Genomic DNA, 121,896 nt, shown 5'->3' with positions numbered 1-121,896 from the left:
GTGTGTGGTTCGAATCTAATGCTTGTATGGTTCAGAGATTTGTGGTAAGAGTATGGTTGCTGAGAATAAGCGAGTTCCCACACTTTCAAACTTTTCTCCTGTTCTTGATACTTGCCTTGTTCGAGGACAAACAAGGATCTAAGTCTGGGGGAATTGATATATGGTGTTTTTCACATCATTGTATAGGTGTTTTTGTATTGATTCGAGTCCATAATCCGAGTCAGTCTAGTCCTTTTTGATCTTTTACAGGTCTGGAGTTGGTAGAAGAATGAAGAGAGCGTGCTTGAAGAGAAGCTGTCCTTTTTGGAGCATTTTGCGGAGAACACTCAAGACGAACAGTCCCGAGACTGTTCTCAAGCAGAACAAGCAGACGGAGTGATCCCGAGGTTGTTCCCGACAAATAAGGAAGCTTCTATTTTCGGGAATTAAGGCCTTGTTGCCCTAATTTCTTCTCTACCTATTGGCGCCTCCATATAAAGACGCCACCTATCCTATTTTATTTTCTTACGCGAGTTTTTACAAGAGAACTATTAGCTTTTGCGATCTGCGACTTGTAAGGGAGAAGAATCCATTCTCTCATAGAGAAGACCTTCTGAACCCTTGTTTACTACTCTATTGATTATGCAATTTCATTCAGTATCTATGTGTTTGATTGCTTGCATCATGATTGAGTAGTGATCCAGCTCGCCTAGGGTTTTTAGGGTGTTGAAATATGAGCTAAACATAGATAAGCTATTCTTGATTATTCTTCATCCATACTATTCTTAAGGCTTCCATTAATCTGATCACTTGATGTTAGATCCTAAGTTTATCACCTAGCTAACCGCTTAGGAGATAGCTTGACACGTATTGAATGAGCTTAGTATCCCTAATCAGCGAAAGTAGATATTAGGGTAGTAAGTGAACTGATCGGACCTGACCTCTAAGGCTTGCAGTCGTTTCTCATCTCAACGACAGTTAGATGATGGGATCGACCAGCAAAGAGATCACCACCACGACAGTGGGGTGTTCCAGCTGAGTGATCCGAGTTCTAGAAAGTACTGCACCGCGCTTGAATAATTGTTTGGCTCTCGCTCAGCACCCAATGAAATACCCTAGGCTAGCCGCTTGTTAAATTGAATCAATCTCTAGTTTACTTGTTTTCCGCGTCACCAATTGAATTAAAAACCATTTTCTTCTTAGCTTGATATTGAAATTTATAAGAGTAAAGTGTAGACTGGTCCTCTGGATTGAATCTAAAGTACTATAATCACAACTGTTAACTTGGCAGTAGCAAAGATTCATATTTAGTGTATCAGCATGCATAAAGTATATATGGTGTATAAATCAATCCAATAATCCATTAGTACGTAGTGGATATGAAAAATCCAAGAACAAAAGGATAACATTTAACAAACAATAGTTGCAAGAACACAACAGCATGATCAAAATACATATGTTACAACATATTTGGACTGAACTTTTCCCGCCCTCTCTTTTAAATTGATAACCAATCCGGATCTGATTAATTTATCGTGTGAACAAATGCAGTAAGTGAAATCATTTCGCAAGTAAGATGTTTCACGACTCACGAGTCTTTAGATGTTCCGAGAGGCGCAGTCTCCATGTGTCGATTAATATCGTTCAAATATCTTTTTGAGTTGTATTCTTCGTTATCCAATAATTCTTCTGAATAAGTCATTTGCAGTTTTTTAGTTTTCTCATTCTCTTAACTGATCTAAGCTGCATTTGCCACATACCTAGGTGAGAGGTAGGTGTGGCATGTGCCACATACAAGAAGAAAAAATCATTAGTTTCTTTGAAGATTTGAGGAACTCAAATAACTTAAATCTTTTATGCCCCATGCACATTTGGCTAAAAACTTTGTTATCTAATATAAAGTGCCACATCTTATAACATTTGCTGGGTCCGCCCCTGGGCCAACGCTAGTAAACCTTACAATTTACAACGAAATAAATATAATAATCGTCTTTATATCTAGCTAGGATATGAGAGAGGGTCACGCATCACAATACTCACATAACCAGGCTATGTTGTGTGCTAACGAGGGATTGTTTACCAGTAATGAGCTCAAGAAAGCAGTACATTTTACCCTTTGATGTATCTACATGTCACTACTTATATCAGACCTTCTTCTTATCTTTAGATGGGCATGGGCTCTAAATGAATAAATAAAGCCCATACGAAATAATAAAAGGTTTCCCTGATTTATACGGACAGTGTTCTGATTTCTGAGAATCATCCACGATTGAAAGAAAAAAATGGAAAAAGTGACGGAGAATCCCAATTTCGAGACGAAAAATCTTCCTCCTCCAAACCATCAAATGGATGCAGATGATGACGACGAGAATGTGAAACAGCTCAAAGAGTGTTCTTCTCTCAATTTGTCTTTACAGGTTTTTGTTTCTCATCTTCTCTTTGATTCCTCCATCTTTTATACTGGCTTTATTTTATTTGATTTTTGTTTTGGCAGGATTGTCTTGTTGATAGCAATAGGGACTGGAAACCTTGTTAGAAACGTACGTCGTTCTCTCTATTCTCAAATTTAGTAGCAGATTAAATATGACACCTAAGGGTTTTAGAACTGGGGGTTTAGGGTTTTAAACAAAAGAGAAAGACATTGAGTTTTTTTTTTTTTGAATGAAAACATTGAGTTTATTATTGTTGTGTGAGGAACTGATTTAGAAGTGATGGATTAATTGAATTCTCTTACGTTACGTGAAAGAGATGATACAGTTGGTAAAGACAATCGGACGTAGTGTTGATAAGCTTTTGTTGTTTGTGATTTGTTGTTCCATAGACGTTCAAGCTTTGAAGGCATGCCATGAAAGGAGAACGAAGAAATGGTAGAGATGATGAAAAGTCAATTCTTAATTAGGAAGTAGTGATTGGTTACTTCTTATACGAAAGTCTTACTATTGTTATGCATACAGCTTTGTGAAACGGTTTTCTTATGATTCTTCTTGTTTTGCGGGTTGCAAAATGCACAAATTTTCTTGTCTACAATGTAATTCAATAAAAGCAAATTTCACTTCAAGCAATTTGAATCTTTTTTTTTTTTGTGTTCTTGCTGGTTGGTTTCGGTTCATTTGCAGAGAATTTTTTTCTTTTGATGGCTCCTAATTAGTTGAGTTTTTTTTTTTGAGATGTGAACAGTGGTTCACAAATAAAAAACAGAAATTGTATTTGCACTTCATAAAGCTTGGTTTGTTGTCTTCCTAGTTGAATTTGGTTCATTCAGAAGATTTCACTCATTTGAATCTTTTTTAATAGAATGCTACTTCTTATGATGAAGAACCTCGTGTGTCCTTTTTTCCAAAGCTACTCATCTTTTTAAATTGTATGCTACTTATTTTGTATGTTATTGGAGAAAGAATCTTGTGATCGTAAATGTAACCGGTGAATGGACATTAAATAAGAGCAGCGAAGCTTCTTAAAACTCAGATTTTTTTTTTCTTCTGCCTTCACTATATATCTTTGTGAATTGTTGATTGTTTTTAATTGATTAAGTGATGGTTTTTAAGGAAAATAATGAATTAGCTATCAATCTTTATAAAAGTAAAGTTTCAGAGTGGAGTGGATTCCACTGCTCAGAGAATATCTTAGTGCAGTTCAAAGTGATATCTTAGTGCAGTTCAAAGTGATTTTGCTACTGGACATAACAAAATTGGTTTTTTACTTTTAACCAATGATTGTCACGTGCATATTGTTTTTTAGTATGTTGGGAGTGGATAGAGTTTACATGCGCGATTATTGACATTAAGTCATTAACTAAATATTAATTTTCTTTTCAAAAGGTCAATAGGCAAAAGCCAAAAAGTGAAATTTGAGAGTAATTTTTTTTTGTATTTTTGTCGTCTAAAGCACGTAGACATGCACATTGCCAGAATTTAATGTTATGATCGGATTGTGTTGTGTTAGCCATGAGTTTTAGTTTTAACTGGGTTGTGTTGGATAGCCTTGAGTTTAGTTTTTACTGGATTTGAATTTTGGAAGACATGACGATGATGACGATTGACGCCCATGCTAATTTGACCAATGTTCACCAGAAGCCGGTGTAAAAGGTATATCTGGTGATACTAATTCCGACTTGATGCATATGTTCTGCTAACGCCGAATGTAACTGACAAAACATAGCGGAAGCTGGTTGAACATAACTTTTGAAATGTTTTTACCATATGTTTCGTGTATTGGAGGATGGTCTACCTTGGTTAGTAACATATTTGCATATTTTTTAATCTCTTTTTTTTTGGGTGTTTTCTCCTTTTCTATTTAGGTTAAACCACAATATACTTCTCACATAGGTGATGATAAATTAATTTGCAGCCATAGATAACAATGAAGATGTATATCAAGAGTCTCATGTAAAGATATAAGATCATTTTAAAAAACAAACATAAAAACACAAAAGAAGAAGACAAGAGCAAACATTTTTTACCATCCCCCACTAAAATTCTACAACACAGTGCCTCAAAAATGCTTAGGCGTGACAGTGCCACAAGTGCAAAGTGGGGCGCATGATGATCATATGTTCCCACTTATATCTTTCCTTACCCAATCCAACCAATCATCTCCCTCCACGTCATCAACTATTTAAAACCTAAAACCCTTTTTTGTTTGTTTCTCCTCCTCCGGTGAAATCTATTTCCGACGAGGCGTGAATGACTGATACACGACTGTCCCGGAGCCCGGGAACTCATCCATAAGCCTGCTCCGACACTTCAAACCGAGCTTCTTCGCCAACACCCGCTCCACACGCTTCGTCACCTCGTGGTCATAATCCTCACCGTTGTAAGTAGTGGCGATGGAGACGCAACCTGGCCGGAAAACATCAATCGCGCGGGCCAACACCTCGGCGATGTCTCCTTGACCTCCGTCGTAAAGAGACAACCCGCACTCGAAGCTAGCGTAGCTAAAACCGTCTTCAGGCGTGACGTGGATGGTCGAGTAACGGTCTCCGTCGACCCCGTTCATCGAGTAACCGCAAGGATCAAACGCGAAGTCGCATATAAACGCGTTTGCGTTTATCATATCGATACCGCTCAGCCGCGTCATCTCTTTCCCGGCGGAGTCACTATTTCCCTCGTCGCCTTTCCGTCTGAAGAAGCTACGAGCGTTGACTCGGTCAAGCTCCGTCATGCAGACCTCGACAACAACGAGAGACTCGTCAGGCTCCACGTCAGCGCTCGCGGTGAACACGTGCCACGCACGCGAAGGGTTACTATTAGAGGGCGTCATGACGGAGGCTTTGCGGTAACGGAGAGACTTCGGGAGGCTTTCTTCGACGATGACGACTTCGTCTTCGAAGCTCGTGTAAGGGAAAGGCTGCGAGTTGGGGAATATGAAGCTCCCGCGCGAGTAGCGGCACGCGCGTAGCGTGAGGTTGACGTTACGCGCGAGGTGGATCAACGGTCGGATTGATTTGAGGAGTTGTGTCGTGCCGCATGTTTTGATGATGATTTTGGTTGGGTAGACGAAGAGGCTCGACTCGGAGAGGACGTAAGCGTCGAAGCTGTGGTTTGCTACGGCGGAGACTACGGTGCACTGCACTTCGTTTAAGACTTGGTCTAGAGATTCGAAGTCGATTAAACGGAGGCCTATTGGGTTGGTATTGGTTATAGAGTCGTTGAAGAATCGAAGTTCGAGTCTTTTCTCGAATCCCTCGAACCCAGACACTGCCATTGGAAGGTCAGAAAAAAATTGGGGATAAAACAGAACAGAGGATGTTGCAACGAGAACAGAGCAGAGGAAGTGTGTGTTTGTGTTTGTGTGTGGAGAGAGAGAAGGGAGAGGTAGTGCCTGGTGACTAGTAGAGGAGAAATGGTATTTATAGAAGAGATTTGGGAGGATATAAAGGAGGAGCATGCGGGTTAAGAGACCAATAAATCATGATTGCAGGCATAATGAAACGAGAAAGATGATGAGAGTTTGTGTTTGTTGTGTATGTAAGTATGCATGCATGCGTACTGCCTCTGTGAGAGATCTAATTAGTGTGCGTTTCTGAGTCATTTTAATATTTTTGTGTTTGTTCATCATTTTCCATTAGGTGGTATGTTAGTTCTGGTTGATAATATTGCATAATTTTCAAAATCATGAAAAATAAACAAAAAACATGTAGAGTACAACGACAAAATAATTTGTGATTGGTAAAACTGTTATCGAATTACGAAATGGGTTAATGTAAATTTGCCGGTTCTACACAATTATGTTTATCAGTAAAACTGTATAGTATCGCAAGACATATTAGCAATCCAAATTTTATAAAGCTATCAATCATGTTATTCAAAAGACGATGACATAAGCCCAGGCCTACCTTGTATCTCGTAATATTTTAGTTTGTATACTAGGAAATTTTTTTTGGTTACACCGGATAACAGCCTGAGATTGGTCAGGTTCTTGGTTGGTTCCGAATAGTCTATAGGGATTTTTGCAAAATTGACCTATAACTTAAAGTCAAACACAAAACTAACCTCTTTTTTTTTTAAAATTGGTTTTGCCCTATTCACCCCACAAGTTCATATAATTTACGAAAATGCCATCCATTTTTTTTTATTTTTTTTTTCGAAAATGACATTTTTACTCTCTCACCCTCATCATCTTCAAGTAATTACAAGATTGCCATTGTCATCAACAACCAATTTGAAGCTCTTAATGCTCCTAAAATCGATTTACCCTTCTTCTTTTTCCATTCTTGTGACCTAAACACAACATATCTCTCACTTTCTCTCCACAATGAGCTAAAAAAACTCAAGATTTTGATTCTAAAATTTTTATGGTTCATAGAGTCATAGAAGCTAACGATTATGGGTGGGTGACTTCCGTTTGTGATTCTGTGTGCTTGGAGAAGCCTTATGTATGCTAAGGAACTTATCTCACTAATTTAAGGTATGACATCGAGTTTTTTTCCAGATCTGTTCGTCAGACGACTTACTTGGGAAGTCGTCTGGCTGTAGACGACTTACCTTTCAGTCGTCTGGCTGTAGACGACTTACCTGGAAGTCGTCTGGTCAACGCAGAGGTTATTTTTGCAATTGACTTTGAAATCTGTAACCTGAGACGACTGAAAGTTAAGTCGTCTACTATTGTTTGGTTTCAAAAAAAATTCCAAAGAACCTAGACGACTTACATTTCAGTCGTCATAGGTTAGTTTTGTATTTGACTGGATAATTTCAGAAGTTTGACTTCCCCAGACGACTTACATTTCAGTCGTCTGGCGAAAATTAAAATAATAATATTTTTTTTAAAGTAAACGACTTACAATTAAGTAGTCATAGGTTAGTTTTGCAATTGAAAAAAAAACTTCAAGATTTAATTATACACAGACGACTTATAATTCAGTCGTCCACCAGACGACTTAATTGTAAGTCGTCCAGGATTTTTTTCCGAGATTCTGGTCAAACCTCGTAAATCCTGGACGACTTACATTTCAGTCGTCTCGTGGACGACTGAATTATAAGTCGTCTGTATATAATTAAATCTTGAAGTTTTTTTTTTCAATTGCAAAACTAACCTATGACGACTTAACTTTAAGTCGTCTACTTTTAAAAAAATATTATTATTTTAATTTTCACTAGACGACTGAAACGTAAGTCGTCCAAAAAGTCAAACTTCTGAAATAATCCAGTCAAATGCAAAACTAACCTCTGACGACTGAAATGTAAGTCGTCTAGCTTTTTTGGAGTTTTTTTTTTAACCAAACAATAGTAGACGACTTAACTTTCAGTCGTCCGAAATAACAGATTTCAAAGTCAATTGCAAAAATAACCTCTGCGTTGACCAGACGACATATAGTTTAGTCGTCTAGACAACTTAGATTGAAGTCGTCTAGACAACTTAGATTGAAGTCGTCCGCGTCTTCTCCACTAGTTTTTAAGTCTTCTACGTTAGTTTTTGAATAACTTGTATTTTTAAGAGTGATAAGTAACTTCAAGATATGTAAAACTCATATTTACAAAATATGTTCTCTCCCTTAGTTTTACTAAATTTGACTAAGTTTTTCAATGCAAACTTATAAAAAATATGATATGCTTTGACTAGTTACTATTGTTTGTTTCCATCTCTTACCAACATTCTTGTTTATTAAGATGAGAAAAAGGCCATTGGAGTTTATTATTGCATATGAGAGATCCAAAGATAAGAAAAAGGCTACTGAAGTCTATTATTTCATTGATTTGTAAATGTGTAAACACATTGTTAGCACATTTAATACATCTTGGAAAACATTATTACTGATTTTACAAAAAATTCACAACTAAAAGAGTATACATGCAATTCATAAAACAGATCACAAACAAAACTATTATAGATCATTCATCTACAAAGACAAGCTTGGATTCCACTTGAGTAGACAAGACCAGACAACTTTTAAGAAGTTCAGACGACTTCTAAGAAGTCCAGACGACTTCCAGGAAGTTCAGACGACTTTGCCAGAAGACTTTTAGGAAGTTCAGACGACTTCCAGACGACTTTACAGGAAGTCCAGACGACTTTACAGGAAGTCCAGACGACTTTTAGGAAGTCCAGACGACTTCCAGACGACTTCCAGATGACTTCCAGACGACTAACAAGTAAGTCGTCCCAGAAGTTTTCCAGATCTGAAAAACCTGCATATTAAATCCAGATCTGAAAAACCTGCATATTCAAAAACGTTCAAATGGCTTAAAAACAGAAAAAATGAGTGGAAGATTATATAAATCTACCTTTACAGAACACACAAAAATACATATCTAAAAATAATAGATCTACCTTTAAATTAGTGGAAGATGAGTACCAAATAATTAAAAACCTGCAAAAAAAATAGATTAGTAACAAAGACATGAGACAAAATTGAAAAATTCATATAAAGTTTGATGTTTTCAAGTCAAAGAGATTAGAGTGGGTTTGGAGAGTTTTAGTTTGGGAAAAAAGTAAGAACTTTATACAACAAGAAGTTACCAAATGAAGAAAAATCAGACATAAGAACTTACCAAAACGCTCAGAAAAATCCAGACGACTTCCTAGAAGTCCAGACGACTTCCTGGAAGTCCAGACGACTTCCTGGAAGTCCAGACGACTTCCTGGAAGTCCAGACGACTTCCAGGAAGTCCAGACGACTTCCTGGAAGTCCAGACGACTTTGTCAGAAGACTTCCAGACGACTTCCAGACGACTTCCAGACGACTAACAGGTAAGTCGTCCCAGAAGTCTTCCAGATCTGAAAAACCTGCACATCAAATCCAGATCTGAAAAACCTGCATATTCAAAAACGTTCAAATGACTTAAAAATAGAGAAAATGAGTGGAAGATTAGATAAATCTACATTTATAGAACACACAAAAATACATATCTAAAATTAATAGATCTACCTCTAAATTAGTGGAAGATGAGTACCATTTGATTAAAAACCTGCAAAAGAGATAGATTAGTAAGAAATACATGAGACAAAACTGAAAAATTCATATAAAGTTTGGTGTTTTCAAGTCAAAGAGATTAGAGAGAGGTTGGAGAGTTTTAGAATGATGAACATTACATTTTTGTTGCAGCCATTTGAGAGGAGGAGAGAGAATGTGTAAATTTTTCTTTATATAGGGAGACAAAAAATCCAATTAGATTAAATATTTTTGACTCAGACGACTTCCTGGACGACTTACATTTCAGTCGTCTGGTGAAGAAATTAAAACAGACGACTTACATGTAAGTCGTCCAGAAGAGTTTAATATTTTTAGCGGGAAATTAAATATTTTTAGCGGGAAACTAAAATAGAAGACTTTCCAGACGACTTACAAGTAAGTCGTCTGGACGACTGAAATATACGTCGTCCGGGTAAATTATTTAACAGACGACTGAAATATAAGTCGTCCACACCCTAAACATAACCCCTAAACTTAATTATCTAATTAAACACTTCATAAAACCAAATCAAACTTGAAAAGTGTTTACTATACACAGAAATAAACACATATAGGTGAAAACTAATTTTTGAAAAAAACATTTTAGTTTTCCAAAATCTAACCCTAACAATACATACAATACTACAACATATGTTTGCCAAACTCCTAAACCAAAGTATTTCATGATTCACTACTTCCACTCATATATCTTCAAAACAAATCAATTTTATCATATCTTAATTTATATCAGTTAAAACTGTTTATAATTACTTGATTTTTATTTTTTACGCATCAAAATATTTTTTTACAAGATTTATAAATTATTTTTAAAATAAACTGGTACCAGACGACTTACACTTCAGTCGTCCAGACGACTTACACTTCAGTCGTCCAGACGACTTCCAACATCTCAGACGACTCAGACGATTTACTGGGGCTATATTCGTAAAAATGGCTTCTGTTTTTTTGTTTGGTCACAAGGGGCTGAGCTGTAATTTCACTAGGCTTTTAGGTTAGTTTTGCATTTGATTCAAGTTTGGGTATAGGTTTGGAATTAAAATCAAGTTGTGGGTTAGTTTTGGCAAAAACCCCTAGTCTATATTGGCTATTTACTCTCCCTTCGTGATGGGTTCTCTTTTCTGTTTCATCAACTGAATGGTTATTCGGGTTTTAGCAGAAATCTCAATATCAGTTTCAGGGCATTTCCAATGATAAATCAAAATAAAAGAAAACTTAAAAATAAAGAAATATTTTTCCAAGAATACATCATTTTAAGGAAAAACAAGGATATAAATAGTGTTATATTATTTGAAGTAATGCTATTCAAAAATCATTTTGATGTTCAATTTTTTTATTTGCATAATAATCTCTAATGTTTTTGATAAAATTATAAAATTAAAATTATCTTTTATTTAATATGTATATAATGATTAAAATTTAAAACATAATTATAATAACAAATTAATTAAATAATGATATATAAAACTTATAATTCAATAATGATATATCTAAAATAAAAATTGTGATAAAATAAAAAATAAACAATAACATTAAGGATACATAACTATTACCAAAAACAAAATAAAAACACAAACAAACTTAACATATCATAGAAAATTTATGAAAGAATAGCACTGTTTAAATATAATTCTATTAGTTTTTGTATGTGGTTATGTAATTTTACTAGTACAATAAATATTTTATTTTAATAGAGTTAAAGTTAAGTTAAAATTTAGAATAAGATAATATAATTTTAAATCTTATCAGATAAAAGGTGTTCTTACAAAAGAAAAATTGAAATAAATATATTAAGAATTAGAAAAATGAAAGAAACTATTGAAGTAAACTCAAACTCAAAATTAATTTACTTCATTTTGAAAAACAAATGAATGAACCATTGAAAATGGTTTTTTTAGTTTTTCTCCTAGATTACAAGCCTTCATTCTTATTCGTTCATGGTTTCAATTTCTTGTTTGTCTTGATATTTGAATGTAACTTGGAAAACAATCAGTCAATCACTAAACTTTAAACTTTAAATCTAAATATTCTATAGATAATAAAAGAGTCATTCTTGGGTTCACCCCCTAGGGTGAACCTCTAGGTTCACCAACCAATAGGATTTCATTATTTCAAATTCGATATCTTTTAAAAAGGAAACAAAATATTCTCAAATTATATTATGTTTTTAAAATAAAAAAGTAAAAAAAGATAATAGTTACAGAAAAAAGAATTAAAAAAATATATATTTTTAATATTCTCAACAAAACACTAATCCCTAAATCCTAATCCCTAAACTCTAAATCCTAAACCCTAAACCTTTGGATAAACCCTAAACTCTTGGGTAAACCCTAAACCCTTGGGTAAACCCTAAACCCTTGGATAAATCCTAAACTCTAAATAAAAAACACTAAAACCCTAAACCCTAAACGCTTGAATGGTTTAGTGTATAGTGATTTTGATTTAGAGTTTAGGGTTTATCCTAGAGTTTAGGGTTTATCCAAGGGTTTAGGGTTTACGATTAAGGGTTTAGGGATTAGAATTTAGGGTTTAGGGTTTAATGTTATGCTGACGACGTAAAATATTTTTTTTTTGTAATTATTACTATTTTTTTTACCTTTTAATTTTAAAAACATAATATAATTTGACAATATTTTGTTTCCTTTTTTAAAAGATATCGAATATAAAATAAAAAAATCCTATAATCCTATTGGTGGGTGAACCTAGAGGTTCACCCTAGGGGGTGGACCTAAGAATAAGTCATAAAAAAATCACTAAATCTTAAACCTAATTGTTAAAGTATTTTTGATTAAATGTATCTTGTAAGTTAAACATTTCAAGTAAATTCTCTAACAGGATTAAACACTCTTATAATTTGTCCACGGCGTACCAATGACAACCATGATCACTGCAGCATTACACATTAACCATGCGCTATATTACTAGTATATTAAATTGTACGAATTAAGTATAAATTATTTTGTCGTCAAATACTACATATACTCTTGTTAGGAAATCAAGTAAGATTATGCTTAAAGTCAAATTATCCATCCAGTAAATCTATGGAGCTATACTCGCAAAAAAATATCATTGCAACTACATTGGTAAATTATTTATTTTAATTGTCCTATTAAGCGGATCTGAACAGGATGGTTATTATTGTTTAAACCATATTTTTAGTTACGTTTTACTTCCAATTATTATACTCCAGAACACCATCTTGTCATATAGTTTTTCTTTTTGTACATATAATAACTGTAGAAGATGGCAGATTTATATGTCAATAAATTGACATAAATTGAAGAAAAAGTGGGATGTATGAGTTGTATAACATATTAAATAACATGTTATTTTTTATAAACATTTAATATATAAATAAAAGTTACAGCTATATATATCAAGCAGCCTTAAGTGCACAATTATGTGACGCATGTCTGCTTTGCTTGCTTAACATGGGATTGTGTAACGCATGTTTGCTTTGCTTGCTTAACCGAGGATCAATGTTGAAGTTTACCGAGAAATAACATAGATCGTCGGTTAATAATTTATTGACCGGGAAATTACAAACTTAACAAAAAAAGAACCAAATATCAGGCGTGGCAACTTGATAATTACATATTTTCCCTTTTCAATTTTAATTAGGACTGAATGAAATGAATGCTTCGTTATGTGATAGTGTGATACCAAAAGTGGCATCTCAACATCATTTCTATTCTCCATGACAATTTCATGTTCTAACTCTGTATTCCGGCATTATCATTATCCATTGTTTTGAGGAATTTCGTTATATATAATCTGTCAAACAAAAAACATTAGATTAGTTTTAACTTTTAAGTTAGACCTATTTGACTAATTTAAGTTAAAACCGATTTTAAGGAAGATCAATCAGATATCCTTGGATGGAGTATATCAAAGTTTGGTTTAGGTAAAAACATGTATTTGAACTTAGATAATAGTAAACTAGATGATTTTAACATTTTACAACACTACAATATTTATCGATTGTAAAATGATGAATACAAATGTTAATCTCTTAAATGTATCATCGTTGTTAAAGAGTTAAAATATTACAACTCACTTAAATTATTTCAAAGACTTCATATGCACAAAAAAATTTAAGTTTTACAGCTAACACAAATCACTAAAACTACATAGGCAACATCAATAGTAAAATGATGAAGGTGGACTAGGTTTTCTGCTCTCGATTTGTTTACTATTGACTCTCCATAAGTGATTTCACATTTTACCTCTATAAAATTATGTTTTTGTTCTCGTTTTTTTTTCACTAATATAAGTTTTGTTTTTTTATTTAACTTCTTTTTTGAATTCAATGAATTACATAGGTGTCAATTTAAAAAGATAGACATCTTTAAAAATTAGTTCCACTCCAGATACATATTTAAGAATCAAAATTTTGAAGAAAATTATCGACAAACTCTATTCATATGTTAGTGTTCAAATCTAATATACCAAGGTGTTATAGATTATAAGTGCAGACTCGAAATATAAATGTATGTCTAGTATATATTCACCAGTTCGGTCTAAAAATCATCTAATTCTATAACAACAAAAGAAATTACTTATTTTATTAACCTATGCTTTTGAGGTTTAGTTAGTTAATAATATACCGATAAAAATATATATAATACTTTATCTTTTTTTTTTCTGAAACACGATATACTTTACCTTCTAGTATATGTAAATTATGTATAAACAAAAAACTGTTTGATTTATTAAATGATAAACCAGAAAACTTATAATAAATAGTTCAAATCTCTCATTTTTACAATTATTAATAGGTGTTTCTCTGCACCATGTGCAGAAATAAAGTTTTAAAATTATATTTATAAATAAATTTTGTTAATTTTTTAGTTTTATATTTGCGTACAATATCTTATTTTATATAAAAATTAAGATAAAATAAATATTTTTATTTACATTTATATTTAATAATATATTGAAATATTTTTATTTATTTATTTTGTTAATATATATTAAATAAAATTCTATAAAATCAAGGGAAAGTTTTGTTATGTATAATTAACAAAACATAAAATTAAATAATATTTCTAAAATTTGTAAATATTAAAAAGAAATAATAATATATGATTCGAAATTTTTTTTTTCGAAATGCATAAATTTTTAAGATATGTTTTAGTGATAAAAATTAAAAAATTATTTAAATAATATTTTCTAAAATTATTATATATTACTATATTTCTAAATTTAATATTTATTGTTATATTAATGATAATTTATAAGTTATTACATTATTCTAAAAGCTTACAGAAATTATAAAACAACATTAAATGTAAATATCCATGTCATAATTAGGCCAAGTTATGTCCTCTTTATTAGTTTGTCATGTCATCATTTTACTTTTAAAATTAATATGATTATAACATGTGTCAAAATCACTTGGTAAATAATGTATAGGGGATAGTTATATAGGATATTAAGGAGAAACAAACATTAGACGAATGATCAAATCTATCATTCTTCGAAGACAATAAGGTGATTAAAATCTTGTCATGATATTTCATTAAAAGTTTTGTAGAAAAAAAATCAAGATATAATTATTTAATCTGAATGAAATAATGTATATAGTGCTTCCAATATTAAAAATCAATTCGATTTGAAGAAGTGTATTTATGGAATTGTTAGGATCAAATAACATATTACAAACCAACACCTTTTGTTTATTTATAATCATATTTTTAGTAAATAAATAAAAAAGTGTCATTTTCTTTATTTTATATGGTATATAGTTAAACTTTAGTGATATTGACATAGATATACATATACAGTATAACCTCTTTATATTAATACTCTATAAATTAATATACACTAAAAATCTCTATAAAATAATATAATTTTATAGTTTCAAATTGAGTTTTTGGTTCAATTAGTATATCGATAAATTAATATCTCTACAAATTATTAAAAAAATATAGTTTTGGTGTAGTTCCATCATTATTAATTTATAGAAGTTTCACTGTAGTATATTTTAATATAAATATTTATTATTGACATTTTCTACTCATATGACTTTATTAACGTTTGTATATTTTTTTAAACAAAAATTTAAACTATTAATCATAAAACTTTTAATGTGAGATTTTTCAATACAAATTTAAAAATTAAAATGTTAATAGCTCAACATTTTTTCAATGCAAAATTTAAAATTAACATATTTTATATTTTTATATAGTATATAATTTAATTTAAATGATATATATATATATAATATGAGACTTTGTTTTTATACGATTTATGATTATTTGTATATCGCTTGAACGAAAAAAAATAAACCATTGATCACAAATTTTTTAAGGTGAGAATTTTACTATTTTTAGTAATTTATAGTCGTTTAAAAAATTCAAAATATAAAATATAAGAAAAAATATATCTTTTATTTATATTCCTAATGTGATTTTTTAATTTCTTTTGATAATATAAAATTAAACAAGAAAAGAGAAAGAATGCAAAAATTATTATCAAATATGTATTACTCATAATCATTAATTATCATATATATGTTAATCATATTAGGTAATTCCGTAGTTTTTATTTAAGGAAAAATAAAGTATATTATTTTGTACACTACTAATCAATTTGATAGTTAATTTAATAAAAAATATAATATATATTTATATGGACCAATTTATTTTTCTAAGAATTCTAAGAATCATCCTAGTGATGACACATATCTACGAAAACATGTTGTAATGCTTCAGGACTAATATATAGGGGATATTAATTTACTATAATTTTTTATTCAACATTATTTGATATAAGATATAAATGTTACTAAATATAATAGTTAATAACATGTACAGTATTTAAACGTTATTTAATTGAAATTATAACATTGTATATCTATGTAAGTTGATTATAAAATATCTAGTAATCTATTACAATGCAAAACATCAATATTCAAAAATTCAAAAGGAATGTACAGCATCAATTTTGATGAGTTTTTTTAAGACTGATTATTGCGCTCGCATTAGCGCGAGACAATTGCAACAACTAGCTAGTAAGTCATCATTCACAAATTGTTTTCCCCAAAAATATGAATGGTACCAACAACAAAAAGACATTAGATAACATCGAAATAAAAAATTCGTAGGTCAAAACCAACAATACTAAAAGCCAAAAAGAAAATCAACAAAACTACTATGCTTTGGGGGTTGAATGTGCTTGTTCCATGGTAAAGAACCCACCCTCATAGTGTCAACATTCAATGTTTCTTTTTCAATGCGTTTGTTCTACATCCACTACTCTACTCCTTCCGTTTTGTTATGCATATATCTTTTTATGCCACATTTTGTATGTTTGTTTTGCTCATGACATACATTTAAGCAATGTAACAAAAACAATTCTAGAGGGCAAGGCTTGAATTAACTGACTTGAGCAGACGATAACCTTTTTGATCAATGCTTCGGTTTTAACATGTTAGATAAAATTATGACGATTATTACAGTCACCAATCTATCAGTACGTAGTAGCATTTTATATACCAAAAAGGAAAACCAATTGATTGATTTAGTGCTTCTTAATTCTTCCTCATTACTATAGATAGTATTCTTAGCTTTAAATCTAAGATAAGGTTTTCTAAAAATTACCACGGTTATAAAACAAATAGTAGTATAATAATACAGTACAAACAAACTACACAATTGATTGGGTTGTAATATAGATTGTAAAGTTGTACAATTATGGTAATCGATGTGGAGTGGTGTGATATGACTGTATCTTACATGAAACAATCGTAAATTCCTTGTACTCAATGAAGTTTTTCCCATGACTGGTTGTGGTGTATTTTTTCAACCAGATCTTCGGGACTAGCTAGTGATTTTCACTATGTCTTATCCTTTTGGTTTTACCCTTCACTATCACTTATTTCATATAACATGCACAATGATAAAATCAGTAAAAAAAATGAGATATTTGATAATTATAGACTAATTATGCAAGGTTTCACAACGTGATTTCACGACTTTTAACTGATTAAAACTTATATTATTTTTAATGTTTAATGTTTTTTAGTGTTTCTGATATATATATAATACATGTTTCTAAAAATATTAATTTATAAAACTAACTTTTGAACATATAAGTTTTTAACTAATGTTTATGCAATTTTTTTTTTCATTTTGCTATTATTTGTGCCAGATCATTACTAATTCACTATAAGGTAAATGATTTTCCATTGATCTAGTAATATTTTAAAAAAAAACTAGCAAATAGATGTTGTAAATAGACAAAAATATATGTAATACTCCATGTTTTGTAGACAGATGCGCGTCCTCTAAACCAAACACAACCCAGTGGATTCAAGTTAAATTAAAATGAATCATACTAAACGTACCCAAACTGTTTCGTGTACTTTGTTTAGAGCCAACTATATTCAAATTGACCGAACCAAAGCAAAGATAGAAACCAACATAGTTTGGACGACACTAAGAACATTTCTACCCACCTCTATTCTCACCTTTATAACAATATTTAGAGGTAAAATCACTTTAACCCATATTTATTTTTACTTATAAAATAAAAATTGCTATTTTTTCTTCTACTTATAAAAGAAAAAATAATATTTTTTCTATATTTTGCTTTATATTTGGAAATCTCTATAGAATTAAAATGGATCAAAATAATATTTTTTCTATATTTTGCTTTATATTTGGAAATCTCTATAGAATTAATATGGATCATAATTGCAATTATAAATTTTCTTTATTTTAAAATAAAAAACAGGGAAATATATTAGAGATGGCCTAAAACAAAATGGTAACCAAATCCAGCAGAACTGCTGACACCTAAATAGAAGTAATGGTAACCAAATTATTTTAACTTTGGAGGTGTATAATATGATTAAGATATTATCAAAATAGATAGATATAAAAAAAAAAAAAGGAAGAATGGTTAAGGGTTAAGATAGCAGTAAGCACTATGACCACAATTCCACAAATAGAGAGCTGCACGCGCATCCACCAAGCTTCTATCTTCCACTCCCACAAATTATTACTCCCTCCGTTTCGTTATGTAAGCAGTTTTGCCAAAAAAATATTTGTTTCATAATATAAGTTGTTCTTGGAACCCAAAACAATAAATATACAATATTCCACTAAAAAACTTAAAGGCCTTGTCGTTAGTTTTCAGTTTTTTAAACACAACTCACAATGTCAGTCAACTAACATTTACTACTAGTTACCAAAAAATCTATTTCTAAATTCACTATAAATACCACCGTAACGTTTTCTTCTTCTTCTTCTTCTTCTGATGGAATTTTGTTTAAATCAAACAAGATATCGCTCTCATAATTTTGAACTGAAACATTTAAATCAAAATCAGACGCCATAGGAAAGAATGAGTGACCATTCTTGGTTGGAAGCTTAAATAAGCATATTACAAACTGTTCAAAAGTTTTACTTTGGCTCCATCATAAAATTTTGATTTTCTTAGTTTAAATTAGTTATACAAAAATTTGGCTCCAAAATATTGTAAAAAAGTTTTTAGAAAACTCAAACGTGTGATTGTTGATATTATTTTTTATTAATTTTATTACTAACAATAATCTCTTTCTAATTAAATGTTGCAGACAAAATAAATGTGTGCAATAAATACAAAAACGTTTTTATTGTTATTTTAGAAAAAGTTGAAGTTTCTTAAAACCCGTGCTTTTAAGCAAAACTGCTTACATAACAAAACAGAGGGAGTATTTATTTATCAATCAACTAATCATGTATATAAACTAGAGAATATTCCACCCATATCTTAGTTGCACAATACATAAAATTTTGAATTACATGATTATATATACTACTCACCCTTGATCTCAATTAGTTATGTAACATGGATATAGACATAGTGGATCACTTCAAGCGTGCCTATCTCATATTCATGCCCATCTAGTTTGCAAACAAGATCTAATTAGTTGAAAATTTTATAACACTCTCTTTCTTCTTCTGATTTAAAGCTGCGTGCCATATCTATCTTTATCTCCCGTTAGTTGCGTTTATTCTGGTTAACAAAAGAATATATTCAGTTTCAAAACGACAAAATACTCCTAAACTACATAATTATTATCGCCTAAGATTCAAAAGTTGAAGCATGACATATTTAGGTACGAGTGCTCTAAATCTCCTCAATGTATGTTGTGGAGCCATCAATTTGGAAGGAACAGCCGACGTGGAAACTAGTCCCATAGAAGAGGTGAGAATCTTACAGCATCATTGGAAATGAGCCCTAAATCGAGGACAAAACAAGAAAGTAGACCCACCAACTGATCAAATGCATTTCTTAAGACAGTGACATGTGAACATGGCGGCCCTACTAAAGTCACTCCTCTGGGTGACACCTATGTTTATGTTTGGTACGTTTGTTTATTTTTACATTATACTTTTCTAATATAAAATCAACAAATCTTATTAAAACAAATAAATGTCAAAATTGATCTAAATAATTTGACGAAAGATCAAAATTATGTTGTATAATGTGAAAAATAGTTTGTATATGGAACTTTTGTGTAAAGATAACATGTGATAATAAATGTCAGTCCAAGCAACAAAGTTATTGGATAAACAACTTTTTTGTAGTGGCACTACATTAATGAACCTATTTTCTTTATTAGAGATGTCATAAGTCATCTTCTCTATTAAAAGAGAAATACTATTTTTATCTACTATTTAGAAGTCTACTAGGATCATTTCATTAATCACATAATATGACATAATAATTAATAGAAATATTAATAATAAATTAATTTTAAATATATATTTGAATTTTATTTTCAGTTATAACAAAATCTGTTGAGAAAAATCTTCCAAAATCTTACTAAATTTTTAAATAACTTTTATTAGATATTGTATTAATTAATTTCGTAATTAAGTAATATAATGTTTTCATTTAAATAAATTATCATCTACCACTAAAACGGGTTCAAATTTGTTAATCATGTCAGATTTTTTTTATACAAATGAAGTTATTAACATATGTTAAAAATTTATTTCTACAGCTATATATTTTCAAAAATCATATGTTGAAGAATATTTTTTATTTGATTATTTTAAATTATGAAAACTCGAAAACATAATAAAAAATGGTAAAATGTATAAAACAAATCTCTACATTAATAAAGTAATAAGAAACCTAAACAATAAAATTAAAGAGTTATAAAATACATAACACTAAGATATAAATTGTATATTTAAGTTTATATAATAATATCAAAATTAAATATTTATAAAATGAAAATATACCAGCACGATGTGCGGGATAAACTCTAGTATATAGTTATAACCAGAGCAGCTCCAGCCTGAAGTTCCAGTCCAAAGGGATGACGAACATCTAAGACATATCAAATCATAAAATAAAAACATATTTGCTTCTTTCTGTTGTTTTTATTTTTGCGTTTTTTTTATGTAAACTAAACAAACAGATTAAAAAAACAACAGAGAAAAGATGTGAAGATATTTGTAATAGAGTTCCCATCCAATTCAAAGGATTATCTAAGTTAACATTCTGTTTCCATGAGTAACTTCTGATGGTTTAAGCACATGATTTATTAAGAGATTAAAAAGTATACTAAGTATGTTATTTATTTAGTCATATACATGTATGTAGTGCATAACATACAACTTTAAATTAAATTCACCTACGAAGATCAGAGTTACAAAACATTACCAAGATACTAAAAAACTATTATCCACATCGTCAAATATGATATATTTTAGAGAAAATTAATTCAATTAAATTGGAACATATTTTGTTCAATCTAAAAAAATTTAACTAAAAAATTTACAATATTTTCTATAAATTCACAAGTTTTGATATTATCGGTAGAGAACCATAAAATTGAGTGATATTGTATCATGCGCACACATGTTTATATCCAAAGTATAATTAACCAAAGAGGTCCACTCTCTTTACACACCATATGTTAATTCATCACTATGTCATGTTATGCACCCAATTTTTTTTCTCATTATATATTTGTTTCATAGCACTAATCAGGGATCTTAATGATATAGTGAGCACATCTCCTAGTTCTACTGAATCGGAAACCATGGCTAGTTTGGATCAATATTTTGGGGATAATCTTCTCTCCATAGCATGGATCAGAATTTTGAATTTCTCCAAAAAATATCTTTACTCGGACGCTGATACATATATAACGCTTCAGTTGTAATGAATCTGTTTCAGTTAGACATATCAAATCATAAGCTAAATATGATAATTTCATATAATCATAAGTGAAGAATATTTATATACTATCACTTTCGATTGATTAGCTATGTGTTTAATTGTTATTCAATTAAACTACAAAACTATTATAAAAATGATTTACGTACTAAATATTACATTGTTAGTGTGTTATGTCCCACATCGGTAATCTCAGAATCAGTCAAGTAATATATAATACACATGAGCCGGTTCACCTATTGCCTTAAGGTTTTGGATTGAAAGTTCATGTTTATCATGGTATCAGAGCGTGTTTTGATCGTTGGAGCACCCCGTGGATGTTGTCTCACAATAAACTCCACGCATCAGATGGTCATACCTGAGCCTGAGGAGAGGGTGTTAGTGTGTTATGTCCCACATCGATAATCTCAAAGTCAGTCAAGTAATATATAATATACATGAGCCAGTTCACCTATTGCCTTAAGGTTTTGGGTTAAAGCTCATGTTTATCATACATCAATCAAATTCCATAAGTTTTCTTCCTTACATATATTCAATTTAATCTTCAAGGGAAGATGGAAAAAGAGAAGCGCATGTGGAAAAAGGAGAGCGTATAAGATTAAGATGTACCTCGAGCCCAAAACCAAATCCATAATCAATCTCCATACTCGATAGTGATTGGTATATTAATCTATATATGAGAAATGATAAAGAGTACTTGTATCGTTTTTTATTAGGTTGTTGGGTACATATGAGGCAAATTATTATTCGATGTAAATCATTCCTCGTGCCTCTTATGCTATGTTCTCCTTTATTATAATCATCAGAATATTTATTTTGAAATTTCATTAGGTTGAGAATTATTAATAATAAACTAATAAGAAGAGGAAAAAATCTGATGGACCCTTATGGTTTCTCCACGCAAGATCATTCCACTGGAAGGGCTAATACATGCATGCATTATACTTTCGACTACAGGACCAACACTTGCTTTACTATTTAATTCAGTTTAGTTGATTAGACCTTTATGTTTACTAATGAAGTTTCTAGCCAGGACCAAGTTCTATATCCACAAGTATATAGTATTTCTTTTGTAGTGACACCAACCAAGGTCCAGTAACTACAAGTCTACAATTATATAAAAACGTGTTTATCTATGATGATATTAACTTGCTTCAACCGTTATCATCCAAAGCCGCAGACTCTACAAACACAAGTACATCGTTATCTCTGGCGCACATAATGTTATTTTCATAAAGTTGCCACAATAATGAGACGTGTTTGCGTAAGCATGCGTCATCTCTTTGTCATATTGTGCTAATCCAACAAAACATTATTACATGTGACACTTTTGTGATGAAGAGACTTTCAAGAGATTTGGCTCAGTCTTTTTTTTTTTCATATGATAGCTGATGATGAGAGAAGGGTGAAGCATGGAGGCCATCATGTTCCCTCTTCTCGGAACCCTCTGTCCTCTTCAAAAGGTATTTGATTCTCTCTCTTAATAAAATCCTTTCATGTACAGTTTAGTACATAAAGAAAATCCTTTCATGTACAGTTAAGATTCATTTCCTCATTACTGCTTCTACAGCTTCTGGTTTATTTGAAATCGTTGTAAGTAAAATCAGTATACTATATCTATATGGTGTGCCAAAAAGAAAATCCACTTTGGATTTTGAAATGAGGAGTGCTCCTAACGAGAGGATTATCAGTATCTTGGAAATCTTAAACAATATATGATGCATTGACTAATTGTCAGTTGATTTAGTTAATCTTATATTTTAATTTGGTTAAAGAATCTTGGTTCTTTGTTGCTTATTATTATAGATTACAACCCTATGCATGTATCCCTCATAATTACTTTTTTGTGTGTGCAATGCAGTGGAATATTCATCCTACCTTTGGCTTGTGGGCTCATTCATACTTGCTTATATAACCTGTTTCCTACTCCTTTATATGTCTAATCTAACTAATACATATATATGTACGGTTGATGAATATCCTACTAAGCCCCTATAGTAATGGCAATCAAAATGTTATGTGAGTGTGACTCAACCGATTATAAAAGAACAATAAATAATCGCAAAATCAACTTAATTGTTTGTTTTGTAGTTTATTAATTAACGATATATTATGTCAGATGATAGTTTTTGATATATGCAGTATACCTAATTTACAATATTAATTTTTCTTTAAAAGATTTCAGTCTCTTACTAAAATAAAAAAAATAAACATACACAGAAGAAACACAGAAATAGAGAGGGATATTTGTTTCTGAAACACACACACATTTTTAAAGTCCCATTAACTAAAAATAAGATTAATTAATAGTAAAATGAGAAACCTTGTTAAAATTATTCATTTTCATATAACTAAGCTACTCCAATTGAACATATATCAAAAACCTATTTTTTGAGAGCAAACAAGAAGAAGCTGTATATGATGATGATGTTGCAGGGGATATGAAGAGTTTGATAGGGAGAAGGAACATTGATATGACAGTGTCTCCAAACCATAAGCCCCCCAACTCCTGTGCAATCATAACATATGTTTGGCTTTTAGGGTTTCATTTTTAACTATCTAGTAGAGAAATCATAAGCATATAGTCTAGATATCTACAACTCTATATATTTGTAACCCTCTATATTGGATTATTGTTCTTGAGGAATAAATTACTTAGAAGCTTGCTTGCGACATGTCTTACTATTTGTATTGGTGATACGTGATATCTGACGGGTGATCCAAATCATTGTATCTATAGCACGGCAATTTATTATGTATATTTGTCAACATCTACTTTTGAATCTGCAAAACACTTTATTATCTCTTCCAACTGAAAAAAGCTATGAAAACGTTAATTGGGCCTTATTGGGCCAACATGGAATAGATCAAGACAAAACCCATGAGTTAAAAAGCCGTGCATTAATTACTTTTTAAAAATCCATTACACTGTGTGAAAGTGAAACTAAACAGAAGTTTGTTTTGCCTTAACATCGTGATTAGAAAAAGCAAAAAAAAAAAAACATGTGCATGATTTGATTTGACCATCTAGCTTTGAAGCGAGGGAGAGAAGGAGGACGAAGAAGAGAAGAAAAGTGTCGCCCTTTTTTTTCTCGTAGCGCTATTGAATGAGTTTCCGATCCACGATCTCGTCGGTGAGCTCAGAATCTCAACAAGGAATCCGAATCTGATTCTCTGATGTCGTTCTCCTTCTTCAAGCCATCAAGGCCCAAGACGCCTCAAGAGGTTGTTAAGGCGATCAGAGACAGCCTCTTGGCTCTCGACACCAAAACCGTCGTCGAAGTTAAAGCCCTCGAGAAGGTTAAAGTTTTCACCTTTATAGGCCTTTACTACTCTTGAATTTTAGATTCACTCTTGATTGCTTATTGTAATTCACTCGGAACCGTTGAAATTGGGAATTGTTTACTTTTGTTTTTGTTAGGCTTTGGAAGAAGTTGAGAAGAATTTTTCATCTCTGAGAGGAATGCTGTCTGGAGATGGCGAGGCTGAGCCAAATGCTGATCAAGCTGTACAGTTAGCATTAGAGTTTTGCAAAGAAGATGTTATCTCTCTTGTTATTCATAAGCTACACATTTTGGGATGGGAAGTAGGTTTCAATCTGCTTCCTTTGTTTGTGTTAATTGAAAACTGTTATTGACCCAGTTGAGCTATGTTTGCAGACAAGAAAAGATTTGCTGCATTGCTCGTCTATCTTGTTGAAGCAAAAAGTTGGGGAGGCTTATTGCTGTGTGCAGTACTTTGAAGAACATTTTGAGTTGCTTGACTGTTTGGTTGTATGGTAAATACTTTAAAGATTGGATCTTTTTTTCTGTTCTTTGATTTGAATCCTTATTGATAATTCACTCTTTGTGAGCAGCTATGATAACAAGGAGATAGCTCTGCATTGTGGAAGTATGCTTAGGGAATGCATTAAATTCCCAAGTCTTGCTAAGTAAGTCAATACCACTGTGATTCCAAAGCTGTTTTTGTTGAGTTGAATTCTTTTTTCACACGGTTAAAATTGGTTGTAGTGCCTTTTCAGGTATATTCTAGAGTCTGCTTGCTTTGAGTTATTCTTCAAATTTGTGGAATTGCCGAACTTTGATGTTGCTTCTGATGCATTTTCAACATTCAAGGTGACTTTTTCACTATTGACTTCAACTCGGTTTTTGATTTTGGTTCTTTACTCAACACTTTGTTAACCTCTCTTTGTAGGATCTTCTCACAAAACATGACACTGTCGTCTCTGAGTTTCTCACCTCTCATTACCCTGAGGTTTGCTCCAGCATCTTTTTTATCAAGCTTATATGAAAAACTCAAGAAGCATTTCTCGGTTATAAATCCTTTATTGAAATGAATAAACATGTCTTCTCCTTTGTTTCAGTTCTTTGATATATACGAAAGGCTTTTGACATCATCAAACTATGTGACGAGAAGGCAATCGTTGAAGGTTTTGTTTGCTCCTTTTCTGGTGCTACATTCGTCTCTTATTATAATTTTTGTTAACAGTGAAACTATTCATGGCTGGATTTAGCTTCTCTCGGATTTCTTGTTGGAGCCTCCAAACTCCCACATAATGAAGAAATTCATCTTAGAAGTTCGTTACATGAAAGTGATTATGACACTTTTGAAGGTTAGCAATGAGTTTGTAACTTCCATCTTTTTATATTTTTTGCGGTTAGTTTATCACAAACTCATCAGTTGGTTTTCATGTAATGGTGTTAATGTTAATTTGAATAGGACTCGAGCAAGAATATTCAAATCTCAGCCTTTCATATATTCAAGGTAACATGACTCACTTTGTTCAAAAAACGCAACTTTATCTGGTAACTAAACTGTTAATAGGTCTCTCTGATGAACCGCATTTTATTTGTGCGCTTTACAGATCTTTGTTGCGAATCCTAATAAGCCACAAGAAGTGAAGATCATTTTGGCAAGAAACCACGAGAAGTTACTTGAACTTCTTCACAACTTGTCCCCTGGTAAAGGTAACGACTCAGAACTAGTCGAGTAGTGATCTTATAGACACTACACTCTAAACTAGACTTATTCCTTTGCTTTAAAAAATCTTATTTTAGGTTCTGAAGATGATCAATTCGAGGAGGAAAAGGAGCTGATCATCGAGGAGATCCAGAAAATGTCTCGCCTGAAAAACCTTGAACTGTGAACATACTTTTCCTCCGTTCCATGCGGTGATTCCTGAGTCCTGTAAAAGAGCTTTCTGGTGATCTCTGTCTCAGAAGTTTCATAACTGTATGAAACTGCTTGTTTTCCTAATACATGTAGTAGAAATGTAACTTTTGATTCTCTGTGACAGTTCGCTGAGTTGCTCTGATCCCTAAACTTGTCTCTTATTAAAAAACCATAACACCTTGTTACCTTTTAATAATTTCATATGAATATTGTGCTTTTGTATGTAATCTTTGAAATGGATATAGTTCATTCAATGAAACCCCTTTTGTTTTATTTCTCAAGGGAGAACAAAAAAAAATACAGATCAGCAAAAAAAAAAAATGAACATGACCTTTTTGTTTATGTTGATGAAACAACCTAATGTTACAGTTCTAAGACACACAGGATACTTCTTTCAAGCAACCTCTAAAATCTCATTTAAAGAAGCTGCAACCGACTCAGACATCTTCAGGTTTCTCACCTTCTGAAGTGCAGCATAAGTCCTATCAGAAGGCTTCATCCCCAAGGCCTTGAGCTCCTTGAACAGACTAATCCCTTTCTCAACCTTATTCTCCTTGCAAAACCCTTGAACCAAAGCGTTATAAGTGATCGCATCCGGCTTAACTCCTATGTCAGACATTTTCTTGAAAACCTCAAACGCCTGATCCGCTCTTCCATACGAGCAGAACCCCGTGATCATCGTATTACAGCTCACCGTTGTCTCTCCAAACCCATTTCTAAGCATCTCTCCGTAAAGTTCCCTAGCCAGCACAACTTCTCCTCTCTTCAAATGCGCATGTATCATCACATTGTAAGTAAACTCATTAGGCCGCATCCCTTTCTCCATCATCTCAAACCAAAGCTTCCTCGCGCTCCCGAACCACCCCATCTCACATAATCCATGTATCATCGTTGTATACACGACCCTGTCAGGCGCATAGCCTCTCTCTTTGAGGCTGTTGAACACACTAAACGCCTCGCGCTGCTTCTGATTCTTGCACAGCCCCTTGATAATCTCCTGGTAGGTATAAATACTCGGGGAATGGTTCCACGCGATCATCGTGTGGAGAATCTCAGACATACAAGCGTAGTTCCCAATCTTACAAAAGCCAGATATCAATCTTGAATACACAGCGTGTCCTGGATCAAGCCCTTGTTTCAAAACCTTCTTGAGTAACTCGTACCCTTCTGAAACCTCACCACCGTCGCACAAAGCTTGAATCAAACACTGTATCCTCTCGAGATCAACAACCTCGGTCTCTTCTTTCATCTCCTTGTGAAGCTCCCAGAAGAGATCTAGTTTCTTAACTTTCAAGCAGCCTAGTAAAACAGCATTGCAAGTTGGAACAGTAGGAACAGTTCCACTCTCTTTGAGTAGTGTATACACTTTAATACCTTCTTCCACCAACCCATCTTCACAAAGACACTTCACGTACCGATCTAACAGTGTCGCCTCAGGGCTAAAACGAGTGGTGTCGAGAAAGCTTTTCGCGGCTTTAACGGCTTTCGCATCCAAAAGAGCACCGAAGAGAAGGTTTAAAGAAACGGGATCAGGTTTGTAATCAAAGGTGGAGCAGAGCCAACGGAAGAACCAGAGAGAAAACATAACGTTGCTGTTGGTGTTGTTGTTGTTCTGTAAAGTCAACATTTGTCGGAAAAACAGAGGATCTGCGAAATTAAACGAGGGGAAATCAGATACCAGGGTCTGCTGCCATCTGTGTCTCTCTCTGATGATGGTAGTGACGGTTTTAGCCATCTCCGTGTAGGATGTTAAAGCCTGATGCGCATCGGAGTTAGGTTCGGTACTGCTGCTCCGAGAAGGAGAATCGAGGGTTAGAGTACGTATCTGGGTGGTGTTGTTGTTCTGACGAGAGGGGTTTCTGATGAGAGTGATGAAATACGACTGACCTCTACTCATGCTTGATGATGAAAAGGAGAGAGTTTTTTTTTTTTTTTTGTTAAATCCGGGAGAAGAAAGTCGAGTGCTCCGCCGGAACCCTAGATTTTGATCCTCCCCAATTTGATTCGGATCTTCTTCATCAAAGATTTTAACTTTCTCTCTCTCTCTATTTGGCTTAGAAGAATAATAAAGTTTTTAATTACATTACATGATCAAAGTTATCGATACGGCGGTAATAACGACATTGGCTTTTTAGTTAAAAAAAAATGTCAAATTGACTGCCGGATAAAATAAAAAAAAAGGGATTGCTTCTTCTTCTTCCTCTCTCTATGCCTGCCACAATCAATTTTTGTGGTGAAAGAGTGTCTGGCTTTTACGTTCTTGTGTTGATGTTGGCTTCAGTTCAGTTCAGTTCAGTTGAGATGAGAGTGCATCTTATCTGGGGTTGGTTGATAAAATCTCCTCCTTTCTTCTGAATTCTCTAGTTTTTTACAAATACACGATCATAGTTAGGAAGGAACTCATTGTCTGATGTGAGATTTTCCGATGAACTCTTGTGTGTATTTTTCTCCCCTTCTTTCGATCATTTGCATTGAGCTTACCAGTGTTGGTAGCGAAAGGATACCCATTACGTGTTTTTGAAGTGAGTAATGATCACCACCCTAAAGCGGTTTCTGATAGTGACAGGGTTGGGAGTTTTGTTCGGCTAATTATTGGGTTCAGAGTTAGGATCAGTCAAATAACAGATGATTGTGTCGACACTACTGTTAGAGTCTACTGGATTTGCTGCTGCATCTTTTCAAGAGCCATGGATTAGCTAAAAGGGAAGCATATCTTCCATCGAAAAGAACCGGATGTAGTGTTTGTATCTGTTAGTCACGAGGTGAAGACTGTTGTTATATGGATCAAGGTCAGACCGGAAAGATCGCAAGGGGTTGTGGTACTCCGTGATTTAGACCGATCGAGTACAAACCAGTTCAGCTTCTGTAGACCGCTCCTCAGCTGATGGATGCTCTCACGGAGGAAGTAAACTCGTGTCATGATGTAAAATTAGTAGTGATACTGTTGGGAAAGAAGTGCAGTGCACTGCTGAATCTGGCAAAACTTCCACAAAGCTAAGTTCTTGGTAGAAGACTGTTTAAAGACTTACGAAAAATGAGCTGTGAGTAGGTTCTTGGTGAGAAAAGAGAGTGAGAAAGATGCTGTGACGTTCAGTGCGTCGAATCTCAGCTCGAGTTGTAGCTGGAAAGATATAGAGTTTGGGACTTCGTCTCTGGAGAAGTATAAGCTTGCTTATGAAATTATGCGTGAGGGTGGGAAGAAACTTTGTTGCCAGAGATGAGAAGCTCGGTTTGAAAAATGTAATGTAATGTAATATCATGTTATTAAATCTCTTTGTTCTTGACATTCACTAGTATTAACCCAACGAGTTTAATTAGTGGATATATGAGAGTCTTTACATAGTTTCAGATAGTGCCGTATACAATCAAGGTATAGAATAAAAATAAATGAATACAATAGACGATGAAAACATTATAATATACACACACAAGACACAAATTACACAATCTCAAACTCTCGGTTTATGTGTAAACAGTTTTTTAAGAAGAAGGAAAATACAACCAAACCAATATATAAATTGTCTCTTAGTCCAGAAATTCAAGCTCTCCCGACATGAGGCCTTACTGCGTCGACTGTTTCTCCAACTCCGACGTGAATAGCTCCGGTGCACAACAACTGAGTACCACTTACTATTATTGTCATCACTTCAAGAGTTCTCTGAACACCGGGAAACAAAATTTATTGTCATGACTTCATGATAGATCTTAAACTAAACAGACAAAACCGGTAATAAAAGCTTACTAGATTGGCTTCGGTCCAGCCTATGTTGATTTCCTTACAAGCCAATCTGCACCAAGAACCAAACCGGTTTATATGTGCTTATTAATTGAATTGGATTAAACCCCGGTTTGATTATGAGCTTTTTTACCCCATGGCGAGGAGAGTGAGAGACCAGGAGATGAGAGAGGAAGCTGCGGCGGAATGGAGATTCGGAGAGTCCCACTCAAGTACGTTCATGATTCCGGTGAGTGATGTCGCCATTCCGACCACGCCAGCTATCAACGTGAATATCACGAAAAAGCCAGTCGCCATGTTCCCCACCGGGAAGTATATCGGGAAGATCTTCGCCGGGAGAGACAGCACCGACGCTGCAAGAACCACAAAAAAAGATTGATTGATCACATTCAACCCTGAAGAAATTGGGATCATTTTATTTATTTTTAGTTACCGGACTCGCGAGCTCTCTCGATGCCGTGATTAACTGCCCAGGCAGCGATGATGGTGACTACAAAGTAGAGACCAAGATTCAGCAACAGAAGCATGAAAGCTGCCGACTTTGATCCTCCTGAAGCCATGTTAATGCCTATAAGAAAGATTCTCTGAGTTTTCCGACAGGGCTTGTAAGAAAACCAGACAATGTCCTTTTTTCTCTGTTTCTGTCTTGGGATGATCACAACATCTCTGTATGTCTGTATTTATATATTTATCCAGTTCATATGAATAAAACTTTTCTTCACCTACAAGCAATGTTTTTAAATTCTTTACTTCGTCCTTCAATTTGGCTAAAGAATTATATACCTAGCTTATTTGCTGTCTTCTGCACAGCACAAGAAGAAAAGAATAGCATAACTTCAAATCAATAAATTAAATAATGTATTACATAATTACATTTCATTTGTTCTTCATTCAAAACAATTGAGTTATATTTTCATGGTTCAGTTATCCTCAAGAATTTTCAAGGCTAGCTCAGCTAGCGAATGGACCGTCCTGCTATGACGGCTTACTCCAACAGTACCAGAGAAAACATCGAAGTTCTCAAGCTCAGCCGTAGTTTCGAGAACCTTCTCAAGCTCTTTCTCCAGACCCAACTCTCTGAACACCGCTACATTATTCTCCATGTCATCTTCCATCATCCATACCGCCAGCTCGATCGCAAATCTCCTGATTCTTGGCACCTTAATCGCTGGTTTGTCGTGTTTTCTCAGAATCGAGACCAACGAGTATGCCAGTTCCCGCCGCCTGATCCCTGAATCCATGAAAACATAGCAGGAATCTTCTGGACTCATGAATCTAAACACTTGGGCTGCTAACCCCACCATCACTTCCTGTAGTTTGTTGTCTTCTGATGTGATTGACTTCAACACCTGCAACAAAATGAAGAAAGTATCAGGATTTGTTACTCAATGTAGCTTTGAGTTGTACATCATTGTATATCAGAATACTAACCGTAGGTGCTGCTGCTCTAACGAACTTCAGTTCATGAAAGCAATCATCCCCAGAGTACAAGCACAAGTTTCTCAACACTCTTGCAGCATTCACACGGATCAAAGGAACTTCAAGTGCTTCCACAAGCCTCCCCATCACTCCAAGCCTAAGAGCATGGAGGCAGTTGCCTTTGCTCTCCAACACAAGCATCGCTATCGCCTCCCCTGCAGCGATCCTCACACATCCCTGATTCCCATCGTCTCCGTGAGTTTTAAAGAAAATGTTGAACAGCTCTTTCAAAACACCACCCGTTCCGCCAATTCTCTCCCTAGCTTCCGTGTCAAGCGCAAGGTTTGTCAGTATCCCTATCCCGAGCTTCTGCAGCTTCGGGTATCTCCCCCCGTGTCTCAACACATCCCTCACGTTGCTAACCGTGAAAACAATCTCCGAGATCTCCCTCCTGAGGCACTTCCCTGTGTGCCCAGTCGTGCTGGCTAACATTTTCACCAGCTGCAGGGACCGTTTCAACGTCAGAACCTGTGACCTAGCAACCTCTGCGTTCTCCTCCCACAACAGAACTTGATCCACGTGTGTGAAATCAATTATCTTCGGGAGAAGACCCCTCGTGTTGCCTAGCTTTCCACAGTTATCATGATCTTTAGCCAACTTCTTCAGAATCAACAGTCCCAAATTGTTAAATCTACAGAAATCGTAGTGTAGATCATGCTCATGGAACACTTTCTTCTCCCCAATCTCATCTGGAGCTTCACCTGATGACCTCGTGCTCTCTAACAACGATGAAATCGATTCCATCGCACCAGAGATCCCAGCTACTCTTAAAGAGTTCTGCTTTTTGCCAGCTAGCTTCGATACTATCTCAGCCGCTGATCTCCTGATCTCTTCCTCTTGCAGATCTTTCCAGTTCAGCATCTCCACCAACCTAGTAACAAACAAAAAGTTAGTAACCATGTTGATTCCAATCTTCTCGAGTGTAAAGACCAAACCTTTCAACAACAGGGAAGTTGATTCCGATCTTCTCAAGCGTCTCCTCCGAGTACCGTTCACTAACTGCAAACTGTCTAAGAATCCTAGCCCCAATAAGCTGCTCATCAGAAGAGTTAGACCCCAAAAGCTCCATACCAAAGCTCACAATATCCATCTTCAACCCATCAAAGATACTCCCATTCACACACTTAGAGTAAGAATCATAGAAAAACCTCTTTATCGAAACCAAACCAGTAGCCCCAAACTCACACTCTCTAGTCACATTCTCAAGCAAATTACAAACACTCACTCTCCACTCCCAATAAGCTTTCTCAGCTAAAAACAGCAACGCCTCAGCCAATGCGAGCGAGTAGAATATGTTGAGCGCCGACTGTCTATTCCTCTTATCCGTATCCCCCTTGTGAACGTCTCCGTAGTTGTGCCTCACGAGCTTGTACGAAGACAACGCCACGCACGCCGTCGCGGAGAGGAGCTGGAGCCAGTAGAGGAGGCGGCTCACCGCGCTGGAGATGAAGAACCATCTCGCGTACGGAAGGAGAGGCACCTCTGAGCTGTTCTTCCGCCACGTGGCGGCTTCGGAGTCTCTTGTAACCGTCGTCGTCGTTTCTCTCGATCGGATTCGGAGGCATCTGAGGAGGGAAGCTGAGGTCGATCGGAGAGCGCGGAAGCTGCTGATCCCGACGCCGGCGATGGTCCACGTGGCCTGGTGCTGCCACTCGAGCTCGTGGCTTCGGCTGAAGATTCGAGCGCCTTCGATGAGGAGGATGATGGTGATGAACCAGAAGTCCGAGCCGTCGAGGGTGATCGCGAAGCCGCCGAGGAGGACCACCGTGGCCCAGATGAAGCCTAGGGTTCCGATTCCGGTGGCGGTTTTCTCGAGGATCGCGAGCTGGAGAGCGAACAGCGTTAGCTGCTTCTCTGGAGCGGGGGTCGTTGATTTACTGCGAAACGCGGTCGCGGAGGAAACGGAGGCTGCGTCCGCGGTTTCGCCGCTGTCTCCTTTCTCAATGCTGCTTCTTAGATCGAATACGGTGTCGTTTGAGCCTCTAGCTTCCTCCAGTTTATGTAGCTCCGACACCTATATTGACATGAGAGTTTTAGTAACTATTAATTCTCTTTAAATGGGATTTTTATTGATAGAAATCTACATAAATATGAAGAAGACATATTATTTAACGACAATAATAATGTTAGGTTTATCAATATTAAAGTAAAATATACAAAAAGCTTTCAAGGAAACCTAAACTCAAAAACAGCTCAAGTACAAAAGTATACGTAAGAAACTAATATGAGTAAAACCTGCAAACGAATGCTTCGATCTTCTTCTTCTTCGTAATTCCTTGAAGCCATTATAATCTAGCAACTTAAATCGCCAATGGGAAAGTTTTATTTTCGTTCTTTCTGTATCTTTTTGGAATAGTAATGACTTGAGAGTTGTTGAAGTGGTGATGCAAAGAAATGTGGAAAGCATGGTTTTACTTTCTTCATATATATATGGTCGACGTATATAAAGAGAGAGAGATGAAAGCAAAATAAGCAAAAGAGTAGAGAGCAAGGTTGCAAATAAGCTTAGTAACGCAAGAGGAAATGTGCAAGAAAGTATAACTTCAACATAATTGTTGTATATGCTTCACCCCAGCAAATTTATGACCAAAAGTTACATTTAAACAACCAAATAACAATTTCATGACATCTTCTTTTTGTTTAGAACTTAATGCATCTTTTTGTTTTTATTTTGACATCCTTTTTCTTTATCTTTTTAACTTTTGTCTTTTTCAAATTTTCCATATAACAGTACTAGTATATTAAAAATAAAAAGTTTAAGGATTGCTGATCTTATGGTTATATGTTGCTTGACTTATCTTGATTTTGTTTACCTTCCATAAGCAAAAAGAAAACAGCATTTAATTACATCAATAATTGGATGATTTGTTTTCCGTCTTTATGCTAAGAAAATCCATGCTTGTTCGTATAGTAGAGTGTGTTTGCTTTGCATTTGCGTCTAGAATTTGTAGAAAATGTTTGGTAAAGAAGTTATATTGCACATTTGCGTCTAGTGTAAACATATATTTTGAAACTTAAAACGCATAATGATCAAAATCTACACAATCAACATTATCAGTCATTATTTGATTAGGATGCATACATTAATGTAGCTAAAAGAAACCTATAATGTGACAACAACTGATTTTCCTTTTTTGTTTTGTTTCTTAGAATTCTATTTGGGTTATTGTGAAAAGAAAGAAGAGTATCTATCGTTAAGCCACAATGGTTGAAGGTTTGTACTTGTTGTGTTTTAGATAAGTCACGAATTTTTACCTTATTTGGTACTAAATGCGTTAACGTACGCAAGAGTAATGAAACCTAATCTGTAGTTAAATATAATTAGTGAGTCAATAAGTCGATGAGAGTAATGGTGACTTGCAAGCATAGGAGTTCCAGCAGAAGTCTTGTTGTGTGAAGCTAAAGGCTTAAATGGGATCCTCCTCTTTCATCTTTCAGGACCCACTTAATCCTCCCATAATAGAAAAAAACACATATACTTCCCTTTCAAGATAACTAATTATGGTGATCTGTAAAATCAAATATCAAACCAATATACATAAGGATCACATCTTATAAAGATTGCCTCTTACACATCCTTGTAAGACAAATGATCGTGTCTGCATCCTTTTCCAATCTCCATTAATGAGTTACTCAAAGTTATAACAACATTTGGCTCTCTGTTAGACATTGAATCTCATGTTTGTGATGAAAATGACAAATGAAATGACAACACAAGAGAAATGGGTGTGGCCATCGGCCAACCAATCTGTTAACAATGTTATATAGCCAAAGGTAACACCAATGAAGAGGTAGGTATAGCTTGGTGTTTTCATTTCATTACTAGTAATCTTTACAACTAAAGTAAAATAACAAGTTTTTGACCCAAAAAAAAGAGTAAAATAACAAGTTCAATCACTGTTTTAAATTTCTGTTAGATTCGGGTTTATTATGGGCTTCCAACTCAAAACCAATTGGCTATTAGTGGATTGGCCATAACCCTTTATTTATTACTTAATGTCCCATTGATTTTCCAATGTGGGATACATATCTCTTAATACCCCTCCTCGAGATGATGGCTCTTATCGGCCAGAAATCTCGGAAACTTTTTAAGACAGTTATACTCGGTCGAGCGAGTCAATTACGACCTATATACCCGGTCGGGTAGGGTTAATATTAATTAGAGGTTTAACTTATTAGGATCTGGTCTCTGATACCATGTTAGATTCGGGTTTATTATGGGCTTCCAACTCAAAACCAATTGGCTATTAGTGAATTGGCTCTAACCCTTTATATATTACTTAATGTCCCATTGATTTTCTAATGTGGGATACATATCCCTTAATAATTTCTTTGTACATAAATCGATTTTTTGGATTGAATTAATTTTACATTCTCTTAAAAAAAGAAGTAAAAGGAGATGGAGTTTCAATTCCACAATGGTAAGTTCAATTCAAAAACTGATAGAAAATCAGATTTGCTTTATAAAGCAAAGTACAGATGAGAAAAACGAAATGAAATCATAAGATTCTGACATTCAGACAACTCTCTGGTCAACCCTAGACTTCTCAGCATCGAGAATTGACTCAACACGCTTAACCGAATCTTCAAGCTTCCCTTACACATTCACCACCACGTAATCAAAAACCTTTACATGCTGCCTGATGCCTAGTACCTTCTCTCGCCGTACCAACCCCAATAAGCAAACTCTTCATGACTCTCAGTTCTCCGATCAGCCAACCACTCAACCCTGGCAACCTCACTCAGTCACTCCACCACAAGGAAGATACGCACAAAGCAGAGTTCCCAAGAATCTTCCTCACCGTTGTGAGAGGTTCCTTTTGCTCGGAGCTGGCGGTTAGGTCCGTTAACTTTTGACCCACCACACCCACCTTCTCGATGGTTCGTGCTTTTTGAAGTTAATGTCAACAAAAAAATATAAAAAAACGGACGTTACAAAAAAAAACGGACGTTACAAAGTTTTCAAAAGGTTATATATTAAATATCAAATCCATGGCCCAATAATATTCAAGAGATGCGTCTATTCACATTTATTTTTGTTTCGTGTACATAAAGATTTGCACGTAAATAAATACTAATCAACTACTTAAAAAAAAAATTAAAATATAAAGACGTTTTAACTGGCTAACATTGTCCTAACTTGTTTTAAAAACCTCATACGCTCTTTCCTTCTCCTTCCTTTTTCCTTTTCCACCGACGCCACCGATCTCCGCCGGAGACTCTCTCCGATTATCCTCTCCCTTCTGTATCCCTCCAATTTACAGATTCGATTTCATCTCTTCCAAAACCCCCTAATCGAAGATCTCTCTTTGTTGATGGGCACCGCGGAGGTTTCCGGATCTCCGACGAAATCGCCGCTCACGGTATCGACCTCCGTCACAGAAACCCTCGATGGCTTTCATGAATTCAAGATCAGCGCCTACTCTCTCACAAAAGGCCTCGGCGTCGGCAAATTCGTGGCCTCAGAGACGTTCACCGTCGGCGGTTACACGTGGGCGATCTACTTCTACCCGGATGGGAAGGGTCCGGAGGATAACTCGACTTATCTTTCTTTGTTCATTGCTTTAGCGAGCGAGGGAGCTGATGTGAGAGCTTTGTTTGAGCTCACGCTCGTGGATCAGAGTGGGAATGGGAAGCATAAGGTTCATAGCCATTTCGGGAGAGCGCTCGAGAGCGGACCTTATACTCTCAAGTATCGTGGAAGCATGTGGTGAGTAGTTCTTGTCCTCTCTCTCTCTCTCTCTCTCTCTCTCTCTCTGTTTGCTGGAAAGGTTTAAACTTGCAATGAAAGAACACGTTTTTGAGTGATTTTAAGGCATTGTTTGTTGTTGAAATTTCTTTTATCTTCTGATGACGTTAAGATTGTTCTGATGTGGTTCCGTGATGAGATTGATAGGGTTATGACATGTTTGTGTTGTTTCAGTGTTAATGATGTATATTATGGTGAGTAGTTCTTGTCCTCTCTCTGTTTACTGGAAAGGTTCAAGCTTGCAATGAAAGAACGCCTTTTAGAGTGATTTAGGGTCATTTTTGTTGAAATATCTTATGAAGGTTATGATAATGCTTTGTAATATGATTGATAGGGTCATGCATGTTTGTGTTGTTACAATGTTAATGATGGTTGCTTCGTTCAAGCGGTTTTGTGTGGTTTTCTTTTATCTTCTGATGAAGTTAGAGTGTTATGTGATGAGATTGATAGGATTGTGGCATGTTTGTGTTGTTTCAATGTTTAATGATGTATTCTGGTGGTTGCTTCGTTCAGGGGTTACAAGCGGTTTTTCAAGAAGTCGAGTCTAGAATCATCAGATTATATGAAGGACAATAGTCTCTTGGTTCGGTGCCGTGTTGGTGTGGTGAAGTCGTGCACGGAGGGGCAGAGGAATTACAGCATCCCTGTGCCAATTTCTAACTTGGGCCAACAGTTCGGGAATCTTTTGGAAAGTGGGAAAGGTTGTGATGTTACTTTTGAAGTCGGTGGAGAAACATTCTCTGCGCACAAGCTGGTTCTTGCAGCGCGTTCCCCAGTTTTCAGGGCACAGCTTTTTGGCCCGTTAAGAGACAGAAACACTGACCGCGTAGAGATAGACGACATGGAGTCCCCCATTTTCAAGGTCCTCTCTTTAACTCTCTTTTTGGGATTGCTTCTGTTTGGTCTGGTAATGTGTAAGTAGATATCTATAGGAAGAGATAGATTTGTTGGTTAGTTGCCTTTGTTTTCCGGGTGAGTGACTGTGGTGTCATACAGGATTTTCTATTCACGAATGTACCATCCGGGATCTTCTCCTGGGGCGCTACTCCTGTTGTTGAGTTTACTCACCCAGGATAAGGTTCTTTCTTTCTGCTTCTCTTCCTGGTTGGTTTCATGAATGTTTTTTTTTTCCTCTTTTTCAACCAGACTTATAGATGCGGTTTAACTAAGTGAACAGATTGAATCTTTAGCACATTAGTGAGATTGGCTGGTGGGTATAGTGAGATAGGTCTTGTGATGTAATGAATCTCTATCTGTTTTCCTTGCTTTAAGTTCCAGTCTTAACTCCTGGCGGTCTTTTTCTCCTTTTTTGTTTTATTGTTCTTGTGTAGGTTTTGCTCCATTTTATCTACTGGGACGAATTGCCTGACATGCAAGAGTTAATGGGCACAGACTCTAAATCAGCTTCTACTCTTGTGGCTCAGCATCTCCTTGCAGCTGCAGACCGTTATGCTCTTGAGCGGCTTAAAGTGATCTGCGAGTCGAGACTTTGTGAAGGAATCACTATAAACACTGTTGCAACCACCTTGGCCTTAGCGGAGCAGCATCATTGTTTCCAGCTGAAGGCAGTCTGTCTCAAATTCGTTTCCTTGCCAGCGAACCTGAAAGGTAAAGGAAAAAAAAAGGATCAATCTGTTTCCTGTAAGGTCGTTCTGATTCAAAACTCTACTCGTGTAGTTAGGCTTATGTTGTTTTCCCTCTTGTTTTTTTTCTTATCAGCTGTGATGCAAACAGATGGGTTTGATTATCTGAAAAAGAGTTGTCCATCTTTACTAACTGAGCTATTGAAGTATGTGGCGAGGCTTGGTGAACACTCTGTTAGTGCATCTGGGTATCGAAAAGAGATGTTTGCTGATGGTTGTGATGCAAATGGAAGAAGAGTGAAGCAGCGGTTGCATTGAACATATCTCTGCATTGTATAATTGCTGTTTAATGGCTGATCTGATTTGATTCAGCAGGTGAATTAGCGTTTGCATTGTATAATATTTGTTAAGGATAATGTCTGATCTTAAAACAATCTCATTCGGCAAGTTCAATGAATCCTTTTCTAAAGCTTTCTATCAAAATCAAAGATCCAATGAAATTTGTGGGATTAATCGAGACTTATTAAGAATTTGAAGGCAATATATATTGTTACAACGTCAAGGACAAAAGGTCATTTTAAGAACACAAAACAAATAACATGACAGGATCTGTAAGAACAATCTTTCTTTCTCTCTCTCTTCGCTCTACCTGAGACGTGTAGTAAAGTTTCTTCTTCCAGAGACAAAACATTAACTTAGTACCAGCGGCTCATTGCAGTATCTTGCGCTGCAGCGACTTTCTGAGGTATATACTGAGGGTTTTGTTTCAATCTACTTGAACCTTCTGCAGAATCGCAGTCTTCATCTCCTCTGCTGCTTTTGCAAGGTTGAGAACTTCTCTTTGGGTACTGAGCCACGCCAACCGGATTTCTCACCATCCTACGCTGCTGTTGTTCAAGAGCTTCAACTCCTGTGGCTGCACCGCAGTTGTTATAGCGTAACACTGACCCCACTACTTTTCCAGGCCTAGCTACTGCAGCACCTGCTTCATTTACAACATAGTAATGTTCAGAAACCACATAACTATATAAACAAAGAGAGAGAGAGAGAGACAGGAGAGTGTGAGACCTTGGATTGTTTGGGGGACGTTAACGGGAATTCGCTGCGCATTCCTGTGCGGTCTCTCATCTCTGATGCTACACTTGGAGAGTCCATCAGTGACTTCAATTGAACTCTGTTGTCCCCCCGCTCCATTCTTGTTATCGGAGTACAAAACGCAAGCCCTGCCAAAAACATAAGAACAGATAACTACTCAATGTACTGTTTCCAAAGAATCATCAAATGTTTAAGGCCATACCTAGGCAATGATGCGTGCTGCTGCCTCTCCGGGGGAGTATGAGAAGTACCATTCTTGTAGTGTTCCTCTAGGTAAGCAAACTGTTTCTTGAAATGTTCCACCGCACTGCAGAATTAAACAATGCCCATTATCAAGGACGAGTAAACAAGAGTACAGTTAGTTAATAAAGCAAGTAGGCCAAGTTACCTCGGGTACATAAAGTTGGTTGGCTCCGAACCATCCAAGTATTCTTTCAGCATCTTTGGGTGGTACTCAAGAGACTCTCTATATATGAGCTCTCTCACGTCCTCCTTTGTGACCCTCCGCCTCTCGAACTCGAATTCCAGCTTTGTTACTGGTTGAGCAGAGGGCTCTCGTTCAACCTTAGCTAAACCCTTGAAGTACGGATCCGCAAGGGCCTATAAAAACACACAATTTAAGTTAAATACAACCAAACTTACATCATAAGGAGGGTAAAGAACAAAATGAGTGAATCACCTCTTCAGCTGTAGGCCGGTCCTTGGGTTCAAAAGACAACATCTTTTCTAGAAGACGAAGGGCGAGAGGATCAGCATGTGGAAACTTGTGTGTAAAAGGAATAGGCTTCTTCTTCCTCATGCTGCTTAAGTATCTTCGAGCTTTCTCGTTCCTCACCTGTCACATGAAGCAATTCAGCTAAAGAAAAGAAACAATGAAGCAGTTCTAAGCACTGTGAAAAGAGACGCACTAACCCTTCCAATGGCTTCCGCAGATGGAGTTCCTAACATATCAGTCATCAGATCCAATTGATGAACCACATTTTTCCCGGGGAAAAGAGGTTTCCCTGTTAAAAGCTCTGCAAAGATGCACCCTATGCTCCATATATCTATCGCCGGTGTATACTGAACATAACCACATAATTACAGGAAAAAAAACATTACTAAAAAGAAACTACAATCTGCAGGAGAACTCTATAGTGACTACTATTAGATGAAACATTAGATGAAATTGCAAAATAATGATCACCTTGGAGAAAAATGATCCACACAGTTCTGGAGCTCGGTACCATCTAGTAGCTACATAGTCCTGTTGTCACAAAGCAATAGTACAAACGTTGGTTTCATGCCATAAAAAGAGTAATCTTATACAACTCAGGTGTTGGATTACTACTCACAGTCCAGAAAATAGCAGTTGGTGTATCATTGAATGCAACTCTCGCAAGTCCAAAATCACAAATCTTGAGTTTACAATCAGCATTAGCCAATATGTTTTTCGGTTTTAGATCCCTATGAAAAACATTAGCTGAAAAGGAAAAAAAAAACGAAGTTAAGAAAAGACCATTTAAAACTTATCATAACCTCTTAAGTGGAAGCTTAACCTGTGTGTATATACTTGAGGCCACGGAGAAGCTGATAAAGGAAAAACTGATAATGCTCAGGAGTCAAATCATCATTAGCCTTAATAACCTGATGCAGATCAGACTCCATGAGCTCGAAAACGACATAAATGTCTCTGAACTCTCTCCTCGAAGGCGGCAGCAAGATGTGTTTGATCTCAACGATATCCGGATGGCGCAGGAGCCTGAGGAGCTTGATCTCACGGAGAATGCGAGTTGCATCAGAGACGTGCTCGAAGATGTCGTTGATCTTCTTGATTGCGACTTTCTCTCCCGTGTGCGTGTCGTAGGCCGAGCAGACGACTCCGTAGCTTCCTTTGCCGATGACTTCCTCGATTCTGTACCTGGAGCCTTCACCGTACTCCGTGAAGAAATCTAGTTCCACTGATGACTGCAAGAACCATGATAAGGGAGTGTTACGGATCCTATTCAGATCTCAAATCTATAGTGTTATGTAAACTTGAGAAAGAAGAGAGAGTAAAGTTGGGACCTTTTTGCGTTGATCAGGCTGCATCTTCAGCTACAGAGCATCCACAATCACTTATGTCTGAAGAATCTTGCTTCCTTTAGACAAAGAGCTAACAACGCAATGTAGAAACAGAGCGGAGATTCAGACAAATCAGAACACTTCCGGAGACCAAAGGATCTGGGTGGAAACCTAATTTTTTTTATAAAAAAAATCGAAGCTTTTGCAATGAAATCGATTGATTAGAAGAAGAAAACCAGATGGGTAGTTTGAGAATGGGTTTCAGTGTTCCTTTGAGATGAAGAAAGAGGAGATTCTATCTTCTTTGAACAATCTCTGCTTCTGGAAACAGAGTAAAAAAAGGAGGCAGCTTTTCAAAAGCCGAGAAGCTTTTTTCGATTGTTATCTGAGCTGACAAGTTTCTTATTCGGATCTGAATCTCAATAAGCGAGCGAGGAGCAGAGCAAAGAGTGGTGAAGAAGAGATCTAAATTCTCTATATTGAAGAACAGAGCAAAGTATTAAATATGATTTTGATTTTTTTTTTGTTTTCCTTCTCTCTCTCTGTTGTAATTGAAAAAAGCAGATAAGTGGAGTCTGATTATCCTAGTGGAAAAGGTCTTATTTGCCCTCGGGTTTATGGGTACTTGCGTTTTTGGAGGAATAAATTAGCTTTGGATAATGTCCAAACTCCGAAGGGCGAATAAAAGTTTAGATATTTTGTATGAAAAACTATTGTTTTATCATCATCTTATTAATCGTTATCCCATGTGTTATGAGACTAATGATTCAACTGTTTAATTTATTACAATAATACTCCCTTCGTTTTTTAATATAAGTCGTTTTAGAGAAACTTTTTTGTTCCAAATTATATGTCGTTTTCGGTTTTCTATGTAAAATTTATTAATAGTTAATGTTGTATGACCAATGGTAATATATCTTCTATTTTTCTATTGATTGAATTGTGGTTAGGTAAATAATTAATGATGTTTTTGTTTAGAAAATATAAAAAGTTAATGATTTTCTTAATCTGCGTACATAGCAGTAAAACGACTTATATTAAAAAACGGAGGGAGTATTCGTTAATTTAATAGTAGTTTATACTCCTATGAATTTCTAGTTAACGGAGTTGGCCGAAGAGAAAATGTATTTTAGAATATAAGTATTAATGAATGAAAACATCTAAATTTTCAAAAACACCAATTTATTTAGACAAGTAAAATATGATGGATAAATAGAACAAATATAGCAGATCATTTAACTATTTATAGACAACATATGCGTCTTGTACATTATACTTAATAGAATTTGTACATGCAACAGCTACTACAAAATTCATTTTAAGCATGTATTTTCTATGTTTTTTTTTGCAGATTCTTGTTTTGAGTTTTTCTCTCATATCTATATTCTTAAAGTTGAAGTACACATTGAGATTGTTTGGCAATATGGATAGTAGTTAAAAAAATAGTATTGTTTGGAAACATGGATAGTAGTAAGTTAGAAAAAAAAATAATGGGTTTATGCTATTAACAATTGGAATTCCATTACATTATATTAAAAAATAATAGATCTATATTATTTGATATATAATATATTCAAATCAAAATAATAATTTAAAATTGATTTATATCAAAAATTCATTCAAATATATATATATATATATATATATATATATTCAAAATTTGATTTTTGCTAACATATTTTCTAATAACTATTATAAAAATATTTTCAATATATATAAGAAAAATACAATACAAAGTCCAATTTCAAACACCAAGTTAAATTATGGTTTTTATACTTCACATTAAATTTTAAAATATAATATATGTGATTATTTATATGATTGTACATATAAAATATTATTAATTATAAGAAAATTTATTTGATGGTACATATAAAATACGATTAATTATATGATAACACATATTTTGTAACCTATGAAGACACACATATATATATATATATATATATATATATATAAATAATAGTGATTAGGGGTGGGCGTTCGAGTTCATTTTCGGATCTTTTTGGGATTTTGTGTTCAGTTCAGATCTTTGAGGATTTGGTTCGGATTTGAATAACCAATTTAAATAGGTTTGGTTTAAATATTTGGATAGAGAATTAATAATTATTTAAGTATTTTTGGAATTTTGAGTATATCTTAACTATTTAAGATATTTATGTTTGATTATTTGTATATATTTTCAAGTATTTAAGCGAACTTAAAAGTTTACATCATATATATAAGTATTTAAGCGAACTTAGAAGTTTACATCATATTTTCAAGCATTTAAGCGAACTTAAAAGTTTACATCATATATTTAAGTATTTACGTTTGATTATTTGTATATATTTACATCATATATATTCTGGATGTTTTTATATATATTAAATCTAAAAATAATTAATATATATAAGTATATAAATCTATTTTGGATACCCAAAATACTTCGGTTCGGATCGGATTAGATTTCAATTCTTCAAATACCAAAATTTTGAATAATTCGGATATTTAATCAATTCCGGTTCAGATTTAGTACTACTTATTCGGATTGTGATCGGTTCAATTTTTCGAATTCGAGTTTTTTTACCAACCCTAAATAGTGACATAAAAATCAAATAGCATCATATTTTTTTAAAAAATACATCCGCACGGGCGTGCGGGTCAAAATCTAGTTATTATTAAATACATACATGTATATATAAGCCAAAAAAGTCTCACGCAGAAATATATAGTGTCAAACTAATTTAAATGATAGAGAGTCTTAATTTAATTATCTGAATAACACGTAGAATGGAAATATACGTTTCACATTATAAAATGCTATCTTCATAAACAAACCCAAAAGAAACCAAGAGGAGAACGAGGGGTCACGGAGAACCGTGGAAATGCTTCATCAGTCCATGTGCATCACATGCCTTTCATTATGATGTTATCATAAAATACCAAAAATTTGTTGAGTGATTATTATCATTCCTTTTCTTATGAACTTCTAATGATTATTTCTTTTCTGCAATAATAAAATGTAATCCATGGTCGTTTATCTATAGAGTTTTTTATGCAAAGATTAATGATTCACTGTTCATAAGGGCAAATCTTCAAATGCTGAAAGATTCAAATGAGTGTAGTTGATTTATTCATGATCAAACTGAGATAATCAGACTTGAACACACAGAAAAAGTCATTAATCAGTGCAGTTGTTTATTTATTCAGTTAACAATAGCTTCTTCTTTTTTGTCAACCAGTAATAGCTTACATTTTTTTCTTTTAAATGATAATATCAAATACTAAGAAAAATACCAAAGATCAAGAAAAAATTGCATGAAGAGAAAAAAACTTCCACACGCGATTTCGTTCGGACAGTAAAGAGCCAGCTCAGCTTAGGATGGACCCACAGAAACACAAGCTGACCAAAGTTCAAACGCGTTATCTAACTCATCTTCCAGTGGAATTCACGCGCTACTTATTCTCTTGTTTTTACTGAGGCCCATACAATAATAAGCCCACTAAAAGCCTAAAAATGTAAAAACAATCGATCACGCAACACCACTGAAGGCACGTGACCACTCAACATCACTAGTTCGCATCTCCTCTCTGACCAAAGCAACATCTTCCCATCTCCCCGCGTCTGCATAAACATTCGAAAGCAAAACTTTACACCCTTCATGAGATGGCTCGATCGCCGCCAGCTCAGCAGCCGCCATCTCAGCCACCTCAACGTTCCGGTGAATCCGTGAAGCCGATAACAAGATCCCCCATATGATCACATCAGCCTTCACAGGCATCTTCTTGATCATATCTATAGCCTCTTCCAACCTTCCCGCTTTCCCCAACAAATCAACCATACATCCATAATGCTTGATGTCTGGCTCAATCCCGTGAACTTCCTTCATGCTGTCGAAATACGTTTTACCTAACTCCACAAGCCCCGCGTGGCAGCATGCGCTCAAGACACCGACAAAAGTGATGCTGTTCGGTTTTATGGGGAGAGATTGGAGTTCGGAGTAGAGATCAAGCGCTAGTTTCGCATGGCCATGCGTCGCTGAACCGCAGATGATAGCGTTCCAGGGAGAGATTGATGAGGAATATATGTTCTTTGTTTGGCGGAAAACGTTTAGAGCGGTTTCGATGCTTCCACATTTAGCGTACATGTCGATCACAGCAGCGGTTAGATTGTCGTTGGGAGGGATTGAGCTGCGGTTTAGATACTCGTGCGCTCTGATCCCTTCTTCCAACGATCCTAGCGACGAAATTGCGGAGAAAACACTCACCATTGTGATTGCATCTGGTTTTAATCGGCTACTACTGATCATTTCGTTAAAGAGATGTAGAGCTAAATGAGGAGAAAGGCTCTGCGCGTAACCTGATATCATAGCGTTCCATGAGAAGATATCTTTCTCTCGAGTCTGATCAAACACTTCCCTTGCCTCCTCAACCATTCCGTTCTTCACAAACCCTGCAATCAACGCGTTTCTCGACGCAATGTGGTCTTTTACGCTCGCTTCAAACTGTCGAAGAGCGAGTTTCATGTTACTAGAGACGGCGTAGAAATGTATGATCGTTGCTTGTATGAAATCATAACAATCCAAACCGGTCTTCACTATGGTGCAGTGAAGCTGCAAACCGTTGAAACTCCCTGATGATCGAGCTGAAGCGGAAAGAAGGTCCACCATCATGACCTCACTAGGTTTCATTCCACGTCGCAGCATCTCCTTGTAGAAAACAAGAGCTTCCTCAAGCTGATTCTTTCGAAGACACCCATCAATCATCGTACCCCACGACACAATATCTTTCTCACTAATCTGATCAAACAGCTCCTTAGCCTGTTCCACAAGTCCAGCTTTCGAGTACCCGTTTAACATCACGTTCCAAGTGACTAAATTTCTCTCAGGCATTCCATCGAACAGCTTCCGAGCATCCTCCAAACACGAGCAGACACAGTACATATGCAGCAAATTCGTCGAAACAAAGACTCTACCATCAAAGTTCAACCTAATTGCTAAGCTATGCAACATCCTGCAATCCCAAACCCCACCCAAATGCGAACAAGCGGATACAACAGTAGCTAACGTCACTTCGTTTAGCACAACTCCATAACTTCTCATCTCTCTGAAAAGCTCCATCGCTTCACTCCACCGATCGTTTTGCGCGTACCCTTTAATCAAAGTAGTGAACGAGACGCAGCTTCTCTCAGGCATTACGTCGAACAGCTTCAGCGCGTCCCCGAGTCGACGAGATCGAACATACCCATCGATCATGATATTAAACGAAGCAGAGTCAATCTTCGCGTGGGACTGGAACACAGATTCAGCTTCGGACAAGACACGGCATTTAGCGTACATGTTGAGGACGCTGTTGCAGATGAACCCGTTGGAGTCGTAACCGGATTTCAAGACTCGGCAATGGATTTGTCGGCCGTAAGTGACGTCTTTGTTGGTGGCACATGATCCGAGAGCTGAGATGAGAGCTCGCTCAGTGTTGGGACTCTCCTCGCCGAAGTGGGTCGGAGTCGGAGCCGACGTGGATGGCTGTTGATGCGTTTGAGTGATGAAACATCTCGCCTGCTGAGGAGAAGAGACCCGACAGCGACGAGACCAGAGAAAGCGATTTGATTTGATCATAAGAGACCATCAGAGAGCAAAAATGCGAAACAATAAAAAGCTTGAGTCTTTATAGTTCACACTTCTTTTGCATATGTAAGTACTTGCGGTTTGGTCGGAAAAAGAAAATAAAACATTATTTTATGTATTTGATTTTTGATAACATTGAATTTTTCATAGTACATATAAGTTATACAAGTGTTCAAAGAAGGCATTTAAAGTTTTAGGGATTAACTCTATAGGAAATGGAAAATTTTCAATACTTTTATGTTTTCCTCATAATCCTAAATGAATGTGTAATCTGAGAGGAAGAACCTGCAAATTGCAAATGTGTAATTTGCAACAACTTTTAATGTGATAATCTGTAAGTATAGTTTGGAGATTTTCCAGGTCAGTGATTGTCTACACACCCCTTTACAGCTAACTTTGCCGGCAATCTGCAGAGAATAGAGCACATGAAACGATTAAGACAGATCAAAACAAACCAAATACGTGCAAACAAAAGTAAAATACAAAACATAAGATTCAAAATCATATATTAATCACAGTGAATAAAAATGGAATACTAAAGCTTTAAGCAAAGCACCAACAAATTATAATAAAAAGTATTTGTTACAATAAAAATCTGAATGATTCCTCTATGGTAAGGCTATAAGCTTGTGGAAACTTCTCAGAGAAAATACATGTTCATGGCAAATTGTGAAAAAAAACTCCTTCGCAGTTGACTCACACCTTACTCCATACTCTAAATCTGATCCTAAATTTAAACCTTTTTGGCATCTCTTCATCCAAATATTACTCAGAAGATGATGAACTTATGCAACTACTCAAAGAAAAGTCAAACCGGGAGAAATTTCGAATCACCAACTGGTAGATGATGCACATGTTCGATCGTTAACTCATTTTCAACCAATATTACTGTATGGTGATGTATAGGCCACCAGACAAAACATTACATCAAACAACTATAACCATGTTCGACTGTTTCCCTTTCAATTCTCAAGTGGAAAATTCAATCTAAAAAAAAAATCTAAAGCACAAGGGTAAAAACCATAATCACTAAACTACTGATCTATCCATAAATTCATCACTACAACTGGATCAAGCAGCATAAACCTACAAATTCACTAGTCAAGAGGCATGTTCACTAGAAACTATCAATCATCTTAGATTCGTAGCAAATGGGAATAAATAAAACGATATTTTTACTAGTAATTGGTCTTGAAACTGATCAATAGCACCAAATAAACATACAAATTCACTAGTCACCAAGTTTCAAGCGATCAATGTGGCCAAAATTTCAAACACAATGCAAGAACAGAACACATTAAAATGGTAATGCAAGAAAACAACACAAAGTCCAAACACAATGCAAGAACATAACACATTACAAAAGTCTTAAGTTTTGACTTACTTTTTATGACGGCGGCTTCTCTTAGGCCCCCGCCCTTCAAGCTTAGCAACAGGGCAACCACACCTTGACCGGAAAAGCAAAACAGCTCGACCATTAACCGGAGCCATCTTCCTAAGCTCAGCTCTCAAACACTCGTAATCAGGATTACTCTCGCTCCCTCCTTTCCACGGCAACCGATCAATCTCCTTCCCCGATCCCGCCCTAACACTCTCCTCCGTCTGCAGCTGCAAATCAAACTCCATAGCCTTCTTCAGCCCTTTGCATTTAGGGTTACGGCACCTCCTCGACCTCGAGCCGCAGCACAGGTCGAGGAACGCGACTGAGGCAGCGAAGAAGACCGCGAACACGAACAAGAACGACGCCAGAGAGATTCCGTCGTGATCTTCATCGTCGGGATCGTGGTCGTGATCGGAGAAGAGGAGGATCAGAGGGAGAGGGAGAGAGGAGAGAGAGAGGGCGATCGATGGGAAATGAGAGGAGAGGAGGGACAAGGAGTGGATTAGGTATGAGAAGTAGGAGGAGATGAGGAATGCGCCGGAGAAGAGGACGAGGATTAGGATTAGGAGGTCGAGAGTTGCCGACGGGGAATGCTTGCAGGGGTGGAGGGATGATGAGGAGGAGGAGGAAGGGGGCATGCTTGCGGAGACAAGGAGTAGGAGGAGGAAGACGGTGGACGGTTTGTCACGTCAATGCCTCCTTTACATATAAAGTAAGTCTCTGTGTATGTATAGATTTTCTCAATCAAATTAAATTTTGTACTATTAATAATACTAGGAAAATAATGCAAGTCACGAGAGAAGTTTAGTTACTTATTTGATTTAAAGAAAAAAAACATTTTGCAAGAAAAACTATTCTTTCTTTTTAAGACAAGAACTAGATTAAAGTGGCCGACACTACTCTCGACCGAATTTTGACAAAACTCAAAAAGAATAAAGTGAACACATTAACACAGAAGAATTCGTTTTTCATATATATAGTGAACATGAATTGATAAAAGGAACAGATGTTAGATCCACACTGTTGGCTCAAATGAAATATAGGTTCATGTGAATGATAAGGTGGAGAGTTGGTCGTGGGCCATTGATAGTATGGCTAGTTTAAAAATCCCACGTGTTTTTTTATTCGAAGCTGAAGAAAACTACTTGGTTAATAATATGGTGACTAGGCCTCGGGCTTGGCCTTCCTTAAGATATCAGCCAGGTTTGCTTTGTTAGAGATAATATCTCTTTTTGGAGGCTGGTGCTTGACTCTATAGATTGTAACCTTTGAACATTCTTAATTGCGGAGCGTTACAAGGGAGGATAGAAGATTAATCTTAAATTGCTTCATGTTATCCTTTCGGCTCAATGAACTGTTCATTTCGGAAAATAGTATTGCCACGTCTAGTAGCCTTGATTGTTTTTGATCCTTGCTATTTGTTTTTGGAACGAGTAGTGGCCTTGTTTTTTTTTGTCCGCACCAAACTTATCTGCTTTGATACCACAAGTCGTGGTCTGAATCAAAAGCCAAGATAGATGATGGGAAATTAGATATGCTTATGATATCATCAAGTGGTCGACATCAAAAGCAATGGAAGCTTTAATACCATTGCTTTGCCACTGTCATTAGCTTTAAGTGTAACCATTGATTTGCATAACAGCTTTCTGCTTTCCCACTTCTCTTTCGTGCCGACCTCCTCAACTTCATTCTCGTTCACGATTGAACATTTCCACAAATTTAATAATGAACTTCCGATATTTTCACTCAATATAGCTCGCTTGTTTAACTTGGGCCTAAAAATTCGACCCATTAATATAATCCGTTAGGCTTCCTTCGAGTCAAATAATCTGGCCCTAATGAAGTATTGAATTGCTACTCATGTTTAAGATGAAAACAAAATAATATAGTAGAGTAGCTACACTTTGTTTTATGAGTAGCTCATCAACTGCACCAGCACAAAGTATCAAATTATATTAATCTTGATGTCTTTCAGTTTAAGAAATGTTTTGTTTAATATAGTCTGAGTGTATAAAAAATACTATTGTTGGGTTTAGTTTTTTATATAAACTACTATTTAGTCCTATATTACTAAATTTATCTTCGTATTCATTTACATTATACTTATATATATTAGTTTATAAAATACATGATCACGTGGATTTTTTGTTGCTCCTGATCAAGAGGATTGTATCTGAGATTTATGGAATAATAAAAAAATTAGGTTAATTTAGTAAAAGGCTTTTTAACAATTTAAAGACCATGCGATCTATATAATAAAGTAGCTTAAAAAAAATTGAATCCAAAACAAATATTCTATCTAACTGTGTTCATAACCGGTCCTGGTGATCACCAGTTTTGTAATTTACATCACGAGTAAGGCAGTTAAAAGAAAAATATCACTTAGTCTTTTGGAAGTCACTACATACTAAAGCATTTTCAATGTTATCATGGAGTTAGTATAACATCAAACTAATCCACTCCAAAATATGTATATCAACATATTTTCCAACTTTAATAACAGTGACTACTGTATGTTTAACGGCTAAGGTATAACTATATATTTAATAGATCGTTAATGCATCTCTAGATTGAATTGTTCTCAATATTCTCTGTCAAAAAAATTCTTGAAATGATTAAAAACTAAGATTCGTATTACTATTTTAGCTGTCCTAATTGGTAATATTTTATAAAAATTACCAGATAAGTGTATACTTCCACCAATACCAAATGAGAATAAAGATTTAGAAACTTCTCCAATGAACATAATTAATCATTGTCCATAACTTTGTCTTAAAATTTCAAAGGTGATGAGACTAAACCGACTAATGCATGTATATTTCCATATAACACTTTTGTGTCAATTATTCTTCGATTATATAAATTATAGCTTTGATGACTGATATGAAAGTACATAGAAGTGGAACATACTTTACTTGGCCTAAACAAAACTATGTTAGCCAAATCACACGGATTCACTTTGAGAAAACGAAAATAATTCAAGAATGCCCACTGATATTGAGTTGTTATTCTTTGACAACACGCACTGATGCAGAGCTGTAAGATAAATAAAGTAATAATTGAAATGGAAAACTATTATGTTATGAAGAACAGTTGTGGCTCGAATACATTTAACGTGAAGATAGAGCTAATAATAGCGATATTCCAGAGTTTTAAGCAACTTGCCTAATGGGAATAGTTTTTGACATCCATCGCACTTTTAGTCCAATAAATTTAAGATATTTATACTCTCCAACAAACGCAATTTAGTTATGAAAAATGACAAATATAATCTTTTTGTCTAATGTCTACTAGTAGAGCAATTATGCGTTCACGCGTATTGGTAGACTCTATCTATTGAGTTCATTGCAAAAAAAAGTTATACTATGCCAATAAATTGTACATGTTCACCAAACCAAAACCGAGTTATTTTTAAAATGTTAAATTTATTTAATCAAAAAATCGTTTATATAATGTATGTAATTTTAAAGTGGAAAATCAGGATTCAAAATCCAGAAACAATTGCATCAATCCAATTAATCATTGCATCATCGGACTTACTGCACCTTCTTATTCAAGATTTTCAGTATTTTCACCGAGCCACCAGAACAAACACCAATGCAAACAAAAAAAAAGCGGTGAAACTCAGAAAAGAAAGACAACAGTTAGAAAATTGGTTGTGACATCATGTGGTAAACCATTAAACACTACTGGGCTAAAATAAACAATATATCAAATATTCAAAAATAATAATATTTTGTAACATTAGAAAAAATAACTCGACGTAAATATTCCAATACCCATATATATAATTCACACGACTACTAACTAATCCTTTCAATTTTTTTTTTGTAACAAACTAATCCTTTTAAATAAGCCAAGAAAACATAAGGTATATGGAACTCCTCCTCAGTTTTCTTGTTCTGGAGAAGAAAAAGATGGAGAAGCGGTGTGTGGCGGTGGGTAGTGCATACAAGAATTTTCTTCTTTTATATTAGAGCATAATTAATAGGAGTTTTTAAGATATGATTTTTAATGGAATATAAGAAACTGTCTTTTAATTTTTAATTGAAAAAATAAGACTTCACTTTTAAATATCTTATTTAAAAATCGATTTTTAATTTTTTTATTTAAAATTTAAGAGACGGTTTGTTATATTCCGGTAAACATGATTCCTATAGGTGCTCCGATCAGTTGATAGCTGCTTTGTTCCATGCTCTTAGTTTCTTCTAAATATGAAAATACTAGGGGTCGGCCCGCCCTACGGGCGGGATTTTATTTGAATATATATTAATTTTATAAATTATTTTAAAAATACTCTAAAACTAAAATGACTCTACAAAATAGATAAATAATAAATATAGATCATATTGCTTTTTTAAAAATACTCTAAAACTAAAAGGACTTTACAAAATAGACAAATAATAAATATAGATCATATTGATTTTTTTTTAAATACTCTATAACTAAAATGACTCTACAAAATAGACAAATAATAAATATAGATCATATTGATTTTTTTAATAGAGATTTTCTGTCTGAGTTTAAAGTGAGGTAACATTCGCTATCTTCTATTTTATAGAGAATACAAAATTAGCAGAAAATCAGAAAAATTAATGATTTATATTTATTTTTATTGCTGTTATTTCACTTTAATATTATAAAATAAAATCTAAGGTATGAATGAAAATACTCTATTTATTTATAGAATTTCAAATTTTATTTCTTTACACTAATTAGTTTTTACATACTAATAAATTAATTCACCTTCTAGCTAAATCAATTGAAAATTATAATACGGGTTAGCCCGTAGGACAGGTAGGTAAATAATTGTATATATATATATAATTTAAAATTTTATTGGATATTTACAAATATAAAGTAATAACTCAGAAGCATCTCAACGCATGTTCGGAGTCTCCTAAAAAAAAATGTTCTCGGCAATCAGTCCATCTGCTCTAACCCTGTCCAGACTTGAAGGCCCACAGAGGTCAGAGCTGTTGATGCAACCAAGACATGAAAGTAACTTATCCCCATTAGGAACTATAACAGCTTCGCCACTCAAACGTAGTGCACCAGAATCTCAACTCCAGCTTGACGCTCTGTTCTGTCTCGGGCCTTCTTCTATGAGATTCCTCTCTGTCTAAGCAGCCTCCCTCTTCCTGTTTCTGTCTCTCACTCTCACTGATATCTAATGCTTTTTTGGAGTAATGCTTAATAGCAGTTTTTCGAGTCCGTGTACGCAGCATTATCCATCTCTTTATCCTTGAAACCTTTCTGCTTCCTCTCCTTCTGTTTTCCAAACTCCGGTTCCAGTTCTGTTTCTTCTCTACCTCAGGCTCTTTCACAACTATCTCATCCTCCTGAGCCTCAGCTTTATCATCCTCCTGAGTCATGAACTGAACGTTGCACAAAATATGAAGAGCTTGCATCATCCTCTAGTCTTTTTTTACCAAGGATCAAGAAGTTGCTGGTTAAGATAGATTTTGTTTATTGTTCAAAAGTAATACAACACTGAAGAATTATTCTAATTGTGTTGGGTCTATACTATAATTTTAGCGATCAAACCTATGCCTTATAAAACACAATTGGAATAAGGTTTCTATTAATTCACAAAGACTATACCTTTCCCATCTCTAGATGAACAGCATGACGATTTGATCTTGACAGCAGGACGATTTTTGATCTAAGAGATTTCTTCATCGTCAATCTCCATGGCGGTGGAGTAATGCTTGATGGCAGTTTCAAAGTCCTTTTTCACGGCATTCCCCATCTCCTTGTCTACACCCATAAGCTTGAAACCGTGCTTCATGTTTCTTTGCTTCCCAGAAAGGCGAACCTCGACAGTGGAGGTACAACAGGCAGCCTCCAAAACAGCGAGGACAACAGCAGAGTTAGCCTTTTTGGAAAGTTTAGAAAGCTGGTGATTGAAAAGATTGAACTGGTGATTTTGTGGGGATAGAACATGCTCTTTTATAGTCGAAGATTCACAGAAAAGAAGTAATGAGGATGCATTCAATGAGGAATCGTGACAGGTTTTGCAAGCTATAGTTAATGTCTACGTTAAAGACAACTCTTCGATTGAGTCTCATTCCGTAACGCCTCCATTTGTCGTGGCCGGTAAGATGATCAGACTGTTTCTTCGACGGTGAGAAGCTTTGATTGTGTAGAAGGAGTTACCTAGAGAAGAATTTTTAATTATTAGAAAAGCCGATGTTATGTTCTATCCAGGCCCGAACCTATTACCAGTTTATCACAAATGGAAGCCCAGCAAAAACACACACAAATCACAAAATTTTGCAAAACGAAAAAAGAACTCGGAACCTCTTCTAGTTAAAACACGTGTCAGCACCTCCTTTCACTATTTACTGACGTGGCAAGAGGAGAAGAGAGTTGAGTTCTTCTTTATAGTATAAGATAATGGTTTATCATGGACATAAACTGATGATGTACATTTATTTCTAATTTGTTAACAAATGACGCAATTGAAAATTCCTCTTCGTCTTATCCAGCATATGATATGAAGTTCATCGGAACAAAGACACTTTATTATATATGAGTAATAATCACTTCACAGCCGTTTGATTGAATTATTTAACCACATGATGTCACAACTATGGGACCCAATACATATCGGACGGCAATCCGCCGTCAAAAAGGTAGGGTCCATGTCCAACAAGACTCTTTGTTCTTTTGTCCGTTGGATCCTTATTCTTTTTTTGGGCAAAACCGCGTTGACCAGCGACCTCTTCTTTGTCTTAACTGACTATCCACCGTATAATCGTACAGTATTCCGCACCACATCCTAGCTAAGTACTAGTATACCGGAACAAAAGGAGAACCTGTCAACATCCGCCCCGCGCGTGCACTTCAGGTCCCTCAAAACTGATTCCGTTTAACCGTAACACACACACTTATGTAATAAAAGATCATCTTCTCCGACAAAGACCGATATAACCACGTGGCATTGTCATAGCTTTAGACCTTTCCAACAATCTCGCCACGTGGCATTATAATAGTCCTTTTTCCCCACCATATTTATTGCTTCATTTCCTGTTTTATGGCTATGAATGTACAGCAGGGGAAACGCAGGAGAGATGCAGGAGAATTAAAAATGCAGAGAGAACTGCAATTTATACCCATTCACAAATAAAATTGCAGAACAAAAAGAAATAATAAAAAATTAATGTACTGCATCCAGACCAAAATTGTGTTGCTTTTTTGTACTGCAACTAAAACAGGGAGGAGAAAGGCTGTCGATATGCAGTTGTCCAATAGGCTTTGTAGATTTTTTTTTTTTGAAAAGAGCTTTCTAAGATTTTTTTTGTCAAAAGCATTTGCAACTTTTTTTTGTTAACGTTATAAAGATTCAAACAAGCATTTGCAACTTTATTAAATCTATTATCTATAAATAGTATAAGATTTTATTTCTTTTGATTTAAAACAAATTAAAATTTTTACTTATTCTCTAAATATATATTATAACACATACATGCATTTTATGGCTAGAGGGAGTGGATGATAGGCAGGTGACCTACGGTTGTGTAGCATTTTTTTTTTCTTTTTTCTTTTTTTTTAGTCAATTATCTATAAGTGATATAATAATTTATTTATTTTGATTAAATTAAATTAAATCTATATTCGGTAATACTAAGTAAAAAGTTCACTTGTTCTCTAAAGATATATTATAACATATGCATGTATTTTCATATTTTATTTAATTAATTTTTTATTTTAATAAAAGCAATATTTTTATATTATTTTTAATTAATTATTTTATATTTTTAATTGTTTCATATATCTACATCAACTAAAAATAATTCAAAAATCTAAAGTATGCTTTTAGATAGTTTTTTTTTTCAGCACGCTTTTAGTTAGGTTTTCAACGAATTATAAATAATAATGATTAATTTACAGTTTAAAATTAATAATATTTAATAAATTGTACAATTCAGAATTTTTTTTAATATTTTGGATAAAAACTATTCGAGTAATTCGGTCCTCTAGGATATTTTAGATAATTTAAAATACTTTAGGAAAAATATTCGAGTATTTTGAACTTTTTTCTATAGTTCGGTGTAAAGTAATATGTTTAGAATATTTGGTATTTCTAATACTAAATATTATAATTATTTTGGTTCGGTTTCATTTTTTTGGCTAAGAAATAGAGGAACCATTCGGTTATTTTTGAACTTTAGTTTTGGGTTTGTTATTTCGGTTTGGTTCTGGTTCGGTTCTCTGTTCTCAGTTTTTATACACATGCTTAATTAATTCTATAGTTGAAACAACTGGTAATAAAGAACCGAAAACTTAAATAAAAATACAAAAAATAAGAGCAAAACAAGAATACTCTTTATAATTTTTGTAATTGTGATAAATTTTCATGTAATTTACAATTTTACTATATTTATTAGAATGATGATATTTTGTCAAATTATATTTATTACTTATTTATAATAAATTGTACTTTGTTGAGATATTTAACTTTTATTGAAAAATTCAATATGTATTTAATTACGATAATTTATTAAAGGGCAATTGTCAATAATAGTACCTTTTGAAGTTTATGTCTCAAAAATAGCACTAGAAGGAGAAAGTCACAAAAATGACATTCATTAAAGGGTAAAATATCTCTAATACCATTGGTTTGAAATTAAATAAACAAATAAAAATAAATAAATAAAAATAAAATAAAAATAATAAAAATAAAAGAAATTTTTTTTATAGTTTCAGATTATATGTTTTCAGATTCGAAATTTTTATATTTTTTTTTTGAAATTTTTTTTTTGAAATTTGTTTTTATTTTTTTTTTCAAATTTTCTTTTTATAATTTAAAAATACTTTTTAAAACTGTTTTAAAAATTTTTATTTTTATTTTTTATTTTTTATAAAATTTTAAACCTAATTCCAAAACCCCACCCCTTAACTCTAAACCCTAAGGTTTGGATTAATTAACCCAAGAGGTATAAGTGTATATTTACCTCTTTAATGAAATCTATTTTTGTGAATTTGAGCCTTGAGTGCTACTTTGGGAACAAAAACTTGGTTTGGTGTTATCCTAGTCTTTTTCTCTTTATTAAATTAGTTTGATCTGCATTTGTTCTGCTTGATCTGCATGATCTGCATTTGTTCTGCATGATCTGCATTTTGTGTTTGATCTGCGTTTATTTGATCTGCGTTCCATTCGAAGCCTATATTTTTTTACCGCGAAATCGCTGCCACGGCGGCTGGAAGCGGCGGAACGGCGGAGATCTCCGGTAGTAGAATATCGGCCCCTTCCAAATGGTGATCGTCGCTGTAATTAAGAAACCTGTCGACGGCGAGTGCGCTAGGTCGAGCCACCATGCTCTCCCAAGCCTCGTCGGCTTCTTCTCCTCGCCGGAGGAAAACCTCCGTCGCATCCACACGGTGCATGTTCCACTTCCACTGCTTGTAAAGCCTCTTAATCTTCTGATATTGCCGACATGCAAGCAAACAGTTGTTCTCCTTGATTTTCTTGATCGCCGTCTCAAGAAGCTTCCCCGTCACCTCCGCCGGATAATCACGCTTCTCCGCTCGGAGAAACTCGTCCAGCTCTGGAACTGCGATCGCACGGCGTATTCCAGAGGAGTAATCTGATGAAGAGGGATCGAAGATGCGGCGAACCTCGTCGACGAGTCCCATCTCGACCATCTTATCTACCCGGTCCGAGACAAACGAGTTCAAAACCGGTCTGTCAACATCAACCCACAAGAAGCAACATTTGTACCTTAACCGGAAGTCAACGCAATTGTTGACCAATGCCTCGATGTAAGAATTAGAACCGCCGGCTATGATCGGGACACGGTCTCTCTCTACGATTGACTTAACTGCTCTGAGTGCTTCACGCTGGTAATCCTCCGCCGTGAAATCCTCATGAGTGTTTTCCACGGTGCCGAGGAGGTGGTGAGGAACGCCAAGGCTTTCCTCTGGAGTGACTTTGTTGGTGACGATGTCTAGACCTTTATAGACTTGGATCTTGTCAGAGTTTACGATCTCGGCCGGAAAACGAGTTGCAAGGTCGATGGCAAGACGAGATTTGCCGGTTCCGGTGGCTCCCATGACGAAAACAACCTTGTCTTTGGGCCGGAAAAACGGAACGTCGACCATGTTTAAACCGGCGGATATCCCTTGGAAATTCAACATTGGTTGAATCATTTGTCTTAGATTCGTCATGCATGGCTTCATTCTTATAAAAACTTCACCCTGTTGGATTAATTATATAATTAATATTTTTTAAGACAGATCTAACTAAAAGCATAATAACATGCAATAGATTCGTTTGAGGTCAAAGAGTGAGAGACACCGTCTCCCTCGGTTAATACTACTCACCTTGAAGTGGCTTGTGTCCCGGAGCACTGTCTCTTCCCTGTCGATCTCTAATTTATTAAGAAATGGAAATAACGTAAGATTTCTTGAATATCAAAAAATGAAAATGTGAGGAGAAGGCAAGTTTCTAAGCTCAGGTGTGGTAGTATAATATTCTCTCAAGTCTCAGCAGTGAAACTATCTTGTTGCTCTCAACGAGCATATGTTGTAGAGGAAAGATCGGGAGCTTGGAATTTATAGCGCCTGGAGGTGGACATGATGTTCATTTTGTTTATAGTAGTATTTTACAGATACTTGTGCAGTGACACGTGTCGTTAAATGATAGATATATTATATCACATCTCCAGTAAGAATCATCAAGTGTGATTGGTTTTTTTTGTCATTGGTTCTGTCACCAAATTAGTTCAACACAGAAACAGGGAGAACAATATTAGAGGTACGGAATTTTAGTGACATTATATTGCCTAGTGTTCTAAAAATCATAGTGCTTAAATATCTGAATTATTGGGAGTTCTTAGAGCATTTCCAAAAGAAACTTTATAACTCCAAATATAGAGTTTTTTGCTCTCCAAAAACAAACTTCAAAACTTTAAATTTGAAGTTTTGAAGAGTGAAACTCCAAATATAGAGTTTCACTTTTCAAAACTTCAAATTTTAAGTTTCATCTTTTTATTTGCATTTTAGTCCTTACAATTATAGATCATATTTATAATTCTTAAATATTTCTTTGTTTATTGTTTTAATCCTTAAAACTTTTATATCTCATAAATATTTTAAATTTGTTTTATAAATTTAAGTTTTACACATGAAATTAAATAAAAAATTAAAACAAGATTTATAATATTTTAAAACTAGAATTAAACAACAAGAATATTACAAAAACCCATAATAAAAACGTATTTAAAAGACACATGAAGACATAATTATTACTCAAATTCAAATATTATAACAACATTAATAGTCTGGTAAATTTGCTCCAAACCCTCCCAAATCTCCAAAATATTGCCCAAAAAAAATTTGTGTAACCGAAGATGATTGTTGTTGTTGCTCTTGACGCCTTTTTCGTACGATTCTTTCTTGTTCAGATCGAATGTATTCACGAATATTAACATCATCGATATAAGCTAAGTTTTTTAGCAATATTTTATTTTCCTCTTTTACTTCTTTAAAAGCTAATTTTTTTTACTTCATTTTGCAGTCGTAATTCAATCATCTCATGACATTTTTTCCTGCTTGTTGTACTTTCGTTTAAAAGATCAAGGATTTTTTTGTTTGATGATATCAAACTATCAGCGGGTATATTATGAGGATATCCTATTTCAATAATTTTTTGCTCGTAATCTACAAATAAAAAATAAAGAGAATCATTTCTTACTTCGAAATGCACTAGTTGATCATATATGGGAGCATTATGAAAATAATTTTATGGAATAATGTAGTATTTGCTTGCAGTTTAATATTTAATTATGTACTTTTATTTATAATTTTATATTTTAATGTAAGATTTTTTTAATTAATATTTTTGTAATATTTATATATATGTACTAGTTATTTATAGAAGTTTTATGAATTTACATTAACTATTGCAAATATAAGGACTATAGTGTAAAATATAAATAATTTTGAAATTAGGTTTGAAGTTTTACTTTTGGAGAAGAACACATTGAAACTTCAAATATAGAGTTTTGGAAACTTCAAAATAGAGTTCCTTTTTGGAGATGCTCTTAGAGTGAGGTTTGAACTTGATTATTGAAGTTTCTTAAGGTGAGTTTTTTAGCGAAATATAGGAATCCGTCTCTTAACTTTTAATTAAAAAAGCTAAGAACCGGCTTTTAAATGTTTTATTTAAGAGTCGGTTCTTAACTTTTTTAGCTAAAAGTTAAAAAATGAGTTTTTATATTCCGCTAAGAACCCGATACTAAGAACCTCCCAATAATCATGTTCATGCTCTTAGATATCTGTTTAAACAGCAAATCGATGATAAACGAAACCATTTTTTAAAACACAATATAAAAAAAAAACATTTTAAGCGGTGCTTATACGCCTGTTTAGACACTAATCTAATATTCAAACCGCATGTTGATATTTTGTACACAGCTATTGCCTGATAAAATTGTTCAGCAACAAGGTAGATCCTTCGTCTTGTTAAGATAAGTATTTATTTTTACGGTTGTACCTCTTCATTTGAAACTTTTTTGGTAATTGTGTTTTTCTTAATCGGCTTTAACACAACACTGTTATCTCCAGTGTAATGTAATAGTATACTTTTTTGGAACGACTTTGTAATATAATAAACTGGTGTCTATAATTTCATTGGTTTTCGCCTAGCCTAACGAAGAGCTTCTTGCCGCACCTCTAAGTTTTTTCTTTTGTTATAAAAAGTTAAATTTGCACTTCTAAGTTTTGTTGATTGATCAAATTCATTGGTTCACTAGTTGGCTTAATTATGTAGTTTATGTACTGTATCATCAGAGTTATCAATGGGAGCAATTCAATCAAGAAACTTTTTGGTATTGCAGATATCCTCTATTTAGCCTTCGATCTCTCCTCTATCTCCTTTCTTTATGTTTCAAGCCCAGACAACTCAGCTGCAGATTTGCTTGCTAAGAGAGCTCTGTTCTCTTACTCCTCTGCAATTTAAATCTGGTTTTAGTTTTAATCAAGTAGCCGTTAAAAAAAGTACTATATATTTACATTTTCTGTTGTAAGATTTAACATTCTGATTCTGAAATTAATCTAAATCTTTATATACCAGTAAAAGATCATAAACGGTATACCTTTTACAATTAAACAAAATATTTTACTTAAATAACAATGTTTTAATTAAAATATCAAATTTTGAGATGATATAATTAAATACAAGTTTAAAATATTGTAAATATTCATTCACGTAATTAATACACAAACTTTAGAAATAGATATTTACATTAATTATGTTCTATTCTTTTTCGAAGTTAATTTGCATTTTTTACAACAGATTCCTAATAATCCGGCAAGATTTATAAATTATAACTCTATAACTTATTCGTCTTGAACGGAAGCTTATGATTGGATTGAAAATTATCTTTCAAAATACCATATAAAAATTGGTAACTTTCTCCTAAAAATATAACTGATAATAGATATATAGACTCTTATGCTTTTTATATTAGATTGTTCCATTATTAAAACTAACACGGTTAAATACTAGCGATCAATGGTAGAAACGCATCAAATGGTATTCATATTTTGTCAACATATATAAGAAAGAGCTCTAACTCATGCTTGATCGACACTTATTTATCATTATAAATAATATAAAACTAATTTCAAAGTTAGTGGAATCAACTCAAATTATATTAGTGAATGGTTTTATTTATGGCTTTCGGTTTTAGCCTTTTGCTATTTGGCTTAATATTCCATAACACCATTTTGTTTTGTTAATTGCCACTATCTCTCTACTTAATTAAAAATGTTCAAAATATACATTTTATGGGTGTTTACTATTTAACAAATATACATGTTTGGGGAAGTAAAACATGTAAAACTTATGATGGAAAATCACATATATATAGCCTTTCAAATCTAGATCGTACAAGATTCTTTTGCAATTTAGTTCATATATTTCTAACTAGGGGAAACCGAATTAAAACCAAACCAACAATTGTATTGGATATCCAGAAAAGATCACTAACATTTAAAACCTAAAAAACTATTCAACATCTATCTTGATAAGAGAAATTAATCATATAAAATATATAACTTGCATGTGTGAGAGTCCTTATCATTAGACAAACATAGATTATATGATGAATTCAAGTTAGTGGTTGGACTAAAATTTGATTGGACGTTTAGTGAATGGAATAAACTAAGATATCATATATTGGTTTAACCTTTAACGATAAAATTGATGATGTATAATGTCGTTCATTTAAAAAAAAAATCGAATTCGAACAAAAAGATAATTACAAGCACGAGTGTTCTATAAACAATATGATCTGTTAAAAAAAACAATATGTCCTAAAATTATATTGACCTTCATGTGCCCTCGAAGACAACCAAAAACCTATATGTATGGTCATACTTTGATATTTAGAAGGCTATTAATCGAGCTCTTGCTCTTTTTGAAACACTGAGTAACATATTAAATCATCATATAATTTATATATACCTCTATCATAATATATAATGATTAACTACCAGCAACATATACGATATTGAGAAAATAAACAGTTCCACGGATAAAGATTCCATGATGAAGTTTTCCCGAAAACACTTGGATCGACGGACGGTTATGCATATACGACATTTTCGATAGAAAATCTCTTCCCGTAGCAGACGACCACAACAAACGGCTCTGCCTATAATACTCTAGAACCTCCGATAAGCTTCACATCCTATATAATCTGTAGGAAATTACATATTTAAGAGATTCGAACCCAGACATTGGTATAAAAAAATTTAAACATTAATTAATAGGATACGGTGATTCCACAATCAAGCTTATTTTTAAGAAGTCTCTTACTACTACATCTCACTAAAAAAGTATCTTACTATTAAAGTATTAAAATATAATAATAGTTTCTTGTGCCTCAGCTTACTCTTATTTCAATATAAAATATTATTTATGAATCACAATTTTTGTAAAGATGAATTTCCGATATTTGAAGAAGTTATGAATAAAAACTTGGAGCTACATAGTCTTTGAAACACTCACATGGTCACCACATTAAAGAATTTAGAAAAAAAAATATCTATACTATTAAAGCAGAATCTTTCTTATGAATCTGCCCCTGAATTTTCCTATTAATTACAAAACATTCCATTACCTTTTCTTCCTTTTTAAATACCAATCGCATGCCTTTTTCAACCAATTATTTTCAAGAAAAATTTAATAACTACTCCTCTTTAAATGCAAAAAAATCGGGTATGAAGATATTAATAACTATTCCTAACAATATATTTGATCATTTAATTAAGATTTTGTCACACCAACAATATATTTGGTCATTTAATTAAGATTTTTTTTCAAAGCGCAAAGATCTTCTTCGACACATCAAAAACCATTTCAACATGCAAAACCGATTGGCCCACTTTTCAAACCTATTCAAAATATTTTAATTGTAAGCATACATAGCAAATAAATGACATAACAAATAAATTCCATAACAAATAGTATACAATAAAACTAATTTTATATTTTTGAACTCTTAAAAATTAATTGTTATGTGTATCCATTCAAAAATTGATTGTTTTTTTTTTAACGCTGATTTATTACGATCTTACAATTATGATATAGGAAATATTACATAGACGATTCGACAACCGACAATACTACCTGCTTTATGAAGACCTACGCCAACTGCATCATCTGAGCTGTCCTATGAAGATCCACGCCTGGCCAGATTTATTTGCACCATGTTGAAGATCCCTTGAAAGTCTTTTCTCTATAATCTGGCATAATTGTTTAATAAACCGCTTTCTCCGGGACTTGAAACCTGGATTTTCTGTAATCTGCAATAAATTGCATAGTCTGGGATTCGAACCCCAGACCTGGGTGTAGAAGCCTTTAAACCTTAACCAATAGGCTACGGTGCCTTCAAAAATTGATTGCTATGCGTATCTATTATGTATATCTAACATACAATATATGAATCTTTTCAAAAATAAACAATCAACACAATTATAGTTAGACTAGATTATTTGGTATAAGAACACAATCATTTTATTAACAAATATTTTTACAATTTAAAAGAAAACATAACCCGCGCTTTGAAAGCGCGGGTCAAAATCTAGTTTGCTATTAAAATTAATAAGTAAAGTATAGGTGGTTGGTATGCAAATGGCACAGAGGATTAGTTTGAACATTGAACTAATTATATTTGCTATTAAACTGGCAAATAAAGAATGAAATTTAAATCAAAATTATATAAAACTAAGTCAAAATTATAATTAACCAGTTCTATATATTATTTGCAAAAATTAGAACCTATTCCTATGATGATTCATATATAATTTTGTGCAAAGGAGAAAAATTAAAATATTAATTATATCAGTGTTCCGGTCATATATACATACATACACATATGCGCTAATACATACAATTTTTATTTTGCACTATGAAAATATAAATATGCAAAGTGTAAAAGCGATGAAAGTATTGTAGAAAATATTCTTATTATGACATGTATGGTCGAAATAGGGTTGACGTAAGGATCAAATACACTTTTAATGAATTTAAATTGGTTGACCAAAGAAAAGAAAAAAATCAAACTGACACAAATTGTATAATTCCAAACAAAAGTGGGACTGGTTGGGACAGGTTATCGTATACTTTATCTTTTATTACGCAATTATTATATAATATTAGAAATAAATATTGATTTTAGTCTAAAACAAAATGATGGTGTAGTTTAAAAAAAAAGATGGTGTAATTGCAAAGTAAATTATAAAAATACAAAATGGGTTTTGTCAAATGTCAACTAAAAAAATATGAAATGGCTAATGGTAATGGATTCCTCCATAAATATATTTAGTTAAGTGTATTGTTTTATAAATTAAAAGTATACTGGCCATAACTTGTAATTTTTAAGTAATTCTGTTAAATTATAATTTATTTTCTGTGTTAAATACTTAATTTATTTTCTGTGTTAAATACTTTTTTTTAACGCTGATTTATTATGATCTTACAATTATGATATAGAAAATATTACATAGACGATTCGACAACCGACAATACTACATGCCTTATGAAGACCTATGTCTAACTGCATCACCTGAGCCGTCCTATGAAGATTCACGTCTGGTCAGATTTACTTGCACCATGTTGAAGATCCATTGTAAGTCTTTCTTCTGTAGTCTGCATAATTGGTTAATAAACCACTCTTTCCGGGACTTGAAACCTGGATTTCCTGTAATCTGCAATAAATTGCATAGTCTGGGATTTGAACCACAGACCTGAGTGTAGAAACTTTTAAACCTTAACCAATAGGTTACGGTGATTCCACAATTTAAAATACTATGGGTCTATGTTTTTCTGAACTTTATGGGGGCTATGTTTAATCGTCCATCATGGCATCATATAATTTTAAAGTACTAGCAATCCCGACTCGCGAAGTGACAACAATTTAAGGGATCTAATTACTTTCAACAAAGCTACAAGCAACGGAATTTGCTTTCTTTGAAAACGAAATTGTTCGATGCCTTAACTCACTAATAAGATCGATTGATATTACTAGACGGTATATTGATAATAGTTGTTAGTTTGTTACAGTATCGATAACGAGTTGCTAGTGTCTATATTGTCGTAAAAGGGACTTTTTTAAAAATGGTCGAATTTTATTTGATACCGACTGTTATTTTTTAAATTGTAATTTCCAAAAAGTAATTTCAAATACTATACTCTCTCTCCGTTTTAAAAAAAGAGTAATCTATATTTTAGAAAAAAAATTATTTCAAAAAAATATATTTTTTATATTTTTAATACATAAATGAATTACAAATTGTAAACTTAAAAAAAAAACATAATTGTGTTTATTAAAATTATATTGGTTAAAAGTTGTAAAAATAGCTAATTACGGAAAATAATGTATCGGTAACAAAAATTTGATATGTTTTTCTATTAAGTGTTAAAATCTTAAAATATAGATCTTTCTGAAACGGGGAATAGTAGATTACGGATTGAAAGTTTTTTTTGTTACAAATATCACGGATTGAAAGTTATAGAAACTCTTACAGTGTTAGAAAAAAATCACGCCATTTGGCACATACATCCTTGTGAAAACATATCGTTATTTTTCTTACATTATTTTACGAAAAATTATAGATGCAGCACCACCATTAGAAAGAAAACTATAAGTTTGTTTCATCACTTAGATTAAAAATTTTACTTAAACATTCGTTTCAGATGGCTTAGCAGTTAGCAGTTAGCAGCTAGCAGCTAACCAGTGAGTTCAAATGACTCGTAAATATTTCTGTGGGTTAACACATAAATAGTCTTTCAACTTTTTCAATTCACAATGTTAAAAAAAAACAATTTCAATTCATTTATCCAAAAAACTATTTCATTTCATGATTTAATATTATAATCGTAATATTTGTTACACACCAACCATCGTTACTTATTGTATTTAGTACTTACACTCCGATTTACCGATCGTACAGTTTATTAACTAGGTTACTTATTTTTCCGCAATAAAAGTCGTCCGTACACTCGTTAAAAAGCATAGATTTGATTTGACACCGATAGCTTTTTATTCTCACGGAATTTTCTTTTTCTCGTTCCATAAACTTTTGTTTTTCTTCTTTGGTAGGGGCCAACGCCGAGGACTTACCATAACTCATTATCGTTGTAGAAATACATTTGATTCGGTTCGACAATATATTACATCTTTCAAACAATTTTAGAAAAATGAGAAACTTTTAAAATTATTTTAACAGAACGCCCCTTTCAAATTTAAAATGTTATCATGGACTAAAGTGGAGATAGGGTTTCTCGATATTTTATATAATTATTTGGAACCCATTTGGACCCATAAAGGCATAATAAATACATATACAAGCAGACAAATTAATTAATACATAGACTATGAACAGAATTCTAATTATATGATATTCCTGAGGAAACGTAATTTAGAACTCTTATTAACATTCGTGAACAAAATATTAAAAAAAAAATCAATAAGAACACAAATAGATACATGGTTTAAACAATGTAGATGGTTTGAGATTGTAACTCTGCTGTCTAAGAACTTGATTAACATGTAGACAACTATAAAACAGTTATTTTGGGTAAATGTGCATAACGCTATATAAGCCTGTATTTCGAGCAAAAGATTAGTGTTAAAAGAATATTATAGTTAAGGTGTGAATTCTTTTGGTTCTTAATGATAAGATATGATTCAGTACTTTTATATATTAAGGGAAATTAAAATCAGTTAATTAAAAAGACAACGTGTGTTGCAACATAAAAAAAAAAAATTTAACTAGCAATTAAATCAGAGTCATCAGACTGATTTTAGCTAGCCACATCCTACATAACTTCTGTCACCATAAACGGAAGTTAGAATGGTCAGAATGTAGCCATACTTAGCCAGCTTAGTAACGGAGCTTGCAAGTGTCAGGTGCGTCGCACGATTACAAGAAGTATTGTTCCACAGCTTGCGTTTTTAATTATATTTAGTATTTGCATTAAAAATGATACGTAGCGAGGTGGAGAGTATGATGGTTTGATCAAGATTAAAATCAATAGATGCATTTTGGAGCATTAAAGATGCTTTTCTACATGTGTAGTCATTTGCAAATGATTAATCGACCACACAACTGCATTCAGAATCATCTCCCCCACTCTCTCTCTCTTCACTTTTGTAAAAAGTAAATTACACCCATTATTTTGGATTTGATAGAGTATTCGATGATGGACTTTAATATAATATAGAAATAAACACATTATGGACATGGTTAGATTCGGACGCATGTAGCATTTATATTCACTACCCCCCACCTAAGTATCAAGAAGAGTTACACATGTTTGCCCTAATGCTTTTCGTTTTTTGAAATATGAAAGATTAAGCAAGATTTGACCCCAAAAAAAAAGATTAAGCAAGAAAACATGGTAAAAATTCTCTTTTTGATCAAGATTTTTGTAGCTATATAACAGTCTCAATGTTATATATTGTAACAAAAACAAATTTTATCAGTCATTTAACTATTAGATTAAGCAGGTCAAAAAATAATAATCCACTAGCTAGGGGATTAATAAAAATAGTTGTTATCATGGATGTTCTTGTTAGAGCCCTTATAATGAAATCTAAATTAGACATTTGGTTTTGTCGGATGGTTCTAGCCCTGTGTCTATACGTTTATAATTAAGTCAGTACGTAAACAAATTTAAATAATCATAACGACTCTCTATTGGAAAACCAAAACTCTAACTATAGTCACTATTCCATATTAGTCGTCATTATCTTTTGATGTGTCACTTATGGGACATCAATGAAATTATCCGGCTTCTGACGACTATATGCTGCCATCTTGAACATCTCCTTCGTCTCTTTGAACTTGTCGTTTTTATGGGAAAAATGTGAAAACATATAAAAACGGACGTTTGTATAGAATATAACAAAAAAAAGGCTCGTACATGGTACATATCTTTTGAAGAATATAACATATGATTTGAAGCATATACTGGTATACATGTGACATATGTTTTGAAAACGTACAAACCGGACATGTGTACAGAATATAACATTGTTTTGAAGCATCTACAAGGTCGGTATAGATGGATCGGGCAAAAGCACGTCGGAGTTCATATAAATAGACTGGCTTATTTAAGCTTGGCAACTCTTTTAGTGGGCTTTTATGTGTCCTTTACTGGGCCTTACAAAAGAATTTGTACTTTTTGTCAAAAATAATTTTCGTTAGCCCTTCGTATTTTTTACTGGGCCTTAGCATTTACTCGTCCTGTGAAAATTTACTACATGGCGTATGAGATTAAACTGTTTTTTAGATAGTAGGTTTCATGAACCTCAAAATTATCAGGCATCAAATTAATAGTTTTGTTATATAAGATTGACAACGATTCCACGACATACTTTTTTTCATAATAAACACTCAGATTGATTGATGGACGATTCACCATGTACAATGTTGTGATGGATAGATCTTTTTCACAGTAAACAACCAGCACCGAACGCTCTATCTACAACATTTTAAAATTTATGCTAGGTTTAAAGTTCTATAATCTAAAAAGAAAAAACAAATTGTATCTTCTGAAACTCGAACTCTATATCTAGTATAAAAACATTTAAACATGACCAGACCGCAGAAACGTCCACAAATAATCATGGTATATGATGTAAGTTAAATAGATAAATTAAGATCTAACTGAGTTAAGTTGCCATTTAGTGGTTGAGCACCCTCAACATGTAGGTATATTCTAATTGATATTACGAGCCATCATATGCGACTATAGACTAATTATGTATTAACCGTTACATTGATTATACCAACAACGACTTCCTCTACTCACGCGGGTGACGGCGCGTGCTTTCACTCGTTAAAACTTCCTCTCGAATCTGAAAACCGCCGCACGGAGATGTCTCTCTCGGTGCCCTCTTCTTCCAGCGCTTCTGCGGCGGCGTCGACATCGGGATCATCGTCTTCTCCAGCGGGCGCTTCGTCATCCTCCACGTCGACGACGACGTCCTGGTTCTCGGGGATCTACCGAGGCAAATCCGGAACGGCGAAGCTGTCGAAAAGCGCGTCGGTTGCGGGAGGAGGCGGAAGCGGGGATTACGGCGGCGGACCGATCAAAGGGAAGAACCAATTTCGCGGAGTGTTGTTCAAATACGGTCCCAAATCAATTCAGGTTTACTTTTCGATTTCGATTATGATGCTGATCATGTACAAACGTTGATGATGAACATTCTTGTTTGTGATTTTCTAAGTTGGATTCTGGCAGTAAGAGCTTGTTTTTTTGTTTTTTTATTTGTATCTCCAGGTGGCTTTTAAGACAAAGATAGTTCATTTCTGAAAATTCAGAATGTTTTTCTTGCATAAACCTGTAGGCTGTAGGTTTTGGTTGTCTTTTTTTCACACTTGTTGTATCTCCAGGTGGCTTTTAAGACCGGAGAGTATAAACAACAAGTGATATTCATCGGTGGATTAACCGATGGTCTTTTAGCTACCGAGTATGTTGCTTCTTCTCCCTTTGCCCCTTTAAAGCTTTTACCTTTTTGGCATAGATTTGTGCAGTGTTTGATTGATGAAGCATTCACTAATTGGCCCTTTTCAGTTACTTGGAGCCTCTTGCAATTGCTTTGGATAAAGAGAAATGGTCACTTGTTCAGCTACTCATGTCCTCTTCATATTCTGGATTCGGCACTTCCAGCTTGAAACAAGTAAAGATATTGATTTCGTTTTGCCTCATAATATTGGTAGACACTTAGCAAGATTTACTTTTTTTTATGAAGGATGCACAAGAGATCGACCAACTCGTAAGCTATCTCATCAACAAAGAGAACTCTGAAGGCGTTGTTCTGCTTGGTCATAGCACCGGCTGCCAGGTGATTAGTTTAAGCCCCCCAAACATTTTCTGTCGTGTTTCCGAAAGGAAGATTGTGTTAGAAACTTTTTTCTTTCTCGTATTTTGAAACAGGACATTGTGTATTACATGGGAACGAATGCTGCATGCTCCCGAGCCGTCCGAGCTACAATTTTGCAGGTGACAATTCTGGATTCTTTTGATTTGTATTTTCTCGCTCTTCTGTTAAAGCTACTCGTTATCATACGTGAAACGGCCTTGAGTTGGGGATCTTGTGTAGTGTGCTTATATCATATGTTTTGATTTTATTCTAGCTTTAGTCATATTGCGTATTCTTTATGTAGGCACCGGTGAGCGATAGAGAGTACAAAGCAACACTCCCTGAAACACCAGCTCTGATAGACTTGGCTGCAAAAATGATAAGCGAAGGCCGAGCAGAGGAGCTAATGCCTAAAGAAGCTGATCCTTGTGCTCCAATCTCTGCTTATAGGTAGACTATCTTTTTCATTGTACCATATTACAGCCTTGAATAAATGGAAACGTTGTATGTTCGAACATATTTTACTACAAAAATCAATATTTTGCTTGCTTTATGTAGATATCACTCCCTCTGCGCTTACATGGGTGACGACGATATGTTTAGTTCGGACCTTAGTGATGATCAGTTGAAAACTAGACTTGGTCATATGGCTAACACACCTTGTCAGGTAAAACTACACTAAACCATCACGAATATTTCCACTTCCGGTAAACATTTTTTTTGTTTCTAGATGATCCCATTGGGATCTCATTAGGTTCTTATGTTATCTATGTCCCTTGTTCTACACAGGTGATTTTCTCCATGGGTGATGAGTATGTACCTGATTATGTCGACAAAAAAGCACTGGTTAATAGGTGAGTCCTTTAAAACTTAAGTGGTAATAAGAATATACACGGATGCCCCCATTGTGTTCATTTGTCGGAGTCTTAATGCAAACTTTCACTTTGGATCAAAATGATGTAGAAATGATTGCATATGAATAAACAAATCAAAAGGATTGATATGATCTGTGTGATTACAGATTAAGTAAAGCAATGGGAGGAGCAGAGAAAGTGGAGATAGAGCATGGGAACCACTCTTTATCCAATAGAGTTCATGAAGCTGTTCAAGCCATTATTGGTTTTGTCAAAAGAGAAGGACCCAGTGGTTGGGATGACCCTTGGAGCTAAATGTTCCTTCTTATTCATTTATATGGATAAAAGTTATACAAATCTCAGTCTCATGAATTAACTTGACTTCTTGGGGTGATTCACAATCATTTCTCCTTCAGCGTAAAGAGAAGACAATTTGTTCTCTCTTTGTCTGATATATATACTTGGACCATTGAAAAACTCGTTCATGTTATATATCCATCGGTTTCTTTTGTTGTATCTTTGTCTTCATACGAAATTGTTTTCTTTTTATATGATCTTCATTATGTCCATAGATGTGCTGGAACTTTCATTTCACAGATCAAATGATATTAAACTTTCCTCCTCGCTGATTGAAGTTGAGCAGTCATTCCTCTGTTGTTGTTTTTTTTTAACACTGGTTTTCATTCAAACTTAGAAACACTCTGTTTCCCCATCACAGGATTCCTGTGTTTGTTCTACAAGTAATTTGAGAAGGTGAAACAGTAAACGCGAGAAAATCTGAATCATTTGAAAAAGGTAAACAGGTAGAAGTTAGAACATGAAAAGTCTATTATCCTTTATGTGTACTTGCTATTATCAGCAAATAACAAAACAGTACGGACAAAAACTTATTGACCAATCGCCAGCCTTTTGCTATGTTCTTTTTTCATCAAACCAATACAATACATTGACCAATTTTCACTCAATAAACAGAGTTTGACTCAAGAGGCTTAACTTGCAAGTCTCAGCCTATCGACAGGCGTGGACAAAAGGTTATGTTAATAACAGAACTTTCCATTAGTGTTGATATATAGATTTAGTAACCTAATAAATAAAGTTTTCAGTTATGCAATACGTATATATACTTTCCTTTTATTGCACAACTGAATTTTTTTTATCTATACGTTTAAAGAAAGAAGGGGATCTACGTATTCATTTTGATTTTGAAAGGTATACAAACTTGGAAAATAGTAGTTTTTATTTTATTATTGCATAAACTCTTAAAAATAGTTGGCAGAAGCTTTCAGTTATGTGTATATTAGGAGGATCGCTGTTGGCAGAAGCTTTCAGTTATAGAAAATGATCCCAAAGGATATCATTGGTGGCAAAAGCTAAACAAAATGATAGAACTAAACTTATCTTTAAAACGTTACTTATCCTCCACGTTTTCTCCCTAATGTTAATTACATTTTGTGAGCGGGGTGTGCGACAATGACCGAGCCAGGCACGTGACGCCAACGTTGTCTCTTAAAATCAGTAAATCACCACCACCGTGAACGTAATTCCCCCAACGTCACGCCGACGCGAGTTCTGACACGCTTCGTTGTCCAACATGTTTCTATTACTTGGCGCGGTCACCGCACCGGTTCGCTGCTATTGTAATTTCAGATTAATCAGGAGGGTATAACTGTCTATGTCAAAACTTGTCATATTCTGACTCTTCCGACTTTGGCAAAAGATCACTTTTGTGTCCTAAGAATTTTCATGCCGACCAATCTCTAAATGTTTTTTACCTAACTCTTCCCCCTTCAAATCTAATAACAACTCTATATTGTTCAACAAGTTGGTGTGAACTTCTCCGTGTTTTGCTTCTAATCATACCGAGTAAGTTGATGTTTTGATTATCTTATTCATATATTAAATTACATCTGATTGTTTTCTCGATAAAATTGAAAACTTGATGCTTTTACTAGGAAACTAACAAAAAATAGTTACTTTGGAATTCTCTTTGTCGTCAAACTGTTTTCTTTCCTATTGTCATCTTCTTCTTCTTCTTCGTTTTCTTGTGTGTTCCCAGATGCCTGAGAAAAGAATGACCCCGTCTCCGGCGCTAAGCCACCACCGTCCGAGTCCTCTGCATCAATGGAGATTCAGCGTCCTAACGTCCCTCGTGTTCTTCCTCATGGTCATCGTCTGGAGCATCGACGGTTGTACGATCAAAACATTCATAGACTCATGGAGACTCAACGCTTCTTACTCCATGCGAGTCACTGCTTCTTCTCCTTCTGCCAAACCAAAACCACATTCTCTGGATCTAGACACGACTCAAGTGAAGTTCAACTGGATCTCATCCGAGATGGAGCAGAACTTCACGGCGAACCTCTTGAAAAACTGGTCGGCTCCGGGAGGAGAGAAATGCAGAGAAGCAAAAACCGTCGAGATCTCCGTCCCCAACCTCGACGGGAAGGATCCGGTTCACTTAACAGCCGGCGAGATCCACGAGTTCAGGTTCCAATCCCTCGACGAAACGGGCAAACCCGTCTGCGTCGGTGGAGATTACTTCGAGACTGATCTCTCCGGCGGAAACTGGAAATCGAGACCACCGGTTAAAGACTTAACCAACGGAACTTACTCCGTCTCCCTCCAGATCCATCCCGAGTTCGCCGGAGACTACAACCTAACCGTCATTCTACTCTTCCGTCACTTCCAAGGCCTTAAACTCAGCCCCGCGCGCTTCGCCTTCAACAGAAAGCTACGCAGCTTCAAACTCCGCTTCGTCGAGAAAAACGACGTCGTTTTGCCGGAGCTTCGCCAATGCGTCAAGTCAGACTTCGGAAGAGACGTCTGGTCCGGGCGGTGGACAAGGCTCGGTAAGAACGATGAGTGTAAAATCAGCGACGACGGGCGTTACCGTTGCCTGGATGATAACTTCCCTTGTCGGAAACCGTGGTGCGACGGAGCGTTGGGTGAGTTAGAGAGCAACGGTTGGGTCTACTCGAGCCACTGCTCGTTTAAACTCTTCTCTGGTGACTCGGCTTGGAGTTGCTTGAAGAACAAGTGGATCTTCTTCTGGGGAGACTCGAACCACGTGGACACGATTAGAAACTTGCTGAACTTCGTCTTAGGCCATCCCGAGATAGGCGCTGTCCCGAGGAGGTTTGATTTGAAGTTCTCTAACCCGAAGAACTCGTCGGAGACCGTTAGGATCACGAGCATATTCAACGGACATTGGAACGAGACGCAGAACTATCAAGGTCTAGACTCGCTTAGAGACCACGGCTTCAGAGAGCTGCTTAGAAGCTACTTCGCTGAAGAGACAGGTGTTCCGGACGTAATGATCGTGAACTCTGGTCTCCACGATGGGGTCCACTGGTCTAACCTTAGAGCGTTCGCGAAGGGCGCAAAAACCGCGGCTGCGTTCTGGAGAAACGTTTTCGATTCGGTGAAACGCCGCGGGTTCGAACCGCCGGAAGTGGTTTTCAGGAACACGATCGCTACGGGCGGGTACGCGAGGGAGCTGGCGTTTAACCCGAGTAAGATGGAAGTGTTCAATGGGGTGTTTTTGGAGAAGATGAAGGAGTTTGGGTTGGTGTCGGGTGTGATTGATAACTTCGACATGACGTATCCGTGGCATTATGATAACAGGTGTAACGATGGGGTTCATTACGGGAGAGCTCCGGCGAAGATGCGGTGGAGAGACGGGGAGATTGGGCATCAGTACTTTGTTGATCTGATGCTTGTTCATGTCTTGTTAAATGCATTGTGTGTGAGATAAAATAGTGGAATGATGTTTAGTTTGGTTAGAACTAGAAGTTAGTAGGAATCACGATTCTTTTGTTTGTGGTGTTGTGTACACTTCTGAATATAGAATAAATTATATATTAGCACATCTGAAGTACACTACAAATCGTCGACTGGTATGTTAGTGTTGGTTAAGCGTCTAGACGACAGTTTGTAACGATTCGTTTGTCATCTAATCCATAAACTAAATCACGGTGGATAATACGTCTTCCTACTGATTAGTTGTAATTTATATGAGAAAATCTGCATCTTTATACACGTAATAAAACAAAGATAAAAAGCTTCAAACCGACCTCTAAACTTATATAAATCACAACTTGAAACTTTGAAAGTAGGCGCATTATCTTCAACCATCTTGAGTAAGTATGCACAATCAGTCTTAAATCTAGTCAAAGTATTCATTTCTTTTTTTGCTCAAATTGAATATAGTCCAAAGGAGATCATCCAGTTCCATGTGAAGGTTGAAAGGTTTCTACTACATCCTTTCATTCCAGGTTGTCATTTGACAGCATCCAAGTTCACTGATTAAATAGTCCATTACTGATCAGATTATTTGTAATTTAATTTCTCAAAATAAAATAATCAGTACTTTGAATAACTACATATTTTTATCATGCAATATATACATGCCATTAATACTTTTGTATAATTCAATGGTCATTATTCTTCTTTTTGTTTAGTCAAACATATCTTATTTTTAATGTCATTATTATGTAGAAAAATCTCATTAACAAAAAATGTAACAACCTTGCCAAACAACATATAATATTACGATAAGAATTTCAAGATGTCATTTTTTTATTTGTCAAGAAGAATTTCTAGATGTCATTGTGTTATAGAAAATGCCATTTATATTTTTTTTAATATAAAACATGTAACAACCATACTAAACTTGATAAGAATATAATATTGGGATTGATATTAAAAAATATATTACGGGCGGACCGGAAGTCGGTACGCGGTTTCATATAAGCTGGAAGAGACTGCAAAAACCAAATCAACAATTCTGAGTCTCTCCTCTCCTTCACGAAACCTCCAATTCCAAAATTAATTTCCTGTCCTTTTCGGATTAGATCATTCATCTCCACGACAAAACCGCCACAGACAGAATCTTCCTTCACCCTTAAGGGTTCTGTTTGCTGTTTTCCCTTTTTGTCGGAGAATTCGCCTTTTGTTTTTTTTTTTGTTTTTTGCTTGGCTGAGAGAACAATCCATAGATCCGCGGAAGAGTTACCGGAGGTGATTTAAGGGTCGCCGTTAATGGCGTTTACGTGGACATCTGCTCTCCGGATTTCAGTTCTTTTGATCCTCGTAGCTGCAATTGTCTTAGCTTGCTATTTTCTCCCCGTTGAGCAGGTCCGTTTCCTTTTTGAAAATTGGGGTTTGAATTGTGGTGGGTCTTTGTTGGTTTCTGCAAAGGCATATGCTTTTCTTTCGAATTTCTGGTGGTTGGACTCGTGATTAGATGTTTTCGTTGCAATAATGAATTGTGCTTTTTTTTTTCCATCCTTTTGTCTCTGGTCATGTGAAAGGCAAAGTTTGAGCCTTTTTTGCATATGTTTTATGAGCACCATGTGTTAAATGTTTGATATTGCTATCTGGACGATATCTTCCCTTTTGAATTTTCAGTTTAAGTAGTTGGTTTCTGTAGCTTTAACTTGTTTATGATCTGAAGCTTTACTGTTTCTTTGTGTGTTTCAGCTGTTGAAGGATTTTTTGTTATGGGTTGAACAAGATCTAGGGCCTTGGGGACCTCTTGCCCTGTAAGTGTCTCTCTTCTTCTTCATATGCTAATTGAATTCTTGAGTGAATGGTAGCTTTGAGCTACACTAACAACATTACCTTTACATCTTGTTTCATTACTATTGTTTAACCATGGAGGTGGGAGATATAACTTTAGAAATTTAGGAACATAAAGAGTAAAGAGGCCTTTTATGTTAGGCACTGAACTTCTCTATTTTTTTTGTAATATGTGTAGAGCTGTTGCGTACATTCCTCTAACAGTTTTGGCTGTTCCTGCCTCTGTTCTAACGGTACATACATCACATCCTGTTTCTTTTGAGATGCATTAAGCTACTATTATCCACCCTCAACTTGCATTGCTAGAGTGACCGGTTTATCTGTTAAATTGAAATTTTTTGATATTCAGATCGGTGGTGGCTATCTTTTTGGGCTGCCAATTGGTTTTGTGGCGGACTCGGTAGGTGCTACACTTGGCTCAGGAGCAGCGTTTCTTCTAGGCCGCACGGTAAGCGTCCCAAACTTACTTCTTATTTAGTTAGATAATATGTAATAGACCTTCTTTCTCTTTTGGTTTGGTACTTAGATGTTACATGCTCTTATGCAGATTGGAAAACCTTTTGTAGTTGCGAAATTGAAGGATTATCCTCAGTTTCAATCAGTGGCACTCGCTATTGAGAAGTCAGGTTTCAAGGTGAGAATCAATACAAGCTTTAATCGTTTTTTAAAATTGCTGACACTCTGTTTCTGAAACTTATGAATATGCAAAAAACTGAATATAGATATGCTTGTTGCTCCGGCTTGCTCCTCTTCTCCCCTTCAGCATGTTGAACTACCTCTTATCTGTAACACCAATTACGCTGGGCCCATACTTGCTTTCTTCTTGGTTAGGGATGATGGTATTCTTCATCTAAACCACTTTTCCATAGCCACTGTAAAATGTATAATTCTAAGATCAAAAGATTAAAGCTTTATATACGTTGTTAACTCGCAGCCGATAACACTTGCGTTAGTGTATGCTGGAACAACACTAAAAGACCTTTCTGATGTGACTCACAAGTGGAGCGAGTTCTCTATAGGTCGCTGGGTAAGATCCTCTCAAATTTAACTACATTCTCAACCTTATTGTTCTCTATTTCTTTTCTGAACAAGTGTGTTTGCAATATTCGCAGGCCTTCTTGATTTCAAGCCTTGTAATATCAGGTTAGTTCGTTGGACAGTTCCTCATTTTCACCATAATAGAATCTTCATGAACCACATAAATCGCTAATGGTTCTATCTTTTATCTTTCTCTTTGCAGTGATATTAATGGTATGTGTAACGAAGGTAGCGCAGAACGCTCTAAGAAAAGCATTAGCAGAGCACGGAGGAGACATGAACGGAGCAGTTGCAGCCTCGCCGGAGCTGAATGTTACCACCGAGACTCCGGATGATTTGAATGAGCCTCTATTGATAAAGATAGAGCCTCAATCACCTCAGAACCAAGAAAACAATAGTCATTAAAGAAGCTCCTGGTTAATTACCATGTACAATAATCTTATATTTGTTAACTTACAAAACACAAAAGCATAGGTTCTTTGAGTCAGCCCGTTAATGCACAGATAAAATAATATGGTCGCTCTAGTTTTTCGATTTCTTGGTTTTGTATAATAACATAGATTAATAAATTATTCAAAAATGTTTTCTTCCTTATTAGCTAAGAGATGTAGTTACTGGTGCTCATGAATTTTAAATATTGTTGACATGTATAATATATTGGAAACATTCTAAATATGTTCAGAAAGGTATGCATTGACTAATACTTCAAGAACACACGCGTTGACACGGGGTGTATTCAACTAGTAATTTTATTTTTGGTAAAAACTTAAATGATTTTAGATGGGATAAGAAATTACTATATTCTTGTTGAACCATTTTAAAATCTCATTTAAAACTACAAGATTTAGATTTTATTTTTTAAACCAAAAAACTCAAACATTCTAAACATAACTAGAAAAATCTTAAAATACACACTTTAATTTATATTCAAGAACAGTAAATTTTAAAATATTTTATCAAATAATCAAGTTTAGTAACACTGGATTTTCATATGTTTTAGAACAGAAAATGGCAGTAAATCTAGATATCACTAAACCGTGTCAGTAAATCATCTTTCCCGCGGTAAAAAGGTAAATATTAGAAATAATAAAGAAAATATCTTCGGACAAGACAAGAACTACCTTCTTTTGATCTTGACTTTTCTCTCCATATCTCTCCTCTTCTGTCTTTTTGCCTCCTCTCTCTTCTTCTTCTTCTCCAGCTATGGGGATCTCCTTCAGCAACCGTAGACGAAACAACCACCACCGCCGCTACCACCATCACCTCCCGCCTCCTCCGCCTTACTATTACTCCGATCAACCACAACAACCGCCGCCTCAACCACCGCACAACGAGTACAGCTACACTCACAACCACCTCGTTTCAGCTCCGCAACACTCTCTTCCTCCACCCTCTCAGCCTCATCCTCCGCCGCAGGTTAATTACGGATCCTACGGCTATAACTATAATCAAAACCCGCAACAGCAGCAGCCTCCGTATTTCTCCGGTTATCATCCCAATGGGTGGAACACGATGATGAGACCGGTTTACTACGGTCCAGCTGTGGTGGTTGACCAACAGCCTCCTCAGCCATACGTGGAGCATCAGAGTGCTAAGAAGGTGAGGAATGATGTCAATGTGCATAAAGATACGGTGAGGCTCGAAGCAGACGATCTTAACCCTGGCTATCATCTAGTTTCCTTCCTCTTCGATGCTGTATTCGATGGCAGGTATGTTTGGATTAAAAAGGTTCAAACTTTACATGATTGTGACTCTCGAATCCTAGAACTTGGGTTGAAAAAAAGGTTGAAACTTTACATGATCTAGCTGATGGGGGTATGTGATTACAATGACATTGGTTAATAAGTGGGTGTAGATTTTGCATTAGGGGCATTACTTCGTTTAATGAATCTCCATAGCAATGATGAAAAACACTCTTGTGTATAATAACATTGTACTTCTTTAACTGCAGTTATCACTGTTAAGAAATTGCAATGTTCAAGACTTATTAGGTGGTAACTAGACATTTTATAGAGAATTATTGATTAGGCGGATGTCTACTGTCTACTCAATTTTTTGAACGCTTAGACAGATCTTTTAAAAATCGTTTTGTTTAAACCTGTCACCGATTTTTAGAACACTGAGAAATTGTTTTGTTTGCATCAAAGAAGTAGCTACTGAATCTATCTTATTACTCTCCTTGAATGTTTTATACCAAGCTTAAGGCTTTGATCTAAGAGTGACCAAAGCCCAAAACAGACCTTATGATCAAGAGTTGAGGTTATCTGTATGATTTGTCATTAGTATGATTATCTAACAAGGGTGTTCTCATTATGTTCCATGTCTCATTTTTCAGTTTTACTATCATGTTTTTTGCAAAAGAGGAAGAAAACTGCACAATAGTCCCTCATTTTCCAGAAGCTTTCAAACCAATTCAAGTCCCTTTCCAAAAAGGTACAGCACAGAAGTTTGTACAACCTTCGGGGACAGGAACAGACCTAGGTTTCTTTTCGCTAGACGATCTATCGAACCCATTACCAGACGAGGTGTACCCACTTGTAATATCAGCAGAGACAGTGATCTCGGGTTCAGAGGAACCTTTAGTTCACAAGCAAATCACGCTAGCGTGTTTGGAGAAGACTGACGATGGATCTTTCAAAGTGAAAGTCATGAAACAGATCTTATGGATCGAAGGAGCTAGATATGAGCTACGTGAGTTGTATGGTATCGATAACTCGACCGCACAAGATGATGATGTTGCGTCAGGGTTAGAGGATAGTGGTGACAAAGAATGTGTTATTTGCTTGACTGAACCTAAGGACACCGCCGTGATGCCTTGTAGACATTTGGTAAAAACTTCTCACAATTGACAATAATGTAACGTTTTGGTTGAATTATCCTATGACTAACTCATGTTGTGTTTGTCTCTTGCAGTGTTTGTGCAGTGACTGCGCTAAAGAACTGAGGTTTCAGTCAAACAAATGTCCCATTTGTCGACAACCTATCGATGAGCTTTTAATGATTAAAGTGGAAACTAGCAATGAACAACACTGAAAAAAAGGTTTCTTTGCTTCAGTCTTAAGTTTGTGTCTTTTGACTTAAATCAAATTCTTTGGCCTTTTCTTTCTTATACAAAACCTCTCGTCTTTGTTTTCTCATGTCATATTCTGGACAGATCTGTTGGTCTTAGTTTTGAAAATTTGAAAAGAAAAAGCATCAGTATTGTATATAATCTCTAATGGCTTTTACGCTCTCTCTTTGCTTCTTTCTGCGTGAAACACTTATCAGTTGCTTTTGTTAATTTGTTATTGAATACTTTTTTTGTTTGCTTATCGCTCGAATATATATAACTTGCAACTATGTGCTGTTTACCAACACCAGTGGAGTTATTATCTAGATAGACACAAAGCTTTGTAGTAACCTTAATTAATACTTTGTTCAGGAACATGCATGAAGGAGTTTAGATAGGTTATGTCTTCCTCAATGGATTTCCTTTGAACTCTTTTTTGAAAAGTAAAATGTATGTGAAGAAGTCATAAATGGGGGACCTTCATAATTATCGAGATTCAAAAGAAAATAAAGAGATATGAAACTAAGTTGATGAAGAACATTTGAAAGAAGCAACAATTATTTTCCTCTCCTTTTGCTTTTTGGCTATTATTAAAAGGTTATTAAAGAAAAGGTAAAGCTGGTTAGAGATTGAAGAATGTTTCCTACTGAAGTTAAGCCTGAAAGAGAAAAGTTTAGTTTTTAAAAAATGGATCTGTGTTGGTTCTTTTGATAGAATGTTTATACTTTCGTATTTAGGAACAAAAAAAAGTCTTCATTTGATTGTAGTGAAGTGACCCCCGTTAACAAGCAAAATTATTTTCCCCTAATAAAATCTTGATTCCAGGTAGTATCAGTGTATCATCATCTTATATCTTTTTTTGGTCAAAGTATCATCTTATATCTAGATATCAAATTCCTTTGATAAACATTTTTTGAAAGTTGTTCCTTAGTTTCTTTTAGAAAAACAATACTATAGTTTATTAATAAAAAATAAAACTGAAAAATGCAAATACAAATACAAACGGAAATGCATGCATGTGCTATGTTTGCGTTTATACTAGATATGTATTTTTATTTGAAATATAAGCTCAATATTGTACACACCAAAATATAGTTTGAAGTTTAGAACAATGAAACCCTATATGACTATATCTACGTATGATTTGTCTTTGTCTTGTTTTGGAATATTTATTGAATGTAGTCGTACCATGATGATGTTTATTCAAAATTCATACCAATCCTTATTTATCACCTGACTGCATGTACCCTGTACCCTGACTTATCTTGTGTCCAATACGTAAACTTACCTTAAGCATTTGTTACAGTTTCGTGTATTCTGAACTTTTTACCAACTTTCTTATAAAGCTTTTCTCAGATGTAACTTCCAAGGTCCATCAATATATATGGTTTTAAATAAACTCTTATGTTGCCATTAGGTAAAATGAATGAGGTTGCTCAAAATAAAAAAGATTTAGCAATGCCAATTACGAGATATGGAAGCGAGTTTGTGTCTAGGATTAGAATAGAAGTAAATCAGTTATTTCGGAATCCTTAAATTTGGGTGTATAGATATTAAGTACATATAAATCTTTGCATGGATACGAATCTAGGTACCACCGTCAAAGATGTTATCATTTTGCGTCAGTTCACACTATTCAAGTTTTTTCTTTGGGTCAAACACACACTATTCAAGTTTGAATCATATAAAATACATAAAATTAGAAATTTTTATCATCGCTCACACTGTCAACATTCAACTAAATATGGATTAATTAGACTAAGTATAACATTTTCCACGCTAAAGTATAACAACTCGAGTTCGTTAGAAACGTATTGAGATAAGCTTTGGTTCTGAATGGGAAAAGGAAACGAATCTAAATGGCAACAAGAGGAGAGAATAGGGACAAAAACTCCAGTTAATGTCATTTTGTCAAGAAGAAGAAGATGACCCCATGTGAACATTGGAGACTCATGTGACTCAGTTCTATCATTTTAGGGAAAAATTCAGCTACAGTTTAATAGCAATAAACCCAAAATTCAAATGTTGGTGGCTCAGCCGATTAAATTGAAGTTGTGTTTTATGTTGTCTGATTCAAGTTTGAGGTTTACTTTAGAAATCCACGTTATAAAATTGAATTCTTCTTAAATCAGTTTTCTTTTGTCTTTGAGTCTATATGTATGTTAATTAACTTTTCGATTGGTTTTATATGAATTCTAAAATTGTAGTCCCGTTCCATTTCTAATTTGATTGCCAAGAGAAAAAAATCTTGATCTTTAACAAAAAAAAAAAAAAAAATCTTGATCCTACAACACAACTAAAATTCAAAAAGTTCAATAACACAGCACATTTGAATGACATTTTTTTTTTTTGGTAACAATGTTAAAAACATTTGAATGACATGGCTAGCCATCCATCACAAAACTTTATCAAAAATGTTAAAATTGTACCATGTCCTTTCGTTATAAAGGACTTGGACTATATTATACAATATATATAAATGAGTTAACATAACTTTTCTCCCATCCAATTATATAGTACAAAACTTAGATTAAGTTTCACTTGTATGGCGATGAATATATCTAGCTTAATTTGTTTACAAGTAACGATCTAATTCTATGATTTTTTTGTTGCTCTAATACCCATATAATATGCTACGTGTAATAGTAAGCGGATTCCATTAGAAAACTACGTGAAATAAAATCGTGGGTTATATATATATATATATATATATATATATATATATAAATCGAGGGTACCACCTACCAACATTAGGGTTTATGATCAATTTTCATGTTCGACGCATTTCGATATCAGCTAATGGTACCATAATTTTTTTTTTTTGAAAGCTGGTTTACCATCATATTATTTTGCTAACAACTAATATAACAACATCTTCAATAAATTCGCAGTTGTAATCATATCCTTCTTGATTAAATTCTCGATTTGGGATTTTGTTTTGTACGTGGTGATGTAATTCTTTCTTTGTCTCATGACATCGACTTTTGCCGAAACTTGTATACTATAAATGAGGAAAGAAACGTACTATCCAAGAACTTTTATTAGGTTTTAGTCCAATTCGAAATATGTTACAAAACATATCTTGTTAGGTTTTCAAATCATATGCTACTATTAAAACTTACCAATGCGTTTAGGTTCAACAGCTTACCCAACATATCAGCCTATCTGATATAAATAAGGATATATATATCAACCAGCACAATATTCACATGTAGTAGTTACATTGTTGAATATATGAGTTAAGTTGCAAAATATTAGAGAAATCTTTATTGGAAGAAAATAGTATATTTTAAGTATTATTTTAATTAAAAGTCAAAAGGAAAAAAAACCTAAAACATGGGGAGAGGAGAGTGTTTCATGCTATGTTTACACACTTAGGATTTTGAGACCAATGGCACTAATAATATATGCGTAGAATAAAAGTGATGACTTGAACTTAGAGAATAGATGTTTAGTAACTGAATATTAGAATTAAGTTTTTATATGCTTACTTTTCCTCATTTATTTCTTTTTCCATTATTCTTCTATCTCGGTTATTATTAATTTTGTTTGATATCAGTTTTTTATAATGTTAATCTATTTATTTTCCATTAAAACAAACTAATTATGCTCTGAAAAGTGAAAACCATGTTCTTATGCCTGATTTTCTAACAGGTCTCTTTCTTTTAATCAGTTATCATTTTAATCTGGTGGGGTCTGGTCCCACGGTTTCAATTTAACTTTTACTAAATGTATACTCTAATTATGCTCTAAAACAAACTAATTATGCTCTGAAAACCATGTTCTTATCACTCAATTATTTAAGATAACTTCAACAAATATGGTAACAAAGCATGTACAGTTGGGTTCAATAATTTACAATGCCGTGCTAGTATTTGTAATTAAATCAGAAACTAAGTTTATTTTATAGAGTTTATTTTATAGAGTTAGTTTATAATGTTTAACTCGTTGGTTCCCCCAAACTTAAACAAATGTTTAATATGGATAGTTTGATTCAAAACGTTATCAGTCTCATGATAGTGCGAAAAAAAAATCAACTTTTCACACTATTAGTTCAAGCGGAAAATAGTTTGCGCAAGCGAAAATAGTTTTCTACGTCATTGCTTAAAATTTGTTTATTCTTGAAACGCTGTTAAAAAATAGACTAGGTGATTACCAAAAAAAATGGACTAGGTCTTTTGGGGTCTAAATAGGACTAGGTTTTGTGCCAAAAAAAAAAAAATAGGACTAGGTTAACTGGATAAGCATCAAAGTCCCTCCAATTATGGAGTAAATGAACTAGTTAGATTTTTGTTTTTTTAACAAATAACTAGTTAACTATTATCATAAATGAATATACATAAATAGAGTATAAATGTTAATGATCAAAACAACGAGCCGTGCGTGGAATGATATTATTGTGACAAAATATTACGATATACGTGGATCGAGATGGTGAATATCTAATTGAATCACTTTCTTTCTAAAAAAAAACTATTTGAATCGTAAAATTAAATTAATCATGATTGGGTATACAATCATATTAGTCAAAACAAGAAAGATGAATATTATCTGTGTTTTAAGTTACTTCATTCATTTTTTTCCGCCCTTTCCCATATACTGATATACACTCCATGTTCCTTCGACCCTGTCTGAATAAATACTAAACACCATGTGATATTTAACATCATCCCACATATGTAAAATTGATGTTTGCATTTTATGGATTATCAAATTTAACACTACTGAATCTTAACCAGACTCGAACTACTCACCAGCTGAGAAGTATCATACATTCATCTAGTATTGGCAAATTGTTAATCTCTTTGTACTTTTGTTTTGTTACTGTTCGCAAATCAGATCCATACGAAAACAAATTTATAATGGTTATATAAGGAAATTCACTTTAAGTCAATGTAACAAATTAGCAAATCAATTCATCACGATGACTCCACATATATAGCATATCCAAGTATTACTCTACTTTCTTTTTTAAAATAGATAAGTCCATAATAAAGCTGAGGTTTACTTTAACTCTATTATATTTAGAGTGAAAATAAAATAATCAACAAATAATAAATATTTTATTTTATTTATAGAGTAGACTCATTTTTATTTTGTTATGAAATAGAAAATTGAGTATAGTCATAATTTTTTTTTTTAATTCTAAATTCCATAGACGTAAAAAATGGAGTGAAGTTAGAAATATTCTGAAAACATTTATAACCCACTATATCCTTTTACTAAACTCTATTATAGAACAAAATATTATCTAGTCACAATACATATTTTACTATAAAGTAGAGTAATTGGTAAGATTACTTTATATTTAGAATAACTCTATTATTACTCTATTTTAGAATAAATATTTTTCTTTATAATTTATTCCTTTTAATTAAATGTTTTATTTATTACTCTTTATGTTATTTAATTATTGCAAACAACACATCACCTCATTAAGTTTAACACAATATATATACTTCTGAAGCTTACTATCATTTTTTGTATAGCATTTATAAGGCATATAGTTTATTTTTCTATCTTGAAGTAATTAAAATTATTTAAAGATAAAACACTTGAAACATATATAATTTTATAAGATTAACCAAATAAATGAGTAATAAAATTGAAAATAAGCAACATAACCATAGATAATATTTTTTTGATATTTTGGTAAATTGTTTCCACATCCACCAAAATTATTTAAATATATTTCAAATAAGGTAGACAGAACAGGACTTCTTATCATATTGTTGATCATTTCTTTTTGTAAAAATTATATTTGTTCCATTTGAAAATTTGCCCAAGCATTTGGATTTTGCATTGAATTCAAATTACAAAACAAAATATTTGTTTTCTTCTTTGAGTTCATTCTCGTTTTGAATATTCAAATGATATTTCACTGTAAACTTGTTTGTTTTATATTAAGTAATGTAATTATTAATATAGTAAATGTTTAATATAAAATAATAATTTATGAAAAATAAAATATATGAGACCAAATTATAAAATTTATGAATAAAAGTTATTTGTCATAAAAAGTAATAGAATTTAAATTATGTTTAAAAAATTAGAGTAAAATATAAAGTAAATTATTAAAGATAAACTCTACTATGTTGTATGTGAAAAATACTTGGGAGTTTAGGAAGTCACCGGAGATGTTCTTAACTGAGCCGTACCTAGTAATCTCACTATTTAAAGACGTAAAAGGAATCTCACATAATTAGGTGCCTTACATAATTACATAACTAGGTATTCATTTCGCTCTAGGCTCATAAAAATATATGATAAAATAGTATTTCAATCCACTCGGTGTCTTATACAAAATATTAAGAGAAATATATTAAAATCAGTCAGATCAGATTGTGGACAACGTGTGTACAATTACTAATCAGATTCCACATCTATTTTTAGGTCATCTCCAATCTTACTCCATTTTTAACTCTAAACATCATTATAGAGTAAAATCTTTTCCAACCCCATTCCATTTTCAACTCCAAAATAGAGTAATGGCTAGGGTTACTCCATAAATGGAGTAACCCTTATAAAATGGTCATTTCAATCTTTAATATTTTTATTTCTTACTTAAATAATATTTAAAATGATACATTAACATAAAAATAATATATTCCACAAAGGATTATTTAATAATTTTAACTAAATAATAAAAATAACAGAAAAAATAAATAATTAAAATAAAAATAAAAATAACATAAAATAAGTAATTTAATAATCTGGAAAATCCGTTCCGGATCCGCTAAGGTCAGTGAAATATTGCCCAAACGGAGAAGTCTAAGAAAGAGCTTGTTGATCTCGTGATTCAACATTTCGCTATGATATTATTTGTATTTGTTGAGCTTGAATATACACACGAACATTTGGATCTTGTATGGATGAGCGTGAACTCGATGCACCAATTGAACTTGGAAGAGAAGCTCCACATCCGAGTATCGAAATTGCAGAAGATGAAAATGTCTGATATCAAAATTTTCTTGCTCGATTTAGGAATATCAAAGATAAAGAAGCTTATTTTTCATTACGAAATGCATTAGTTGATCATTTGTGGGAAAAATATTCTAATGCTCATTGTTGAACCCACATATATGTTGTCTTTTTAATGATTTCTTGTACTTTTTAATAATAAATATTTAATTCAAATAATTTATATTTTAATTATTTATCGTAAACATTAAATAGTTGGGGTTAATTGGTAAATTTTTATAAGTATAAGATTTTATTTATAATTATTAATAAAATAAAAATGAAATCATTTAAAAAATATTATTTTTGGAGTAGAAAATGGAGTAATACATTGGAGTAAAACCTTAGTCTATTTTGGAGTAAAAAATAGGGTAATACATTGGAGATGTTCTTATGCCATAATGATATGTAATCTTTTACTTTTTACGTTTTGAATGGTTACTAAAGAAAGAACAACTTCACGTTTATACGGAAGGAATAAAGATAAAACAACTTCACGTTTTTTCTCACAAAGTAACGTTAAGTTAACCAGTTCATTGTCGTAGTTACCAAATATACTTTGATCTAAATAATTGGATTAAATTCCAATAAAACAATTGTTTGTTTAGTTTAGTCCAAGCCGAGCTACATAAGCCGAGCTAATAAGTCAGATAAGGAGCAAATCTATACTATACTAAAAGGCAAATATAAGCCATGGAGAGGATATCCACGTAGGATATAAAAATCAACCAATCAGAGAGCCCAAAATTGTCATGTCATTTCATTTATTTTTTCGTAAAAAATGAAAAACAATGCGAATGAAAGGATCGAACCCGAGTTATTATGACATTAATATAGGACAGTTACCACTAAGCCATTGAAACTTTCTTGAACACGTATACAAGAATCACTAAGTATGTAATCACAAACTCTTATGTACAATTACAATAATATGAATTCAACTTTCAAGACTCCAATACTTTGTTTTGTAAAAAAAATAAGTAAGTGACTAAGCTAATATATTCTTTGAAAGTGTGAGAACATTGAAAAATATGAAAAAGAATAGATTTTTGTTTTCGTGACAAAGTTAAGAATTTTGTAAAAGTAAGTTTAACATATAAATTTTCGTGACAAATATGAAAAAGCATAGATTTTTGTACAATTTTGACAAAACAACTCAAAACATAGTTCTCTAATGTCTTAATAAAATATTATTTAAGGGTACAATAATTGAATATATCAATTCAATAAATTTTGTAATTTATAGACAAAACAATAACACAACAAATTTTGAAACATTTGTTTAACCTATCAATTTCTTTTCATGAGAATCCAACTGAACAAGATAAAAAAACAATTAGATTTACAAATATTTAATTACCATTTTATTCAATTTTGATTAATTTCAAATTGTAATAATGTATCTTTTTGAAGTTACAAAAAATAATGTTCTTTCTTTATTACACTAGCATTATATATAGATTCTATATACACAAATAAATATAATATAACAACATAAGATTGCTTTTCCTGATTCATATGAAAACTTTTTAAGTTATCCACCAAAGCAAATTAATTAAATCAATCAAATTGTTAGAATACAACAAATTAATATATAATTTTATTTTAAATTAAATTATTTAAAGGTGTATTTTCATTAAAAACAAAATAATAAATAAGTAAAAATGATTTGATGGTAATTTTTATGACATAATATATATATATATATATATATATATATATATATATATATATATATATATATATATATATCTCAATTCAGTGAAAGAAATAGAAGCTTAATATGGAAAAAATCTTAAATACAAAAAACTCTAAAAATTAACAAAAAAAACTAACAAAAATTAAACTATGATATCACTTGAAATTGAAAGCTTCTTAGATAATATTAATAAAATATTTTAGCGATAATTAGACAAATTTGATTTTTTTGTCAGCCAAAATTTTATTATTAATTAGCATCAATTATTTCAAGATGTTTAAGAAATGATGGACAAAAAAAATAGGATGGACATAAATGATATATGAACTATGAATAGTACTTTGTAAAGCTGACTTAGATAACACATCTGCACATCCATTTCCAGTCCTTTTTTATGCCTAAATTCAATTACTTTAGAGTAGTTATTGCACAAAGAGATCGTATGAGATATTGTTTTGATATTCAGATTTGTTTCTTGACTTTTAAGAAGATTGATAACTGTAAAATGTTTTCTTCGAATATGATATGTCTATAACCGAGTTCCCAACATGAGACAAAGTTGTTTAAAAAGTAAATAATTTTATTTTTCTTATATTATATAATAAATATATATTATTTACTGATAATAAAAATATAGTTATTCATCTATCACATATATCTATGCAAATATGCGAATCAAATACAACAATCAAACAACATAATGATTTTCACAAAGAAAATTAAAAAAATATATTTATGTTATGTAGTCTTATTTTATATTCTTTAAATAATGTAATACAATATTATATATTATTTTTTTAGAATTGAGAAATACATATAATATCTTATCCGCGCGTAGCGCGGTTAAAAACTCTAGTTAAAAGCATAATGTTGTAAAATAATGCAGTACAAGGGGAGTTTATGAATATTCACAGTGTTCATTAATGTATAACACACAAACTTATAAAATAAGCGTTTTGGATTCGTCGAGATTTTGCTTCATTCATACGTATTCTGCTTTTTATTTTATTATACTAACTAGGGCCGGCGTCCGCGCTGCGCGCGGATTACATGTTTAATAAAAATCAGGTGAATTAAAATTGTGTGTTTTTTGGTTTCTGAAAGGATAAGTTAAGTTTTGTTTTTTTATACAGGGGAGAAGTTCGAAACGGTGATCATTTTTTTTTTAAAAACAACTGTAAGTATGAATAATAAATAGTTTTGAGGAATTCGATATTTGAATGAGAAAATAATCTTTGTGTGTGACAATTTAATTGATGTAGGAAGTGGTAACGTAAATGTTTTAAAAGTTGACTGGTGGTGTTTGCTATGAGGCTTAAGATAGCAGTTTATTCCTCTTTTGGAAGCGTTGAATGATATCAATTTCGTTGTTAAAGTAGAAGCGCGTTCCAGGTGTTGCTGTGAGTGATAGTTTTTCTGAAAAAGGCAAATATTTGTTAGCATTTAGTTTTTTGTAAAGTTTATGTTTAGTTTATTACTTTCATGTATCCGTGGAATGATACTTGTGATGATTACGACTTGTTTTTTCCTTGTTGATATGCGATTTAACTCCCTGAAATTAGATGCCTCCTTGTCCCATAAAGTTAGACGTACCAATTTCGATCTACAAATAATTATTGTATTAGATTTTGTTTAGTTGTAAACCAATTATTACTTAATAAAAAGTTTGTACCTGTCTAAACGTAATCCAATGATGATTTTTGAATCTGTGTAGTGGTTATATAAATCACTTCCTTGGATGAGGCAAATGCGGCCAACAACATCTGTAGGAATAATTTGGTTGTTTGGAAAAAAATTAGGATTTATTTTTGTGTGAGAGAGTTTTTGTTTTTTTTTTACCTGGTAGGAAGTTGGTTTCACTTGCTAAGCTGATCAACTGGGTGTAGCGTTGTGGCCGGAATATGTATGAAGGAATCGGTGCAATGTTTTCTTGAATCAGTGTAATAGTTGTTGTTTCTTTGATATTGATTATGTATGGTTGATCGGTAAGCCTGTAACGTTGGTTATTGGGGAGGAGATTAAAATATCTAATGTGATAAATTTTCCCTTCTTCGAAGCGTTGGTACATTGTGTCAGACGTAGAAATAGGTACCTTCCCCTCCATTTTTTGTTCCTGTTTAGTGGTTAGAAGCAATCATTTGAAATATAGTTGGAATAATTAAAAATATGAATTTTAGACAAACCTGGATGTCAAGACATATGAAAGTTGTCCCTAGGAAAGCATCTTTATTTTTGTGATTTGTGATGGGCCAGACCCTAAGGATCCTAACGATTATTGGATGAGGTTCGAGGGTGTTGTCCTAATTGCTTTGATCTTGTGGTGCATGTGCTACATAGATAAGAATGAGAATTAGTATTTTTTTGGCAATTTTGTTTAAATTTTTTTTTTTAAAGTGAACATAGTTAGGGTGTGTTTTTTTTAAGTATTGTCATGGTTTTTTTAAAAGTTTAAGTAGGCCGGGCCATAATTATAGGTGGTAGTAGTAAATTTGTTGGGTGGGTTTGATAGTAGAATTTAGTTTTTTATAGAAATTTACAGGGACTGTGTGTGAAATGAGGGGGTTTTGTTATCTTGGGCGTACTATTTTAAGATCAAAGGGAACTTAGTCGGTTTGCACATTGTTATAGAAAACAGTTGAAATAAAAAATTGTCTGCAATAATAGAAAATGCAAAAGAAAATAGTTTGACAGTTGAAATAAGTAATGGGATGGGCTGGAAAATTTTTTAATCTGGCCCAACAGCAAAGAGACGGAGACAGCAATTTCGTGAGCGAAACCGGTTAACGGGCTGGGCTGCAATTACGATTTGTTGGTCTGGGTTATCAGTGATGTGGCAGAATGAATGGCTGAGAATATTTTGCCTATGTGGCATCCTTTATAACATTCAAAATTAGTAGCTTTTATGTAGTGGGATAACTTAAAACTCGGCAGTTTCACATTATCTTACGTATTCTGCTTTTTACATTTGCTTGTTTTCTTAACTACACAACAATCAGATTAAATCTTTATTTCAACAACAACTAAATAAGTGTTGAAATGAGAAGACAACTAAGGCTCAGAACAGGCTGCTCGAGGTCCGACACTCGTTCATGGCTTGCTAGTTTTGAGTTTGACAGCTCTTACGTTACCACTATGTAAAACTGCGTTTACACTTTACCAACCAAAACCCGTAACGGGTGTTGACAAATCAGGGAAAAGTGCCAATTTCGACCCAAACTATTTCAGTCGTGCCAAATACGACCCGAACAATTGATCAGTGCCATATACGACCTCAACTCAATTATAATTAAAAAAAACTACCCGAACTTCTTAAAACGTGCTTAAATCTACATTGACTCTAACAGAAGTTAGTCAACCGTTAACAAGATAAAACGACGTCGTTTGATATACGAGGAAAAGTGCCAATTTCGACCCCAACACTCTCAATCGTGCCAAATAAGACCCGAACAAATAGTTAGTGCCAAAAACGACCTCAACTCAATTATAATTTAAAAAAAAATTATCCAATTTTTTCTAAAACGTGTCTAAATCTACATTAACTCTAACAGACGTTAATCAACTTTTAACAAAGATAAGACGATGTTGTTTTGATATATGTATTTTTTTTTAAAATATGTTCATTTCGGGATTCAAATCTGTGCTGGGATATCCTTTTAAAGGGGCACACTAACAACTAGACTAAAATAATTTTTTGAAATATTATTACAAATTGAAATTCTCCATTATATAAACTACTATTCTTGTTCATCTTATCCAATTTAAAACTTTGGTGATTGCTTTATATATTTTAGTTATTGTTTAATTTGTCTAATATTTTGTACAACATATCTTAGTGAAAGAAATGTAAAAGGCCTCTTAACATTTTTGAACAAAATATCAAAATATATAATATCAACTTTGAAAACTAAAAAAAATTCCCACTTAATTTTAAAAATTAAAAATAATTTATATAAGAAAATTGTATAAATAAATTCAAAGTTGTAAGCATATTTAAGATCGTATAATAATAAATATTTTATTATTTATATTTTAGTAAGATATAATTTTATTAAAGATATGATAAATAAGAAAAACACGTTAATGTATTTATATAAATCAGAAAAAATTGTCACCAAAATTTTAAATTGGATAAGATGAAGAATAATAATAGTTTATATAATTTCAAATTTGTAATAGTATTTTAAAAAGTTACTTTTATCTAGTTGTTAGTGTGCCCATTTAAAAGGGTATCACAACATGGTTTTAAAATTCCATAAAATACTATTACAAATTTGAAATTATATAAACTATTATTATTCTTTATCTTATCCAATTTAAAATTTTGGTGACAATTTTTTCTGATTTATATAAATACATTAACGTGTTTTTCTTATTTATCATATCTTTAATAAAATTATATCTTACTAAAATATAAATAATAAAATATTTATTATTATACGATCTTAAATATGCTTACAACTTTGAATTTATTTATACAATTTTCTTATATAAATTTTTTTTAATTTTTAAAATTAGGTGAGAATTTTTTTTTAGTTTTCAAAGTTGATATTATATATTTTGATATTTTGTTCAAAAATGTTAAGAGGCCTTTTACCTTTCTTTCACTAAGATATGTTGTACACAATATTAGACAAATTAAATAATAACTAAAATATATAAAGCAATCACCAAAGTTTTAAATTGGATAAGATGAACAAGAATAGTAGTTTATATAATGGAGAATTTCAATTTGTAATAATATTTCAAAAAATTATTTTAGTCTAGTTGTTAGTGTGCCCCTTTAAAAGGATATCCCAGCACGGATTTGAATCCCGAAATGAACATATTTTTAAAAAAAATACATATATCAAAACAACATCGTCTTATCTTTGTTAAAAGTTGATTAACTTCTGTTAGAGTTAATGTAGATTTAGACACGTTTTAGAAAAAATTGGATAATTTTTTTTAAAATTATAATTGAGTTGAGGTCGTTTTTGGCACTGACCATTTGTTCGGGTCTTATTTGGCACGATTGAGAGTGTTGGGGTCGAAATTGGCACTTTTCCTCGTATATCAAACGACGTCGTTTTATCTTGTTAACGGTTGACTAACTTCTGTTAGAGTCAATGTAGATTTAGGCACGTTTTAAGAAGTTCGGGTAGTTTTTTTGAATTATAATTGAGTTGAGGTCGTATTTGGCACTGATCAATTGTTCGGGTCGTATTTGGCACGACTGAAATAGTTTGGGTCGAAATTGGCACTTTTCCCTGACAAATCAACCCATCCTTTTCCCAGAATTGTTTTTGGGTCCCATGCTTTTTTTTTGTCCCTTCATATTATTTCATGGGCTTATTGGCGTAATAGCCATATTTCATGTAGAAATCAAGAGACTAGACATGATTTTGACAGAATGTAATGACTGTCTTTTTGCCATCATTCCAGCCGGTTATACCCTTCTTAGTAATAGGTATCCGGTTCCTTCACATAAAGAAAACGACGTGGTGATTTTGTGACCCATAGTAACAATGAAAGAATTTTGGAAGCGCGTGAAATGAAACGGCAAAATAGAAGATAAAGAAACGTATATTCTATACTGATTGCAAGCGTTCCATACTAATTTGGGTAGAATAGTATCACTGTAAATCCAATTCTAACTGAGAGAGCAGCAACACTGAAAATTTAAAAATAAACTAATGAACTAAATCACTAAACCCAACTTAGAAATAGAAACCATTGACACAATCAATGTTTAAGCTAAATAAAGTGATAGTAGACCGTCTTATGTTTCTAAGGATTACAAAGAAGGTTAATTCCCATTTAACAACTACTAATAAAAAAAATCAAAGTATACTATTTTATTTAGCGGCGAACTATACCATATGCTAAAGTATAAATGAGTAAGTTAATAATTATAAATATGTCTTATAGGGTTACGTATACAATTGCACAATCTATTACGAGAATACATCTATTCTATTAAACCCGTACTATTTAAAATGGTACTATGTACACAGTCGATCCATGTTTGACCAACATGAAATAAAAAACTAATGGGATGGTAATAGAATACTTGTCAGTAAACACTAAACTCAAGTTAGGGAAATATAAACCCCAATCTACCTTCCATAATACTGGAGACATGTATTTATAGTCCTCATGAACAACATGAAATACAAAGTTAATGGGGACAGTAAACACTAAACCCAAGCTAATGTATATTCTATACCGATTGCAAGCATTCCATACTAGTTTGAGTAGCATCGTATCATTGTAAATCTAATTTCATATGCTAAAGTATATATGTGTAAGTTAATAATTATAAATGTGTCTTATAGGATTACGTACACAGTCGCACAGTCCATTACGAGAAGACTTATATTCTATCTGACCCGTACTATTTAAAATGGTACTGTGTATACAGTCAATCTAGACTTGACCAACATAAAATACAAAGCTAATAGGATGATAATAGAATACTTGACAGTAAACACTAAACCCAAGTTAGAGAAATATAGACCCCAATCCACCTTCCATAATACTGGAGACATGTATTTACAGTCCTCATGAGCAACATAAAATACAAAGCTAATGGGGATGGTAATAGAACACTTGACATTAAACACTAAACCCAAGTTAGGTAAATATAAACCCCAAAACATAGGCAAACCAAACCTTCGGAAAATTAAACCCACCTCTTATAATACTGGAGGTATGTATTTACATGCCTTATAGGTAACATGAAATACGAAACTAATGGGGATGGTAATAGAACACTTCTCACTACACACTAAACCCAAATTAGGGAAATATAAAACGCAATACATAGGCAACCCAAACCTACAACAAATTAAATCCACCTGCCATAATACATGAGTCATCTATTTACATTTCTCAAGAGACATGAAATATGCAATGGGTTAAGACATAGTATAATACATAGTATAGTATATAAATAGCAACGCCTACACATCAGATATGAACCCTTCTCCCCAAATTGGTTTTCCCATGAAAGCTAAGCTTGTGTAGCATAACAAATTGGTTTTCCCACGAAAAGCCACCATAGTTCGAAGTCCTTCTCAAGAATGAACTGTCGTGCAAGAAAATAATGAAGAAGCATAACAGAGAAGGTATATGACCCCATCGCAAGACTTGTCCAAACTGTGATGCATTCAACATCGCCAGGTCCTCATCCTCTAATGCATTTTTTATCACTTCAGTCCAACGAAGATTGAATTAGTTGTTAATTCTTTTCTTGCCAGTGGATTCAAAGCATGTCTCTAACAATCTACATATAAGGCCTAACTCGTTCATACCAAACCTGTAGAATGAAATAAGAGGTGGGAATTATAATATTAAATATAGAAATGAGGTAGCACTCAAAATAGAATAAGTATAGTTATCAGATGGAAATGAATAAGATATAAAACTATGATTCCATATAAGATAGAATAATGTGAAACTATAACTTTCTTATATTCCATGTGACATATACTATTCCACAAAATAATCATTATTCCACAATAAGTGTGCTATATACATATAAACATAATAAGTGCGCTATATACATATGTGGACTCAGCTCGTGCAGATACTATTCTACAAAATAATCACGATTTTTACACTATGTACTATCCATCGCTGATACAAAATCCCAATTTCAAGCATAAGAAAGAAGAAGAGCATCAGAGGGAAACACAACCGATTTTAAATTGTAGAAGTCAATTTACCTACCAGGTCTGACATTCACCATAGAAAAGATTGTATATTTATCAGTGACAGAGACAAACAAGTATAATGCTAGAAAAACAATGATATTCTATGTAATTCAAAAGGCTAACAAACTAAACAAAACGAGCAAACGCACAAAGCATAAATCAAAATGACTATACAATAAATACGTTACAAACAAGGAAATACCAGACAAGAAAAGCAGAATAGCAAGTGATACTATCTTAAGTGAAATAGTTCAATTCGATACGAATACTATTTCATTTCAAATGGACTCGAGTTTATAAATATCACACTATGTCTACTTAGTGAGCATTTGTAAGCTGTGATATTCTACACATCTTCCCCTAAATTACTACACTACTTATTTTGCAGCACTGACACAAAGATAATTCAAATTAAAGGAACTCTCACACAACTCGGAAAAATCTAAACCCTCAATCAAATTGGAAAAGCCCGATGAGAGGGATTAATTCTGTAAACGGTATCGATGGTATGCAACAGAAACGATGATACTATTCTAAATGGAATATATGAATTAGATAAGTATACTATTACATCCCAAATGGAATGGAGGTTTTAAATTAGATAAGTATACTATGAGATGAGCCCAAATAGAAGAAAATAAACACAGAGGAAGCAAAAACGAAGAGAATCGACGGAAACAAGGGAGAATTTACAAAAATTTCATAGATCTGAGAAGAATCGAGTTTGTGAAGTTGGATAGGAAGGATGTGTTACTAACCGCCGCTGAAACTCTAACGCAGAACCCTAACGCGAAACCAAACGCCGAACACGATTGAAAGGAAGCACGAAGAAGATGGAAAAGATGTCGATTGAAGGTAGAGGGGGGGGGGGATTTGGAGCAAATCGGTTCTGGAAAGCACTCGACCTCGAAAAATTATCAACAAAAGTGAAAAGGAAATTGTGAATAGAGGTAAGACACGAGATACTTTTTATGCAGTTAATAATTTATTTTTTAATTAATTTTGGTAGCAGGTTGGCCGGTTGAGTTTAAAGGGTATTACAGTATTAATATGTATATATAACTCCGTGTATAGAAACGTTAGGAAAAATAGCTATTATGTGTATTATGGTTTTTTTCATGTCCATAGGCTCCAATTCCCCTTATTTCATTTAGTCATAGCCAAAAACTGGAATTTGCGTTCCAAAAAAAAAAGTCATAGCCAAAAGCTAAAAGGTGGATTTTCAGTGTTTAAAATATTAGAATAAACACATGATTTCAGTGTTTTTTGTTCAAACATTTTGTAGGATTTTAATTCGAGTAGAAATAACATCAGCATACACTACTGGATTAGATGTCCTCATCATTTTTCAAGGCTATTGACGAAATCTACACTTATTCACTTGTTTATACCGAAAATAAAAATTATAGTCGCTATAAAAAGAAAAAAAACTGCAACAATCACCTATAAATCTACAAATTTAAGAAGCTTCTTCTAACCACCATAGCCTTTTTACGAAAGTTTTATAAATAAATATATTAATAGTTTTGCCAAAATTTTGATAACAAGAGTAAATGAAACTCTGAAGTGGTCAAGCTTCTGTTTCAAGCTGATCTAGTCAGATAACTTTCGTGTTCCGAAACTATCCACTTAAATAGTGCCAAGTCATTAGCACTAAATTGTTGAATGTCTTAGCATCTACAGCACAACTGTTTGATTAGAGACCCCTTAGATCAGATAGCGCTTGATATAAAAGAAAAACTTATGTCTAGAAAGGGCCGGTCCCCGAGATTTTAAAGACTTAAAAAAATATTTTTATAAATTTAGGAGCCTTTTTAAAAAAGTTTAGGCGCCTTTCTTTATGTAACTTTTTTTTCAAAAAAATATAAGTTTCTAAACGAACGTTTCATCTGGCTTTACTCAATACCAGCCATGTGTCTAGGACACGTGTGGAACATGAGTTACCTCCCTCAATTACTCACCCTGCTTGCTTCCTCGCCGGTTGCGAAACCGTGTGATCAACGAGTGAGGTATGAGATGACGTGATGTTATGGCTGACGCCGTAGATTGCCATAAATGTTATGTTACATACAAAAGATAAATAAGGACATTTTTATAAAAGTTGGTATGTACAATAATTACATTCAGAGATTAAAAAACAAAGGAGCTTTATAAATTAACGCAAATGTTCCCCATTCGTCAGTTTAACTTAAATTGATAATTTTTTACAAAAATCATCATCGTGGATTATATATTTTTCAAATTAAATAGCATCTCTAATCATGACACCAAATATTACACCAAAAACAATATTATATATTATTTGATGTTTTCAGTTTTAATAATTTTTATATTTTTATTTTTGCAGTTAATAAATAATTATTTCTGTGTATTATTTTTTAGAATATAAAATATTATTTAGTGATTTCTTACTTTAAAATAAAATAAAAATATTTTAGTTATGTAAAAATAATTTGAAATATAAATTATACAATATATTTATGTTTAGTTATACATTTGAACTAACTAATAATAATAATTGAACTGTATTATTAAATGAAATCCAATAATATATATATATATATATTATATATTTAGTGTGATAGAATAGTGTTACACCAAATTTGATATAATACTATTCACCCTGCATCAAATATAGTGAAATTGTGTAATTTTTAATATTTCATTGAAATAAATTTATACCAAATTTGGTATTTTAGTGTTGCGTTGGAGTTAGGCCTAAATTGATCACAACTTTAATACGTAAACAAAATTTATCAGACAAGTTAATAACATATATTCCAGTATGAGTTATAAGAACTAGGATGATATCCAAAATAAGATATGCAGATCCGTATTTAAACATAGAAGAAAATCTTAAATACTTTCATATTTTAATTTAAAATTAATATCCAAAATTCATATATATTCTATGTTGGAATAATCTAAGAGGTTTACACGAAGATTAACTGGTTCGGATTAATAATTACAGTATGATTTTTTCTGAGAATATTTCTAATTTTGTATTTCCTGATGTAATTAAAAGGGGGGGATGATAAAAGCTCCCCAACCTTCTATGTATAGTATTGGAGTATAAACTGTATTTTGAGATAATCATATACACGCTTGTTAAATAAAATATATATATATATGTGTGTGTGTGTTTTTTGGTTGCAGACATTAAAATACAGAGAGGGGTGACAGAAACAGAAAGAGCGAGTGTGATATTGAGAGCCCCCAAAAAGAGATTATTGGAGAAGGAAGTGAGCACATGGAGAGGCTTGTTTGTGTTTCCGATGATGGAAGGGGGAATATTACAAACCAACAAAAGTCAAATCTGTCTTGTCGTATTTGGATACTAAGGATCTAAATCGTTGTGACAACAAAATCAAATAGAACACTCGGGCTCCTAATGATAACAGCATAATACAGTGTATGATATGGTTTTGTAAACAAATGCTTATTAGTAGCAAAAAAAAAATGCTTATTAAGAACATGTGCGAATAATAGAAACATGTTTGTCGAAACCTCGTCTAGTGTCTAGGATCTACTGTATATTCAGTTTAAACTAAGCAGTAAAAAGTTAGTTGTGGAAAGAAAGTAATAGGAAGTTCCAGATTCTTGTATATATTTGATGTGTGAATTATGTAGTTATATGAAACAGAGAACATCGATCTAAAATAAAACTCGTAAACATTTTCGATTTATTGATAGAAATTGCAATAAAGGTGAAACATTCCTTTTATCTTTTTCTGCTTGACATTTACTTGTATATGTCAATATTCTCTAACCACCCACCAAAATGGTCAATGCATACTTTTGTTTTATAAACGCATTATCACAAACATTTTCATATAGAGCCTAACAAATTTAAATAATGTATGCGTTCACCTGAACGATCTATTTTCCTACTAAAACTATCGTATAGCATTAGATCTCTGCCAAACCATAACTTTGTGATAAATTCCATGAATTTAAAGTTATAAACTTATTTTTCTCTAAATTATAAATTATAAATTTATTTCTTTCCAAACCGATAATTCGAAATTTAATTGTCCATATGCGATGGTTTTAATCGGTTTACTATTAACCCACCAATTTTAAACAAATCAATCAAACCCAAGAAAACCTAATTTTTTTCTTTAAACTGATTCATCAAAAAAAAATCTAATCAACAAAAATTGCCAAAAAGTTGTTTGTCTGTCCATCACTCTCAACACCGATCAGCCATAGCCTTCGAGCAACACTAACGACTTCTTAATTTGCTTAGTCTCACCAATCACCACTCGCCCTCCTCCCTCCACAATCGCGAGCAATACCCACCTGTAACAGTTCGCCACTCATCCACCGCAGTTCGCCACTCACCCACAGTTCAGAGAAGCTTAAGAGAGTGGTGCTTCTTGCTTTGTTTAGAAAACACAAGTACACAGTTTTGATACATGTGACTGAGATCGAAGGAAAATGTACAGATACTGATTATTAAAAAAATTGAAATCATTTTTTATTCGTGAATCAGTTTTTTTTTAAATAAAAATTAATTTAAGATTTTCTTTGGTTTAATTAGTTTAAAATTGGTGGGTTAACAGTATACCGATTAAAATAATGATCTATGGATAATTAAGTTTCAAACTGTCGGTTTGGGGAGAAATAAATTTAAACTTATAATTTAGGGAGAAATAAGTTTACAAATTAAAATTCATAGAGTTTTAGCTAGGCATGGGCATTCGGGATCCCATCGGATTTTGGTTTTATCCAATCGGGTTTCGGTTTTTCGGGTTTATCAAAATCAGCCCCATTCGGATTATATGAAGTTCGGTTCGGGACCGGTTCGGATTCTATCGGGTTCGGATCGGAGTTAGTAAATCTTCAAAGACCCGGTACAACCCAATATACTTTCGGGTTCGGGTCCCAATCGGTTTTTCGGTTTAAAAGTACCTGATTTTTACCTATTTTATAACCAAAACATGAGTGAAATCGGTTCTTCAGTTTTAAAATACCTGATTTGTACTTATTTTGTAACCAAAACTTAAGTAAAATCGATTCAAAAATAAGGAACATCAACCGTAATCATTCAAAATCAAACGGAAAGTAAACATATTTACTAATAAAAAGAAAACCAAATAAATAAAAGCATAAAACGAAAACCAAGTTCTCATGAAATATTGTTTAACGAAAACAAAATCAAAATCTAAATAATTTAAGATTCAATGGTCATCTTCAACCATCAACCTTCATGTAATAGAACCATCAACCTTCATGTAATAGATAAGTATTTTAGATGTTCAATACTTCTTAGTGTATTTTGGATACTTATTAGGAATTGAGATCATGTTTGGTACAAGATCTTTTCGAAGTTTTGAATGTTTCGGGTTCTATCGGATATCCATTTAGATTCGGGTTCGGTTCGGATAATACCCATAACCCGAAATACCACAAAACAAGATCCATTCGGTATTTACATCGGGTTCGGATCGGTTCGGATTTATTTTTATCGGATCGGATTCGGTTCGGATTTTCGGATTCGGTTTATTTGCCCGGTCCTAGTTTTAGCACGAGGTCATAGTTTGATGGGGACCCGATACTATACAATAGTTCTTGTGGGGAAATAGATCGTTCACCTTATGCATTCAAATAAAACTATACTAAAGGCTGACTCGCGCGAATATTGGTTTTTACATTTTTATATATTGATATTTTTTTTTCATAATTAGTGTTACATATTTTAGATGTGTCGTAATATAATTAATTGTATTCAAAAGACATGAACCAAATCGGGTAATATGGTTATTTATGATACAAATATCTGAATCCATTTCAGATACATTTATTATTTAGATATTTTAGGTTCATATACATTAGAACTGAACTCATCCAGACCCAGAATGACACAACTCAAAATCCACACATAAATTTATAATATTCAAGCGGGCATAATTTCAAAACAAAAAAAATGATATCCGCTGAACAACCCGTACCTAAATGGATAGCCAATGTTCATGTCTCTGATTTTATAAACTAATGAAATGACTCTTTCTATGTGTTTGACTAAATTAAGTAAAATAGAAAGAGTTTTTTATTTAGTAAAATAATTATATGGAGTGACAAATTAAGTGATAGTAAATGTAATACATTTTTATTATTTTATTCACAAAAATATGTCTTTGAATTATTTTTTGGCTATGTAATTTTTCACCGATTAAAACTAGAATAAAAAATTAGTAAAACAAACTAAACCGAACGTTTAACCATTTGTAAAATCTAGTTATTTTATATTTTTGATTTTATAATTGGCACAAAGTTAATATTGTTTAACTAATAAATACAAATATGCAATTATTATTATTGTGGTAATATGATTAATGATGTGAAGTGTTGCAAGATAATTTAATTAATGAAATTATCACATTAAAATATGAAAATACAATTAATGTAATAATTCTATTCAAATTTTCCATATCGATATTTATGTTTCTAAACAATATCAAAAAATATTTTAGTTTTAATAATATAGATGTTATTTTTCCTCTCGTATAACCTTCAATTTATTTACTATCCTACTATAAAAGTTATTGATGTGTTGACTTTGGAGAGAAAAAAGGAGGAAAATTTAATGGGTCACGTGAAGCTGATATACGAGCAAAACAAAGACCACTTTGGCAAATAACTAAGCAAGTGTGCTAAAAGTCTTTTGACTATCAATAATTGAACCACACACTTTCTTACAGTTTCATAGTACTATTACTCTAAACAAAACAATCTTAAATTACTTATTAATTTTTTTTTAATTACCAGTTTTAGTGCCTGTATTGTTTTCTCTTTATTCTCTGCTATTGCCTCAAATAAAGTATTGCTTTTTAAATATCATTTGATTATGCAAATGGACACTAACACTAAAAGCTGAGTAGAATTTGCATCCTCGAGTTTTCGCTTAACTTGGACTCACAATTCTTTTCGAGCAACATGAAATAATCGCGGGAAAATAAAAACGAATTGTAACGGGCAAAGAAACCACACATAAATTAGCGGCTAGTATTCAATTTTTAACAAAAAACAAAAATAAGAGAATAAAAATAATCATATTTCTTGTATTATAAAGTTTGATCAATCCGTATTAAGTTAGTTATATTACTGAACAGTGAACAAAGACAGCCAGATTTAATCCAAATCTAATAAAACATTGGATTTGGCTCCGAAACTTTTTGACATTTTTTACATAGATTTAGGTTTCAAAACTGTGAAGAAAAAATTTACAAAAGTTCTTAAAAAATGTTTATGGCCTCTAAATTTTTAGATTATGTCCTGAACAGAGATAGACTCAAGACTGTTCTTCAGTTTCTGTATAAATGTATTACACTATAACTCGCTAACGCGCATTGGTAATCATCAGAAAATAGTATGCGTGTATCTGTAAGTGGTGTATAATACTATATACATACATGTATATATACATAAGATGGTTGAAGAAAAAAAAATTACAAAAATTCTTAAAAAATGTTTATGGCCTCCAAATTTTTAGATTATGTCCTGAACAGAGCTAGACTGTTCTTCAGTTTCTGTATAAATGTACTACACTATTACTCGCTAACGCGCACTCGTAATCATCAGATTATAGTATGAGTGTATCTGTAAGTGGTGTATAATTTTTTTTTGTAACAAATGTAAGTGGTGTATAATACTATATACATACATGTATATATACATAAGATGGTTGGAGGAATCACGCAATAGGACACGAACGGGTCACGGGCTTAAGGGGAACTTACAATACTAGAAAACAATATCTACTAAGATATAATATGGAGAGGCACTGAGATTTTTTTGTGGGTCAACATGTAGCTAAAGATAATGCTTATTTTGACAACCCAGAAGGTTGCAACAGTGTTTTTTATTTATTTTACAACTAATAATTTGTTCTTTATGTAAGATGCACTGTTATGTATATTTGTATGTAAATTAATGTATAGTGCAAAGATGATCAATTATCAATATGATCCAAGAAAGCTCACAGAAAAGACTTGTCCTTGTAATGCATATGAATGATTCAACTTAGTGGGTTGGCTTTAACGGGTCGATACCAATCCTCTCATTTCCTTTTTCTCTTCTGTTTTCTTTTTCATATATTTTGTTTTTTTGTTAACTATATTTTGTTACAAGTATACGAATTGAAATTGCCATTCTTGAGCGCCAGACATGTTTCTGATAGCACCACGTGAAAGATAGGATAACATTTATATAAAATAAAAATAAAAACTAAACAAAACAGCTCAGAACTCACTTCACCCAACTCCCATCAAATATCTTGCATTTTTTTGTTTTATGATATCATGTACTCACCCTAATCTCTGCCTATTTATTAGCCATTCATTATGAAATACATATATCTTATTATTTGTGTAGTTCTGTACCAAAATAAAATAAAATCTATTATTATGTCTAAAAGGAAATTTAACAGTTATTCTTTGCCTGCACGTAAAATCAGAGGAAATATTTTTCAAAAAAAAAAATCAGAGAAATCTATTGAATATATTATGGTCTTGTATTTATTCTAAATATTGATTTATTTTCTGTTATATACCAAGAAGGCAAGATTATATGTTAATTTACTTTTACAACTACCGATGCATTTTATACAAGAATATATATTTGTAATAAAGTAGTTTACTTATGATTTATTTTTGTTTTGCCTTTACTCATAAAGTATATGATTTATTTTATTTTTCCTTTACACACACGAGAACCCTCTAAATACAGTGATTAATTTTTAAATGTGATAAATGACAAACAGTATTTTATTAATAGCACCATTAAACAAATTGGCCAAATAAATAGTGAAAATGGTCAACTAAAGTTTTGGTCAAGACTTAAATTAAATATTGTCCTTTGTGTGAATTTAAAAAGACCAAACTAAAAAAATCACATGATGGTAATTCAACTGTAAGAATATAAAAAACGTACTACGGACATTATAAATATAGAGATGGTATAATATAATCAGATTAATGAGTTAATACGGGTTAGGCTCGTAGGGAGGGTGGTAACAATTATTTTATTTAGAAAAGAAGAAGAAATTAGTGAAGGTGTTTAAATTAATTAAATGATAAAGTGAGTTAAAAGAAGAGTAAGACTTGTAAGAGTCAAAGTGAGGAGTTCGAAGTAGAGATGGCTCAAGACCCAACACGGTCTAGTGTCAGTGATGCTCACATGGCAATGTCCAATACACTTGCTGCTTCCGGCTATCCTTTCTTCAATCTCAACGGCTAGCATTTTCCTCTTCCCATCGACTTATTGACTGGCGAAAGTTAAAACAAAATTACGCAATTTAATGTCATGTGTTTGGACATATGCTTGTTGCGATTTGCAAAGTTTGTTTTCTGAACACTGAAGTCCTTTCTCATTGTCACTAGAATTTACTGGTTGAACAAGTTGCTTAGTACTACTATATAAATACTTACACCCAGTATATTAAATTATCGACATAATAACACTATAAATATATGTTGGATGGCTGGGAACGTATTAATTGTTACTTAGCCCTACAAAAGAGATGGGTTGGTCTAAAACATGACCGACAAAACCCTTTAATTATGGTCCGATGCCTGATTATTTTCTAATATTTGTTTGCTGATTCCCAAGTTTGAACCCAACTCTGTATTTGATTAATAACATTATTCCCTTGAATTGAAAAGGCTAATTGTTTTTTTACTTGGACAAAGAATAATTCTTCACTGACTTCTAAGGTATATTGTTACACCACATTCGCTTTGCCTTGGTAAAAACTAAAATTTAATTTCACTCACAAACTATGATCAGTGGTCCAGTGTCAATCTCTATATAGCTCGTGTCACTCACACTCGTCGCTAGTTTTAAATTTGCATTGTTTTATTTTTTATAAGGATACTTTTCCAATTATAAACCAACTAATGACAAATGAACATCACAAACATTATCATTTTCAGAAGAAGGTCGATCAACCTGTTAACCGCGACATTCAAAACGTGCATGGCAGGTCACAGTCACATCATCCACAGCCTACGAAGAGAATTCTAGATGCAACATCTTCAGAAAAACCTGAAAATCTTTGTTCCAGATAACGTTCATTTGCATACAGAGATGAGTTCGTTTTGGCCATACTAAGACTACTGTTTGAGATGACATAATGCATGCGCCGTTTGGTCTTGTGATGGCTATCAATACAATGTCTCATATATCGAAAGCATACTGCAACCGATCGTCTAAGTGTTTCATAACTAATGCAAGATCTATGTAGCTTCAAAAAGAAACAATAAATAATGGGAAAGTCGTAACAATATTCTAACTTCAATTTTTCCTTTTTTTTATTAAACTGATGAATAAATCAACAGATTCTTGATTTGCTTGTTTTTTTTTTTTCCCAACTAATTTTGTTATAGATAAAATAGATCCACACAAGACCAACGGACGAAGATATGTCCGTGATTAACTATGCCGGCAAACAACATGACGTTTCCAGAACCTTAAACCCACACAGGGGCAGCAGAAGCCCAAACATGATACAGGGCACAACGTCTTGATTTGCTTGTTACGTCTGTCAAAAAGAGCGAATAACAAAGAAATCATCCTATCTGCATGATGTAGGTGAGCGGTCAAAAGGGAAGTTAAAGCCTACAAGTACCAGAGAAAAATACCTATAAGTGTACCGGAAAATCAAACCGGTTCGAAGAGCCGAGCTGGGTCGAGCCGATGAGTAGTAGTAATACTTCGGTGCAACGCAGACTAAAAAAAACACTCGATATGGGAAAATAATAATCAACGGCGAGGATCGTCAGTTACTGGAAACGTAGCGGGACCCATGTATCTAATATGGGAATCTTTCTAATGTACGGTGGATTTAGAAGTGAGTAGGCCCCACTTTTCTCCATACTTCACTACACCCCACGCCTCATTATTACTACCTCTCCCTCTCTCTATTACTATATGTAATTCATAATCGTTTTAATTCTCCTTTACATTGTTCTACGTTCTTGATTGTGCACATCTAACTTTCAAGAACCAGAGGAGTTTTTCTCAGATCTAGCGAGATAGAATATTTCAATTAAAATTAGAAAAATGAGTAAAGAAGAGTTTATGAAGATACAGGTTTGTTTGCTCACCACATTTATATCTTCCTGTTTCGATGGTATTATTCTAATATTTAATATGAGAGCTTACTCTGTTGTTGTGATGTTTTCTTGTGTAGACTTGTGTTCTTAAAGTGAATATTCACTGTGATGGTTGTAAGCAGAAAGTGAAAAAAATCTTGCAGAAGATTGAAGGTAGAGAAGCTAAAAAACAAAGATCTTCCAAAATATCACCTTCTACATTTTGACTTACGAAAATTTTCACTTTTAATTCTGATTTGACTAAAGACTTCAATTGACTTACGCTATGTTGTTTTCGGACCTGAAACAGGTGTTTTCACGACAAAGATAGACGCAGAGCAAGGGAAAGTGACAGTATCTGGAAACGTAGACCCTTCGGTCCTGATCAAGAAGCTCTTGAAATCTGGTAAACATGCCGAAATCTGGGGAGCTCCAAAGGCAAATAACACCAATCAGAACCAACCCAACTTGGCTAATCAGCTCAAAGGCATGCAGATTGACCACGGCGGCAAAGGTGGTGGCGGTGGCGGCGGTGGAAACAATAACAAAGGCCAGAAGGGAGGTGGCGGTGGTGGAGGAGGCGGAGGTGGGCCGCCGAAGATGATTCTTCCACAGTTAACTCCACAACAGATGCAGCAGCTGAATCCTCAGCAACTTCAGCAGCTTCAACAGCTTCAGCAGATGAAAGCGTTTCAAGATCTGAAGCTTCCTCCACCTCAGTTAAAGGGTCCGGGACCTGGCTCTGTTCCCATGAACAAGAACCCTCAGAATCCTAATCAGAAGGCTGTGAAGTTTGATGTTCCTGAAGATGATGACGACGATTTCAGTGATGATGACGAGTTTGATGATGATGAGTTCGACGATGATGATGAGTTGGACGATGACGAGTTTGACGACCACCCTCCGCCTAACAAGATGAAGCCTATGATGGGTGGTGGTGGAGGTAACATGATGATGCCTAACATGATGATGATGCCCAACGCTCAGAATAACGGCGGTGGTGGTCCTGGACCCGCCGGTGGCAAAATTGTGGGTAAAGGAGGCCCCGGTGGTGTTCCTTTTCCTGTTCAAATGCCTGGCGGCGGCGGAGGTAATGGTGGTATGAAGGGAGGTCCCCCCGGTGGAGGTGGTGGCGGTAATGTGGGGAATCCAAATCAAGGCGGAGGAAAGAACGGCGGTAAAAACGGTGGTGGTCCTCCATTAGATGTAAAAAATGGCGGAGGTGGTGGAGGTCCTAACGGTAATAATAAAGGAGGAGGCCAGATGATAGGTGGTCCCAACGGAGGCAAAAAGGGTGGTGCTGGTGGTGGTGGTGGTGGCGGAGGCGGAGGAGGACCCATGGGTGGAGGACTCCCGCCAGGTTTCCGTCCATTGGGAGGTGGCAATGGCGGACCTCAGACCATGAATATGCCAATGGGTGGGCCAATGGGTAGTCTACCATCAATGGGTGGTGGTCCTGGTCCAATGGGTAATAATATGCAAGCGGTTCAAGGATTACCTGCGATGGGTCCAGGAGGTGGCGGTGGTGGCTCAGCTGCAGGAGCCCCGCCAGGATATTTCCAAGGCCATGCTGGTTCGGGAGGCGGCCAAGACTCAATGCCGGGAAATCCCTACTTACAACAGCAGCAGCAACAACAACAGCAACAATACTTAGCAGCGGTTATGAACCAGCAACGAGCCATGGGCAACGAGCGGTTCCAACCGATGATGTACGCTCGGCCACCACCCGAGGTCAACTATTTGCCACCTCAACCGCACCAACAACATCCTTACCCGTACCCGTATCCATACCCTTATCCGCCTCATGGTGGTGATCAGTATTCTAATTATTTCAATGATGAGAACACATCAAGCTGCAATATTATGTGAGCAAACAAAAAAACAAAGCTTCCATGGTTTGTGTATCCTTCTCGTCTGTGATTATACATGGAAATGGGGTTTTTCTTAATTATTTGGGGTTGTTAGAATCCTTCTTTTTTTTACTCCAACGGATCGAATCCTAAGTTATATTAGGATTTATTTCTAATTTGTGATAGTTCTTAAGTAATATATATAGTATGATAATATAAAATCAAACAAATATTTTACATTGCAGTTCTTGTTTTTTTTTCTCTGGGTTCTTGCTTTCTTAATGAGACCCTGGTGTTCATAGTTGTTTATGTGTTTCAGAAATTAATAAATATGGAATGTGTTTTCTATTATGCAAAGTTCTTTACTCATATGATTAGTTAGTCGTAAAAAGAATATACTCAAATGCGTTGAACAAGTTTGGTAGATACTAGATACCAAACCCTTTCTGAAATTAAAATATGTGGGTATTTAGTGATATTGACACCTTTAATTCACTAAACTCTTTTATATTTTTTTTTACAATTAATGTTTGTTTATTTTCTTTTTCAAATTGGGCCAAAATAATGGAGAAATGGAATTGGAATTGTCCCACCCACTATTATTTTAGATCATTTTGTCCATTTGGTTTTAGCTTTAGTCTTTCGCTTTTATTATCAGGTTTGAATAGATTTCTAAAAGGAAAAAAAGATTACAAAGACTAAAAGTAAACAGATCAGTTTATTTTTTACAAAAGAAAAACAATAAAAAACGCTCAATGTGAGGATATGACAACATCTGCTTTTCAAGACTACTTGTTTAGTGAAAAAGAAGTAATAAAACGCTGACCAAAAAAAAGTAATAAACTTAATATTTCTTGATCTATTTATTTCATTGATACTTTATGGCATATGTGAACGAGCTTAATTTGCTTGCGATAAACGTTAGGGTGATTAGTCTTTGGGTTGCTAATGTGTGATTAGGCCGGTTCAATCTCTTCAAAACTTAAAGCGTATATTGAAAAACTACAGATGATCATCATCGTCATCATAATCACTATGATGATGTTACTGTTGTGAATGAAGTGGATCAAGGATGATGATGATGATATGGATGATGAGTGGGACCTATATGTGAAATTAAATGGATGCTTGCGGCAGTTATTAGTGATTTGCGTCACAGACTCAGCACACGTTTCTTCTCCTTCTCATGCTTTTCTGTTTTAAATGTTTTCGATGTATATATCACACACAAACTTATAAAAGAAGCGTTTTGGATTCGTCAAGATTTTGCTTCTTTCATACGTATTCTGCCTTTTATTTCTTTAAGGGTTTTTTTGTTTAATTTAAAACTCTTGTATGCGGCAGTTACTACACACATAAATCAGATTAATTCTTTGTTTGGACCAGAGTAACGTTGCAGTGAGAAGACAAGCAAGGCTCAGAACAGTCTGCTCAAATTCCGACACTTGTTCATAGGTTGTTGGTTTTTCCAGCTCTAGCGTTATCCCCATGGTGAATCACCAAACTAGTAACGGTGTAATGAGAAGACCAGCAAGGCTCAAAACTGCGTTTACACTTTACCAACCCAAACCCGTTACGGTGTTGACAAATAAACCCATCTTTTCACTTTGGGTCCCATAGTTTCTTTACCTTTTTGTCAATTCATATAGTTTCATAATTTCATTTCATTTAGACTACGAGCAAAAAGGTTAATTTTCAGTGTTCACAAAAACATATGCGTTTGAAGTTTTTTTTAATTCAAGCATTTATTTGGATTTGAATTCGAGTAAAAACATCAACATAAACTGCTGGTAAGATGTCCCCGTCATTTTTAAAGCTGTTGAGGAGATAAATACACTTGTTGCACTCTTAGAATAAAAAATTATAGTTGCTATAAAAAGAAAAGAACTACAACAATCACCTATAAATCTACAAATTTAAGAAGCTTCTCTTATTATAACCATAACCTATTTAAAAAGTTGTTTTATAAATATTTATTACTAATAGTTTTTGCCAAAATTTTGATAACTAGAGTAAATGAAACTAAAGAGGTTAGCTTCTGTTCCGAGCTTGGCTAGTCAGATAACTTTCGTGTTCAGTAGCTGTCCAGTGATATAATGCCAAGTCATCAACATTGAATTATTGAGAGTTTTAACGTCTGCAGCACAGCCGTCCGATTGTAGAACCCACAGACCAGATGGCGCCAGAGAGAAAGCTCGCCATTCGAGGAGACGCGTGGGACCTGAGTTCCTTCACTCACCCTGCTTGCTCGCCGGTTACGAATGAGTTATGAGATGGTTAACGCCGTTAAATTGCCATAGTTGTCATGTCACATATACGGGATAAATAAAGACAAAATTTTAAGAATTTAGTACTACAAGGGTCACGTAATTTTTAAAAGTTTTTTTTTTTGCTAAATAATTTATAAAGTTGGTATGCTTCATAATTACTTTCAGAGAGAGAGAAAAAAACAAAGGAGCTTTATAAATTAACGCAAATGTTCCCTATCCGTACCATGGAAACCTGCATACCGTTCGAATTGCGGGCACTAGCCGATTCACCTATTCGTTAATTTAACTTATGCTTATTTGACTATCGTGGAGTCCAGTCTAAGTTGATCACCAATTTAATATGTGACCAAACGAGTAAACATATATTCCAATATGGGTCATATAAACTGGAGATGATATCCGGATATCCACAAAATCTAAGTATTCAAATCCGTATTTTAACATAGAAGAACATCCAAATTTTCTCATACAAATTTGTCAAACAAATATCCAGTATCGACCATATATATATGTATCGGTGATGTGTTGGGAAAGATGATTCAAAAAAGCTCCCTAAAAGCATTTCCAACTTCATTCTATTTTTTACTATTAAAATAAAAAAAAATATTTTAATGGTACTTTATTTTTTACTCTATCTCTAAAATATACTCTATAACTTCAAATATAAAGTTTTTGGCTCTCTAAAAAAAAACTTCAAATTTGAAGTTTTGAGGAGTGAAACTCTATATTGAAGTTTCACTTTTCAAAACTTCAAATTTGAAGTTTCATATTTTAATTACATTTTGATCCCTACAATTACATATTATATTTATAATTCTTAAATATTTTTTCGTTTATTGTACTAATTCTAAAAAAATTCATATCTCATAAAATTTCAATTTTTATTATAAATTTAAGTTTTACACATAAAATTAAACACAACTTTAAAATAAGATTTAAAATATTTTAAAACTAGATTTAAACAACAACAATACAAAAGAAACTTAGCAACAAAAAATCTTTTCAAAAATTACATGAAGACATAACTATTACACAAATTTAAATATTACAACACTAGTAGTCATGTAAAATTGATTCAGAACCTCCAAAATCTCCAAAATATTGGCCAAACAAATTTTGTGTAACTGAAGATGGTTTTTGTTTTGATGTTTAATTTGTACGATTATTTTTTATCAGATCGAATGTATTCACTGAGTTTTAATATCATTGATAGAAGTTAAGTCTTTTAGCAATATTTATTTTCCTCTTTTACTTTTTTGTTCAGATCTAGTGTATTTACAAGTTTAAAATCACTTGATTTCAACAATTTTTAATTTGTGATCTACAAATTAAAAATAAAGAGAGTTATTTTTTACTTAGAGATATACTAGTTGATCATATATGTATTACGAAAATAGTTTTATGGAATAATATGATTATTTTCTTGAAGTTTAATAATTATGTTATTTCTATTTAAAATTTGTATTTTAATATAACATTTTATTAGTTAATTGTTGTAATATTTGTATATATGTGCTTAGTTATTTACAAAATTTATATGAATTTAAAATAATTATGAAAAATATAAGGACCATAAGATAAAATACAAATAGTTTTGAAATTAAATTTTTATTTTGGAGAAAAACACTTTTAAACTTCGAATATAGAGTTTTAGAAACTTCAAAATATAATGTCTTTTGGAGATGCTCTAATAGAGTGAAAAATAAGTTTACTCCAAATATAAAATATATTTTTTTGTTCATTACTCTATTTTTTACTTTAAAATATAGTACAATTAGAGCAAACTAAACTCTATTATAGAATTAATCTATTTTATAGTAAAAAATAGAATAAACGGTCTAACCTTCTTTATATAATCTTTGACATAATAATAAAAATACATGTTGGTTCGAAATAAACATTCTATACAAGTTTTTTGAAGATGTTAAAATACAGAGATGGATGTGAAGGAAATAGAAAGAGAGTGTGTGATATTGAGAACCCCGAAAAGAGATTAATGGAGAAGGAAATGAGCACATGAAGAGACTTGCTTGTGTTTCCGATGATGTAAGAGTGAATATTACAAACCAACAAAAGTCAAATCTGTCTTATTTGGAAATCAAGATCTCATGAACGATGAATCGTTTGACAGCAAGCTAGCGAGAACACTCAGAAAAATAAAGTAAGCGCTTTCAACTTTTTTGCTTCAAAAATTAATATCTAAAGAGGAGTTTTTTTTTTGTGAAGGCATTCTAAAGAGGAGGGTTTTATTTTATATCCCACAGATATTGATTTAACATAAGCGAGTGGTATTAACATACTGAATAATTACATGTTTTCCGAAACCTCTTCTAGTGTATATAGTGTCTCATGTATATATGTAAAGTTTAAACTAAGCAGTATAAAGTTCACTGAAAAAAGAAATAAGAGAAAGTTCCAAAATCTAGTGTCTTGAATTTGATATGTTAATTTTGTGGTTAACAAAACAAGGGAACGTCGATCTAAAATAAAACTAGTATAAGCTAATTTCAGGTTCGGTCTAGGAACATTTTCGAGTTTTCTTAGTTGATAGAAATCCTACTATATAAAAGGGACTAAATTCAAGGTTTTTGAGACTATCCACCTCAGCCAAAATATTCTCATCCAAAAAGAATTAAAAATAAATGTCATTTAGAAAATAATAATTAATTAACATACAACTTTTGATATTTCTAGAAATTTCAAATTTGTAACTGCTAATTTATTAATAGAATCATATATCTATATTGAATTATGTTCTATTTTTAATCGTTAAACTTCAAAGGTAAATAAATTATTAATTTATAATATATATAGTTTATAACTTTATATTGTAGTTATAAATAAAGAGAAAATAATTGGGAAGAGTGAATAAGCTCATGTAAAATTATGTAATTAAAATGGTAAAATGGTGAGTATGATGAGGTGAATCTAAGAAAATTTGTTGTAAAAATTTTGGTGCTTTCTTCGTCCACTATAATGATTTTAAATAAAATATATATTCACATAAATAAGTCAATATTTGTTGTTTTTTTTTTGGTAAGATATTAAGATTATCATTTTCTGAAAAGTTACACTGTTGTTTTTAAACAATTTATTACAGCAAGGAAACAAAAACAACCAACAACAACTCAAGGTAAAAAAAGCCTTAAGGAGATCTTATACAAGAAATATAAAAAAGAAGTAGATAAGAGGAGAAAGAAGAACTTGCCGGGTAAGAGAGGAGACAGTCACGCATCATACGGTCGAGAGAGGCAAGGATGACTGATGAAGGTGAGGAGACAGCTGTGAACACACGAGCATTACGCTCTTTCCACAACAGGTAGATGGCTGACTGAAAGTAGAGCTTGATGACTGGAGTAGCATGTGCATCTGCGTTGACGCGAGGTTGATTGATCTAGGCTGCAACAGAGTGTAGATCAGCCGGAGGAGAAATCCAAACTTCAGCAGCAAAAGACTCCCATATCAAGCGAGAGAAAGAGCACTCAAAGAAGAGATGATGGTGAGTCTCTATTTCCAGATTACAAAGGACGCACGTTCCGGAGACATTTAACCCCCAACGCCTCAAGCGATCCTTGGTTGGCAGTCTTCTCCGCAAAGCCAACCATGATATAAATGCATTACGTGGAATATGTTCCTTGAACCAAATAGTCTTGTGCCAATATTTATTGTTGATTGTGTTTATATTCTTTTCTGACATTAGTATCCATATTTTTTGGTAAACTGATCCAAAGAGATTAGTTTGTGGCGCTAACCAAACGAAGATTATAGTGTTTACTTTGGATAAAGTAATAGGTTGAATGATAGATGGCGTGCGTGCCTTTTCACATGGAAATCTGCACATATATTAAAATTGTAAGTTTTGAATCATAGAGAAAATATAGTGTATATGACTGAAGTTGGTCCATTCTGAAACTAAAGATGGCTAAAATTCTTCTTTGTCAAAATGCATAGATGTGAATCTTATATGAATAGAGTTCTCCATTGCTTATAGCAGTGTAATAAACTCCGTGTGTAAAGGAGAAAAAATGTTATATAAGTGAAAACAAAAATTATGATTTTTTTTTCTTGTGCTTATAGGCTCTTCGCAATTTGAAGAAGAAAGAACATATTGTGTGAAAATCTTTGGCTCGGTCAAATTTTATCCAGTTGTTTATAAAACTGTTGTTATCTGATTCATGTAATTTTTCAGTGTTGATTTAAAAGCCCAAAAAATCCATCTATACTGACTTTTTGATATTTTTTTCTGTAATTTGAATTTAAAAATAGATAAAACTTTCGATAAGTTATGTAAACTCATAACAAGTATTTAGTTTTAGAAAGCATTTACATGTTTCAAACTTATAATATATACATATATAATGTTTAAAATAATGCATATAAAACCTGTGTAAAATGTATCTGAATATGTTTCTCTTCTTTAATGTGTTAATCGTACTATATATAATATTATTTTGAAATTTCAAAAAGTTTATGTCATTGTCACATACAAAAAACCATCAATAAAAAATATAATTCTCCATTTACGATAAGAAAAATGAAAAATTATAAACATATAAATTTAAATTAAAAGAAAAACAAGAAGTTAATATAAAAGAAAAAACTGACAAATAATATTATAAATAAAATAAATTTATAAGACACAATCCGCGCGAAGCGCGGAAAAAATCTCTAGTTGCAATAAAGGTGAAACATTCCTTAATTATGCATTTACTTGTATTTGTAACCACCCACCGAAATGGTCAATCCATGTTTTTGCTTTTACAAACGCTTTTTCATATAAAAACCTACCAAACGTAAATCAATTATGCATTGGAATAGAACCTGGACTCTCCGTTATTTGTTTCCCTTCTGTTGATCATATTTGGAAAACTTTTACTTTTACCTTTCCTATTATTGTTTTATTGCTTTTCTCCTTACCGTCAGTCACAGTCCCATTATAAAAGTTATAAGCGTGTTGACTTTTGGAGAGAAAAAAGAGGAAATTTAATGGCTCACGTGAAGCTGATATACGAAGCAAAGTAAAGATCACTTTGACAAATAACTAAGCAAGTACGCTAAAAGCCTAAAACTAAAAGTCTTTGACTACCAATAACTGAAGGACACGCTGCCTTACAGTTCTACGGTACTACTATTAACCTAAAGTAAACCTTCTTGAATTGCTTAGGGTATTTTTAACCTAACTCCATAATTTATTCCAAAATAGAATTTGGAATATGAAATGTTTATATTTCATTCCATTTTTATTTTATAATAGAATAAATATAGATTTATTCTATAAATATAATGATTATTTTATTTGTTTCATTATTTTATTCTTCGTTCCGTTTGTAAAGTAAGGTTATAATAAATTCAACTCTATTATGGAGTTATTTAATTTTTAAAATAAAATTAGAATTTTACATTGGAATCCAACGCTTTTATTAAATTGTTTCAATTATCAGTTTTATTGTCTGTATTATTTTATCTGATTCCACACATAAAATATTGATTTTAAATTGTTCTATAAGTCGGGTGATATTTGCATCTTCGCGTTTTCGCTTAACCTTAATTCACATAGTTCAAAATCAAATCAATAGCGGGAACGAAAACACACAACAATTAACGGCTTGTATTAAATTGTTCAAGAAAAAAATGGCAGGGAATAAGAGTGAATATGCCATATTCCTTGTATAAATTTGTATTATTATTTAGTTTGTTATGTCAGTCTCAGTTCACGTTTTTTTTCTTCTTAGAAGTCTCAATTCACGTTGATATTCAAAATCTCTGACGTGTTCCTAAACTACTAAATCCAAGCGATTTGTTCGTATAAAATCAAACTAAATGACTGTGAAGTGTGAACATAGCTGGACTAATTAAAGACTGTACTTCAATTTCTGGATACATGTACACTACATTTTTACTCATTAACGTGCATTCGTAATCGTCGAATTTAAGTGTGCATGTATCTGTAAGGGGTGTGCTAGCGACAAAAACATGTGTAATATATAAGAGAGTTGAAGGAATCAAGCAACATGACACGAAGGAGGGTCGCGGCTCACGGGTTTAAGGAAAACTTAAAATACTAAGCAATTTCGATAAATATATGCAATATTGAGAGGCGCTGAGATATTTTAGTGAGTCAACATGTAGATAAAAATAAGCTTTTTTCAGAAAAAAAACATGTAGATAAAAATAATGTTTATTTAATTATTTTGACAACCCATAATGTCGCCACAGTTTTTTTCTTTTACAACTAATAATTTGTTTTTTATATAAAATACACTGTTATGTATAGGTGTGTGTAAATTAATGTATAGTGCAAAGATGATCAATTATCATATGATCCAAAAGAAGCTTATCAGAAAAGACTTGTCCTTATAATGCATACGATCGATTCAACAAAGTGGTGGAATTTTGGTCGATACCAATCCTTTCATTTATCTTGTTTCTTCTGATTTGTTTTTTATATATTTGTTACAAGTATACGAATTGAAATTGTTGTATTCGAGCGCCAGACATGTTTCTGATAGCACCACGTCGTGAAAGATAGGATAACATTTATCTAACTAAACAAGACGGGTCTGAGCTCCAGCTCCAGCTCCACTTCACCAATTCTCATCAAATATCTTGCATTTTTTTTTGTATAATTGTTATTTTTGTTAATTATATATACCCACCCCAATTATGCCTCTCTAGCCATTCATTATGAGTATATAGATAGCTTATCTATTCGTGTAGTTCTGTACCCATGTAAAAGAACAATTATTCTGTTCCTGCACCTAAAATCATGTAAAATTCTACTGAAAATATTACGTTATTTTATTTCAGAATATTAATATCTAAATAGAGTATATACATTTTATTTTTATTTTTATTTTCCTTTCCTTTACATACAAAAAGCTCTAAAACACTGCGGTTAATTTTCAAAATATGATAAATGACAAACATAAGTTTCTAAGTAACACCATTAACAAACTGGCCAAAGAAATATACGGAAAATGATCAACTAAGTTGCGGCTAGAACTTTGAATTATACAGGTATTCTCTTAGTGTAGATTTACAAACAATTACACCAAACTAAAAAGAATCAGATGATGGTAATTCAATTGAAAATATATTGAAAACGTACGACGAACATTCAAAATATAAATAATCAGATTAATGAGTTTCTTTATCTGCAATCAGACTAATGAGTTAAGTACCAGTAGGATTCCGTAGTGACATAGTGTGCAGAGAAAATGATTTTATTAAACAAAAAGAAGAAAAATTAGTGAAGGTGTATTGCTAATTCCTAAGTTTGAACCCAACTCTATATTTGATTATTAACATTATTCCCATGAATTGTATAACTAGCAAAAATATTTTTACCTGGACAAAGAATTCATCTTCACTGACTTCTAAGGTATGTTGTTACACATTCGCTTTGCCTCCGTAAAAATTTATTCCTCTCGCACTTTGTGATCAGTGGTCCAATGTCAATCTCTAATAATATTTACACAGATAAATATCTTACAATAATACTACTATAAAATAATTAATAATTTCTGGGTAAAAATTCTAAAATAGTTTCAAGCAAGTGAGCGCCACTTTTCTCCATACTTCACAACACCCCACGCCTCATTATTACACCCCCTCTCTCTACATACTTAGTACTTACCAACATACTAATTCGTAATAGGTAGATTTTAATTTTCCTTAACCGGGCAATTAAAGAGAAAGTACTTTAGAACCAAAACAATCAATTTATCAGGAAAATAAATTAAGACATCGGCGGATGTGAACAAAAAAAGAAAAAAAAGTTACTGGGTACAAATGTTTGGGCATGTGAAGCAGTGTAGTAAATAGGAGTTAGATAAAGTGATTGGTACGAAATGTTCTAACTTCAAAAAGAGAGATCACAGAGAATCTGAGGACTGTAATTGCACAAAACCCCTCGATGGCTTTGTATGAAAAGGACACCACCACATAAAGAGACAGGAACAGCAAGTGGATCATGTGAGTGATTGCACAACATCATCCAA

General features: G+C 33.4%; 16 protein-coding genes, 1 long non-coding RNA gene and 1 pseudogene across 19 annotated transcripts in view; 9 read left to right on the top strand and 9 right to left on the bottom strand.

Moving 5' to 3' along the window:
• The first annotated feature begins 2,248 nt into the window (after window positions 1-2,248).
• On the top strand, window positions 2,249-4,270 carry LOC106371849 (annotated as a pseudogene).
• Window positions 4,271-4,331: 61 nt separating this feature from the next.
• Window positions 4,332-6,313, bottom strand: LOC106370474 (S-adenosylmethionine decarboxylase proenzyme 4-like). The gene has a single exon (XM_013810479.3). It carries the CDS (start codon window positions 5,863-5,865, stop codon window positions 4,642-4,644), a length of 1,224 nt encoding a protein of 407 aa, XP_013665933.1. The 5' UTR covers window positions 5,866-6,313; the 3' UTR covers window positions 4,332-4,641.
• Window positions 6,314-24,550: 18,237 nt separating this feature from the next.
• LOC106371845 (putative MO25-like protein At5g47540) lies at window positions 24,551-27,016 on the top strand. Its single transcript, XM_013811949.3, has 11 exons — window positions 24,551-24,871; window positions 24,993-25,157; window positions 25,231-25,349; window positions 25,428-25,502; window positions 25,593-25,686; window positions 25,766-25,825; window positions 25,935-26,000; window positions 26,085-26,183; window positions 26,291-26,335; window positions 26,436-26,538; window positions 26,629-27,016. The coding sequence occupies exons 1-11, from the start codon at window positions 24,749-24,751 to the stop codon at window positions 26,715-26,717; spliced, it is 1,038 nt and encodes a 345-aa protein (XP_013667403.1). The 5' UTR covers window positions 24,551-24,748; the 3' UTR covers window positions 26,718-27,016.
• Window positions 26,993-28,827, bottom strand: LOC106371844 (pentatricopeptide repeat-containing protein At5g18950-like). The gene has a single exon (XM_013811948.3). It carries the CDS (start codon window positions 28,638-28,640, stop codon window positions 27,138-27,140), a length of 1,503 nt encoding a protein of 500 aa, XP_013667402.2. The 5' UTR covers window positions 28,641-28,827; the 3' UTR covers window positions 26,993-27,137.
• Window positions 28,828-30,037: 1,210 nt separating this feature from the next.
• On the bottom strand, window positions 30,038-31,158 carry BNAA10G16080D (membrane protein PM19L). Its single transcript, XM_013811947.3, has 4 exons — window positions 30,913-31,158; window positions 30,613-30,832; window positions 30,486-30,531; window positions 30,038-30,401 (listed from the first exon to the last, which is right to left on the bottom strand). The coding sequence occupies exons 1-4, from the start codon at window positions 31,037-31,039 to the stop codon at window positions 30,282-30,284; spliced, it is 513 nt and encodes a 170-aa protein (XP_013667401.1). The 5' UTR covers window positions 31,040-31,158; the 3' UTR covers window positions 30,038-30,281.
• Window positions 31,159-31,305: 147 nt separating this feature from the next.
• Window positions 31,306-34,380, bottom strand: LOC106371840. The gene is made up of 4 exons (XM_013811946.3): window positions 34,194-34,380; window positions 32,894-33,972; window positions 31,911-32,829; window positions 31,306-31,828 (listed from the first exon to the last, which is right to left on the bottom strand). The coding sequence occupies exons 1-4, from the start codon at window positions 34,242-34,244 to the stop codon at window positions 31,400-31,402; spliced, it is 2,478 nt and encodes an 825-aa protein (XP_013667400.2). The 5' UTR covers window positions 34,245-34,380; the 3' UTR covers window positions 31,306-31,399.
• Window positions 34,381-36,861: 2,481 nt separating this feature from the next.
• LOC106371839 (BTB/POZ and MATH domain-containing protein 1) lies at window positions 36,862-39,763 on the top strand. Of its 2 annotated transcripts, XM_013811945.3 has the most exons (5): window positions 36,862-37,668; window positions 38,221-38,604; window positions 38,704-38,785; window positions 39,039-39,315; window positions 39,427-39,763. In XM_013811945.3, the coding sequence occupies exons 1-5, from the start codon at window positions 37,274-37,276 to the stop codon at window positions 39,606-39,608; spliced, it is 1,320 nt and encodes a 439-aa protein (XP_013667399.2). In that variant the 5' UTR covers window positions 36,862-37,273; the 3' UTR covers window positions 39,609-39,763. The 2 variants fall into 2 exon arrangements, with proteins under 2 accessions (XP_013667399.2, XP_013667398.2); XM_013811944.3 differs by lacking the exon at window positions 38,704-38,785 and having other exon boundaries at window positions 38,221-38,569.
• A 17-nt stretch (window positions 39,764-39,780) lies between these two features.
• LOC106371838 (mitogen-activated protein kinase 16) lies at window positions 39,781-42,983 on the bottom strand. 2 transcript variants are annotated; one of them, XM_013811942.3, is made up of 10 exons: window positions 42,432-42,983; window positions 41,924-42,332; window positions 41,720-41,847; window positions 41,572-41,631; window positions 41,298-41,447; window positions 41,065-41,220; window positions 40,774-40,985; window positions 40,588-40,692; window positions 40,359-40,513; window positions 39,781-40,275 (listed from the first exon to the last, which is right to left on the bottom strand). In XM_013811942.3, the coding sequence occupies exons 1-10, from the start codon at window positions 42,453-42,455 to the stop codon at window positions 39,986-39,988; spliced, it is 1,689 nt and encodes a 562-aa protein (XP_013667396.2). In that variant the 5' UTR covers window positions 42,456-42,983; the 3' UTR covers window positions 39,781-39,985. The 2 variants fall into 2 exon arrangements, with proteins under 2 accessions (XP_013667396.2, XP_013667397.2); XM_013811943.3 differs by having other exon boundaries at window positions 39,781-40,272; window positions 42,432-42,982.
• Window positions 42,984-45,729: 2,746 nt separating this feature from the next.
• On the bottom strand, window positions 45,730-48,028 carry LOC125579238 (pentatricopeptide repeat-containing protein At5g19020, mitochondrial-like). Its single transcript, XM_048743154.1, has one exon. It carries the CDS (start codon window positions 48,026-48,028, stop codon window positions 45,944-45,946), a length of 2,085 nt encoding a protein of 694 aa, XP_048599111.1. The 3' UTR covers window positions 45,730-45,943.
• A 103-nt stretch (window positions 48,029-48,131) lies between these two features.
• Window positions 48,132-50,371, bottom strand: LOC106369789 (uncharacterized protein At5g19025-like). The gene is made up of 2 exons (XM_048743155.1): window positions 49,422-50,371; window positions 48,132-48,444 (listed from the first exon to the last, which is right to left on the bottom strand). The coding sequence occupies exons 1-2, from the start codon at window positions 50,054-50,056 to the stop codon at window positions 48,399-48,401; spliced, it is 681 nt and encodes a 226-aa protein (XP_048599112.1). The 5' UTR covers window positions 50,057-50,371; the 3' UTR covers window positions 48,132-48,398.
• Window positions 50,372-58,397: 8,026 nt separating this feature from the next.
• Window positions 58,398-60,233, bottom strand: LOC106370472 (adenylate isopentenyltransferase 5, chloroplastic). Its single transcript, XM_013810477.3, has 2 exons — window positions 59,748-60,233; window positions 58,398-59,621 (listed from the first exon to the last, which is right to left on the bottom strand). The coding sequence occupies exon 2, from the start codon at window positions 59,601-59,603 to the stop codon at window positions 58,599-58,601; it is 1,005 nt and encodes a 334-aa protein (XP_013665931.2). The 5' UTR covers window positions 59,604-59,621; window positions 59,748-60,233; the 3' UTR covers window positions 58,398-58,598.
• A 10,418-nt stretch (window positions 60,234-70,651) lies between these two features.
• On the top strand, window positions 70,652-73,281 carry LOC106371837 (UPF0613 protein PB24D3.06c-like). The gene is made up of 9 exons (XM_013811941.3): window positions 70,652-71,091; window positions 71,337-71,413; window positions 71,518-71,623; window positions 71,696-71,788; window positions 71,881-71,946; window positions 72,111-72,256; window positions 72,365-72,473; window positions 72,596-72,660; window positions 72,828-73,281. Exons 1-9 carry the CDS (start codon window positions 70,819-70,821, stop codon window positions 72,973-72,975), a joined length of 1,083 nt encoding a protein of 360 aa, XP_013667395.2. The 5' UTR covers window positions 70,652-70,818; the 3' UTR covers window positions 72,976-73,281.
• Window positions 73,282-74,043: 762 nt separating this feature from the next.
• Window positions 74,044-76,528, top strand: LOC106371836. The gene is made up of 2 exons (XM_013811939.3): window positions 74,044-74,523; window positions 74,717-76,528. Exon 2 carries the CDS (start codon window positions 74,717-74,719, stop codon window positions 76,412-76,414), a length of 1,698 nt encoding a protein of 565 aa, XP_013667393.2. The 5' UTR covers window positions 74,044-74,523; the 3' UTR covers window positions 76,415-76,528.
• An 814-nt stretch (window positions 76,529-77,342) lies between these two features.
• LOC106371835 (TVP38/TMEM64 family membrane protein slr0305-like) lies at window positions 77,343-79,872 on the top strand. The gene is made up of 9 exons (XM_048743153.1): window positions 77,343-77,796; window positions 78,142-78,203; window positions 78,419-78,473; window positions 78,590-78,688; window positions 78,788-78,874; window positions 78,963-79,079; window positions 79,175-79,267; window positions 79,353-79,383; window positions 79,481-79,872. Exons 1-9 carry the CDS (start codon window positions 77,701-77,703, stop codon window positions 79,681-79,683), a joined length of 843 nt encoding a protein of 280 aa, XP_048599110.1. The 5' UTR covers window positions 77,343-77,700; the 3' UTR covers window positions 79,684-79,872.
• A 515-nt stretch (window positions 79,873-80,387) lies between these two features.
• On the top strand, window positions 80,388-82,617 carry LOC106371834 (probable E3 ubiquitin-protein ligase LUL3). The gene is made up of 3 exons (XM_013811937.3): window positions 80,388-80,987; window positions 81,614-82,106; window positions 82,192-82,617. The coding sequence occupies exons 1-3, from the start codon at window positions 80,482-80,484 to the stop codon at window positions 82,309-82,311; spliced, it is 1,119 nt and encodes a 372-aa protein (XP_013667391.2). The 5' UTR covers window positions 80,388-80,481; the 3' UTR covers window positions 82,312-82,617.
• A 9,248-nt stretch (window positions 82,618-91,865) lies between these two features.
• On the bottom strand, window positions 91,866-95,236 carry LOC106419312. The gene is made up of 3 exons (XR_007317234.1): window positions 92,826-95,236; window positions 92,659-92,749; window positions 91,866-92,589 (listed from the first exon to the last, which is right to left on the bottom strand). It is a non-coding gene; the product is annotated as an uncharacterized LOC106419312 (long non-coding RNA).
• A 14,315-nt stretch (window positions 95,237-109,551) lies between these two features.
• On the top strand, window positions 109,552-111,977 carry LOC106354356 (heavy metal-associated isoprenylated plant protein 33-like). The gene is made up of 3 exons (XM_013794274.3): window positions 109,552-109,774; window positions 109,875-109,950; window positions 110,087-111,977. Exons 1-3 carry the CDS (start codon window positions 109,745-109,747, stop codon window positions 111,643-111,645), a joined length of 1,665 nt encoding a protein of 554 aa, XP_013649728.2. The 5' UTR covers window positions 109,552-109,744; the 3' UTR covers window positions 111,646-111,977.
• Window positions 111,978-119,186: 7,209 nt separating this feature from the next.
• LOC106357258 (probable aspartic proteinase GIP2) overlaps window positions 119,187-121,896 on the top strand; it is a 6,536-nt gene continuing 3,826 nt past the window's right edge. Inside the window, exon 1 of the mRNA XM_013796934.3 lies at window positions 119,187-121,896. This exon is cut by the window's right edge and continues 1,554 nt beyond it. The gene's annotated coding sequence lies outside the window, so the exon portion shown is untranslated.

The sequence above is a fragment of the Brassica napus genome, chromosome A10 (assembly GCF_020379485.1).
Source record: "Brassica napus cultivar Da-Ae chromosome A10, Da-Ae, whole genome shotgun sequence".
Classification (NCBI taxonomy): Eukaryota; Viridiplantae; Streptophyta; class Magnoliopsida; order Brassicales; family Brassicaceae; genus Brassica; species Brassica napus.
This window is presented reverse-complemented; position numbering and strand designations above follow the sequence as displayed.

Bases quoted from the DNA above. Each gene is read 5' to 3' on its own strand.
- LOC106370474 (XM_013810479.3), bottom strand. From the start codon at position 5,865: ATGCTCCTCCTTTATATCCTCCCAAATCTCTTCTATAAATACCATTTC.
- LOC106371845 (XM_013811949.3), top strand. From the start codon at position 24,749: ATGTCGTTCTCCTTCTTCAAGCCATCAAGGCCCAAGACGCCTCAAGAG. The intron at 25,350-25,427 runs GTAAATACTTTA...CTTTGTGAGCAG, and splicing joins CTTGACTGTTTGGTTGTATG to CTATGATAACAAGGAGATAG. The intron at 26,539-26,628 runs GTAACGACTCAG...ATCTTATTTTAG, and splicing joins CAACTTGTCCCCTGGTAAAG to GTTCTGAAGATGATCAATTC.
- LOC106371844 (XM_013811948.3), bottom strand. From the start codon at position 28,640: ATGAGTAGAGGTCAGTCGTATTTCATCACTCTCATCAGAAACCCCTCT.
- BNAA10G16080D (XM_013811947.3), bottom strand. From the start codon at position 31,039: ATGGCTTCAGGAGGATCAAAGTCGGCAGCTTTCATGCTTCTGTTGCTG. The intron at 30,833-30,912 runs GTAACTAAAAAT...TGGTTCTTGCAG, and splicing joins CGAGAGAGCTCGCGAGTCCG to CGTCGGTGCTGTCTCTCCCG. The intron at 30,532-30,612 runs GTAAAAAAGCTC...TTCTTGGTGCAG, and splicing joins CTCACTCTCCTCGCCATGGG to ATTGGCTTGTAAGGAAATCA.
- LOC106371840 (XM_013811946.3), bottom strand. From the start codon at position 34,244: ATGGCTTCAAGGAATTACGAAGAAGAAGAAGATCGAAGCATTCGTTTG. The intron at 33,973-34,193 runs GTTTTACTCATA...ATGTCAATATAG, and splicing joins ATCGAAGCATTCGTTTGCAG to GTGTCGGAGCTACATAAACT. The intron at 32,830-32,893 runs GTTTGGTCTTTA...GTTTGTTACTAG, and splicing joins AACTTCCCTGTTGTTGAAAG to GTTGGTGGAGATGCTGAACT.
- LOC106371839 (XM_013811945.3), top strand. From the start codon at position 37,274: ATGGGCACCGCGGAGGTTTCCGGATCTCCGACGAAATCGCCGCTCACG. The intron at 37,669-38,220 runs GTGAGTAGTTCT...TGCTTCGTTCAG, and splicing joins AAGTATCGTGGAAGCATGTG to GGGTTACAAGCGGTTTTTCA. The intron at 38,605-38,703 runs GTTTGGTCTGGT...GGTGTCATACAG, and splicing joins CTCTTTTTGGGATTGCTTCT to GATTTTCTATTCACGAATGT.
- LOC106371838 (XM_013811942.3), bottom strand. From the start codon at position 42,455: ATGCAGCCTGATCAACGCAAAAAG. The intron at 41,848-41,923 runs GTTAAGCTTCCA...TTTCCTTTTCAG, and splicing joins CCTCAAGTATATACACACAG to CTAATGTTTTTCATAGGGAT. The intron at 41,632-41,719 runs GTGAGTAGTAAT...TTGTGACAACAG, and splicing joins CAACTGCTATTTTCTGGACT to GACTATGTAGCTACTAGATG.
- LOC125579238 (XM_048743154.1), bottom strand. From the start codon at position 48,028: ATGATCAAATCAAATCGCTTTCTCTGGTCTCGTCGCTGTCGGGTCTCT.
- LOC106369789 (XM_048743155.1), bottom strand. From the start codon at position 50,056: ATGCCCCCTTCCTCCTCCTCCTCATCATCCCTCCACCCCTGCAAGCAT. The intron at 48,445-49,421 runs GTAAGTCAAAAC...TATTCTCTGCAG, and splicing joins AGAAGCCGCCGTCATAAAAA to ATTGCCGGCAAAGTTAGCTG.
- LOC106370472 (XM_013810477.3), bottom strand. From the start codon at position 59,603: ATGAAGCCATGCATGACGAATCTAAGACAAATGATTCAACCAATGTTG.
- LOC106371837 (XM_013811941.3), top strand. From the start codon at position 70,819: ATGTCTCTCTCGGTGCCCTCTTCTTCCAGCGCTTCTGCGGCGGCGTCG. The intron at 71,414-71,517 runs GTATGTTGCTTC...GGCCCTTTTCAG, and splicing joins GATGGTCTTTTAGCTACCGA to TTACTTGGAGCCTCTTGCAA. The intron at 72,661-72,827 runs GTGAGTCCTTTA...GTGTGATTACAG, and splicing joins AAAAAAGCACTGGTTAATAG to ATTAAGTAAAGCAATGGGAG.
- LOC106371836 (XM_013811939.3), top strand. From the start codon at position 74,717: ATGCCTGAGAAAAGAATGACCCCGTCTCCGGCGCTAAGCCACCACCGT.
- LOC106371835 (XM_048743153.1), top strand. From the start codon at position 77,701: ATGGCGTTTACGTGGACATCTGCTCTCCGGATTTCAGTTCTTTTGATC. The intron at 78,689-78,787 runs GTAAGCGTCCCA...GCTCTTATGCAG, and splicing joins CGTTTCTTCTAGGCCGCACG to ATTGGAAAACCTTTTGTAGT. The intron at 79,080-79,174 runs GTATTCTTCATC...GTTAACTCGCAG, and splicing joins CTTCTTGGTTAGGGATGATG to CCGATAACACTTGCGTTAGT.
- LOC106371834 (XM_013811937.3), top strand. From the start codon at position 80,482: ATGGGGATCTCCTTCAGCAACCGTAGACGAAACAACCACCACCGCCGC. The intron at 80,988-81,613 runs GTATGTTTGGAT...CTCATTTTTCAG, and splicing joins GATGCTGTATTCGATGGCAG to TTTTACTATCATGTTTTTTG. The intron at 82,107-82,191 runs GTAAAAACTTCT...TGTCTCTTGCAG, and splicing joins TGATGCCTTGTAGACATTTG to TGTTTGTGCAGTGACTGCGC.
- LOC106354356 (XM_013794274.3), top strand. From the start codon at position 109,745: ATGAGTAAAGAAGAGTTTATGAAGATACAG. The intron at 109,775-109,874 runs GTTTGTTTGCTC...TTTCTTGTGTAG, and splicing joins AAGAGTTTATGAAGATACAG to ACTTGTGTTCTTAAAGTGAA. The intron at 109,951-110,086 runs GTAGAGAAGCTA...GACCTGAAACAG, and splicing joins AATCTTGCAGAAGATTGAAG to GTGTTTTCACGACAAAGATA.